This window comes from Rhinopithecus roxellana, chromosome 10 (genome assembly GCF_007565055.1).
Source record: "Rhinopithecus roxellana isolate Shanxi Qingling chromosome 10, ASM756505v1, whole genome shotgun sequence".
Taxonomy (NCBI): domain Eukaryota; kingdom Metazoa; phylum Chordata; class Mammalia; order Primates; family Cercopithecidae; genus Rhinopithecus; species Rhinopithecus roxellana.
Window position 1 is genome coordinate 123179263 of NC_044558.1, and position 121896 is coordinate 123301158.

The 121896-nt window shown below is 36.7% G+C and overlaps 4 protein-coding genes and 1 non-coding gene across 15 annotated transcripts; 2 read left to right on the forward strand and 3 right to left on the reverse strand.

Annotated features, from left to right (window-relative positions):
- The first annotated feature begins 21984 nt into the window (after positions 1 to 21984).
- On the forward strand, positions 21985 to 38461 carry KLRF1 (killer cell lectin like receptor F1). 5 transcript variants are annotated; one of them, XM_010376683.2, is made up of 6 exons: positions 21999 to 22205; positions 26886 to 26984; positions 27835 to 27984; positions 33726 to 33865; positions 34220 to 34332; positions 36302 to 36880. In XM_010376683.2, the coding sequence occupies exons 1-6, from the start codon at positions 22121 to 22123 to the stop codon at positions 36408 to 36410; spliced, it is 696 nt and encodes a 231-aa protein (XP_010374985.1). In that variant the 5' UTR covers positions 21999 to 22120; the 3' UTR covers positions 36411 to 36880. The 5 variants fall into 5 exon arrangements, 3 of the variants coding, with proteins under 3 accessions (XP_030795385.1, XP_010374986.1, XP_010374985.1); XR_004059687.1 differs by lacking the exon at positions 33726 to 33865 and having other exon boundaries at positions 21992 to 22205; positions 36302 to 38460; XM_010376684.2 differs by lacking the exon at positions 27835 to 27984 and having other exon boundaries at positions 21995 to 22205; positions 36302 to 38459.
- A 4961-nt stretch (positions 38462 to 43422) lies between these two features.
- Positions 43423 to 43526, reverse strand: LOC115900139. The gene has a single exon (XR_004059817.1). It is a non-coding gene; the product is annotated as a U6 spliceosomal RNA (small nuclear RNA).
- Positions 43527 to 52885: 9359 nt separating this feature from the next.
- On the reverse strand, positions 52886 to 72134 carry CLEC2B (C-type lectin domain family 2 member B). 2 transcript variants are annotated; one of them, XM_010376682.2, is made up of 6 exons: positions 71819 to 72134; positions 71471 to 71662; positions 62964 to 63044; positions 57552 to 57715; positions 54066 to 54169; positions 52886 to 53090 (listed from the first exon to the last, which is right to left on the reverse strand). In XM_010376682.2, exons 3-6 carry the CDS (start codon positions 63040 to 63042, stop codon positions 52982 to 52984), a joined length of 456 nt encoding a protein of 151 aa, XP_010374984.1. In that variant the 5' UTR covers positions 63043 to 63044; positions 71471 to 71662; positions 71819 to 72134; the 3' UTR covers positions 52886 to 52981. The 2 variants fall into 2 exon arrangements, with proteins under 2 accessions (XP_010374984.1, XP_030794769.1); XM_030938909.1 differs by lacking the exons at positions 71471 to 71662; positions 71819 to 72134 and adding an exon at positions 63936 to 64077.
- KLRF2 (killer cell lectin like receptor F2) lies at positions 68806 to 96646 on the forward strand. 5 transcript variants are annotated; one of them, XM_030938906.1, is made up of 6 exons: positions 68806 to 69393; positions 87073 to 87171; positions 90842 to 90889; positions 92719 to 92867; positions 93135 to 93244; positions 95865 to 96646. In XM_030938906.1, exons 1-6 carry the CDS (start codon positions 69294 to 69296, stop codon positions 96007 to 96009), a joined length of 651 nt encoding a protein of 216 aa, XP_030794766.1. In that variant the 5' UTR covers positions 68806 to 69293; the 3' UTR covers positions 96010 to 96646. The 5 variants fall into 5 exon arrangements, 4 of the variants coding, with proteins under 4 accessions (XP_030794766.1, XP_030794767.1, XP_030794768.1 ...); XM_010376681.2 differs by lacking the exon at positions 68806 to 69393 and adding an exon at positions 83129 to 83584; XR_004059575.1 differs by lacking the exon at positions 90842 to 90889.
- Positions 96647 to 97333: 687 nt separating this feature from the next.
- CLEC2A (C-type lectin domain family 2 member A) lies at positions 97334 to 121641 on the reverse strand. Of its 2 annotated transcripts, XM_010376680.2 has the most exons (5): positions 121339 to 121641; positions 115389 to 115469; positions 107393 to 107559; positions 101064 to 101167; positions 97334 to 98066 (listed from the first exon to the last, which is right to left on the reverse strand). In XM_010376680.2, exons 1-5 carry the CDS (start codon positions 121391 to 121393, stop codon positions 97952 to 97954), a joined length of 522 nt encoding a protein of 173 aa, XP_010374982.1. In that variant the 5' UTR covers positions 121394 to 121641; the 3' UTR covers positions 97334 to 97951. The 2 variants fall into 2 exon arrangements, with proteins under 2 accessions (XP_010374982.1, XP_030795552.1); XM_030939692.1 differs by lacking the exon at positions 115389 to 115469.
- Positions 121642 to 121896: the final 255 nt, after the last annotated feature.

Consider the following 121896-nt stretch of genomic DNA (forward strand, 5'->3'; position numbering starts at 1 on the left):
CCTGCAAACAAAGTGATTGTAAAATAATATGATTACACAGTAATTACACAAAGTGATAAAAGGAAAAGTTCTAATAAGGTGGCTAAGGAGCCGTATGATAAACCAATTGTAGGAAATATACTACTCAATCTTGCTTTGGATGTTGGAACGGTTTTTAAGTGTCCTGGTTTTAGGAAAACTCACCTTCTACCTTTCTTCAAAACTTCAGAATTCATTTGCAACCAAATAAGGATGTAACTGCAACGCATCTGTTTCCTATACACGTTTCTCTTCATTTCACCACAGAACTGTGTAATTTATAGGAAGTCAATTTAACTTCTTTTCTTAGAAACAAGAAGTTACAAATTTCAAGGGTATTTTTGGAGGTATTGGCGGTTTACAATTTCATTCAAGGTTATTGTCATAGTTTGTTACACTTATTAGCATAAGAAAAGCTTAATACAAAATATGTCAAACTAGCAAATAAATGAATTAATTTAAAAGAAGATAAAATGAGAACATTAATAAGAAGAATAAATATAGAACCCAATCTACCTTAAATTTCAGCGAAGCAACAAATTATTTTTCTTAAAATATCTGTGTCTATATGAGCACTAAGTGGGCTGGGATTGTAAAATCCTGTTAGTAACAGTAGAATCACCTTTGTATGATGACAACGATGAAATTACTGTCTCTTGTCACAGCTGTGTGATTTGACTAATATAATTTGGTTTATATAATTCCCCAGCAATTAAATCCACTTTTTTGATTACACTATACCTGCATCTGAATAGGTCTGTTAAGGTGGGAAAACAACAAAATCATGCTGAAATGTCTCATTTAAAAAATATATCCCACTTGAAACAGGCTTTTGTAGTTACTACTCCACCTTAAATTATTCCTGTCAAGACCACCAATGACCTTCATTTTACAAAACGAATGACTGTTTCTCTGTTTTCATCTTGATTTCCATTTCTTTCTCTTTCTCTTTCTCTCTTTCAGTTTGGCTCGCATGAAACTTCTATGTCACTAGTCATTTCTCTGAAGAATCCTTTTTCACCCCTTTGTTTTCTTCTACTTACTCTACACAAGCGTCCTAGATTATCTCATCCAGTCCACAGCATTAATGCCTTCCATATTCTTACAACCTGTTTTTCAGTTTTCACCTCCTTTTCGCACTCCATATTCGTCTGGCAACTGCTTAGTCACCCTCTCTACTTCAGTGTTAAATTGACATTTGGATTTTAAAATGTTAAAAACTCATCTTCTCATTTTGCCTTTCATACCAGCTTATTCTCCAGCTTTTCATATCTCAATGGTAGTTTTATCACATTCACACATATCAAAAACTCTTGAGTCAACTTTGTCCTCTCTCTCCCAAACACAGCATCTAACCCTCAGTGAGCAATGCACACAGAATCGTACATCCACTGCGACCACTGTATTTCACATTTTGCACTAACACTAACAATTGCCTGGTATTGTTAACAGTGTTTCAATTGTGATCTTTCTGCTTCTGTCTTGAAGTAATTGTAAACAATTCCCTGGCCCCCGTATTTATGCCTGGACCCTGCTTTGTTGCTTCCAGGCACTTTTCCATCAACCAAATTATTAGTGTAAGATTTTTCTGTTTACTGCCTCTCTCTCTTCATTTGAATGTGAGCAGCATAAGGGCATCAGTTTTGTTGTACTAATTTCTGTATCCTTAGTGCCTAGAACATTGCCAAGTGATAGCAGATGTTCAATAATTATTTGTTTAATTAATACAGACATCAGTGTGTACATATGATAGTGAGTGAGAGTGGGTAGAGCGAGGGCGGTTATATTAAAAGATGTGGTCAGAGAGGACTTCTCTGAATAATCCAGATGGCTTCTAGATTTCTCATTTGTAAGTATAGTAGTGCTCCTGAGAGAATAAGGCACTGCAGAAGTGACATGCAGATACCAAGTCCAAGAAGTAAGCAGCAGAAGCCTTCTTACCTTGGGGTACCATATATTCCCTTTAGTTTTACCCTGCTTTGAAAGGTACCATGACTCTGTACCTCTCAAAATTTCATTTCCAATGGTCCAATATATACTCAGCTTGAGCTTGCTGAAAAATCTCCAGCTCTTTTTTTTTCTGGGCAGGTAATATTGGTAGCATTCTGGCCAGGAGGTCTAGCCTGAGAAATAGAACTTTTTCAAATTATGTATTGTATTGATTCCTCTTGTTGCATCAGTTAACCACCAAACATTTATCATGATTTAAGTTTACATCCTCAACACTTTTCATATCTTTTCTATAGGAGAATGGTGGAAATCAAGGAGCAGTAGTATGTCAACCACTGGAATACTGTGAAGATGAACACATTGGCTTTTACATGGATTTTAGGAAGAACCACATGATTGACAGTGTCAGTCCACATCCCTTTTGATTATCCACAAATTAAAAATTGAGCTGAGATCTGAATGCTGATTGAATTTGTCTGGGAAGACACTACCATTGTTGTTTTAGTTGTCATTATTTAATATCTGACATTTAAAGACCCCACCATTTTCTCCTTTAGGAGGAAAAAAAAAATCTTGGCTTTTCTGCTGTAATTGTTCTTCTGGATAAGTCTTAGAATCATTTTTTTCTGATTTTGTCAAGGTATTAAATAATTACTGATATGTTGCTATATTATATATTTAATTTTCACTTTTCTTCTTACTGGGCTTCTCAGAAAAATTTGACGTAATTGATCTTTACTTTTCCTTTGTCTACTTCCTTCCTTTGGTTACTAGAGAAGTAATATCAATAATACCATTGATATCAACATCACCACCTTTACCACTTCTAATGCTTCTGCCGACTCTATCACTATCAGTCTCTTCCTGTGAATTATGCATAAGGGTTGTTCTTTGTTTCATATTAACTTTCTTAGGTGTTTTCTTTAAAGTAGTCACAATTGTAACTATAATATTTAGTCTCCTATGTAATCTGATTTGACAGTGGAGGATTTATGATGAATTATTTTCATGAGACTGCATTGAAATTTTATACTCTCTGGTTAGAGATCTTTTGTTAATTTCTTCCCATAAGTGTGTGTGTGTGTGTGTGTGTGTGTGTGTGTGTGTGTGTGTGTGTGTGAATTTCATTTTATTTTATTTTATTTATTTATTTATTTATTTTCTGAGATGGAGTCTCGCTCTGTCACCCAGGCTGGAGTGCTGTGGGCAGATCTCAGCTCACTGCAAGCTCCGCCTCCCGGGTTGACGCCCTTCTCCTGCCTCAGCCTCCCGCGTAGCTGGGACTACAGGCGCCGCCACGTCGCCCGGCTAGTTTTTTGTAGTTTTTCGTAGAGACGGGGTTTCACCGTGTTAGCCAGGATGGTCTCGATCTCCTGACCTCGTGATCCGCCCGTCTCGGCCTCCCAAAGTGCTGGGATTACAGGCTTGAGCCACCGCGCCCGGCCTCTTCTTTCTTTTACAAGTATTCCAACCACATTTTTGGGGGGAGCAGACATATTCATTTTGCCATTGAAATTATGGCAAAAACCGCAATGACTTTTGTACCAATCTAATACATGCTTTCGTTTACAATTAGGTAGCTTTCAAAAGGCAGGGGCCAGTGATCAGCATTTTATGCATCTAATCTTGGGTAACAAGGACTGGCTGTAATGAACTGTAATGATAACTCCGTTATAACTTGAGCTAAAGGATGTGTTGCATATTGTTTTCTTCGTAAATGTTAAACAGGAGGTAAGTGTCATTTAGGACAAAGATTTCTCAGAAAAAAAAATAAACATCACATTGAATGTTTACATAAATCTTAGTGGAATTTACTTTGGCACAATGCCTAACAGACCAAGTTACTGACTCTGTTTTTTATTCCTTAAAGAAACAAAGAAAAGAAATGAATTTACAGTAATGTTGGAGTTTTCAAGACTTGAAGATTTGGGATACAGTGTGCTAGAACAGATTGACACTGACAGTTTTCAAGTTCCTTTTGCAAGTTATTTTACTTTGTATTATAAAGAGGCAATATGTTTATAAAGCAATCAAATTAGCCTATTTGTGGCATATAAACTTTTTATATAATAAAGCTGAAAAAAGAAACTCTAATTTATTTACCAGCTTGAGGGAAATTGACTCTAATACAAGAGGGTTTCTAATCATTAACATATATGTTTATTTGCATTCATAAACTTGAAATGCATATTCAATTGTCTTATTTGGTATTTAATGGGGGATATCCTAAATCAAAATTACTTTAATTTATATAAATCTAATCATTTCAATGTTTTTGGAGGGGGAGATAATCCTAAAAACTAAATTTTAAAAAATGAAACTATTTATTATTCCTGCTGTATAACAGATGGTGAATGAAGGCAGATAATAATAGGTAGTGTGGCAATACTAAGCACAATGACAAGATCAGGACAGATGCTTAGAAATATTTTTTAAAAATAATTAGAGTAATTGTTTTGTGTGACTCGAGAAAAGAATCACGTTAAATAATAGAGGGCACTGGGCCAGCGAATTAAAGCACATCACTTGATTTTGTGTTTCAAATAACTGCGTAGGAGTAAATGAGCTTCTCGGGCCAATTTCTGACACAAGGCCTCCACCTCGCAGCCTTCCTGTTCTGCATTCCTGCAAGGGCTCTTGTGCGTAGACCTTCAGTTTGCTTATGAACTGTTGCTCTCTAGTGGTGGTGTGAGGCCTTAAGGAAACACCAGTAGCTTCTCCATGTACCACAGAATGCTGCAATTATGCAGCCTTGGTTTGGTAGACTTTTGAATCAAAGAGCTTTAGGCGAGAGTTGGCAGAGTGCAATATTAAAAATACAGTTAGCTAAGTCTTAGTAACTCTCCATATGTATAATATGAGTAAGTAGACAAGTGATGCTAGAAAAACCTCATATTCTTGGTGTTAAAAGAGTCATCACATTAATGGTTTTGGGAAACAATGAAGATATCATGTATATGATTTTCACTGTGCTGTATGCCACAGAATGCTATAATGTCTACATGAAAGCAGTACTACCTCAGGTTGGGTGCCATTAGTTAGGAGAGAGATCATTTTCTATATGCCAGAATGTTTTGCATTTCATTCCCTCTTACTCCACATTTTATAAATGCTTCAGTTAATACATTCAGTGTATAGATGATATACAACTTGGATATCAAATACACTGAGTAATAGAATCATAAACTCCAAACATTCTGCATTTTGGAGAAAACTCAGAGTTTAGCAAGATGAATATTTTAAGTGTATTAAAATTTAAACTGAAGAAGTTAACAGGATGGGGAGAATTGTCTTTTTTTTTTTTTTTTTTTTTTTTTTTTTTTTTTGAGACGGAGTCTTGCTCTGTCGCCCGGGCTGGAGTGCAGTGGCCGGATCTCAGCTCACTGCAAGCTCCGCCTCCCGGGTTCACGCCATTCTCCTGCCTCAGCCTCCCGCGTAGCTGGGACTACAGGCGCCAGCCACCTCTCCCGGCTAGCTTTTTGTATTTTTTAGTAGAGACGGGGTTTCACCGTGTTAGCCAGGATGGTCTCAAACTCCTGACCTCGTGATCCGCCCGTCTCGGCCTCCCAAAGTGCTGGGATTACAGGCTTGAGCCACCGCGCCCGGCCGAGAATTGTCTTTATTTGTAGATGTATAAAAGAGCACTAGAGGAAATTCGGTGACCAACAAGCTCAATATTAGACAAGATTGTGTGAAGTAATGAATCTTAGGCAAAATCAATACAAGTATATCTAAAAAGAAAGGGTGAAATTTTTTTTCCTCCATTCCTGGCCCGGTTCATTGAAGTAATCTTTATGTGATTGTTTCAAACCATCTTAACTTTCTCTTTGTTTTCCTCTGCATGCATGCACATATGTAAATGCCTATTTTTTAAGAGTCCAGAAGAGAAAAAACAGGAAGTTGAATGAGTTGAAACCGTAGTTTAAGTACTATTTCCAGGAATTAAAGCTACTTAGCCAGAATCAGGAAAAGGGCTGCTGGGAATAAGTTTGTTAACTTAAATTGTTCCAACAGCTGTCATATTAAGATGGTACACTTGGTTTACCGGCTCCAGAAGGCAGAATTGATACAAATTCTTGAAATAACCATCCATATACTACAGTTAATCTTGATTATGTCATGAGATTTTGTGTAGTATTCAAAGATAAATTGTTATTATTGTTTGAAAAAACTGGCTACTTGGATTTAAACTTAGGTTAAGAAAATTGATTTAAAAAATAAGTTCCACTTTCAAAAGTTGTTATTCTATTGATAAATCTTTTTTTTTATTTTTTTTTACTTTTAATTTTTTTTTTAATTATACTTTAAGTTCTAGGGTACATGTGCATAATGTGCAGGTTTGTTACATAGGTATACATGTGCCATGTTGGTGTGCTGCACCCATTAACTTGTCATTTACATTAGGTATATCTCCTAATGCTATCCCTACCCCTGCCCCCACCCCACAACAGGCCCTGGTGTGTGATGTTCCCCAACCTGTGTCCAAGTATTCTCATTGTTCAGTTCCCACCTGTGAGTGAGAACATGTGCTGTTTGGTTTTTTTGTCCTTGTGATAGTTTGCTGAGAATGATGGTTTCCAGCTTCATGCATGTCCCTACAAAAGATATGAACTCATCCTTTTTTATGGCTGCATAGTATTCCATGGTGTATATGTGCCACATTTTCTTAATCCAGTCTATCATAGATGGACATTTGGGTTGGTTCCAAGTCTTTGCTATTGTGAATAGTGCCACAATAAACATATGTGTACATATATATGTCTTTATAGCAGCGTGATTTATAATCCTTGGGGTATATACCCAGTAATGGGATGGTTGGATCAAATGGTATTTCTAGTTCTGGATTTTTGAGGAATCGCCACACTGTCTTCCACAATGGTTGAACTAGTTTACAATCCCACCAACAGTGTAAAAGTGTTCCTATTTCTCCACATTCTCTCCAGCACCTGTTGTTTCCTGACTTTTTAATGGTCATCATTCTAACTGGTGTGAGATGATATCTCATTGTCGTTTTGATTTGCATTTCTCTGATGCAAAAAAAAAAAAATGCTGCTTTATTTGATGTAAAAGTACTGTTTTGAAAATATTGACTGTACCTATGGATTAATGTAAGTGTCAAACAAAATTATCCCATGAATAAATCAAATATTTATTTACTTGAAGTATACAAAAGGAGAATGACATAAAGATTAATTAGCAAGGTTGATAAATCAGCAAGAAACAAGCTTCTCAGTCCTAAATTTCATCATTAAATCATTGAAACTCAGAGTTGTGAATGACAACATCTGAATAGTGAGTGTCAACATAGATTTTCTACAGGCATGAGGGTTTTTATCTAGGAACAATTCTGTTTGTAGGTCATCCTTGATATATTCAAGGGACAATTATTTATGGAATTATACAATGTGACTTGAAGTTCTCATAGTCAAATGTGAATGCATTTCTCACACTTTATCTGAATCCTTCCAAATTAACAACGTGGTCCAACTATATTCCCACAATCAGAGTTTCTGAACCTGAATGGAAGTTAAGCTCCCAGAAATCGCAGGTAGCTATGTTAATAAGTGGTTAGAATAACTAGGGCTTATCTTTTGTGTGTCCTTTGATACATTTAAACAAATTAAATTCCTCTCCAAAATAAGTCTGATTCACAAACTTAATGACTATATGCTTAAATTTTCACCTATAGTTTAATGAAATGTTTGTTTTTAAAAGATTTTTGAAGTCTAAAATAGACTCCCAAAACAGTGTCTGATATGTATTAAGTCCTCCGAAAATAATTCATAAGTGTTGAATGACTAGTAGAATATTAAAATGTGGTAATTCCTGCTGTTTACTTTTATCTGAGGGCACAAAGGTCAAGAACAATTCTATTGGTGCTAGACCTCCTAATAGGACATGCTAACAAGCTTGCAAAAGTGTTTTTTTTTTTTTAATTTTGGTCTATCAACTGCTTTCAGAGCACATTAAGAGCTTATGAGTTTTCAGAGATTAGGAAGTGAGAATTTTTTTTATGAAGTGACTTGCCAGTGAACTTCCCGTTTCCCAACATCTTTCTGTGTCAATAAGCAAAATAACTTCTCTTTTACCTTAAGCCAATTTCGGATTCTGACATACATCTGCAAGTGTCCTCTGGGAGTTGGGGGTTGCAGAGGTGAACACTTCCAGTATGTGAGGTTGTTAGAACTACACATAACCACAGAGTAAAAGTGGATGTGTAGATTAAGCCACACTTCCAGCAATGGTGAGGCTGAAGGGAGTGTTTCCTATGGGCTGAATGTGGATCTCATACAAAGCAGCCAGTTGGGAACCATCCTAAAATAAACTTCACCTAAAAGTGCTTCCTACCACAGGCAAGTCAACCTCAGTGAAAAGAAGCTGGAACAATAGAGTAGAAAGCAAAAAAGAAAAAAAAAAAGTACCTTGGGAGTTGTGTGGGGTGAGGTACAGTGATTTGTAAGCAGGATTGCCAAAGGATGCATCACACATCAGACAGCCGCAGAGTACCCCAGGAGCAGAATTTCTGAAAAACTCATAGAAGCAGTCCAAAAAAAAAAAAAAAAAAAAAAAAAAGAGAGGGAGAGAGAGAAAACATTTGGAGTGTCAGATACAGATTAATACTGTCCAGGCTGGTAACATCTTTCTTCCGTGTTTATTTCTATTTCCTTTGTTTCACCTTCACTCATTCTGGGGATCAGGGTTGGGGAATGGAAGGAGATACTAGAGAGGGAATGGGCTCATGTAGAGCCCATTGTACTCACTTGCTCCTTTAATGGTCCCAAACTAAGCATATCCCATCCAAGCTGAGAGAGAGGAAAAGTGTTAAGTTAGATAAAAGCTGGACTTAAGATATTAGGTGTAATTGGATCTTTTATAATCTTCATTATCAAAAGACCATGAGATCCACAAAGGAAGGAAAGGAGAAAACTTTATTCTCAGAGGGAAAAACAACCCTAGAATTAGGGAAATGCAGTTTTTGGGAAAAATCCAAAAGTGCACTCTCTAAAGAAGTGGGAAGAGGCTGGCATACATGTCTTATACAGTCAGTTTTACATACATACTGAGCAGGGTTGGGAAAATTCTGTGAATATTTATGAATGTTCATGAAGGAAGTCAAGCACTTGTGCATTGGGTAAACAGATGTAACGTGCACCCCATGGCCGCTTTGGGATGGTGTTTTAACATTAAATTGGGTGGAATTTGGCTCTTTACCTCAAAAGGTGAACTATAGGGCACAAAAATAGCTTGTGCATGATCTCCACCAGTTGTCTGTAACTGGCTTAAGGGCTGTGGTCATTTATCAATAAAGATTGTAAGATTGGGTCCTTTTTCCAATCTGAGTTATGGTAGGACAGTCTGACTTATGGCAGGACAGCAAGGCTGGGGAAGAAGGTTGTCCGCTGGCATCAGGCAATCTATCAAGATATTTTGGAAATTTCCCAGCTGTAGTTGTTTTGGCAATGCTTTTCCGCATTTCCTTCCTGTTTAATGATGGGAAGGAAACCTTATGGCAGTTCATAACCCTGGGATACCTGACTAGTCCTTCACCCTGCTAGCTATCAGATTCTGGTTTCTCATTTGTTTGTCTGTTTCTATTATTTTCCCCACAGGGAGTCTGTTTCATGTTCCTTGGGGGTATATTTTATCACCCGAAAAGAGAGGATAATATTTATTACCTTAGAGAGAATGGAAAATGTATGGGAATTGCCTATGATGTGGGAAGAAATCAGTCTGACTTCCTAATAAGCAGGGGCACTTTTGAGACAGAATATTGTTGCTGCTTTCTCTTTTAATGCAGTTTGAGCCTACTTGTTGAATCAATTAGTTACCTATTCATTTAATTTTGTAGTGTTGTTTAAGCATTTCAAATGCTTGTACACTTGGAGGCTATGAAAGCATTCACCATCAAGGGGTAAAACTTCCATGGGGGATGGGCTGATCAGAGCGGGTGGTCAGCCACTGGGTTGCCCACCAGGCTTGGGGGAATGTCCTTGCAGCAAAGGGCACTGTGGAAACCTGCTGCCAGTGTCATGGCATTCCCTCTTTTATGTCTTAACTGACATATAAATCTAACCAAAAATTCCTTCCTGAAAACTTTGTAGGATTTTAAAATTAATTCTTTTAGAGACAGGGACTCTCTGTAGCCAGGCTGGAGTGCAGTGGCGTGATCAGGGCTCACTGCAACTTCTTCTTTTTTTTTTTTTTTTTTTTTTTTTTTTGAGAAGGAGTCTTGCTCTGTCGCCCAGGCTGGAGTGCAGTGGCGTGATCTCGGCTCACTGCAAGCTCCGCCTCCTGGGTTCAGGCCATTCTCCTGGCTCCGCCTCTGGAGTAGCTGGGACTACAGGCGCCCGCCACCTCGCCCGGCTAATTTTTTGTATTTTTTTAGTAGAGACGGGGTTTCACCGTGTTAGCCAGGATGGTCTGGATCTCCTGACCTCGTGATCCGCCCGTCTCGGCCTCCCAAAGTGCTGGAATTACAGGCTTGAGCCACGGCGCCCAGCCAAGGGCTCACTGCAACTTCTAACTCCTGCGTGCAAGTGATCCTCCCACCTCAGCCTCCCCAGTAGCAGGGACTGCAGCAAGCGCAGGCCCCCACGCCCAGCCGGAATTTTTAAAAATAGAATAACAAATTTGCAACGTGGCAATTTCGACTCTTTTTACACATTTCGTGGTACCGAGGAAGAAAACATTTTTTCCGAGAGGGGCTCCGGGATGGCTGACTAGAGGCCCTCAGTACTTCCCGCCACAAAGAATAACCAAAACAGCCAGTAGAAAATCACATTTGGAATATAGCATCTAAAAGAACACACTCGAATTAAGCAGAGAAGTGATAGAAAAGCTCTGAGGCAGGAAAGAGACAGAAGGGAGGCAAGTAGCCCAGCTGAAATCGTCTGGGAGCCCAGAGACCTTCTATTGCAGAGAAAGTGTGTCCACATTCCCACTGCAGGCTCCTGCAGTCCTAGTCATGGGAGAGCCCTGGGGGCCCCGAGATTAGGATGGAGAGCTGCCTGGAGCCTGCACAGCAGCACTGTTCCAGGACGGAGCTCAGGCTAGGTCCCACACACCTCCCTGACCAGGCCATTTGGAGCCCAGCCCCCACAAGACTTCATCCTGCCTTGGGTCTCAACAGCTTCCGCATCTCCACATCCCTGGAACCCCGCAGACATCCTTCACTTCCCCCACAACACCCCACACACCTGGAGGGCTGTAGTGGCACAAGGCTGATTGGTGCAGGCCGTGTGACTGGGTCCCTGGCGCTCTAGCCCCTAAGGTGTTCTACACCCCGGGGAATCGGCACTGCAGTGCACTGGGGAGGCTGCCTCCAGTCAAAGGGAGCCAAAACACAAGCTCCCCAGAGCCTGACAGCCACTTGAGTGAGGTCGCTGCCACTGACAGCTACCCCGACTCCCAATAGCAAAGCCGCTGCGCACTGACAAGCTTTCTCCACCCACTGCCATCTCCACAGTCTGGGCTGCTACCACCCAAGCACGCCGCTGGGGGGGCCTGGGGATTGCCCACTCTGCCAACCACAGCCTGAGCCCTGCGCACAACATAGAGGATTGGGTTGTCTGAGGATAGGATCACACCACCAAGCGCAGCCTCTCCCAGTGCCTGAGCACACTGCCCAGGGACCCGGGGATCCATGACCCTGTCCCACCTGTAGCTCTGCGTATGCTCCTGCACCATCAGGAGGCCTAAAGACCCAGCCTGGCTGGCAGCAAGCCCCACCGAGGCCTGGGAATCGCCCTGCCTCATCTACCATAGCCTGTGTGCACCATCAGGAGGCCTGGGGTTGGACCCGCAAAGCCTGGCACCGCCCACAAGTGCCCAAGTGCATCATTCAGTGGCCTGGGGACCGCCTTTCACCACTGCTGACATCTGTACTCCTTTGGGGGCCAGAAGGCTGCCCGCCCAGCCCACCCTTTGCTGCCACCATAAAAGGTTATTCTAACAGAGGTAAAGAGTAGAATGATAGTTACTAGCAGCTGTGAAGGGTGTGTGTGTGTGTGTGTGTGTTTGTGTGTGGGGGGGAGGTATACAAACATACAGTTAGAAGGAATAAGTTCTAATGTTCAACAGGACAGTAGAGTGACTATAGTTAACAATGATGTATTTTATATTTCAAAATAGTTAGAAGATGTGAAATGTTCCCAACAGAAAGGAATAATAAATGCTTGAGGTGATGGATATCCTAAATGCCCTGACTTGATAATTACACATCCAATGCATGTATCAAAATATCCTATGTACCTTAGAGATACATGAAGATATTATGTACCAATAAGAATATAAAAAAGAAATAAAACGAAACAAGAATACTTTTCTTATAAATCATGATGATAACAAGAACTATAGAAATCGCACTTTCAAATTAACTTGACAAGGCAAACCCTACCTATATTCTAATATACTAGTTTCTAGCTTAAATGTAAAAAGCTGGTTATTTCAATGAATTCAAAATGTTTTTGTGGAAGTTACAGAAATATCTCAACATGCTATGGTTTGATTTATCATTTCTACTCTAACTTCTGAGAGAAGATTCGACAAGATGACTCTTGGATGATTCTATCTGAGCCACAGATGGACCTCCGTGATCTTTTTGTGTGGCTGAGGTCTATTTCTCTGTGAGCAGATACCACTTGAGTAGCGGGAGACAAGATATAGCTTGCTATGCACTCCATCTTCCTTTTCTTTGACTCTGTTCAGCTAATTGTACAAAGTGTTTGGCTCAATCGATGACCTAGATTATCATTATATTGGATCCAAGTTATTGGTGTGTTTACTGGGTTGGCCTAGCATTGCATTTACCAAGATAAAAAAAATTTACCAAGATGAGGATAGTGGTGCTAAAATATGCTCCTGTAAAAATCTCCTGGCTTCCAGGCATAGTCCTTACCACAGTGTATAAGAGCAACCCAATTTCTGCCTGTACAGTGGCTACTGCTCCTCCTCCCCCTCCTCCTCCTTCCCCTCCTCCTCCTCCTCCTCCTCCTCCTCCTCCTCCTCCTCCTCCTCCTCCTCCTCCTCCTCCTCCTTCTTCTTCTTCTTCTTCTTCTTCTTCTTCTTCTTCTTCTTCTTCTTCTTCCTTCCTCTTCCTCTTCCTCTTCCTCTTCTTCTTCTGAGATGGAATTTCACTCTTGTTGCCCAGGCTGCAGTGCAATGGCATGATCTCGGTTCATAGAAACCTCCACCTCCCGGTTCAAGTGATTCTCCTGCCTGAGCCTCCTGAATAGCTGGGATTACAGGCATGTGCCACCACGCCCAGCTAATTTTGTATTTTTAGTAGAGATGGGGTTTCTCCGTGTTGGTCAGGCTGGTCTCGAACTCCTGATCTCAGATGGTCTGCCCGCCTTGGCCTCCCAAAGTGCTGAGATTAAAGTGTGAGCCACCGAGCCCCGCCACAGCAATCTTCTTCTCTGCCAGCTGCTTCAATGAATGAGGAACCCAACGTGCAACAAGGAAGTCTCATCTTCCTGTTCATCAGGATAATGATCATATTCCTTATTAGAATAACCTTGCCTTAGGCATTAGAACCTCTAAACCCAGCACAAACAAGATCTTGGGGAAAGGAGACAATTTTCAAGTGAATTATTAGGTGTACTAGTACAAGGTTACTCCAAATCTGAATCCTAACTCTATGCTTTGTTTCACAAACCTGTACATTCTTGCTATGGCAGAGACAGCAACATATATTGGTAAGTCAAATACTCCCTCTTATAAAACTGAATCCCACACTTGCAAGCTGTTTTATTCCAACTGGTATCATTAGTGTGCTTTCAGGAAGTCATTTCAATACCCTGGTTAGCCAGTTACTTATGGGCAAGTAACTTCTTTTTTTGTTGTTGTTTTTTGAGATGCTGGGAAGTTAGACATCTCTACATCCCTAGGAAAGGGGCTGAATCCAAGGGGTTGAGCAGGGATTGTCTGCAGGCCCTGCTTCCATGGTGCCTCACAAGATAAGACCCACTGGCTTGGAACTCCAGCCAGCCACTGGTAGCGGGGTTATACCTCTCCTCAAATGAATCTCTCAGAAGGAGGGGCTGGACACCATTTTTGCTGTTTTGCAGCCTTAGCCATTGTTGCCAAAATCCAAGGTGACTAAGGACTGGAGAATCCCCCAAAGCACCACAGCTGCTCTGCAGAGAGGCTGCCAGACTGTTCTTTTTCACGTGGGTCTTGGATCCCATTTCTCTTCACTCAGAAGAATCTCCTGACTGAGGTCCACAACCATCTCCACAAGTGTTTTTGAGCTGGCAACAGGTCCATACCCCTCTGGGATGGAGTTTCCAGAGGTGAGGATAGGCCACCACCCTTGCTGTCTTACAGTCTTAGCCATTGTTGCCTTCAGGGAGTCTGAGGCGACTAGGGACTGGAGTGGTCCCCTGGCAGAGCACAGCAGCTCTACAGAAAAGTGGCCAGATTGCCTCTCCCAGACCCTGTTTCTCTTTACTGGTTGGAATCTCACAACTCAGATCTACAACCACCAGATGTTTTCCAGTTGCCAACGGGTCTGTACCTCCCTAGGATGGAGCTCCCAGAGGGAAAGGCAGGCTGCCATTTGTGCTGTTTCACAGCTTTCACTGTTGTCACCTTTGGGCACTGGAGAATCTGAGGTTATGAGGGGGCTGGTGGGATCCTCAACACAGCACAGCTGCTTTCCAAGAAAGTGGCCATAGTGCTTTTTTATAGCAGTCACTGATCCCGTTTCTCCTCACCGGGTATGACCACCCAACTGGGATCACCAGCCATCCTCACCAGTATGTTTGGGCCAGCAACAGGTCGGAACCTCCCTGTGATGGAGCTCCCAGAAGGAGAGGCAGGCTGCCATCTTTGCTGTTTCACAGCCTTCACTGTTGATACCTTCAGGTACTAGAAAATCCAAGGTAACTAGGGACCGGAGCAGACTTCCAGCATACTGCAACAGCCCTACAAGAATGGTGACCAGATTGTTACATGACCAGATTGTGAACTTGATCCTATATCTCCTCACTGGGCGGGTCTTCTCAGCCTGGGCCTCCGGCCACCCCCTGCTGTGGCTATCAAGTCAGTAGCGGCTCTGCAATTTCCTGGACAGAGTTCCCAGTGGGAGGGGCAGGTTGCCGTCTTTGCTGTCTTGCGTCCCTTGCTCTATTTCCAGGCTCTGGAGAGTCTGCAGGGACCAGGGGCTGATCTGTCACTCAGCACAGAGCACCCACCTCATGGATAAGTGACTGGACTGTTCTCCACACACATCCTGGACCTCACTTCTCCTCCCTGGGCACAGCCGCTGGACCTGGTACTGCAGCACAACCACCCTGTCCCCACCTTACCACTTCAATCAAAGGCAGCCCAGAATTTCTCTGAGGAGGAAATCACAGAGTCAACCCACAACCCCTCCACCACTGCAGTTGCAGTGGTGCTGCCTAACAGCCGTTAGGCTGGAAAAGAACAAAGGGCCTAGTGACCACACTGGCCCCTCCAGCACACCACAGTCACCATACAGAGAAGAGTCCAGCCCCTTTTCCCTGGGAACTTCCACTCCCCAACTCTTCACCAGGCAGGGCCCCTGGCTCATGACCATAGAATGGTTGCCCCATACATGGCTGACCATACCCACTAGTAGTGGCCCAGAGTTCCCCCGGGGAGAGGCCCCCAGAGGCATCCAACAGCTCCTCTGCCACAGGGATAGAAACAGTTCTATCCCTGCTGCCCTCAATCTGGGGAAGAACAAAGATCCTGAGGGCTACACCCAAGCTTACAGCATGCCACAGACACCATAGGGAGAGGAGACCATTCTCTCCTCCTGGTGACTCTTAATCCTCTGCTCCCCAGGAAGTGGAGTCCCAAGTTCATGCCAGCAATGCAGCCGCCCCACCCACCTGGCTGAACACTCCCAGTAATGGCAGCTCTGCGCTCCTCAGACATGAGATCTCCAGGGGAAACCAAAAGCCCATCTGCCACTGCCTCTGCAGTGGAACTACTCCTGCTATCCTCAGACTAACGAAGGAGCAAAGGCCCTAAGTACCTTATCCATACCCCTAACAAGCAACAGTCGACCCAAGGAGAGGAGCAAAGTTCATCTCCCACAGGTTCTACACACTCTGCCTACACATCACCAAGCAGGGAAACCCCCTGGCTTGGGCCCACAGCACAGATACCCCCATCCTGGGCAAACTGCACTGAGCAATTGCTGACCTACATCTCTCTGGGGTAGAGCCCCTAGGAAGTAAGTAAAAGCCCGTCAGTCACAACCACTCCTAAGGTCCCCTCTGCTGCTGCCTCCAAGTTGGAGAGGAAATGTAAACACTGAGATCACCCCAGAGCTGTGCGGGAAAGCCCAGGAATGACAAGCCATGATCTACAGCCAACACTCAAGTGGGAGAGGCGCCCAAACTTTCAGAGCATTGAGAGGCAGCATGACTGCAACTGTGAAGAAATATGGGGGAGCCACACAACTGATCAAGAACCAACCAACTCAACACTCTGCCTAAGCACAACCTACTGGATCACATCCCAAAGCTTTAATGCCAAACTACTTCACTAACATATCCCTCACTCCACCATGAGACCAAAGACAAGTCAGCTGCAAGTAAAGACCCTGTGCAAAGCCTCAACCCTGTGAATACATCCAGAAAAGAAGTCTACTGACTGTATGCAATCTACATCGTGGCTAAAGAAACACTCACATGCAGAGAAGAGAAAGAAGCAACACAAGAATTCCAGCAACTCAAATGGTCAGAGTTTCTTATGTCCTCCAAATGACTGCACTAGTTATCCAACAAGGGTTTTTAACCAGCAGAGCTGGCTGAAATGACAGAAATAGAATTCAGAATATGAATAGAAATGAAGATCATCAGGGTTCAGGAAAATGGTAAAACCCAATCCAAGAAAACTAAGAATCACACTAAAGCAATACAAAAGCTGACAGACAGAATAACCACTATAGAAAAGAACCTAACTGATCTGCTAGAGCTGGAAAACACACTACAAGAATTTCGTACTACGAATGCAAGTACTAACAGCAGAATTGACCAAGCTGAAGAAAGAACCTTGGAACTTGAAGATTAGCCCTCTAAAATAAGACAGTCAGACAAAAACAAAGATAAAAGAATGAAAAGGAACAAACAAAATCTTCAAGAAATATTAGGATTATGCAAAGCGGCCAAATCTACAAATCATTGACATCCCTGAAAGGGATGGGGAGATACAAACTGGCATAATAACCAACTAACAACACAATGATAGGATCAAATCCACACATATCAATACTAACCTTGAACGTAAACAGACTAGATGCCCCATTTAAAAGGTGCAGAGTGGCAAGCTGGATAAAAAAAGCAAAGCCCAATGGTATGCTATCTGCAGTAGAACCATCTCACACACAATGACACACAGGTTTAAAATAAAGGGATGGAGGAAAATCTACCAAGCAAATGAAAATCAGTGAAAAAACAGGGTTTGCACTCCTAATTTCAGACAAAACAGACTTTAAACAAACAAAGATGAAAAAAGACAAAGAAGGACATTACATAATAAATTCAATTCAACGAGAAGACTTAACTATCCTAAATATATATGCACTTAGTACAGGAGCACCCAAATTCGTAAAGCAAGTTCTTAGAGATCTACAAAGAGCCTTAAATGTTTACACAATAATAGTGGGAGACTTCAACACTCCAGACAGATCATTGAAGGAGCAAATTAACAAAGATATTCAGAATCTGAACTTAACATTGGACCAAATGGATTTGATAGACCTTTACAGAACTCCGAACCCAGAAAACTAGTATATACATTCTTCTCATTGCCACATGGCACATAATCTAAAATTGACCACACAATCTAACGTAAAACAATTCTCAGCAAATGCAAAAAGAAAAAAAAAAAAAAAGTGCCAAACACACTCTTGGACCACAATGCAATAAAAATAGAAATTAAGACAAAACAAATCACTCAAAACCATGCAATTACATGGGAATTAAACAACATGCTCCTGAATGACTTTGGGGGTAAATAATGAAATTAAGGCAGACGTCAAGATGTTCTTTGAAACTCATGAGAACAAAGATACGACATACCAGAATCTCTGAGACACAGCTAAGGCAGTATTAAGAGAAAAACTTATAGCACTAAACACCTACACAAAAAAGTTAGAAAGATCTCAAATTTAACAATCTAACATCACAACTAAAAGAACTGGAGAAGCAAGAGCCAACCAACCTCAAAGGTAGCAGAAGACAAAATATAACCAAAATCAGAGCTGAACGGAAAGAGATTGAGATACAAAAGAAACATCAAAAAGATCAACAAATCTAGGGGTTGGTTTTTTGGGGGAAAAAAATAGGTCTCTCGCTGGACTAATAATGAAGACAAGAGAGAAGACTCAAATAAACACAATTAGAAATGACAATGGGGATGGTACCATTGACCCCCACGAAATACAAATAACCATCAGAGATTACTACAAACACCTCTATGTACACCAAACTAGAAAACTTCGAAGACATAGATAAATTTCTGGACACATACAGCCTCTCAACACTGAACCAGGAGGAAATTGATTTCCTTAACAGACCAATAATGAGCTCTGGAATTGAATTAGTAATAAATAGCCTACCAACCAAAAAAAAGCTCAGATGGATTCACAGCCAAATTCTACCAGATGTACAGAGCTGGTACCAGTCCCACAGAAACCATTCCAAAAATCTGAGTTGAAAGGACTCCTCCCTAACTCATTCTATGAGGCCAACATCATCCTGATACCAAAACTGGCAGAAGCACAATAAAAAAAGAAAACTCGAGGCCGGCATCCTTGAAAAACATAGATGCAAAAATTCTCGACAAAATACTGACAAACTGAATTCAGCCACTCAAAGAGCTAATTCACCAGGATCAAGTGGATGTTATCTCTGGGATGCAAGGTTGGTTCAACATACACAAATCAATAAATATGACTCATTTCATAAACAGGACTAAACACAAAATCACACGATTATCTCAATAGAAACAGTAAAGGCTTTAATTAAAATCAACATCCCTTCATGTTAAAAATCACTCAGTAAACCATGTATTGCAGAAATCCCTCAAAATAATAAGAGCCAGGTATAATAAACCCACAGCCAACATTATACTGAACAGGCAAAAGCTGGAAGCATTTCTCTTGAAAAACAGCACAAGACAAGAATGCCCACTCTCAACATTTCTATTCAACATAGTATTGGAAATCCTTGCCAGAGCAATCAGGTAAGAGAAAGAAATGAAGGGTATCCAAATAGGAAGAGAGGAAGTAAAACTATTCCTGTTCTCAGACAACATGATTCTATGTCTAGAAAACCCCACACTCTTGGCCCAAAAGCTCCTTCAACTGATAAACAACATCAGTGAAGTTTTAGGATACAAAATCAACATACAAAAATCACCAGCATTCCTATACACCTATACACAACACCCAAGCTGAGAGCCAAGTCAGGAATGCAATTCCCTTTATGATAGCCACAAAAACGATAAAATACATAGGAATACAGTCAACCAGGGAGGTGAAAGATCTCTACAAAGATAATCACAAAACATTGCTTAAAGAAATCAGAGATGACACAAACAAATGAAAAACATTCCATGCTCATGGATCAGAATAATAGGTATCATCAAAATGGTCATATTGCCCAAAGAAATGTACAGATTTAATACTATTCCTATCATACTACCAATGACATTCTTCACAGAACTAGAAGAAAACTATTTTAAAATACATCTGGAACCAAAAAATTAGGCCAAATAGCCAAGGCAATCCTAAGTAAAAAGAGCAACACTGGAAGCATCATATTACCCAATTTCAAATTATACTACAGTACTTCAATATCCAAAATAACAAAGTACTGTTAAAAAAAAAAAAAAAAAGCAGACATATAGACAATTGGAACAGAATGGTCCAACGCAGACACATAGACCACTGGACAGAAAGCCCAGAAGCAGTGCTGCACAACTACACCCATCTGATCTTCAGCAAAGCTGACAAAAACAAGCCATGGGAAAAGGACTCCCTATTTAATAAATGGTGCTGAGATAACTGGCTAGCCACATGCTAAAGACTGAAAGTGGACCCCTTCCTTATACCTATATATACAAAACTCAATTCAAGATGGATAAAATACTTACATTTAAAACCCCAAAATATAAAAAACCCTGGAAGATAACCTAGGAATTACCATCCTGGACATATGAATGGGCAAATATTTCATGACAAAGATTCCAAAAGCAATTGCAAAAAAAGTAAAGCAAAACAAAACAAACAAACAAAAAAACTAATTAAACATAAGAGCTTTTGCACAGTAAGAGAAACTATCAACAGAGTAAACAGATAATCTACAGAATGGGAGAACACTTTTGCAGACCATGCATTTGACAAAGGTCTAATATCCAGCATCTATAGGAAACTTAAACCAATTAATAAGCAAAAAAAAACCCTATTAAAAAGTGGGCAATGGACATGAACAGACACTTTTCTTGTTTTATTTATCAATCTTAATTTACTCATCCATTTGGAGTGGCAAATAACGGCCAAAGAAATTGTAATTACAAATTAAAGAACACAATTTAGCAAGGAAAAGTAAATGAAAATAACACAAAAATATATTATTTTTTTACTTTTGTCATTAAGTAACAAATATATTTCTGATAATTTGTCAAATATTTTTCTCTTTGAATTTACAGTTTATCTTATTTAAAAGGGTATATTATATTTTTTAAAATTTTATTTTAAATTCAGGAGTACACGTGCAGGTTTGTTACGTAGGTAAACTTGTGTAATGTGGGTTTGCTGTAAAGATTATTTCTTCACTCAGGTATTAACCCTAGTACCCATTAGTTATTTTTCCTGATCCTTTCCCTCTTCCCACCCTCCATCCTCCGATAGGCACTAATCATTAGAGAAATGCAAATTAAAACTACAATAAGATCTCATACCAGTCAGAATGGCTATTACTAAAAAGTCAAAAAATAACAGATGCTGATGAGGTAGTGGAGAAAAGGGATCACTTATACACTGTTGATGGGAGTGTAAATTAGTTCGACCATTGTGAAAGATAGTATGGTGATACCTTAAAGACCTAAAACCGGAAATACCATTCGATCCAGCAATCCCATTACCGGGTATATGCCCCAAGGAATATAAATCTTTCTATCATGAAGACACATACATGCATCTGTTCACGGCAGCACTGTTCACAATAGCAAAGACATGGAATCAACCTAAATGTCCATCAGTGGTAGACTGGATAAAGAAAATGGGATACACAAACACCATGGAATACTGTGCAGCTATAAAAAAGAATGAGACGATGTCTATTGCAGGAACATAGATGAAGCTAGAGGCTATTATCCGTAACAAACTAATGGAGGAACAGAATACCAAATACCACATGTTCTCATTTATAATTGGGATCTAAATGACGAGAACACATGTACACATAGAGGAGAACGACAGACACTGGGGCCTACTTGAGGGTGGAGGGTGGAAGGAGGGTCAGAATCAGAAAAACGTAACTATTTAGTACCAGTCTGAATACCTGGGTGGTGAAATAATCTATACAGCAAACCTCTGTGACATGATATTACCTATATAACAAACCTGCACATGTAGCCCTGAACCTAAACATTAAAAAAAAACAAACCATATTGTTACATTATTAGTATGATTTATAAACGATGTTGTTTTAGGATAAAGAATTTAATTGTTTGGCAATTGCAAATTATTAAATTAAATATCAATATGTTAGGGAGTGTAATTCAAATAATGTAAATATTTAGGCTCTAACAAAAGGCAGCCATGTATTATTTACTTCACCTCAAAAAGGGGTATCATTTCCATTCCCTTGACTTTAAGGTAAATTAATAGAAATTTATAAAGCACTCAAAAGAATATTCAATTCAATATGTGGTGGACAGTTGAGAAATTATGTGTTATCTACGTCATGGAAAAGCAACTTTTAAAAAGAAAACATTTCCTCTGAGGTTTTCACAAATAAATGAAACTGTGAACCCTCGTATGTACTGTGAAAGGACGATTTGAGGAGCATCTCTGATTAGCAGCAGGTTTATTATTCTTTCCTCATTTCATGTTATACTTAGTAAAACAAACCATACTTGTATATACACACATTCACTCACACTGAAGATGCAAGATGAAGAAAGATACATGACATTGAATATACAGTCAAAGAAAAGGAGTTCTACCCAAACAGCTCAACTTACATTTAAAGGTACAGAACTTAATTTCGTTTTTCAATTGGTGTGAATTAACATAGTAGTTTTCCACATTCTCTTCTATTGTGTTATTGGACTGTTTCATTATTTGGGTGCTTTCCTTTCTCTGTCTCTGCATCTTTCTTCCCTTCCCTCTCTTTCAATACTAATAATGATTTAAAAATAACAACCACTCTTACCATTTAAGAAACACCAGTTGCAGGCACTATACAGAGTGTTTTACCTGTGTTCCTTCATTTAATCTTACAAATTTCCCATAAGATATTCTCTCTCTCTCTCTCTCTCTCCCATTTATCAATGTGGAGCTAACGCTTACTTGTAATATTTTGTCTGATGTAATTTCTTAAGGACATTCTCTGAGGAACTATGCACACTTAATTAAAATTAATAATTTCAAATTAGTGAATATTTGGTGCCATTCACCTCCTTATCATTCATAGAATGTGCTGTTTTAATGCTTTTTTTTATTTTTTTTGAGACGGGGTTTCACTATTGTTGCTCAGGCTGGAGTGCAATGGCATGATCTCGGCTCACTGCAGTCTCTGCCTCCCGGATTCAAGTGATTCTCCTGGCTCAGCCTTCTAAGTAGCTGAGATTACAGGTGCCCACCACCATGCCTGGCTAATTTTTTTCATTTTTAGTAGAGACAGGGTTTTACCATGTTGGCCAGGCTGGTCTTAAACTCCTGAGCTCAGATGATCCACCCGCCTTAGTCTTCCAAAGTGTTGGGATTACAGGCATGAGCCAACGCGCCCGGCCTTTAATACTAATTTTTAATTCAACTTCTCTAAAACTTTAAAATATGCTCTTCACCAGGTTGACTCAAAATAAAGTTTATGCACCAGCAATCAACAATTTAATTTACCACTTCAAGCATACCCTCCATACATAGTGCAATTCCATCATGCCACCTGAATGTGATATGGCAAAAGAGATAAGCAGAAATTAAAGACACAAATAACCACAGTTATAGAGACTGTCTGTTCTGTTCTATTGCTTTCTAAATATTTCTCTTTTAATAACTTCACCCATGAAAATGTTACTTATCTCTTGACTCCTTCTGCAAGTATCATCCATCACTGATTCATCTTAGAGTTACACACCTGCTATGTGTACAAAATTTATTGTTTCTTTCATGTCAATTTTTACAGATTCCCATATTTTCAAGTCTTTACTGCCTATGCTCAGTTTTTATTTCATTTTTGGAAACTAGAGATATTAAACCTGAAAGACTACAAAATATAGTGACTTCTCTGTAGACTTTTTTCCACACTCTGTTCATAAATGTCTTTCTGAGGCAAAAATGTGCAGATTTTCAGCTCCCAGATATTTAAGCGACACATACTAATATTTTATGTTTTGTACCTTTAGCTAATATTTATTAAAGCTTGAGGTAAGACATATCCGATGTGAATTAGATTGACAATTTGAGCCTTGGGGTTATGATGTTCATTCATATAACTTAATTTTGTGGCGTATTTGTAAATCTTTTCTCATATATTGAAAAATCTTTGTTGCCAGGGATAGTAAGAAATTACATAGCTGCTTTATCCCACTATGCATCTATAGTAGTTTCAGAATCACTATAGAAATAATATTATACTAAGATAGTTAGTTAAAACAGATTAAAATGTTTTGCAGGTTTAAAAATCCTTAAGATATATTCCACTGAGCATGCACCATTAAATGTTTTAAAATCGCTTTAAGTAATTCCTCTCTCTATAGTGAAGACACTAGCAATACCTAGTTAGATTCCTTTTCTTCATTTTTTATGGATTTTTTTCATTTTTGTTTAACTTACTTTATAGTAATGTAAAACATTTACATATTTTCAGTCAAACTTATATAATAAAGGGCCAAGTGTGGCAGCTTATGCCATTAATCCCAGCACTTTGGAAGGCCGAGGCAGGATGATCACTTGAAACCAGGAGTTCAAGACCTGCCTGGGCAATAAATGAAGACTCCCATCTCTACAAACAATAGAGATAAAAAAATTAGTCAGTCATGGTGGCACATGCCTGTAATCCTAGCTACACAGGGTGCTCAGGCGGGAGGATCTCTGAGCCCAGGAGCTCAAGGTTACAATGAGCTATAAAGGTGCCACACTGCACTCCAGCCTGAGCAACAGAGTGAGACCCTGTCTCAAATAAATAAATACAAAGTTAAAAAATTAAAAAAATTACTTTCAGAGAAATCCACCTTGAATAAATCCAGCACCCTTCATAAAATTGTACCATTTTGTATTTCTATATTTTCGGTGTTTACTTAGCTATTCTCACTCTTTTGTTCTTCCAAGTAACTTTATAAAAAATTATTCAGGCTCACTCACCACAAACAACAAAAAATAAAACAACCCGATGTAGCTTTTACATCTAAATTACTTCCTAGTTTGTCATTCAGCTTAGGGAGAATTTATATTTATGACACATAGTTTTCTTTTCCAAGAACATGATCAAATTAATATTACTCGGTTTTCAGTTAGTTTTGTTTTGTTTGTATTGGGTTGGGGCAATTTTCTGTCTAGTTTTCTTTTTGTTTGTTTGTTTTTTTGGTTAACTGTCCATGAGGAATGAATTTCTTTCATCTATGTTTTCACAGTGGTTACTGGATTATACAGGGCACTGATTTTAGAATGTTATTTTTATAAATGCAGCTACTATTTTTTGTTCCTGGAATTATGGTATTTTTTTCAATTGATTGTACTCACATTACTTTCAAATAATTTTACCTTCTTTTTCTAATATTTCTACCTGTAATTAGAATATTTTTTCTTCATTGCATTATGTATTACCTCTTCATATTAAAAAGTAGTGGAGATTTGAGATATCTTTCTTTTTCTGGACTTAAGCAGGAAAGCTTTCAGTTCTCTCAATTCAATAAGATGTTAGCTTCATTAAACATAAAACTATTACGTTGAACAAGTATCCATTAACTTCTCTTTCTTAACATAAAGGTATAAGATTTTATCAATTTCATTTTTTACATCTATTGAGATGATGATAGATTTTTCCCTAACTTTATTAATATAATATTAACACGGATTTTCTACTATTGAATAATCTTTACATTCCTAGAATAAACCAAACATGGTTATAATATATTTTGATTGCTGATAATGTATTTAACATTTTTGTATAGACATTCATAAGACTGATTTTGGTTTTTTATTTTATTATTTCTGGTTTTGAGTGGTAAAAAGGCTTGTGTTTTAACCATTATAAGTTAAATTAAACCACTTCCTTACAGGAGAAAATACAGGATAATGAAAGTGTTACTTTCTCCATTATTCAACATCTCTTAAAAATTTTTTTTACTTTTATTTTTATTTTATTACTATTATTTTTTGAGACGGAGTCTCGCTGTGTCGCCCAGGTTGGAGTGCAGTGGTGCAATCTCAGCTCACTGCAACCTGACGTGCTTGGGAGAAATAATTGAGTCTGGGTTGAATTTCAACTGCCTTCCACAACTTTTTTTTTCCTAATGTTTTCTGATAATTATTTTTTAAGTTTTAAAATAAATATATGACATTTTTAATACACTGTGCTTGATTTCTTGGAATTTATTGCTTATCAATATTAACATATCAAAAATTGAAAAACAATCTGAGAAATGTGTCGTATGCATTAAATGAATTCTGATAAAATTATTTTAGTATCTTTGACAACGTTATAATAAGAGAAAACCTGCAAACTACTTATGTAAAATATAATTCTATAAGGTTCATCATGTGCTTTTCTGACAGGGCTGGACAGCTTCAAATGTAGTTTCTCTATTTTATCCAGGTTTAAAGTGTATTTAGAATATAAATTTCAGCATTAGTAATTCGAATTATTGACGGAACAATAAGAATATTTCAGTTACAACAGAGGATTCTTATCAATTATTATGATAGATTTACATAAATTATCTTTGATAAGGACAAAGTGTTTCACAAAGTATAGATATTCACTTATTCAGTGTAACACAATTATTCATGTAATTTCGTAAGTCAGGGCCCAGAAGACCTAAATCCTCTGGATGAGACTCTCTAATGTCTGTCCAATGATAGCAGTTTCTTGAATAATAATCATTGGACAAGCACTCTTATTTTTAAACTTGACAGTGTAAATATATGAAAAATGAAACAGTTCTTAAAAGTTTACCATGTAATAAGAAGATGAAATATTATTCATGACTTACGAAGGATTTTAGGGTTTTTTTGATTAGAATAGCAGGATACCTAAAGCCATATTTAGTTCTGATTCATCCTTAGTAAATAAAAAAGGCTCAAAGGACTTGTAAATGTTATATTAATGATGAATTAGAAGGTGTTTATGTGGATATACATGTATTATCTCTAAATGCATGTGCATGTGCGTGAGTGCATGTGTCTCTGTAATGGTTGGAAAATTATTCAGTATATAGAGTAAAATTCTTTCTACAAGTTAATAATGTTAAATATTAGCAATTTCTTAGGATTTGATATGACATGTAACATAGCTTCTGACCATCCAGAGTGTTATCGTTATTAAATAAATATATATATTTTTCTATTTACTTAGTCTGCATTCCTTTGTTTGCCTAATATCCTTTGAAACCCAACCTTATATATTATACAATCCTATTATTACAATTGATATTATATTACTCCCTGTAAACATACTTTTCTAAATTAATTCATGTGATTAATGTCTCAGATTATTCAGTGGTGTTGCACTGGTATAAAATCTTACTGGGAATATCTGGAACCATTAATGGTATTCTGGCTTTGACTTTGATCTCCCTGATCCTATTGGGTAAGTTACAAGATCTTAATTAAATAAAAGTATGAAAGATGTTTACTTGTTTCTTGTAAATCTATTTATAATTATTCATTCATTCTTCACGACATTAACCAAGATTGAATTAGAAGCTACTGCATGTAAAACTCTATTAGTACACTACACGGTGCTATATTTAATATGCAATCAAATCAGGTAAGTATCTTGTCCTCAAGTGGCATACAGTCTAATACGGAGAAAGGAGTGTATGTGTAGAGTGTGTGTGTGTATGTGTGGTATTTGAAACCATTTTTCTGTGTTTCTTAGATACTGGTAATAGATACAATTTTACTGTTTTGCTTAAACATTTTAATGCGTTTTATCTAAGGTTGTATTTAGTTTGCTTTTCCTTTTGTCCAACAAATATTCACTGAACAACTACAATACTCCAAATATTACAAATTCCCCAAAACTTTTAAGAAAAGAATAGTCAGGGTGAGGAATGTTATATTCTAGTGGGAGAAGCAGGTATTAAGTAATTATGTTACAATGTGCTGAATACAGTATTGGAGGTTGCAGCAAAACATTAAGAAAGGATGAAAAGAGCCTATACACTTCCCAGAGCAGAAACTTGACTTCATTTACTATTGTATTACCAGTTCACAGGAATGCCTGGCATAGAATAAATTCTCACCAAGTATGTGTTGTATAAATGAATTGATTGTGTAAGATTTTGAATTCTTTCCATCCGTAGACATGAAAATTTTAAAAAGATCCTAGTGATCCCCTCAATTATTTCTTGTTCCAATCATCAGAATCATCCCAATGAATGTGTCTCTGAGACATTCCACAGAGAAGATATTTACCTAACCTTAAAATATTCAAGTTTCTCAGGGAGTATTGCTAAAATGCCAAAAAGGAAGTCATTCAAATACCACCGAGCATGAGGATACTGGAGACCTAAAAATGAATAACGGCACAAGAAGAAATGCAAGTAATAAGGACCTTTGTGTTTCGAGATCTGCAGACCAGACAGGTGTGCCTCAAGGCTTTGGCTTATCCTTGTTTTAATCTTTTGGACTGTCTAAATGTTGAGCATTTTTGAACAGGTATGCAATAGATTAAACTAACATATAAAGGTTTAGTATAAATCTACTTTTCATTCAAAACTTGATTTAGATTATTTTTCTTTCTTTTTTTTTTTTTTTTGAGACGGAATATCGCTCTGTCGCGCAGATATCTTTAAACTGGTTGCAGTGGGAGAAAAATTGTAAAACAACGTAAGAAATAGGCTCTTGCCTCCAGGAATTTAAAATCAAGTTGATACATACAAATACGGACAGTTAGTTGTTATTAAAAAGCAGTATGTAATTAGCCATTCTTGCTTGTCACTTATTTATTCTTCTTTTTCTGAAACACAGACTGGATAAAAGTCAATATTTTAAAAGTTATTCGTTATGATTTTAAGCTTAGACTTTTAAGCTTAGAAATTCTAGTCAGACAGAATTTTGATAACATTACCTTCTATTTTTAAATGTTTAAGTTGAACTTTTAAATACTTAACTGATAATTTTGACATTTATTTTATTGTATGAGATGATATATTATGACTTTCCAGATAAATGCATAATTATTGTAAAAGGATTTTTTCTAATCTGCTAGTTCATATCACATATTTTATGTTCTACTGATTGACACTCTCTTCATTTGGCTTATCTGTCTGTTTCACAGGTATACATCCCAAACCAATAGAGATATTGTAGCTTTGTCTCATATTTTATTGTCTCCCTTTCTCTAATGTCTGTCATTGTGTTGGGTATCATTGCAATAACACCTTAGAAAAATTAAGACGGCTTTGGTAGGTAAACATGGAATCATATACATGTCATTAAACATTAATTAAAGTAGGTATAAATACTGTATATTGAGCTATAATATATTTATTTCCTATTCCTTTTTTTAACTGCGGTACAATTCAAAAACTTCAACCTTTAAAAGTAAACAATCTCATGACGTTTAGAACCTTCAAACATTGTGCAACTACCATGTTTATCTAATTGAAAAACTTTTCCCAAAAATAAATCCCTTACATACCCAATAAGCAAATCACTCTCCATTCTCCCCCCATTTAGCCTCTGACATTTTCTGGATTTTCATGTAATAGATCACACAATATTTGGCCTTGGATTTCTTTCACTTAGCGCAATGTTTTTGAAGTTCATCCACATTTTATTCCTTTTTATGGGTGAATAATAGTCCATTGTGTGTGTATATCTGTAAATATAGAAACATACATATTTATATGTATCTCTATATCTATAAATATTGATAGTCATATGTACATCTGTAAATACAGATATGCACAATGTTTGTGTGTGCAGAGCTTAAAGGTCAGTCCGATGCGAGATCTTAGGACCTTTTCAGGTAATTTCTGAGCATGCACCCAGCCCAGGGCTTGTGCCTGGCCTTCCAGATTTTCAGGATTATGTGGGAGCTTTTCAAAGTCCTTATTCCTGGACTTATTCCTGGAAAAGCTCATCCCCCAGCTTTTCCTCTCAAGCTTTTCAGTTAGTCCTGTTGTTTGTTCCAACTATTATACGTTGCCTCATGTGACAAAAGCTAACACATTTAACTTAATTTTTACAAATATCCTTTGGTAGCCTCATGGCAGATATCTAAGTCTTCTTTACTGGCAGTGATATCTACTGCTAAAACAATTCAAGAGTCCATAGACGCTCTGGATTTCATGGAAACTCATGAAAGACAAACTCAGTTACTGTTGTCTGCTAATTCTACAAATAACACCTCACCTGACTTGAATCAAAATCACCACTGATAGCAAGGCCATCTCTTTGCTAGGCCAAACACACAACTTACAGTCAGGCCCCTGGTCCAGGGTGAGCCCTGAGAAAAAGAGAGTTTATATTGGACCCCAAAAGACAGATGGATCCCAGGTTGGATAATCTCTGGTAGAATGATGAAACAATTGCAATACTTACTAGGGTTGGATGACAACAGTGCCAGGCTTCTCCTTAGCTTCTGGAGGCAATCTTTCCTTCTGCACCTCCTTCTGTATCCATGGGTAGCAGGATCCCGCTCCCACATAGGGATATGGTGGGCATGAAAGCAGGCCTCTTCTAGCAGATATTCACTCTTTTACCAAATTAATTGAGGTTGAGTCTCCAAAAAATAAACAACTTTGACTGGCTCTGACTGACTTTTAGACATGAATGCCCCAATTCCTCTTATTCCAGGAAGCACTCATAAATTCAAGTGATTTTTCTGGGAGGTGAATAGCTTTGAGGAAGGGTAAATTAAAGAGGCAATTCCCTGCTCAAATATTAAAATTGGTCCCATTTTGCTGAAAGATGCTTTCATCCTGGTTGTCCCTCAAGACTATTCCTTTGCTCATCCTTGAAATGGACCTTCTCAGTCAGCACGTGATCTCATGGAAAGCTTTTACACTATTGGCGGGCACCACATAGTGGAAAACAGTTAATCTTCCCCACCAGTGTGAGTGGTAAATACTCCAAGACACCAAGCAAGGCAAAGCACTGCAGGATTGTGGTCTGTTATAGCTGGCTTTGTCAAAGGAATTCTATTCTTTACCATGTTGCCTTTTAACTTCCTGGTATGGCCTATGTGTAAAGCCACTACTAGAGAGTGAAGGCTAACTATAGACTACAGAGAGTTAAGAAAAATTATTCCTTTTATTAGAGCACCTTTATTGGATAATTGCTTTAATGAATGACCTTCAAAGCATAGGTAAATGGTTTGGGAACAGATTTAGCTAACATGTTCTACTTAGTAAAAATTTTTCAGGAGAATCAATCACAATTTGCCTTCACATTTACTTGGTTGCTGTGGACTGAATTGTACCCTCCCCTTAATTCATATATTGAAACTCTAACCCCCGATGTGACGGGATTTGGAGATGCAGTCTTTAGGAAGTAATTAGATTTAGATGAGGTCATGTGGATATGTCTTACTTAGTTTGGGGTGCCACAGCAAATTACCATAGGCTAGGTTGCTTATAAACAACAGATATTTATTCCTCACAGTTCTAAAGACTGGAAGTCTGAGATCACAGTGCCAGCATGGTTGGGTTCTGGTGAGGGCCCTCTTCTCTGTTGCAGACTGCCAACTTCTCACTGAAATCTCTCACGGCAGATAGCAGAATGACTCAAGTTATCTCAGGACTCTTACAAGTACTAATCCCATTCTGATCTTCATCTGTTCTTAGCTCCCAAATGCCCACCTCCTAATACCATCATATTGGGAGGTAGGATTTCAGCATATGAATTTTGGGGTATGTAAACATTCAGTTCATAAAGTTTTACCTCTGAATTCCCAAAATTCATGTCCTTCTAACATGTCAAATGGAAAAGACAACACACCAAAAGAGAAAGATGTATTTGCAAATCATGTGTCAGATAGGGGTATAATATTCAGAATATATAAAGAACACTTATAACTCAAAAACACAACCCAATTTAAAAATAAGCAAAGGACATGAATAGACATTTCTCCAAAGAACACTATACAAAAGGCCAGTAAGCACTTGCAAAGATGTTTAATATGATTATTCATTAGAGAAATGTGAAATCAAAACCAGGGTGGAAAGCCACTGCACACCCACCAGGATGGCTATAGTCACACAAAAAGAGCAAATGTGAGTGAGGATGTGGATAAATCGCTCACATATTGCTGGTAGAAATGTAAAATTTTATAGTACTGTGGAAAACAGTTTGACTGTTCCTCAAACTATCACATGACCCGACATTCAACTTTTAGGTATATATCCAATAAGATGGAAGACATATGTCCTTACAAAAATTTGTACATGAATGTTCATAGCAACAATATTCATAATAGCCGAAGAATGGAAGCGGCTCAGATATCTGTCCATCAGCTGATAAAGAGATAAACAAAATGCACTACATACATGTTGTGAAATATTCTTACAACCATAAAATAGAATGTAGTACTGATACATGCTACAACTTTTACAAGCCTTGAAAACATGGTGCTGAATGAATGAAAAAGCAGATGCAAAAGGCCACATATTGTATGATTTCATTTATATGAAGGGTCCATCATAGTCAACCGCATAGTGACATAAAGTGGGCTAGTGGTTGCCAGGGCTGTGGAAGTAGAAAATGAGTAGTGACTACTTAGTGTTTATATGTAATGCAAATGCTCTAGAATGAGATAGTAGTGACAGTGGTACAACATTGTGGGTGTATTAAAAGCCACTGCATTTGCACTTTAAGATGGCCAAAATGGTGAATTTTATGTTATGTGAAGAAAAATAGTCATGGTAAAAAATAAATAAAAAGAGAGAGATTGTAATGGGTCATAAGTTAAAATAGTTATATTGGCCTTTTTAAATATTTTTATATATATCTCACTTTTTCTCAGTACTATGCCAAAAATCTCAATATTTTCCATTTAATTTAATTTTCCTTAATATTAACTTAGGAAAATCAAAGAACTACATAATATTACAGTTATTAAGAGGTTGAAAATACAGAAGTTGAAAATAAAGTGTTATCATTCTCGGCATAATTTAATCATTTAATTATTAATTATTTAATATTAAGAGGGAGAAGGGGATACACATACACAACTACAAGGAGAGTGATTTGAAAACTTTGTGTGGTTTTTATTTGCATTTCCTCTAATGATCAGTGATGTGAACCACGATGAGGTACTAACTCACATCAGTCAGAATGGCTATTATTAGAAAGTCAAAAAATAACATGCTGGTGAGGGTGTGGAGAAAAAGGGATGCTTATACCCTGATGGTGGAAGTGTAAATTTGTTCAGCCATTATGGGAGACTGTGTGGCAATTCCTCAAAGATCTAAAGACAGAAATACCATTCAAATTCAACCCAGCAATCCCATTACTGGGTTAGGGTTAGGGTTAGGGTTAGGCCCAAAGGAATGTAAATCATTCTATTGTAATGACACATGTATGTGTATGTTCATGGCAGCACTATTCACTATAGAAAAACATGGAATCAACCTAAATGCACATCAATAGTAGACTGGATAAAGAAAATGTACATATACACCATGGAATACTATGCAGCCATAAAAAAGAATGAGATCATGTTCTTTGCAGAGACATGGATGGGGCTGGAGGCTATTATCCTTAGCAAACTAATGCAGGAACAGAAAGCCAAACATCTCATGTTCTCACTTGTAAGTGGGAGCTAAATGATGAGAACACATGGACACATGGAGGGAAAAAACATACACACTGGGGCCTACTTGAAGGTGAAGGGTGGGAGGAGGGAGAGGATCAGAACAAACAACTAATGGGTACTGGGTGCTACCCGGATGTTGAAATAATCTATACATCAAACCCCCATGACACAAATTTACCTATGTAACAAACCTGCATGTGTACCCCTGAACTTAAAAGTAAAAAAAAACCTTTGTGTGGATAAATTCTAAGTGACACAAATTATATTTTATCTAATATCTCCAATAGCTATTTTATTTTGTTCATGCTATTTTTGTCAATATAATAGATCTTGGCATCAAAATTCCCATTATGTCTAGCTTTTGCTTCATCTCATTAAATTGTCTTAATTTCCAAGGACCATCATTTGTGTTTTGGCCATCTTTTATGTCTGGACAATTTGCTGTGAGTGATTTTATTGTAACTCAACTCTTATTTACACAATATATAAGTATTGTTCTTACTGCCAATTTTCAGAGATGCGTATGTACTTTAATTTCATTTTGTTTTCTACATTTCTCTGTAGTACTATGCCAATCAGAATGGCTCAAATACCAAGGGAAGTGTTATTGGTTCTCTAATGAGATGAAAAGTTGGAATGACAGTTATGTGTATTGTTTGGAAAGAAAATCTCATCTACTAATCATACAGGATGAACTTGAAATGGTAATTGGTCTAGTATCAGGGTTATGGCATCTTTGCAGTTGAAAATGGCTTTCCTTAAATATCTTTCCATCTTTGCATTAAATCGTCATTTACTTTGATCATGAAGTTTTGGGCACTGTCTTAAATTTTGTATTCCAAGCAAGTGCCTCACTTCTCATGCTGGATCTGGCCCAAATTCATATATTCAACTTGCAATTGTGTGTGTGTGTGTAACATGTGTATAAGTAAGATATGAATTGATTATCATAAGAATCCCCATGCAGAGTGCTCTTTTGCAATAAAATTTAAAATCTTCAGTGTGTCTGAATTGCTAAAATATTTTGTTCATTTAGTCCCTCATTGTCCACATTTTAGGCTTTTATACAGAAAAACCTAAGACAATCAAACTACGTATGGATGGGGCTTAACTTTACTGCATTGAAAATGACATGGACTTGGGTGGATGGTTCTCCACTAGATCCAAAGATGTGAGTCTTTCTTAAAAGGCAATCTGATTTATTGTCTGTTGTAGAATATGTCTCCTCCAGGTTCACCAAATTCAACTCTGAAGTAGTTACTGGTACTACAGAATTCAGAAGAATGAAAATTAATTTAGTATTTACAGGAGTAATGATAGATATTTTGGCTTGATTTTTAAAGAAAAAGGATTTGAAAAAGGTAGTTTATGATTTAAAACTTCTCACACTTTATATAGAAAAGTAGCTTGCATCAGTGCAGTCTCCTGTTTTGAAAGTTCTCAATGCTTTCTTTAGCCATCTTCAGTAATAAAATAAAACCAACGTGCATTTTTTGTGTTATGTGATTATCACAATGTTAAAATATAAACAATATATACAACATAGAACAAGATTATCCAAAAGTCTCTGAACAAATGCATGGAATTATTGATTTTAAAAGTTCTGTCAATATTTTCGTGTGCATTATTTTATAATAAAATATTTAATTAAAAATATAGTTAGTAAAACAGGTAAATTCAAAATCCTATTCCTACGTTAGTAGGCATGATAATGGTTCCCAAAGATGTCCACATTCTAATCCCAAAATGCTGTGAAAATGTTATTTTATATGGCAAAAGAACCTTTGCAGGTATGATTAAATGAGGAATCTGGAGATAGGAATGTCATGCTGGATTATCTGGGTGGTCCCAATTAAATCCCTTAGAAGAGGGAGGAAGCAGAATTAGAGTCATAATGGGAGATATGAAGTGGAACACAGAGATTCACATGATGTGAAAGCACCTCTGTGAACCAAGGTACGCAAGTGGCCTCGGATTCCTCCCTAGTACATCCAGAAGGTGACTCTGCAGACATTTTGATCTTAGTCCTGTAGGGCAATCTTGGGCTTCTGATCCTCATAAGTGTAAGATAACAAATTAACCTTGTTTTAGGCCACTAAGTTTGTGGTAATTTGTCTTGGTAGTGATAGAAAAATAGTACATTATAGTAACCAACTTAATGGTGCTATTATATTCCCCTTATTTCCATTTCATCATTAAATATTAAATATTTTCTATCTGACTGCACCAAATCAATATAAAAGGTGAATAAAAACATTATTTGGATTGAAGGATAAAATTATGGATGTGTGTCATCTGAGAGTAGAGTTGTGTCACTGAACGTCATGAAGTTGCCAAACTTTGTTTTGTCCTCTTGCCACATCCATTCAACACTAGCCTTTAGGGTTGAGTTTTAACTCTAGATCATGCTTGGAGATTTTTGTCCATAATATATTCAATACAAAATTTAAATCTAAGCTTGGACAAAGTGTATTTCCTAATATGAAAATTCAGTACTTACTTGCCCTTATCAATTTGGAAGCATTGAAGATCATGTGCACCTTTTCCAAGATTCTTTCTTGAACTTTTTCCACAGGTCAAACAAATTTATCAGAATGTATCACTAACACTACATTATTTTATATATAAATTTGTTAATATTTTTAATCTGTTATATTATAAGTAAATAATGCAATAAGTATGGAATTTATTATTTAGGTCATACATAGGTCGCTTTGTGTATTGAGTTCTTTACAAACACCAATTCATATAAATGCTAAACAATATCATGAAGTATTATTACCACCCTTATACAATTAGATATAAGAAGGAAAGAGAGGTTAAGTGAGCTGTCCAAATGGAGTTAATCTTATTTTTAATGTAACTGAACTACATGGGGCAAGAGAAGGAATACTAGAATGGGAATGTGGAGGGAAATTTATTCTTATCTCTGTTAGTTGCAGACTCTCTGGCAACTCTTGACCAACCACAGCTAACAAGGCTAAGTTACAGAGTTATTGTAATCGTTAGTGAACTCAAGTATGTAAAAATGCTTTGAAATTTTGAATTACTTTTTTATTTAAAAGAGGATATTAGCAGAAGGCCCAAATGGATGTCTTCAGCAACAGTGCTTAACAAAGTATTCATTCTCTCTTCCCCAGATTCTTCATAAAGGGACCAACTAAAGAAAACAGCTGTGCTGCCATTAAGGAAAGCAAAATTTACTCTGAAACCTGCAGCAGTGTTTTCAAATGGATTTGTCAGTATTAGAGTTTGACAAAATTCACAGTGAAATAATCAGTGATCGCTATATTTGGCCTATTAGTTTCTAATATTAATCTCCAGGCGTAAGATTTTAAAGTGCAATTAAATGCCAAAATCTCTCTTCTCCCTCCATCATTGACACTGGTCTAGCCTCAGAGTAACCCGTTAACAAACTAAAATGTACCCTTCAAAATTTTTACCTGATAGTATAAACCAATGTGACTTCATGTGATCATATCCAGGATTTTTATTCATTGTTTATTTTATGCCAAATGTGATCAAATTATGCCTGCTTTTCTGTATCTTGCATTTTAAATTCTTAATAATGTCCTAAGCAAAATTTCTTATTTCTAAGGGTTGAAATATAATGTGGATTTATACATTTTTTACCCTTTTATCAAAGAGAATTAACTTTGTTTCCAGGCTTTTGATACTCTGCACTCAGCTACAATAAACATCCTGAATGTTTTCTTAAATAGTAACACCTTTATTTCTATGATACAAGCCCTAAAAGTAGAATTTCTAGGTAAAAGTGTTAAATGTGCTGTTTTATATTTTGTATAATTTTTATATTTTGCACTTTTGTTTCCAAATTTGGAAGCTTTCAGACTTATAAGAAGATATTAGGTGCAGAAAAAGAACATACTGCTTTTCTTGAACCTCTTGAGAATTACTTGCCAAATTGATGCATTTTGTTATAACATTTCATTTGTTATTAGATACTTTTCGTGTATTTCCTTCCAAAAAAGGGGCTTTCTCCTACATAACCACAATAAAATTATGAAAATCAGCAAATGTACACTGACATAGAACTATCATCTAATTCCCAAATTTCCTTCAAGGTTTGCTATTTGTCAAAATAATGTTTTTAGAGTAAAAGCATCCAGCTCAGAATCAATGTCTACATCTGGTGACTGTATCTCTTTAGCCTCCTTCAATACGGAAGAGTGCGTGAATCTTCCTTGACATTCATGACCTTGACACTTTTGAATACTACACGTTGATTATTTCGTAAAATGTCCTTCAACTGAAATATTCTGATTGTTTCTCATGGTTAGATTCCAGTTTTATCTTCTTGGCAGAAATGGCATAGAAGTGATGTAGTGAAGCTTGGTCTCTGAATCCTTTCAGGTGGTACACAGTTTTATTTGTTCCATTATTGATTATATTTATTTCATTCACATGATTGATGTAATTTCTGCTTGAATTCACTGTAAAGTTATTATTTTCTCATTGTAATTAATGCATATTTTGGGGAAGTGACTGAGATGGCCTTAATATCCCCTTCAGCTTGGGGCTAAATTCTTCTTTTTTTTAATACTTTCAGTTCTGGGGTACATGTGCAGAATGTGTAGGTTTGTTACACAGGTATACACGTGCCATGGTGGTTTGCTGCACCCATCAACCTGTCATCCACATTAGTTATTTCTCCTAATGCTATCCCTCTGGATAACAAGAACTCAGAAATAATGTACAGAGTTATGATCTAATAACAGGTGTATTCTAGCTTTTTCCCCCCAGAAACCTAACTTCTTTTCTACATTCATTATACAGAAATACCAGATTTTAAAGCCTCTTGAGGCTGGAAAGCCAAACCAAGACAAACTTTAGATTTTATCTATAGTATTAAGGTCTTTGGAACTTCTAGGAAGTAACAGTTTTTATTTACTCATTGTAAGGCTGTGAACCTTCAAAGTTAAGCATGTTATGTATATTGTTAAATATGACATTTTAGTCAAAGCCTTAGTAATGTAACCAATGTTTTTAATTGTATTCTGCTATTAAGAGAGAGCAGAATTTTATTGGACTTATGGAAATAACTTTACGTAAATAACCATATTGTCATAAGAATACTAAAAAGTACATTTGAAATTTTGAAAGAATCAAGGAGGAAAAATACCAAATGGTTTTATCTTTTTTCACAAAAGTATATTTTATCAAATTACCATAAATTATAGATCGCTCAAGAGAGAAAATGACTTTACACTTGAAAGACAAAACGTTTGAGTAAAGGACCAACAACGTTTTAAATAAACGTCACAAAAACATGATCAGTTATTTAATTTTATGTAATCAATTTTATTTCTGCTTGATCTTCATTAGTAATTTTATAAATCTACTATTTATTTTATTAGAGTTTTGAACATTTTTATTTAGTCTATTAATCTTAAATGTATCAGAAACCTGTATCTATGAGTACTTGTTGGGATCTTTTATGAATCTGATTATGAATGTTTTTAGAGAAGAATTTAAAACTGTAGAAGAAAACAATTAGAATAGTCATGGTTAAAAACCTGAGGAAAGTTTACAATTGACAAGAAAATTAAGTTCCTTGTATTATAGATGGCATTTAAAAATAACAGCCAGAATTATGACTGCTAGAGTATTAGGTATTTATGAATTTACACAATTTTTGAAAAATATTTATAACAATAACATATTTATAAATGTCACTAAAAGATGATCTAGTATTACTTATTGTCTGACAATGTTTTCTATATGATTTATCTAATAAGCATAATTATTTAACATTTCTACAAGATGAGAGTTATATCTTTTAAGGCTTTTCAGAGACCCACCTGGAGAATCCCAAACGTGATTTTAGGTGAAAAAGATTTAATTTATGATTTCATTTTGACGAAGCTTATTAAAGATGTTAAAAGGCTCAAAACACTTGATCAGAGAGTGGGGCTTCAAGATAGCTGAGTACAGGTATCTGGCACCCGCCAGCTCCACAAAGAAGCAAAATATCAAATAGATAATCACACTTTGAAGAGAGCATCTAAGAGAGAACACTGTAGTTCAATAGCAAATTGATGGGAAACACCTAAGGTAATGAAGAAGAGGCAGTCTTCCTGGCCAAGATTGGCTAGGAAACCAGAGAGACTCTCCAGTGCAGAGAAAGAGTAAGTGAGAGATCCCCAGCGATCCACATTCCCAATATTAGACTCCTGGAATCCTTGCCCTGGGAGAACCCAGTGATGGTTGCCAGCCCTGAGGCTAATATAGAGAGCTCTCTGGAGCTTCAGATATTGCTCCAGAGACAGACTCCAGTCTAGGTCCCGCGTATTAACAGAGACCTAAGCAGCTGCAGTATAGCATAATTATGAGAGCTCAACTCCACCAGACTGCATCTCACCCATGGGCCTAATAGCCCCTCAATCTCCACATCCCTGAAACCCCACTGACACTCTCTCCCTACATCCAGCTGAAGGGCTGCAGTGGCACAACACTGGGTGCCCTGCAGCACAGCAGGTCCTCAATACTCTAGCACACAGTGTCCTACACACCAAGGAATTGGTGGCACAGTGCACTGGGGTGGCTGCCCTAAGACAAAGGGAGCCAAAATACATCTCACCAGAGCCTGATTCTCTCCTGGCTAGGGTTACTGCCATAACACTCACCCTGTCCTGCTAAGCAACAGGGCTGCTTGCACATTCACATTTGCCCTGAAGACTAGATCTCCCCATTCCTGCTCTTGTTGCTTCCACTACGAAGGATCTGAAGCGTGCACTACTCAGCCTCTTGTCTCCAGCTGCTACCACTGACAGCAACCCTGAAACCCCAGCAATAGGGCTGAAATGCACTTATATGTGCCCTGAGGGCAAAGTTCCTCCTCCAACCTCTGCCACTGTTGCCATCAACCAAGTACTTAGCCAGGGACCTGGGAATAACCTTATCCCTACTAACAATAGCCTGTACCCATGCACAGCAACAGGAGGCCTGAGGAACTGGCTGCCTGGCCTGACATTGCCCTGCTCAGTGCCTGAGCATACTATTCAGGGGCCTGTGAATCATTTCAACCTGGTCATCATTCTTGGTTCCTGTACACTCCCCTGGCAGCCCGAGGATGGAACTGCCCAGCCTGCCACTACCACCATAGCTGGCACCCACTCGCATGTACTTCTTGGGGTCCTGGGGAATGGCCCACCAGCTTATTGCAGCCATTTATTTTTTTTTAATTATTATTATTTTTTTTTGAGACAGAGTTTGGCACTTGTTGCCCAGGCTGGAGTGCAATGATTTGATCTCGGGTCACTGCAACCTCTGCCTCCTGGGTTCAAGCAATTCTTCTGCCTCAGCTTCCTGAGTAGCTGGGATTACAGGCATGTGCCACCAAGCCTGGCTAATTTTGTATTTTTAGTAGAGACGGGATTTCTTCATGTTGGTCAGGCTGGTCTCAACCGCCCAATCTCAGGTGAGCTGCCTGCCTCAAACTCCCAAAGTGCGGGGATTACAGGCGTAAGCTACTGCGCCCGGCCTTTTGCAGCCATTTATAACCCAACAAAGGCCACTTGGAGGCCAGAGGATTATTCCACCACTGCTGGAATAATCTCATAATTGCCCACGCCATGCACACTGCTTAAGGATCAAAGACTTGCCCACCCACCTGGCCCACAGCTGCCACTTCAGGAATTCAACAAAACCAGCTGGAGGACCAAAAATTGGCCTAATTCACCTGGCTGACACCAGATGCTGACCTGGGACACAAAGACAGGCATGATTGGCCCACTGCTGCCACCACTGGGGTCTGAGGACTGGCCCACCTGGTATCCTTGTCCCCAAAAAACCTCACCACAGCCTCCACTAACAATCACACCCTAAGTCAATGCAGAAACCACAGACACTTTAGATGCTGCTTACAACAAAGAAATCATATGGAGACTACAGTACTGCATGCACTCAGAATCAAAGCCAAAGTGCCCTACCTAACTGACACCATAAATACACGTTCAAAAAATTCTTCACCTACAAAAGCCAGACCAAAATATTGGAAGGAGTTATTGTTACATCAGATACACAAATATTAATATAAGAGCACAAGAAACGTGAACAAACAAGGAAATGTGAAACCTCCAAAGAAACACGATAATTCTCCAGCAACAGACACAACTGAAAAAGAAATTTATGATTGCCAGAAAAAGAATTCACAATAATGATATTAAAGTAGTGCAGTTAGACACAAGATAATATAGATTTTAAAATATAAATAAATAAAAACAAATTCAGGATATAAATGAGAAATTCACCAAAGAGAATTTCATAAAAAAGAACCAAGCATAAATCCTGGAACTGAAACTCACTGAATGACATAAAAAAAAAATTCAAGAATTCAACAATAAACTAGATAAAGCAGAACAAAAAAATTTGACGACTTTAAGATAAGTCTTTTGAAATAGCCCAGTTAGGACATAGAACAAGGCAAAAAAATAAAAAACAATGAACAAAGCCTATATGACATATGGGGCACCATTAAGTGACTGAATATTTAAATTTTTGGTGTGCCAGAAGGTGAAGAGAATACCAAATGAATAGAAAAGTTATTTAACAAAATAATAACTTAAAATTTACTTAGTCTAGCAAAAGATTTAGATAGTGAGGTACAGGAACTTCATAGACACCCCCAAAGATAAAATTTGAAAATATTTTCCCCATGGCATATTATAATCAACTCTGAAAAGTCAAAGATAAAGGGAATTCTAAAAACAGCAAGAGAAAAGCAGCTAATTACTTATAAGGGAACCCCCATCAGACTACAGCAGAATTCTCAGCAGAAGCAGAAACCGTACTGATCAAGAGAGAGTGGAATGATATATTCAAAGTGCTAAGAGAAAGAAAACCACCAGTGAAGAATATTTTATTGAACAAAGTTCTTTGTAAATTAAGTAGAAATAACATTTTTTTTCCAGACAAGCAAAAATGTTGGAAAATCCTCATCACTAGACTAGCACTACAAAATATGCTTAAGGAGGCCTTACAGCAAGAAGCGAAAGGATGATAGTTACCACCAAGAAAACACACAACATTATAAAATTCTCTGGCATTGCAAAGACAATGAGAAAGAAAACCACCAATCCACAATGATAAATAAGAAGAGAGAATAAAAGAAACAAATGACATACAAAACAACCAGAAAACAATGAACAAAATGAAAGGAATAACTCCTCACGTATCAATAATAACCTTGAATGTAAACAGACAAACCTTTCCACTTAGAATATATAAACTGGCTGTATGGATTTGTAAAATGACCTAACTGTAGGCTGCTTATAAGAAATTTACCTCATTTATAAAGACACATATAGACTGACAGTAAAAGGATGGTAAAAAAGAATCTATGCAAATGAAAACCAAAAGTGAGAAGGAATTGCTTTATTTGCATCAGATGAAAACAAACTTTTAGTGAAAAAAAGTAAAAAGAGACAAAGAAGATTCCTATATAATAATAAAGGGATCAAAATAAATACTAATATAGGGCCAAGCTCAGTGGCTCACTCCTGTAATCTCAGCACTTTGGGAGGCTGAGGCAGGTGGATCACTTGAGGTTAGGAGTTCGAGACCAGCCTGGTCAACATGGTGAAACCCTGATTCTACTAAAAATACCAAAAAAAAAAAAAAAAAAAAAAAAAAAAGCCAGGATTACAGCATGCCTGTAATTCCAGTTACTTAGGAGGCTGAGGCAGGAGAATCACTTGAACCTGGGAGATGGAGGTTGCAGTGAGCTGAGATCGCGTCACTGCACACCAGCCTGGGCAACAGATGGAGACTTCATCTCAAAAAAAAAAAAAAAAAAAAAATATATATATATATATATATACATGCACCGAACATGGAGTCCTCAAATACATAAAGCAAATATTATTAGATCTAATGGGAGAGATAGATGCCAATACAAAAACAATTGGAACTTCAGTACCCTATTCTTAGCATTGGACACATTATCTAGTCAAAAAATTAGCAAAGAAACATTGGATTTAAAGAATACTTTAGACCAAATGGACCTAACAGATATTTACAGAACATTTTACTCAACAGTTGCGGAAGACATATTCTTCTCATCAGCACATAAAGCATTCTCTGGGATGGAACATATGTTAGGCTGCAAAACAAATCTCAAAAAATATTTAAAACTAAAATTTTATGAAGTATTTTCTGAGATCACATGAAATAAAACTAGAAATAATAAAAAGTAAAATAATAAAAAATTTTAAAATAATAAAAAATAATTATTTTTTAACGAAAAATGAAACACTTCACTAATTTGTAGGTCATTCTTGCTCAGGGCTCTTGCTAATCTCTGTATTATTCCAACTTTAGTATAAGTGCTGCTGAAGCAAACACAAGAAGAACTTTAAAAACCGTGCAAACAGCCCGGTGCAGTGGCTCATGCCTGTAATCCCATCACTTTGGGAGGCCGAGGCGGGCGGATCACGAGGTCAGGAGATCGAGACCATCCTGGACAAGATGGTGAAACCCCGTCTCCTGTCTCCACTAAAAATACATAAATTACCTGGGCATGGTGGCGCGCGGGTGTAGTCACAGCTACTCGGGAGGCTAAGGCAGGAGAATCGCTTGAACCTGGGAGGCGGATGTTGTTGTGAGCCGAGATCGCACCACTGCACTCCAGCCTGGCAACAGAACCAGACTGTCTTGAAAAAATCACAAACCAAAACCAAAACGTACAAACACATGCACATTGAGTAACATGCTCCTGAATGATCACTGGGTCAATGAAGAAATTTAGAAGAAAACTTTTAAAACAATTCTTGAAAATAACGAAAATGAAAACACAACATACCAGAACCTATGGGTGCAGGAAAAGCAGTAGTAAGAGGGAAGTTTATTGCAATAAGTGCCTTCATCAAAAAGTGTCTGGAGCCGTGAGGCCCGAAAATTGCCGCGGCCTCTGTTGCTTAAGTTCCGCATTGTGAAGACTAGATGGCGCACTTTCTGGTTCTTCATTCATCAACTTTACCCGCGCGCGCGAACTTTTCCCGCCCGCGCGTAGATAACCTCCCGCGCCCGGGAAAGACTAAGTCTACCAAGCATGCGCCTGGTGACGTCTCTCATTATTCTCCTCCCTGCCTGCTCTGAGCCCTTCCTCTTCCCTGCCAGCCTATATAAGGCATTGCACCGCCGCCATTAAATGAGACTTGATCAGAGCACTGTCTTGTCTCCGTTTGTTGTGTCTCTTGTCTCTCTAAATTCCCACCCCCTCCTCCAGGGTCTGCGTTAATGATCCCGCAGGACGGGACACAAAAGTAGAAAAATTTCAAACAAACAATCTAACAATGCACCTTAAGAAATTAGAAAAGTGAGAACAAACCAAACCCAAATATAGTAAAAGGAACGAGATAATAAAGATCAAAACAGAACTAAATAAAAAAGAGACTAGGAAAACAACAATACAGAGAATCAACAAAACAAAAAGTTGATTTTTGGAGAAGATAAACAAAATTGATAAACTAATTGATAAATTAGCTAGAATAACCAAGAAAAAAGAGAGAAGATCTAAATAAAAGAAAATCAGACACAAAAATAGGAAACATTACAACTTACATTACAGAAATACAAACTATCATTAGAGAGTATTATGAACAACTATATGTTAACAAACTGGAAAGCCTAGAAAAAGTGGATAAACTCCTGGACTCAAACAACCTACCAAGATGGAATCAGGAAGAACTAGAAAACCTAATTAAAGAAATAACAAGTAACAAGATCGAATCAGTAATAAAAAGTCTTCCAACAAAGAAAAACCCAGGACTGGATGGCTTCACTGCTGAATTATACCAAATATTTAAAGAAGAACTAACACTAATTCTTCTCAAAAGTATTCCAAAAAAATTGAAAGGCAAGTAATTATTTCTGACTCATTCTATGACGTATTTCTGTAACTCCAAATCCAGACAAGGCCAAAAATAAGGAAGAGAGAGAAAAGTGTAAGTTAGTATCCCTAATGAACCATAGACAAAAATATCCCCAACAAACTACTAGCCAATCAAATTCAAGAGCATATCAAAACAATAATGCAATATGATCAACTGCGATATATCCCAGGATGCAATGATGGTTTGACATACACAAATCAATAAATGTGATACTTCACTTTAACAGAATGAAGGACAAAAACCATATTATTATCTCAATAGATATACAAAAACAAAAGCATTTGATAAAATTCAACATCCCTTCGTGCTAAAAACTCTCATCAAACTAGATATAGAAAGAATATACTTCAACACAATAAAGGCCATGTATAACTAATTCACAGCTGAAATAGTAATGAATCAGGAAAAGCTGAAAGCATTTCCTCTAAGAACTAAAGCAAGACAAAGATGCTCACTTTAGCCGCTCATATTCAACATAGTGCTGGAAGTCTTAACTAGTGCATTTAAGTAAAAGACAAAAACAAAAAGGCATCCAAATTGGAAAAGAGAAAGTCAAATTGCCCCTCTTTACAGATGATACAATATTATAAAGAAAAACCTATGCAACTCAATAAAAAACCTCTTCAATCCGATAAATAAATTCAGTAAAATTCCAGAACACACAACCAACATACCAGTATCAGTAGCATTTGTATACACCAAAAATGAACTATCTGAAAAGAAATTTAAAAAGACATCCCATTTACAATAGCTGCCAAAAAAAAAAAAAAAAAAAAAAAAAAAAAAAAAAAAAAGGAATAAATCTAACCGAGGAGGTCAAGGAGTTCTACAAGCAAAGCTACAAAACAATGATGAAAGAATTTGAAGATTACCCAAACAAATGAAAATACATCTCACGCTCATAGACTGGAAGAACTAATATTGTTAAAATGACCCTACACCTGAAAGCATATCACAGATTCAATGCAATCACTATCAAAATATCAGTGTAATTTTTTCAAGAAAATAGAAAAAACAGTCCCAGAATTTGTATGGAACCAAAAAGGAGCCTGAATAGCAAAAGGAATCTTAAGCAAGAAGCACAAAGCTGGAGACACAGAACTAATGACCTTCAAAATATATTACAAGGATATAGTAACAAAAATCACACGGTATTGATATAAAAACAGACACATAGACCAAAGGAACAGCATAAAGAATCCAGAAGTAAATTCATTTTTTATACAGTCAACTGATTTTTGACAAAGATGCCAAAAACATATATTGGGGAATAAACAGATTATTCAATAAATAGTGCTGCGAAAACTAGGTATCTGCATGCAGCAAAATGAAACTACACCTGTATCTCATCATATGTGAAAAATAAGCCCCAAATAGATTAAACACTTACACGTAAGACCTACAACTTTAAAATGGCTACAAGAAAACGTTGAAGAAACACTTGAGGGCATTGGTTTAGGCAAAGATTTTATGGCTAAGACCTCAAAAGCAAAGGCAACAAAACCAAATATGTTTAAATGGAATTATATTAAACTAATTTTTTTTTTTCACAGCAAAGGAATCAATCAGTAAAGAGACAACCTGTAGAATGGGAGAAAATATTTGCAGACTATTCACCTCACAAGGGACTTACAGAATATAAAAGGAACTCAAGAAACTCAACAGCAAAAAGCATGTACTCACATTACAAAACAGCAAAGGACACGAATAGACATTTCTCAAAAGAAGACAAACAAATGGCCAACAGGTATGTAAAAAAATGCTCAACATCACTAGTCATCAGAGAAATGCAAACTAAAACCACAATGAGATATCATCTTACCCCATTTAGAAAGCTTTTCATTAAAAAGCCAAAAAATAACACCAGCTGATGAGGATGTGGAGAAAAAGGATCTCATATAAACTGTTGGTGGGAATGTAAATTATTGCAGACGTTACGGAAAACAGTATGGAGATTTTTCAAAAAATTAAAAAATAGGACTGCCATACAATCCAGCAATCCCACTATTTGGTATTTATCCAAAGGGAAGAATCAGTATAATAAAGGGATACGTGCACCTCCTTGTTCATTTTGACACTATTCGTAACAGCCAGGATAGAGGATAACCTAAGTCTCCAGCAATGAATGAATGGATAAAGCAAATGTGCTGTATATACACAACGAAGTAATATTAAGCCATGAAAAAGAATTAAATTATGTCTTTTGCAGGGACATAAACGGAACTAGAGGTCATTATGGTAAAATAAGCCAGGCACAGAAAAACAAATATTTTATGTTCTCACTCAAATGTGGAATCTCAAAAGTTGACCCAATGGAGGTGGAGAGTAGAATGATTGTTACCAGAGGCTGGGAATAATCATGTGTTGGGCATAGAGGATGAAGAGACAGCGTTTAATGAGTACAACTATATAATCGGATAGAATAAATCAGTTCTAATGTTCTATAGCAGAGTAGGTCGACTATAGTTAACAACAGTGTATTGTATATTTCAATATATCTAAAAGCGAGGACTTGACATACTCTCAACACATAGGAATAATGAACATCGAAGGGGATGGATATCCCAAATACCCTAACTTAATCATTATATGTTCTACTCATCTAACAAAATATCACATGCATCTCATAAATGTGTATAAATATTATGTATCAATTTAAAAACCACTTGATCAAAGCAGAAGCACAGGTCACTGTAAAATAATAATTTATTTAATCAGAGTGATAATCAAAAGACTTCAACAACAATATAGAAAGTTACATGGATGCAAAAGTCTTAATCATTTTAAAGCTCAATTTTTTAAGTAATTACAAACCTAATAAAGACAACACAAAATTTATTTTGATGAAACGTAACATCTTTTTATTTTAAACCAACTACCAAAAGGGTAAAGTAATATCTTTTGCAGTGTAATTTTTTCTCCTTATAGAATGTTCATTTAGATAATATGGAAGTTGAACCTGATGGAAAGGATCCTTGAATTTAATCAGACACAGGAACAATGTGTCTAACATTATAAGTGCAGCAATTAGAAATATCAAGAAAAGTAAAGAGTACAAAATCAAATTATATTGAAGGAAAACACTGCTTTTCTAGGCCTTCATGGTAAGTATTTTACTGTCAGGACATAACAGCAGAGTTAGAACCAGAGGAAAAGAGTTACTGGAGTGAACAACAAAACAAAAAGACCTTCTCAATGTTCTCGATGGTATTAAAACCCAAAGTAGTGATGTATGCCTGCAAATCACATGCAGTGAGATACAGCAAAAGTTGAACCACTGAGATATGAATCTGAGAAATTTGGAAATGAAAATTTTATTTCAAGAAGTGAAATTATCATGTAAATGAATAGGAGAGCATGTTTAGCCTGTAACTAGGGAAATTAAATAGATCTCCAGGAAAAAAATGGCTGAAACAGACACTGTGGTTTAGAATTAGGCTGTTAAAGGCACAGATTTTGTGATTATAAATCAAACCTCTTGCAATTTTATGAAGAGCATATACATGTTTTAAGAAAACCTTGTACTTTCAAATATTGAGGATCAGATTCTGGTCAAGTATCAGCGCACCCTTGATACCAATATTTACTTTTTAGAAAAACACATAAGTATATTTTTCTCAATCTCACCACATAAAACCTCTTTTATAAGACCCATCTTTTTTTTTTTTTTTTTTTTTTTTTTTTTTTTGAGACAGAGTCTTGCTCTGTCTCCCAGGCTGGTGTGCAGTGGCCTGATCTTGGCCCACTACAACCTCCGCCTCCCAGGTTCAAGTGATTCTCCTGCCTCAGCCTCCTGAGTAGCTGGGACTATGGGCGTCAGCCACCACCCCCAGCTAATTTTTGTATTTTTAGTAGAGACGGGGTTTCACCATATTGGCCAGGCTGGTCTCGAACTCCTGACCTTGTGATCCGTCCGCCTCGGCCTCCCAAAGTGCTGGGATTGAGCCACAGCGCCCGGCCAAGACCCATTTTTTATAACTCTTCTTTAACTTGCTTAGACCTTTTATAATTTTTTTAAAACCTCCGGTCTTAGTCTTGTAATTTTTGGTTTTATTTTTTCTTTTGGGAAAACCAACCATTTTATCTTAGGACAGAAAATTATTATGTAAGATTTTTTTCACACATAATTACCTTTTAAAATTTATGTTTTGATTGAAAACCTATATATTGTTAATATTTTTATAAGATTTAAGATGCTAGAAGGAACTTATTTAACAATTTGTTTTAATTTTTTAACTTGAGTATTAACCAGACATTTAATGAATACCTAATATTTAACTTAATGTAAGGTAACTTTAAGATTTTAAGTTATATGAAAACTTCATTAATAAACATTTATTTTATCAATAATTATCTAATTTATTTATTAGCAATTATATCTGGATTACTTATGAAAATTCAGATATTAGAGCTACTCATTTTAAGTTATTTTTTATTGACCAATTTGTAGCTAGTTAACATCAGATGTTAATCTAAGAAGCTTGAAGTTAAATGCATGTACATCTCATCGTTAACCCAGAAGATATATTTGTATTAAATCATAATTGACTTTTAATTAAATATATTATTAATTTAATAATTGACATCAAACCATTACTTAATAATTTAATTAAAATAATATAAATTAACAATCTGATAAATTATTAATAATTTATTGATTAAATTATTAACTTAATATAGATTTAAAAATTAATCTTATTAAAAATTATTTATCAAAATAATATATCAAATATTATTTTGTTTTAAGTTGGGTTTATAGGTTTATGACTTTAAAATATCTAGTAGGGGCAAATATAAAACTGACCAGTTAACTCAGGCAAAAATGCATGCTGGCAATTTTGAAACCATTTCTAATGCTATTTTATTAACAAATTAAAAACAATCTATTTATTTGAGATTTAAGTCAATCTCAAACTTTGAGATTAAGTTTAGGTAAACTAAAGAAAACATTTGTGTAATTAAAATACATTTTATATGAGTGCCCATTTATCTAAATAAAAATTTTAAAGAAATTTCTGTCCAGCAAAGGCATATTTTATCATTTAGACTTAATATATAATGTAACATATGTACATTTGTAGAAACACTTCTAAACGTATATATATATATATATCTAGAGACCTTATAGCTTAGATTTTCGATTTTAGTCATAAAATAGTAAAGCATATTAACTCATCAGTTGATTAAAAACAATCGTATCTGAATCTTTTTTTTTTTTTTTTTTGACAAAATGGGATAAGGCTAAACCTTAAGTTTTGTTTTCTTTTACTTTGACTTTGTCAATAAGCAATTTTACAAAGACTGTGAACTAACTTTTAGGGAAAGACGATTGAGTCAGTTACCAACATACTGAATGGGACAAGGAATAGTTAACTTTGAGAATGTGACTCAATTAAGTGAGGAGGCCCCCAGAAGATTTTAACAAGGTTCATACAGTGTTTTCTTGGTCTCAATTGCTTGTCTTTGGTCATAATAATGTTGCCATTCCTTTCAGTATAGGAAACGTGTCTTTTACATGGGAATTTCACCTTTTGCTTTTAAGAAACAGCATAAAAGTAAAAATGATTTTCTTTTATATTTTCTGACTTTCAAGTGTTTTTACTGAAATAATCAGTATGACAGAATATTTGAGGAGTTTGGAAAGAGTTTAGCTTAGAGAAAGATGAAGAGGAAGAATTATAAGAGAAGACAAAAGACCTGGAGAGGAAAGAGTCTCAGCTAGCGTTGAGAGAGTATTTTGTAGTGACGCAATCAATTGCGATATGAGGCTTATTTGGAGGGCATAATTTTATAGCCGCGGTCTTTTAGTTTAGATTTAAGAACAGAGTGTTGAATGATCTCTGTAATATTTGAACATGTTACAAGTTAGAGTCACAAAAAATACCTTGGCATGCCCTTAAACTTTGAGAATCCATTCATAACTAAATTTATCTAGGTGATTTTGTTTAATGCCAAATACACAAAAGCCAGTTAAATGCAAGCATTGATTATGAAAAGGCCAAATAAACCCAAAAGGAAGGCCAGCTGCCTTCTTCAACTGAAGGAAAAAATAAAAATGCTTTTGGCGGGGCTTCAGCCTGAAAAGAAAAATCCCATCACCCAGACTTCACAGCTGAGGTCTGCCAGGAGGAAAATAGTCCTCCCTAACAGAAGACCTTCCAACCAGAGGGAGAAAGAGGTCTCTGAAGGCCGGGCGCGGTGGCTCAAGCCTGTAATCCCAGCACTTTGGGAGGCCAAGACGGGCGGATCACGAGGTCAGGAGATCGAGACCAGCCTGGCTAACATGGTGAAACCCCGTCTCTACTAAAAATACAAAAAACTAGCCGGGCGACCTGGCGGGCGCCTGTAGTCCCAGCTACTCGGGAGGCTGAGGCAGGAGAATGGCGTGAACCCGGGAGGCAGAGCTTGCAGTGAGCTGAGATCCGGCCACTGCACTCCAGCCCGGGCTACAGAGCGAGACTCTGTCTCAAAAAAAAAAAAAAAAAAAAAAAGGTCTCTGAAACAAGAAGAGGAAAGACCTCTCCTCATCTAAAATCCAAATAAAACAGAAGCAAACTAAAATTGGGAGTTCAGGGAGGAATGAGGGAGAAATGAGGCTATCTGCAGCAACAGTGGGGTCACAGGAGTCAATAAGCCCCAGTGTGAGTACATCATGCCCTAGCCCTGTGGGCCAGTGTTTCTCCCTAAGCTGAGTCAGCTTTGGAACCCAGCTTGACACTAAGTAGGTCAAAATCAAAATAAAATATAGGGACAGATCTCTACATTTAAAATATTTTATTAGAGAGGTAAGAATTGTGATTTGGCCTAAATGCGAGGACCAGGGGTCTTTGGTTTGTCTAAAGAACAAAACGAAGGTTGGAGGTGTTATTAAAAACAAAAAAAAGTTACGTATTGGTTTGAAAGAAAGTTTATTGGCTCTAGTAAAGTTTTGAGGAGCTGGCACGTTCTGATTGGTGTGTGACAGTGGTGGGTAAAACCAGTCTTGCAGTCACAGTAGGTTGTTTTAATAGCTGTTAGATAAAATTGGTTTTAGGTTACAACAGGTAGTTTTAGCAACTAGGTTTGTAGAGAATTATATTTTTGAAGCAATGCTAGGTGCCCTGAGTGCCTTTTTCCCTTGGATTGTCTACCCTGTTTTAGTTGCATATGACAATAATGACCCCATTTGTCTGATCAACTTGTACAGATCAAAGAAAGTTTAATTTTCTTTTGGGTAAAGCCAATTAGCAAATACATACGGTGTATGATCTCCTCCTCACCTTCACTCTTAAAGCCCCCACCTGCTTTGTTTTGACAGATTTTAGTTCAGACTGAGTCCTAGTCTCTTTTCACTATTGTAATAGTCTTGAATAAAATAGCCATTATCCATGTAACATTGTTCAGTGACATTCTTGCTCTGTCAGGAGGTACTTCATCTTTCCATTTACATCTTTGTGGACTCCCAGTTTCTCATTTTGTTCAATAGGCTCTAATCTCCTATTCTGGTACTCAAATTGTTCCAAATTGGGTCATGAAAGTCCTATCTAAGTGCCATGTCTATCCTTGATCCCTACAATTGTTTTCTGGTTTACAGTTAAAAAAAAAAAAGAAAGAGAAAGAAAGAAAGAAAGAAAGAAAGAAAGAAAGAAAGAAAGAAAGAAAGAAAGAAAGAAAGAAAGAAAGAAAGAAAGAAAGAAAGAAAGAAAGAAAGAAAGAAAGAAAGAAAGAAAGAAAGAAAACTCAGCAGAATACCTGTAACAATGTTTTGCCAATCTTTGGAGTGGGCTTTTATGTGTAGCATGACGCATAAGCATGAATTAACCAGACAGGTACAAAACTTCACCTTTGTTTAATTAAAAAAATGCTTTGTTTGTTTTACACTTAATAATGTTATTTTCTGTTTTCCGCATTATCAGAGACATTAACTTAGTGTATTTTTTTCCTGCAAATCCATTTCCTTTCTGTGTAACATCTAGCTGTTGCTGCACCATCATCACTGAGGTAGGCACATCCTTCACTCCCTCTCATGCCAAACCTGCAACAAAGGGGTTAACCATTATGGAGTCATGTGATTTCTTCCTTGCCCACCAACACCTTTAAACAAAAATCCTACTTGTCTAAAGTGCTGAAAGGTGTGCTGTCACACAGTTCTCTCTTGCTAGTGTTGAAATACCTATACTAATTTGGATCAAAAGAGTTTCTTTTCCAAGAATTTGTACATGTTAAACTGGCATTAGGTTGGTTACATGTAATCAGTGGAGCTACCAGTTCACATAAACCGATGGTTTTCAATTAGGGGTGATTTTGGTTCCAAACCAAGGGACACCTGACAATATTTGGAGATGTTTTTTATTGTCACAAGCAGAGGCAGAGGGCAAGTAGGGTGGATAGTATATCCAGGGATGCTGCCAATGCCCTACAATGCACAAAGAAAAGTGCCCCTTTTCCACGACAGAGAAGTATTCAGTACAAAATATCAGTAGTGTTTCTATTGAGAAACTAACATAAACGAAGTGGCTAAGTGACTGAGAGTCACCATTTGGGATGTGTACACACATTTTCCAAATTATAATGCTAAAGATATGAAGCCCATGACAAATTGCATAATAGCGAAATTGCAAATAAAATCAGATTAAAATGAACATCAAATTGAAATTGAACTGCAAAAGACATCAGAAAATAGGCTACAAAAAGTTTAAAGAAGAGTCATATAATTGGACAAGATAGTTTATTATCAGATGAAAGTTTCAATTGGGGTGGGGGGAGTTGTGTATATGAATCTCAGGTCTTTATTTCCAAAATAACCAACTAGGAGATCTGTTCCCTTATATCTTAATTTCCAACCTTCATGGTTGCCTCCTTGAATGAATCTCAATATATATTCAATCTCCCCTCCATCTTTCTAACATGTGCAAAAATCTTGGGCTCTGGAGAATTTTAGCTAAAGCATAAGTCCTAGAGAAGGCTGCACTATCTAAATTTAAGTGATCCCGGAAAAAAATAAACTCACGATTTGGTAAATACAGCTCCATTTACCCATTGTCCTGTTCGATTTTTTGCCACCTTCAGACCAATCCAGTGATCAGAACTGCATTTGTATCGCCTAAGAAAATTCTTTAGAGACAAAGTTAATTTCAAAATCATACATGCCAATTTTTATGACGACCTACTGTGTACCTCTTATTCTGTAGGTTGTGAAGTGCAAGGCAACAATTTTTCAACTCCTGGCTTCACTAGAAAATAGCCATGGAGTTTTTAAAAAGGACTTTATTTTTCCTCTGACCTTCAGTTTTCTTTGTGAAACAAGTATGTTAGATACGTTTTCTTTAGATATGATTCCAAATTGGTAAATGTTCAATTTGAAAATCTATTCCTTCACAGTTTTCAAACTGTAAGCTCCTAGAAAGCCAAGTTTGAAATTGAGCTCTTGCACGGCCTTTCCAATTACCAGATATTTATTATACTATTTGTCCACTTCCCAGTAAATAGTAGTAGCTTCATTTTAGTGTTATGTTTTACTTCAGTTTATCTCCCCAAACTACACACGTAAATACACACACATACACATCCTCATATATCTAGTTTCTTTAGAACCTAATTATCAAATTTCATTTTTCTGCTAAACATTTAAATTTCCAAATACATAATTCGGAAATAAATACAATGCTTTTTTCCTGACATTTCTTCTGCTGATGCATTGTTTAACTTACCTCGCCCTTGCTTAACCCTCGACCTTTTTCTTTAATCATAGAGTTATATTAAAGCCCTGGAGGCTACTCTGCTACTAAACAGCTTGGAAACTATAAGCTTCACAGTGCATCACTCTATTTTTCAATTTAAGATAAATATAAAGGAGTTAGGCCAGATCACAATGCTATGGTCAAATCCTATCTACTCCAACTTTACAAAAGTTACACCTGTAACTTTTGACATTTTAATACACTATCTTCACAGCATTGTGTAAACTAATTTGAAAAAAAAAAATTAGCTGGGCTAAGTTTTGGCTTTACAAATAAACAGATTTTTTTTTTTTTTTTTTTTTTTTTTTTTTTTTTTTTTTTTTTTTTTTTTTTTTTTGAGACGGAGTCTCGCTCTATTGCCGCGGCTGGAGTGCAGTGGCCGGATCTCAGCTCACTGCAAGCTCCGCCTCCCGGGTTTACGCCATTCTCCTGCCTCAGCCTCCCGAGTAGCTGGGACTACAGGCGCCAGCCACCTCTCCCGGCTAGCTTTTTGTATTTTTTAGTAGAGACGGGGTTTCACCGTGTTAGCCAGGATGATCTCGAACTCCTGACCTCGTGATCCGCCCGTCTCGGCCTCCCAAAGTGCTGGGATTACAGGCTTGAGCCACCGCGCCCGGCCACAAATAAACAGATTAATAAAAACGCCGTCCTACATTCAAAGGCCTTCAACGCCGTCCTACATTCAAAGGCCTTCATTTACAGGAAAGTAACGTAAACATAATGTTAGAAAATATTCTACTAGATATGGAGAAGTTATGAGTGTAATAAGTACAATGTGGAATTGGAACTTACAGAAAAAAAACATACGAGTTTTTAAGGGAAACTTTGACACAGGATGTGCTCTAAGGCAAGAGTAGAATATTCCGTGTAAATGCAGATGGCCAAGGAGAAGAGGGTAATTCATAGTCTAGACTCAGGAAAGAACTTCAGGAAAGGCTTCAGGCGAGAGCTTGACTGGTCTTGGTGACAGAGAACTGGGAGATGTGTTTCCTAGCCCTGCTCTGTGAAAAATGTTAACATGATTTGCTCAATAAAAGCTTGTCCCATTTTAGCCCCTTGTTAGAAGTGCAATAATTCTAAATAGGTGGAAATAGATATAAAAATATTTTGTAAGACAAACTTTATCTCATATTATTTTGTAATTGAAGTTCACATTTAAATTAAACTATTTTAAATCATCTATTAAAATTCTTATGCAAATTTCTTCTCTACTCCACAGACAGCTTTGCTTCATTCTGTTTCTCACTTAAATTTTGCCAGTGTATGTAGTACATATGGTCATCCATGATCTTCAAAATATATCAGGATATGTTATGATCAGTGTTTTTTCTTCATCCAGACAGTACAAGCATTCTTCCTTGATAGATTTGAAGATTTCTCTTAAGTTCAAAACTAATTATTTTTATGTACTTCTGGTCTTCACATTCCATGATCCTCACTATTTATTTAGTCAATCTTTGCAGACAATATTCCTACAGTGGATATATTTATTTTAATATTGATTGTCTTTACATTTCTTCATCTTCCATTTTATTAACACTCATTATTTTTCCATCTCACTGCTAGTTTAGCTTTCTTTCCACTAGGAGGCACTGTAAGAAACAGTCAGAGTATTTCTCAATACTCTTGCAAAATTCAGCAGTGACATTATTGACTACAGAAGCTCTTCCTATGATGTTAAGCTTGCACCTTAATTCTGATTTGCGATATCTACTCCTAATTCATCTAGCTTTCAACATTTTATTACCTTTTGTTTCTTGCAAAATCGTTTTGTTTCCTTTCACTGACCTATAAATTGGCTCTGCCTGATTCACATGCATTTAAATTTGAACCAATCTTCAGGCAGATTGCATAAATAAACTTTATTCACCACAGAGGGTTCACCACAATTGTCTTTTAATAATGTCGACTGTTGTGCTATTCTGCTTTTCACTGAAACACTTCTCAACAGCAAATTATTTGCAAAAAATATTTTTAATCAAGTCATATTACCTCTTATATTTTCTTTTCATTCTTAAAGAGACCAAACAAAGGTAAGTAAACATGTATGTTTACAATATAAATGACTAGGGGAAAGAACAAATTTCACAAATGCAGAGGTGCAGTTTTTTAATCCCTTGTTAAAGTTCTTGGAGAGCCTCTTTACTCATAGAGATTTTGTCATGTAAATCAAAATTTATTCAACAAGGATCCGTTAGACTTTCCATTTGTACCTGCTTTGTGCAATAATGCTAAGGATAAAATTTCAGAGAAGACATGGTATCTGCTCACTGAAAACTTATACTCTGGTCTAGGCAGAAATTTTGATTTTCCTCTCTATTGCATTACTGGTAGAGAGTGTTCTAATGGGAGCTGCCATGGGACCTCAGAGACAGGCAGCAAAACAAAATGGAGAAGTCAGAGGAAAGTTTCTCTCAGGAGGTAGAATGGAGAATCCCCTCCTTTCTCAGACAATTCTCCTTTCTTGGGGGAGTACTGGCTCTTAAAACGTTTTCAAACATTATCAAGCTCTTCTGTGTACACTCTTTAAAATATAAAGATAGATATTAAGTCTACTACTTGATGTTAGTCTTACATTCTTCAAACAAAGCATCACTAGGTATTTCACCTTTACGTCACATGGCATATTCTGAACACCTTCAATATTCTGCATAGATAGGCATGAGTGAAAGGACTTCAAGATTATGATGGTATTTGAATATTTCTAATGTTCTGACTCAAGAAAATTCACAAAGAATGTATATTAGATTACTTACCATTTCTTCTGTGTTGTCAATTATAGTTAGGTCAGCATGTTGAGTGGAACAGTTGTATTTACTTGAATTCCAGTCTCCTTCTTCTTTAGAAAAATAATAGCATTTGTTTTGGAAACCAATCCAACCATATGGGCAAAAACTCTGAGAATCTTGAATTAGTTTAACTGGAAATGAGACAAATATATATATCTTATGGACCATATAGAATAATATGCTACTGAAAATATGTTTTGAGATCACTGTACACAGGTTTTTGATGTAAAAGATTATGGTCACTACGAAATTTGTATATCTATTATATGATAGGTTGGAAAAAAATTTATATCTTTGTCATGTTAGGTCAAATGACAGTAGTTTAAGATTTATCAGAGCATTTATATTTCTTTCAACTTCAACTTCAGTGATATACAGGTCTTCCAGGAGCCACCAGAATTATTCTACTTGTGTAACTTACCCTTACCATTTCTGGGTAAATGAAATAAAAGGAAGTCCTAGCATTAACTAAGAGTAATCCAAGTAATAATTTGTATTAGTCACCAATGAATCTAAATACATGATTTAATCTACAAAGAAGCAACAAAAATAATAAAGCAAAATACAAAATAAGTTGGACTGGTTGTTGTCAGCTAAGAATCACCATCACTGTATAGCTCTGGGTTAGCCAGTGAATGGAACTCACAGGGGGTTTGGAAGGTGAAAGTAAAGCAGAAGGTATAATTCCTGGAGACCATGAGCATAAGAACTTCACAGGTCTTTCCATGTGTTCCCCTGTTGCAGTCTTGGCAGCTAGATATCTTAGCTTCTTAGACATTCCTCCAAATGTGTTAGTGTGCTATGCCAATATTATTAGTGATCATTTCTCATCCAGCTTGTAGCACAGCCCCAGCCTTCAGCTATGCATCACTTCCAGATGTTCCCACATTCACATTATCCCTAATTTCTATATTAAAGCCTTATTCTCATAATATGTGTTTGTATTTTGGAACACACCCAGACTGAATCACTTTTTGGTACCAAACGTAATTCTAAGGAAACAGAACCTTGAGGATGAGATATGGTGTTACTTTTTAAACATAACTCACTTTAAAGGCATCGATCCAACTACCAGTTATAAATAGAATGCTGATGGCAGTGGAGCACAGTGGCAAAATAATTAAATTATCACCTATAGTCATCTGGTGCCAAGAGTCTATAGAAGATAAAATTTTATGTCCGGGCGCGGTGGCTCAAGCCTGTAATCCCAGCACTTTGGGAGGCCGAGACGGGTGGATCACGAGGTCAGGAGATCGAGACCATCCTGGTCTACACGGTGAAACCCCGTCTCTACTAAAAAATACAAAAAACTAGCCGGGTGAGATGGCGGGCGCATGTAGTCCCAGCTACTCGGGAGGCTGAGGCAGGAGAATGGCGTAAACCCGGGAAAGCGGAGCTTGCAGTGAGCGGAGATGGCGCCACTGCACTCCAGCCTGGGCGACAGAGCGAGACTCCGTCTCAAAAAAAAAAAAAGAAGATAAAATTTTATATACATACACAGTGTGTATATATATGTATATAGGTATGTACACATATAAGGGTATATATACACATATACACATATGTGTATATATACACATATACACATATGTGTATATATACACATATACACATATGTGTATATATACACATATACACATATGTGTATATATCTCATATACTAATATAAATTAGTGTTTGTGTTACTCTTAGATCATGCTATAATTTCATTATATTTCATTTACCCAGAAATGGTAGGGATGACCTTTACATGTAGAATAATTCTGGTGCCTCCAGGAAAATATATCACTGAAGTTGAAGTTGAAAGGAATATAAATGTCCTAATAAGTCCTAAACTACTGTCATTTGACCTAACATGACAAGACATAAAATTTTTTCTACCTGTTATATGTTAGATATACAAATTTTGCTGTGACCATAATCTTTTACATCAAAATCCTGTGTGTCTTCAATGTTCTCAAAACACAGTAGCATCCAAACTTCTGGGATTCAACTAAACTTGTGGGACACAGCAACTCCCTTAAAGCTTACAGGAAAATTCATTGGCTTAAGATTATGTTTTAGAAATGATGAAAGACTTTTTGAAAAGATAATTATCTTACCTTACAAAATTAATAATAGTGATAAATTAAAACCAAAGCAAAAAGACACAATTTAAAAAACAAAAAGAACAGAAATCAATTGAATAAAAAATTAATGCCAAATAGAAGAAAAGTTTAAAGTCATAAGATGACTTTTGTTAAATATTCTAAAACAAGATTGACCACTAGGAAAACTGATTTTAAAAAATGTAAAAGTGAGAGATAAAAACACAAATTGGCAACACAAAGAATGAAAAAGTAGAGAAATTTCTGGAAGAACACAATTTAACACAACTGACAAGATAAAAGCAGTATTTCTAAATAATACTATATCTAGTTAAAAATTGCATCTTTAATTTGAAAAAATTGCACCAAAAGAAATCTCCCTGTCCAGATGGCTTCAGTTAGAAATACTTCTAGTCATTTAGGAAAAGCATAACAGCAACGTTATACACACTCTTTCAGAAAATAGGATAGGAGGGAATACTTTCCAATCAAATTTTAGAAGCCATCATAATCACATCAATACCTGACAATAGAATTGAAAGAAAGAGAAATTATAGGTCGATCTCTTACGAAGACACAAGATACATGTGCATACATCTTAAACAAAATACTATTCCGTTTAATTGGAGAATGTTAAAAGGTTAATAGGTTATGATCAAGTTGAATCTATCACAGAAATTGAAGATTATCTTAATATTACAAAATCTGTGTAGCTCTACATATTAGCAGAGAAAAGGAAGTATCTCAATAGATCAAGATAAAGCATTTGACATTTTAAATTAAATTAAAGGGAAGTAAATACAACACCTTTAATCTGATTAAGAATATCTGCAAATGCTACTACTTAACTGGGAAATATTAAAAACCTCTTTATTGATTTAAGAAGGAGACAAACATGTAAGCTGTCACTACTTACACTCAACCTTGTACTTGAAGTTATAGCCAGTGAAATAAGAGAATACAATGAATAAAAAAGGCATAAGGTTTCCAACAGACTAGGTAGAACAATTATTATTTTCAGATAATGTAAATTTTTACATAGAACCCACAAAAGAAACTGAAGAAAATTTATGAAAATGAATAGTTAACTATAGCAAATTTGTTATATGAGGCTTACATAGGTATGCATTAAATATATAGCGATAATTTTTATAGGCCAGCAACAGACTAAATAGGAAAATAAGGTTAATGAAAATACTTCTATGTTACTTACAATTGCATTATAGAGCATCGAGTCTTTAAAAAATAAATTAAAAGGATGTGTGTGAAATCTATTATGAAAGCTATATAAATTGCTGGCAGAAATTATGGAACACCAAATTAATATTTTAAATGTATGGCTCAATATTAAGATAATGGCTCCATGAAAACTGACTATGGTTTAATGCAATCTCAATCAAAATTACAGATAATTTATATGGCAGCTTAAAGGATCTAAAATGCTCCAGGTAAACCTGAAGAATAAAAATAAAACTTTCAAACATTTAAACAACCAAACATCAAGACTTATTATAAACTGACAATGTTAAGATAGAATGATATAGACACAAAGATAGATAAAATAGAGTAAGTTAATGCAATAAAATTTTCGCAAAAATGACCTTCACCTACACAGTTGATTGATGACAAAGACCAACTGCAGTCAGATAGGGAAAGTATAGTCTTTTAAATAAGTTGTTTCAGGTTGAAAGTTTAACTAAATGGGAAATAATGCATCCTAATATCTATCTTCTAATATTTATAAAAATAAATTTCAAGAGGATTATGTTTTGGAAAGTGAAAGGAAAATAGAAACCCTACAAAAATATTTTTCTGTCTTTGAAATAAAGTGAATTTCATAGGATGAAAAATGTAGTGACAATAGGGAAAGACATAATTACACTACTTTAAAATTCAGAAGCTCTGTTGATTGAAAGACATGATACAGAGGGTAAACTTCAGCTTCACAGCTGAAGAAGATATTTGCAATACCTGTAAACTACAGAGTCTCATCTAGAATATTGAACAACTCTTATGAACCAAGCAGAAAAAGACAGCTAACTCACTACAATATAGGGAAAGTATTGAAACATTCCAGTCACAAAATGTTACACCTAAATAAACAGCAGTTATGAAGGTACTGAACAGTACTGATCATCAGAAACACGTCAATTAAAGCCAAAATCGAGTAACAACATGCACTCATTGGAATGGCAAAAATTGATAAAACCGACAATAAAGCATTGACATGGCATGGAGCAATTGGTAACTTCTGCTGAGATTGTCTACTATTTTTGGTAAAATACACTTAAGTTAATCTATGCATTTTCTGTGCTTAATAATTCTTCTTATAAGTATATCTCAAGTTATTTCCAGTATTCATTAAAAGACAAAAGATATAAAATTATACAGTTGTTCAAAACCACCCAGTTTGCAATAGTCAAAATGTAACACAATCCAAATGTTCATCAAAAGTGATACATAGCAGTGAATACACTACACTAAACATCTGCTAATACAGCCTGAGGCCAACTCAGCTCACCTTCTGTTTTTGTACAACCACCAGGTAAAAATATCTTTTACATTTTAAAAAGAAAGAAAGTAATCAAAATAATTAAAAAGGAACACTATTTTGTGACATATAAAATTTTATAATATTTACATTTCCATGTTCAGGTTTATTGACACACAGCCATGGTCAATATCTATGCATTTTCTATGGCTGTGTTTCTATGAAGAATTAAGTAGTTGCAGCAGAGACCGTATGGCCAAAAAAGTATAAAATATTTACTATCTGGGTCTTTTTATAAAAAAAAAAATCAACCTTTTTCTATAATAGTGAGTTAATGAATTTCTGCTACCTATTATGACATTGAAAAATCACACGAACATAATGTTGAATAAAAGGAAAAAGATACAAAGATACATAAAAATTACATGATTGTATTTATGATACATGCAAATTGCATATTTTATTTTATATGTATTTGCAATTGATTATATTTATATAAAATTTTTTAATAGGCAAAACTAACCTATAGCAATAGAAGTCAACATAGTGATTAACATAGGCAAGAAAGTGTTGAATAGAAGTGAGATTATCAGGGTGAATAATTTTACCACAATAATTTTGGTATCTCCGATGCCTTACATAGGTCATGTAATTAATAAAATTTATTCATTTGTACCAAATAAATGTTATCATGTATAATGGGAAGATAATGAGATACTGAGAAAAGATCATGACTGAGACAGAAAGGAATAGGATCACACATAGAAAGCCATGAAAAATAAAATAAAGGATGTAACTTACCTATATATATAGCAATAGTATTAGTTATTATTATTAAAGCAGCACCAACTATAAAACACTTTTTATGTTTGGTCATCATACCTGAAAAATAAAAATAAAGACCTTTAGGATACTTCTGGCTCCAAAATGATGGCATAAAAGTAAATTGGCTTTCATGTCTCCCACAGAAAACAACAACAAAACATTAGTGCTGTGATTATCACCAGCAATGCCCCAGAACTCAAATGTGAGAAGGAGACAATTCCTGCAGCCACAGAAAAGTGAAAAATCAACAAAAAACTCCATAACGATAATAAGAGAATTATACTTCCACATCCATGAGGCCTCTCCCTGCAATCTTCCTGGTACCCAAGGGCATACAAACATCATTTTTTTTCTATACTGGAAAAAGTGAGATCAAGATGGATAACCAGCTTCCCCATCAGCTTGAATTCCCTGGCAGGAAACTTGCCCCTGCCTTAACATTTGGGAAGCATCAGGGCTGCCTGAAAGACATGCAGAGACAAAGTGGGGAGGCAGGACTACCATCCCCAGTACCAGAAACTCTGCTCTGTTACTTAGCCAAAGGAGATGCCAACTTAGAGTGGCCGTCGAGCAGCATCATGCTATAGGAGATTCGTTGCATAGGTCCCTTGAGCTGGAACTCCTAGTCAGTTTTCCCACACTACTGGGATATCCCCTTTGGAAGCTCCCCCATTTGGTATGGGTGGCACTCTAATTGTTTACTAGAACCAAGGCAAACCTGGGTTAAGGCACCACGTAGTCTTAACGAGGAAGCAGAAACCTAGCCCCTCTCCAAAAAAATCAACAGGTAAATTACAAAGAATATTTAAGCAAACATACTCAATATAAACCACAACAAGCCATGTGAAATCATTCAGCACAAAGACATAGATGAATATCCATAAGAAACAACAGCAAACAGGGAACTGTAATATCCCCAAATGGACAAAGTTCGAACCAGAGACAGACCTTAATGAAATGGCAATATGAGAGCACTTGTACCAAGCATTGAAAATAGTAGTTTTTTTTGTTTTGTTTTTGTTTTTGTTTTTTTGAGACGGAGTCTCTCTTTGTCGCCCAGGCTGGAGTGCAGGGGCGCGATCTCGTCTTGGCTCACTGCAAGCTTCGCCTCCCGAGTTCACGCCATTCTCCCGCCTCAGTCTCCGAGTAGCTGGGCGCCCGCCACCACACCCGGCTAGATTTTTGTATTTTTAGTAGAGATGGGGTTTCACCATGTTAGCCAGGATGGTCTCGATCTCCTGACCTCGTGATCCACCTGCCTCGGCCTCCCAAAGTGCTGGAATTACAGGCTTGAGCCACCGCGCCCGGCGAAAATAGTAGTTTTAATAAAACTCACTGGTCTCTAAAATAACACAAAAAACAATTCAGAGATTTATCAGAGAAATTTAACAAATGGATTGAAATAATTTTTGAAGATCAAAAAGTGGTATTGGAACCGAAACATACATTTGCTGAACTGAAAATTTTACTAGAGGCTCTCAAAAGAGAATGGATCAAGAAGAAGAAATAATCAGTGAGCATGAAGATGGGCCTTCGAAAATGCAAAAGGAAAGGAGAAAAAAGAATAAAAATGAATGAAGAATGCGTACATGTTATAGAAAATTATGCAAAAGACCACATCTAAGAATTGTTGGTGTTCAAGAGAGAGTCAAGCTAGAGCAAAGGGTATAAAGCCTATTCAAAGAAATAATAACAGAAAGCATTACAAACCTTGAGAAAGAGATAAAAATTCAGGTAGATAAAGATCGGAGAACACCACACAGATTCCGACTCTAACAAGACTATCTCTAGGCATAGAATAATCAAACTCTCAAAGGTCAAGGAAAAAGAGAGGATTCTAAAATCAGCAACAGAAGACAAACAAATAACATTTAAAGGGGTTCCAATTTATCTGACAACAGACATCTCAGTGGAAACCATACAGGCCAGGAGGAACAGAGATGACATTTTTTAAGTGCTGCAAAACAAACAAACAGACAGAAAACAAAACAAAACAAAAACCTCTGCCATCTAAGAATACTGTGTCCTGCAAAGCTAACCTTCAAATATGAAGAAGAGACAGTGTTTCCCAGACAAACAAAAAACTGAGAATTTCACCACCACCAGACATGTCTATTAAGAAATGTTAAAGGGAGTTCTTCAGCCTAAAGGTAAAAAAAAAAAAAACACATGAATAGAAAACAGTTGATAAAATTAAATGTATGGACAAACCCAGAATACTCTAATACTGTAATTGTGGTACACAATCTTCTCACATCTCTAGTATGAGGTCCAGAAGACAAATCTATCAAAAACAATGATAGCTACAGAAACCAGTTGAGAGGTAGGCAAAAAAATATGTAAACTGGGACAACTAAATTAAAAATGTGTGAGGGTGGAGTAAAAGTGTTTTTGTCCTTTGTTGCTGTTCTTTTCTTTGTAATGTAAGTTGTTATCTCTCTCTTTTTTTTTTTTTTTTTTTGAGATGGAGTCTCGCTCTGGCCCAGGCTCTGAGTGCAGTGGCGCCATATCGGCTCACTGCAAGTTCCGCCTCCCAGGTTCACGCCATTCTCTGCCTCAGCCTCCCGAGTAGCTGGGACTATAGGCGCCCGCCACCACGCCTGGCTGATTTTTTGTATTTTTAGCAGAGACGGGGTTTCACTGTGTTAGCCAGGATGGTCTCGATCTCCTGACCTCGTGATCCACCCGCCTCAGCCTCCCAAAGTGCTGGGATTACAGGCGTGAGCCACCGGGTCCGGTCAAGTTGTTATCTCTTTAAAATAACTTGTTACATCTACAAGACTTTTTACAAGCCTCATAGTCATCGCAATGCAAAACCTATAATAGAGTCACTAAAAATAAAAAGCAACTAATTAATATATACTACCAGAGAAACTTACATAACCACAGAGAATGACAGTATGAAAAGAAAAAAGAGAGAAATTTAAAAACAACCATAAAACAAGCAACAAAATAGCCATAGAAAATCCTTACTTAAGAATAATAACACTGAATTTAAATGAACTCAGCTCTCCAATTAAAAGACATAAAGTGCAGGCCGGGCACGGTGGCTCATGCCTGTAATCCCAAAATTTTGGGAGGCCAAGGCAGGCGGATCACTTGATGTCAGGAGTTCAAGACTAGCCTGACCAACATAACGAAACCATGTTTCTACTAAAAATAGAAAACTTAGCTAGGTGTGGTGGTGTACGCCTGTGATCCTGGCTACTCAGGAAGCTGAGGCAGGAGAGTCACTTGAATCCAGGAGTTGGAGGCTGCAGTGATCCAAGATCATGTTACTTCACTCCAGCTTGGGCAATAAAGCAAGACTGTCTCAAAAAAAAAAAAAAAAAAGCATGAAGTTAAAGTGTCTGAATTGGTAAAGAAAAAACCCTAACTCTATGCAGCCTACAAGAAATCTGCTTCACCTATAAAGACACACAGATAATGAAAGTTGAAGTAATGAACAAAGATATTCCATGCAACTAGAAACCAAAAAAGCAGGAGCAGCTATACTTATAACAGATAAAATAGACTACAAAACAAAGACTACTTTAAGAAGAGACAAAGGTCACCATATAATGCTAAAGAGGTCAGTTCAGCAAGAGGATATGACAGTTCTAAAAATCTATGGACCCAACACCAGATCTCCCAAGTATATAAAGCAAACATTCATTGATCTAAAGGGAGAGACAGACTGCAATGCAATAGTATCAGGGTACTTTAACTCCTCACTCTGAGCAATGGACAGATCATCTAAACAGAAAATCAGCAAGGAATACTGGCGTGACACTGCACACTTGACCAAATATATCCAACTGACACGTATGGAAGCACTGCTGCAGAACACTCATTCTTTTTATCAGTACTTGGAGCATTCTCCAGAATAGACCACAATGTAAGCCAAAAAAAAAGTCTCAACAAATTCAAAAAAGTAGAAATCTAATCAAGTATCTTTTCTGATCACAATGGGATGAAACTAGAAGTCAATAACTTCAGAAACTATATGAACACATGAAAATTAAATAATGTGCTCCTTAACGACCAAAGAGTCAATGATGAAATTAAGAAGAAAATTTTAAAAATTTCTTGAAACAAATGAAAATGGAAGCACAATAAACTAAAATCTGTGGAATGCAGAAAAGCAATAAAAAGAAGGAAGTTTATAGTAATAAATGCCTTTTAAAAAAGGTAAAAAGACTTCAAATAAATAACCTAACAATGAACTTAAAGGACTTATAAGAGCAAGAATAAACCAAACTCCAAATTAGTAGAAAAAAGAAGTGTCACAAATCAGAGCAGAAATAAATAAAACTGAGACTAAAACAACAACATAGAAGATTAACAAAATAAAAACGAAAAGCCATTTTAATGAAAGACAAACGAAATCAACAAACCTTTAGCTAGACAAAGGAAAAAAAGAGAAAAATTCAAATAAATCAGAAACAAAAACAGACAAACAAAAGAAAAAAAAAAAGGAGAAGGCCGGGCGCGGTGGCTCAAGCCTGTAATACCAGCACTTTGGGAGGCCGAGACGGGAGGATCACGAGGTCAGGAGATCGAGACCATCCTGGCTAACACGGTGAAACCCCGTCTCTACTAAAAAAAATACAAAAAACTAGCCGGGCGACGTGGCGGGCGCCTGTAGTCCCAGCTACTCGGGAGGCTGAGGCAGGAGAATGGTGTAAACCCAGGAGGCGAAGCTTGCAGTGAGCTGAGATCCGGCCACTGCACTCCAGCCTGGGCGGCAGAGCAAGACTCCGTCTCAAAAAAAAAAAGGAGAAAAAACAGCTGATATTGCATAGGGCTGGGCACGGTGGCTCACGCCTGTAATCCCAGCACTTTGGGTGACTGAGGTAGGAGGATTGGTTGAGCCCAGGAGTTCAAGACTAACCTAGGCAACATAGCAATAACCTATATCTATTAAAAACAGTCCACCACCACCACCACCGACAACAACTGATACCACAGAAATACAAAGAATCATTAGAGATTATTACAAAAAACTATATGCCAAAAATTGGAAACTCTAGCAAAAACAAATTAATTGCTGTGCAAACACAATCTCCAAGATTAAAACATGAGGAAACAGAAAAGCTCAATGAACCAATAATGAGTAATGATGTTGAAGATGTAATCTCCCTATCTTTAGTATAGCAAAGATCAAGAAAGAGAAGAAACAGAATATATATATTCACAAATATGTATACATGTATATATACACACACATATATATGACTGTATAATCATGTCAGGATGACGGTCATCCTTTTTGGGATCGTACATGACTCAGTTCAGAACTTCAGTCCAAGCTCTTTCTGATGAGATTTCTTATCTTTCATATATAACCTTATTAATATCATGAATTATTTATTTTCTTTAAACCTCAGGTATCAACAAGACAGGAAGTTGTTTCTCCCTTTTCCATGCCATGAATCAAGTAAATATGTCAATATGTCATTCTGTTTTTCTCCCCACGAATTGGCATAATGTAAAAAGATAGATGTTAGAGATACCATGATTTCAAAATCTTGATCAAACCTTTGTGGCATGTAATTGTATTTTCTTACCCCCATTTGATCCTATATCTCTTCATCCATTAACTACTATCACTTCTATTTTTTTTTAATTAAAGAGCATATGTGTGTTATGTTTTTAGAAAGTATAGTTACAACAGGAAGTAAATAAAAGGTAACTTTTGCTATTTTTTTCTTGTGTTGTAGTTGTACTGTTTTTAAATATTTTAATTATTTTGTGTGTGTTAAGAGTGTCAAGTTTGTTTACATTTGCAGCGAGTAGAAGTATTTTTTGAGTCGGTTTCATATCCGTTATTTGAAGGAGGTAGTCAGACCATTTTGATAGTCTTTCTTCCAGAATGACTGTTGAAAAGAAAACCCTAAGCTGCCTAAATCAACGGCCTTTTCAATTTAAAAAAATCTAGCTTATTGAAGTAATGTTTCTGAGAAACGCGACGGGATTTAAAACAGAGGAAATAACTCCGAGCTAACAGGTAGGTAGAAGGGCAATGCACATCCTGACAATATGAGACATGACAATTTGCAGATGCAGGGGAAAATAGGAGGCCTTTCAATTGCAAAGTTGGCAAGGTATTAGAGTATAAGCACTTGGTGGTGTATACAGAGATGGTAGATCTTATGTACAGATGACCCCAGCTTCAAAAAAGACGATTGTACTTTAAATGTGGCAAAAAAAAAAACAGAGTGTGGCTTTTGTTATGAGAGCAGCACAAAATAGCAGAACTAGACCCGAAGAGATAATTTATATAGGAACGTGGTCTTCTCAGACGTAATCAGTGGCAACTGATGAATGGAGACCATTATAACACTTCGATGCCTTATAAAACCTGGGAAACTTCATATAACCTTGGAAGAAATCTCTCACTCTCAATACCACCAAACGACAGAAAGTAAGTAACCCGTCCTGTCCATTCAGTGGGATAGAGACTTGAAGTAACATTTAATTTTATTTAAATAACTAATGAATTCAACATTTATTGCACTTCTGAATATGTAGGTACAAATTTAAATCTAGTATGTGTTCATTCTCTACTTAATCCGTTTCCTGAGCCCTGAAATCTAGCTTTTTACACTCACCGTAAGTTGTTTTCACTTTTTATTTTTTATTTCCCAGAATCTTTTCATTGTTACTGAATTCTCAATACTTATTTAGGAGGCTGTAATTATTTACATGAGTTATCAAAAAAAAAAAAAGTAGCATTGGTAGAATGTGGTTAGCATAGCTGCCTTTCAAAAAATTAAAAAATTGTGATCTCCCTAGGTGAAGCTGATATTGAAACTGAATTTCAAAGTTGCTGAGCCTTCTTAACGTTTGATGAGGCTATGCATAAAAGAACACTTCCCCAGAAAGTTCGAGAACAATGGATTTAATTAACAGTGTAACTAAAATAGTTCCACATTCAAATTTATATTCTAAACAACTAAGGACTGCAATTGTTTTCCCCATAGAAAAGTTTCACTGACTCAACCATTTTGTGTTCAATTCTGCTCTCTAAGGAAAGATAAGAAAGATGCAGAGTAACCAGTGCATTTAAAATCAAACAGAATACTATTTTTCTTAGCTAATAGCTATAGAAAAAAACCACAAAATATTGATAAGTGGAGCAAATAAAATATTTGTTAAAATGTATATTAAAAACTAACTGAATTATATCACACTGCCCTAAATTACTGCTATTAAAATGATGTTCATAATTTCAGATATATATGTATAATATATACAATCTTATACTGAATATGTTATTCAGTAACTTTTAAAATATATTCATATGTAATATGATATATAATATTGTATTATGTAATGTATTTATATACAAATGTATAAATTTATACAACTGATTGAAAGTAGAAAATAACACTGGTTTTACTAGTGGCTGGAAGGGATTCTTAAAACTTTTGATTAAGATGATATTGTATGCTACCATCAAATATTGATCTCATTCCCCCCAAACCTCTTTTATCTAACTTTAGGTAGAATTATAAAACTGGTTAAAATAAGGGAGGAAGGATAAAGAATGCACTCGATTGTACCACAGCAATAATTTTTTTGATGGTAGCATGCACTGGTAGGTTGACATTTAGTTAAACGGGAAATGCTTACACCTCATCACAGTCCCTAAATCCCTAAATCATAGATTGTTGTATTGAATGCATTTAGTTTCAGCCTCTTCTCTTTCACATATTTTGACATAAATAAACCCTGTTGAAATCCCAACGATGTAGTTTGGATCTTACATATTCTGAACTTGTTATTTAATAAATCCAGTGCTATCTAGTTTTTTTTTGTATTTTTTAGTAGAGACGGGGTTTCACCGTGTTAGCCAGGATGGTCTCGATCTCCTGACCTCGTGATCCGCCCGTCTCGGCCTCCCAAAGTGCTGGGATTACAGGCTTGAGCCACCGCGCCCAGCCTGTTTCATAGTGTATTTTTTAGAACATTTTCTCTCCTTATCCTTCTTAGGGTTGGTAAAGATGTCTCCATGGATATCGGAATACTAGCAATTCCTTAGTAAGAGTAGGAAAGGGATATATTCTTTACGTTAAGTACTCCTAAAGCCCGGAGTATCTTTACACCATCCAATAAAACAATCTTTAAAAATATTAGAAATATTAGCTAAATTTTTCATATTATGTATGCATTCTGAGAACTGTATGAGTATCTGGATCATAGCTAACATCTTCTCAAGTATTTGTTTTATAAAATACTTAGTAAAAGTGAAACTAAATCTTGAACAGTTTTAAGTCATGGTTAAACCTTCTCCATTGTAATTCAAATAATGTAAAGTAAGTCTGAATTTATTAGGACAAAACAGTCACATACAAATCTCAATCTTGTTGTTACAACAAGGAATTTTCAAGCTTCACAAAAGAAACCACAAAATGTATTTCTTTTCTCAAAGGCTTTAACATTATGCATCACAGTTTCAATAAATAACAGTCAATCTAAACAAACAAAAATGTTCTTACCTTGCTTCTTTTAATCAGTTTTTTGATTTTCTGCTAGCAGCTTTGTGTCGTGTCTTCCAGAACCTCTCTTCAAAGTTATAACTTGATTTAACTTTAATATGAAAATGTTGCTCTTGTCTTTACAATACAGCTCCAAACTAGAGGTATACCACGTTTGTAGAGTAACTCAAAGTCTAAATAGCATTTTGCAAACTGGAAGTGACCAAGGGATATCTATTAGTCATACTGTTGTTTTATTACAATTTTCTTCTCGTCAAAAAAAAAAAAAAAAAAAAAAAAGCTTGCCAAGGAGGAAGTAAGTTGTGAAATAAAAATTTAAAGCTGAAGAATAAACACATATTTTCTTACGTTCTCAACGGGGATTCTCATCTGAACTACAGAACACAAAATTGCTCAAGTGGCTGATTCATCCAGGAGTGGTACAGAACTGGTATCCTTCCAGAGCTGTAGGAGAGGCTGATGCTAATTAATTAAACAGCATTCTTCAGGACATTACTGCTTTATTATCCTGTGTTAAGAAAGATCAGCTTAAAAGCGATAGAATCAAAGAAAAAGCAGTGGTTTAAACTTTGGCTACTGAAAGAAAAACAAAAACTATTATCGCTCTCTCAAAGACAACTGTGTGCACAGTCACACTTATGGGTGTGAGCACACACACACAAACACACACAGAGGGAAAAGAGAAAACGAAAGTAACAAAGGGCCCAGAATGTTATCCTCAGCATACAAGATGACGCCGTTGCCATTATGCTTTTGCTAAGTTACCAAGCCACAGTTTTATTTTCAAATCTGCTCTAATCAGTTTCCCAGTGATTTTGAATTACCCCTCAACAAATATATTAGGGTGGAAACTGAGGAGAAGAAGCCAGTGTCCCACAAGTGGCTTCGGGATTAACACTGCATTTGTTCTGAGAGAGAAACTTTAAGAGGAAAAGCAAATGAGACTAGAGAAGAAACTGTAGTACAAAGGGAAAAAAAAGAAAATATGAAGAGAATAAGAAATACAGGTTTAATCATTTCTGGGCAGAAGGAAAGGACAGATAACAAAATTGCTCCTCTCATTTTTGGAGAGAAAAAAAGACAGAAAATTCATGAGGAAATGAATATATTCCACCTTTGTTGTTAACAAAAGATTGTATCCGAAGAACTATTAGAAATGGCTAGAAAAATATAGAGATTACTCAATTATGGTTGAGTGAAATTTAGTTTTGTTCCAAAAAGGAAAACAGTAAAGATGTAACAGTTAAGACAGAAAATGTTTTCTTTTTTTTTTTTTTTTTTTTTTTTTTTTTTTTTTGAGACGGAGTCTCGCTCTGTCGCCCAGGCTGGAGTGCAGTGGCCGGATCTCAGCTCACTGCAAGCTCCGCCTCCCGGGTTTACGCCATTCTCCTGCCTCAGCCTCCCAAGTAGCTGGGACTACAGGCACCCGCCAACTCGCCCGGCTAGTTTTTTGTATTTTTTAGTAGAGACGGGGTTTCGCCGTGTTAGCCAGGATGGTCTCGATCTCCTGACCTCGCGATCCACCCGTCTCGGCCTCCCAAAGTGCTGGGATTACAGGCTTGAGCCACCGCGCCCGGCCAGAAAATGTTTTCAACACAGCAAAACGTTCCCTGCCATTGCTTTGCGGTTCATCCTCACCCCTGAAACCAGGCAGCAGCCAACTCACTATCAATAAACATGAGCTTTGCTGGTTTTAGAAATTCCTGTAAACAGAATGACACAGTTGGTAATTCTTGTAAGTCTGATGTCTTTTACTGAGCATGTCTGAGTTTTATCCATGTTGCATAGATCAGCAGTTCATTTCTTTTTATTACTGAGTAGTATTTCATTGTATCAATATAAAATATTTTTTATCCATTTTATAATAAAATGTATCCATTACTACCTTAAGCTTTTACCACTTCTTGGATATCATAAGTAAGGTCAAAATAAACATTTATGCAAAAGTTTTTCTATTGACACATGTTTTTTAATCTTTTGAAGAAATACCTGGAGGTGAAACTGCTGATTAGATAGAAAATGTATGTTTTATTTTATAAATGCATATTTCTCCAAAGTGTTGTGCCATTCCCAACATTAATATTGGATGGTTCTATTTGCTGCACATCAATAGCCACATTAGATATGCCCAATGTTTTTCAATTTAACTATTCTAGTAGGTGTGTAGTAGAATCTAGATGTGATTTTAATTTGTACGTCTCTGATGATATATTGAGCATTTATTCATGTGCGTATTGGTAACTCATACATCTTTTATCAATGACCTATTTAAATATTTTTCCCATTTTTATGGATTTATTTGTTTCCTTATGATGACTTTTAAGATATTATATATATATGTAAATATATGTGTAGAGAGAGAAACATACACATAAAAATGTGTATATAAATAAGTAAAATGGGTTTCAAAATAATATAGAAAAATCCCATTTTCTATATTATTTAAGTATTTTAAGTATTTTCTAAGTATGTTAATACTTTCATCATCTATGAAAGTATTAAAGTATTAAAAATACTTTCCATCTTTTATATAGTGATTTTTCACAATTTTTTTCTCAAAAATTTTAAAAATCTAGAAACTTCTAAATGTTGGACTCTCTAATCCTGACAAAGTTACATATTCTCCCTTGTTGAGGTCATACCTTTTTCCTTACTTAAAGAAAATATTGAGTCCTTCACACCCTCCCTACAACCCTCCCTTACTTTCTTTTCTAAGAAGTTATTGGTCATAAGGCCAATAACTAAGGTTATGTGCTAAGCTTATAAGGGAGAGAAAAGGCTACACTCAGAATGAATTTGGACTTAACCAATATATAATAACAGCAGCTTGGAGTGTACACAGTGGGATTGGATTCTGAGGGTGCTAGATCATGACAGAAACGTAAAACTGGATAAGGGAGATTTTATCAGCATTGGGGCATTCAGCTGCAATATAGAATTTAATAACTTGGAAAAATGCTGTGAACAGTGCTGACACACTGCTGAAATAACTCCCAGAAGACTGGAGAAAGCAATGGCTCATACTAAGTAGAGTAACATTCCAGAATTTCCATGGCAGGTAGCTGAAGAAAAGATAAAAATGCTTAGAGAAGTGGGCGTGCTATAGTGGGTAAACTAGAATTAAGGACAGGAAATCCACCAATTGACTATGTTCTATGGGATGGTATAATGGGCACCTTATTTCCCAAAGCAATAAGGAAAGCACTGGTGGAAGAACTTAAGTCCTACATAAACATCGCTGAGGAGCTTAGCATAGCTCTTCTCCTCATGCCAAAGATCACAGTAGGAGATGTTCCCACAGAACTGAATTCAGAGAGAGTATTGGCACAGGGTTTAAAGCAGGAAATGCCAAGTGTCAGAGCACCACTCCGAAACAAGGTGGGGCCAATTATGGTAATGAGGGTTGGATTGCAATAGCAGCCGGGATTACTGACATATACAGCTATAGCAGTGTCAGATAGAGCTCAATGTTCGCAGAAGTAATACAGAGAGCCAAAAAGGGTGCTTCCACTTCTGTGCTGTCCTTTAACAACTGGTGGAACAGAGAAAAACTCACACACAACAAGCGCTGGTTTGTAACACCAGCTGATTTCTGTGATGTAATTATTGTCACCATTGCTGATTTCAAGGTACCCAGGTGACATCACTGAACATACAGAGTTGGAAATAAATACGCAGTAATACAGCATTATGTATTATTTTCACTATATAGGTGTAACAGATGTTAATAATTTCATGCATGGATAATAGCAAAATGTTCAAAAAACCATCACTAATTGATGAGTTCTAAGTATTTATTTTATTAGATTGGCATTAAGGCCACAACTACTCCAAATGTCATGACCCGGGTTAGGTTCCAGCCCCTGCTGAGGTCTGAGGGGAGTGGGTGGATGGGCGATAGCTGAAAGAACACTTGGGGGCCCTAGGCAGGTGAGATGTAGTTTTATTTACCATCAGCGACTCTCTCACACTGTCTGCCTTTATCTCTGTGATCTGCTCTGGCTCTGTGACTCCTGCCACCGCCGCACTTGCAGCAGCACGCCCTGGCCTGCAAGGCCAGCTCTGTCAGGATCAGCAGCTTAACTCTTCCCCTCTGGGCACAAGCTCGTTCCTGGTTCCCCTCTGCCTGCCTTCAAGGCGACTGGCTCTCCCTTACAAGGGTCAGTTGTGCTACTCTCTTTCTGGGTACCAGTGTGAGCCATGCCATGCTGAGCCAAGGCAAGCCCAAGAGCACCTGTACAGCATCAGCAGGGCAGTTATACCTTTTCCAAACAATAGTGGATTTGAGCCAAGTATGATCTTATACAAATAGGTTATATAACAAGTGGAGTTATGTGCCTGCGCTGCAAATGCGCTAAGTCACTATGGCCTGAATGTCTGCCTCAGCCTACTTGACTAAAGCACATTCATGCACATTATAGTTGGTGCAAAAGTTACTTTTGCACCAACAAATACCTTTGCTTTAATATTATTTTATTAATTTAATAGTATTAATTTGAAGTTTAGATAACAATTTTTACAATTAACTATGTTTAACAATTGGTTTGAGAACCTTTGAAAATTTAACAGTCAGTTGTATACCACTGACTTTGCTGGACATGTACAATAGGAAAGAAATCAAGGGTGGATTACTAGTAGGCTAAGGGCAACCATGTACTCAAAAGGTATAAACTATTACCCCAATCTAGTTTGGCCCAAGCCAGTTTTCTGACAGAGGACCCAATAATGGGAGAACTCATCCTTAAAAGGAAGCCTTCTTCAACACCAAGACTAGAGTAAATGGTAAATATTTCTCCAGTCCATACCTAGTGCGACTTATATTAGTATTCTCAAGCTGCCATAACGAAATAACATAGACTGGGTGGCTTAAACAACAGAAATTTATTTTTCATCATTCTGGAGGCTCAAAACCTAAGATCAAGGTGCTAGCCAACTTAATGTTCAATAAGGTCTCTCTTCCTGGAGCTGGCTACTGCCTTCTCACTGTGTCCTCACATGACATTTTCTCTGTGTATGTGCAGATGGTATCTTTCCTTCTTTTTATATGTATATACCAGTCTTGTGAGATTAAGGCCTTACCCTTATGAACTTATTTAACCTTAGGTTCCTCCTAAAGACACTCTCTTAAAATATAGTCCCACTGGGGGTTAGGTCTTCAGCATATGTGTTTGGATGGGAGCACAAATCAGTTCACAACAGGATTCATGTCCATTTATTTGAATAACTGGGAAAAAATCCAGGACTTACATTTCTAGGGTTGCAGAATGCAGGTGTAAGTTGGCATTGATTCCCAGAAAAGGATCATGAGCCTCCTGTCAGAGTAGAAGCTTATGGAGTCCCAGTAATAGGGTACTTGTTTATGTCTGGTTCACAGCAGGCCCAAGGACTCACCCAGTAGACATTCTTTGGTCTTTGAACACATAATTGGACATCACATACTTAAGAATTGGTACAAAGTTCACATTGATTCCTTGGCCAGCTTGGTATGTACTGTGGTGAGAAAGACCAAGGCTCCTGAAACTGCTCACCTCCCCTCCACTAGACAAACCCAAAATAATTTTGCATTATAGAGTGAATGACAAAGGTTATTGCCACCCATAAATACCTCAAAGATGCAACGATGCTGGTATCCATTTATCTCTATTTTATTCACCAGTGCAGCTCTGACAAAAACTATATGGATTCTGGATGATGACAATTGATTATTGCAGGCTCAACCAAACAATAATTCCAAGTGTAGCTGCTGATTTAAATGTGGTATACTTGTTAAAGCAAATTACCCTACCCTCAGGTACAGAAAATATGGCCACTAATTTGGCAAAAGAATTATTTTTTATCTCTTTTAACAAATGAGTACCAAAAATGTTCGGTATTTATTTAGGGCTGACATGAGTAAACACTTACATTCTTACCCCAGGTCTGTTAACTCTCCCACTCTTTATCATAACATAGCGAAGAGACCTGGACTGCTTGGACAGCCTACAAAATTTAACTCTTGTTAACTATGCTAATGACATTGTACAAATTGAACTAGATGAGAAAGAAGGAGCAAGCACATTGGAAACTCTGGTAAGATGCATGCACTTCAGTGAGTTGTGAATACAACAAAGATTGAATGGCCACTGCATCATATCAGAGAAAAAAAAAATTGTTTTTTAAGATGGAGTCTCACTCTGTTGCCCAGGCTGAAGTGCAGTGGTGCGATCTCGTCTCACTGCAAACTCCGCCCCCCGGGTTCACGACTTGCTCCTGCCTCAGCCTCCCAAGTAGCTGGGATTACAGGCACCTGCCAAATTTTTTATATTTTTGGTAGAGACGGGGTTTCACTGTGTTAGCCAGGATGGTCTTGATCTCCTGACCTCGTGATCCGCCTGCCTCGGCCTCCCAAAGTGCATCAGTGAAATTTTTATGTTTACATGGGTTTGGTGCATGCCGGGGCATCTCTTTAAAAAAGTAGAGGACACAATGTCTGGTAGGCCTCATTGGATACTGAAGGACCAGTGTTCATACCTGAAACACTGACATATGTATTAGAGGACACAAAAGGCTGCAAGGCTCCCATAATGGCCCAGAGAGAAAACATGGACTCCTCAGCAAATCTGGCTGCGGCGGAAGCATCTCTACCACTGAAGCCATGTAATCTATGGCACACTGTAATACCAAAGGTATCAAGGGTGAGAAAAAAATTTGTGGAATTTATGGCCAAGTCCTAACAGGTGAAACACAATTTCTACTGATCCTTTGAGTCCTAGAGCAATACCAGGTCAATTATGGCTAAGCATTTACAGAGCTTTTGTGAAATAACTCCTGGAATGCTCCTGGACCTTGCAGAAATAGATTACTCGGATATGAGTCATCAGGCCTCCATATGTTCTGAACTGCCATTAATAAAATGAAACCCAGCCTGGCGTGGTGGCTCATGCCTGTAATCCCAGCACTCTGGGAGGCCAAGGCGCGTGGATCACTTGAGGTCAGGAGTTCAAGGCCAGCCTGGTTAACATGGTGAAACCCCATCTCTACTAAAAACACAAAAAATAGCCAGGCATGGTAGTGGGTACATGTAGTCCCAGCTACTCAGGAGGCTGAGGCAGAGAATCACTTGAACCTGGGAGGCAGAGGTTGCAGTGAGCCAGGATCCTGCCATGGCACTGCAGCCTGGGTGACAGAGCGAGACTCCATCTCAAGAAAAAAAAAAGAAAGAAAAGCAAAGCAAAAGAAACCTGAAAGACTCACCAAATATAAAGGGCGAGACTCCATCTCAAGAAAAATAAAGAAAAAGAAAAAGAAAAAGAAACCTGTAAGACTCACCAAATATAAGTTCAGGCACTCCCAGCAGCAATTCCTTATAAGATGAGATTGGTATATCCAGAATCAGCACAGGCAGATTCTCAGTGAAAAGGCAAGCTGAAGACTCCTATGCCAACCAGAGAGCAAAGGCAAGCTTCAGAAATGATACTGATGATACTATCCAGCTGTTTCACTGACACCTCTCCCTCAGCTCATGTCTATGGCTGTTTAAGATATTTCGTAATCTCAGCACTTTGGGAGGCCGAGACGGCCGGATCATGAGATCAGGAGATCAAGACCATCCTGGCTAACACGGTGAAATCCCGTCTCTACTAAAAATACAAAAACTAGCCGGGCGAGGTGGCGGGCGCCTGTAGTCCCAGCTGCTCGGGAGGCTGAGGCAGGAGAATGGCGTAAACCCGGGAGGCGGAGTTTGCAGTGAGCTGAGATCCGGCCACTGCACTCCAGCCCGGGTGACAGAGCGAGACTCCGCCTCAAAAAAAAAAAAAAAAGAAAAAAAGAGATTTCGTAGTACCTGCTGATAAACGAGGAATAAAGTTTAGCTGGTTCTTAGAAAGGTCTGTTTTGGATGTAGATGAAAGCTCTAATTGGACGATGGTTACACTACAGCACCACTAACTGAGCTTCATAAGACAATAAAAGTAACCTACATTTAAAACATGTACGAACTCCTGGGCAGTGGGTAACATGTGTCTCTGTCTCTGCCACTGGAATGAAAGCTCCATGAAGCCATGAACTCAGAGGTGTTTATCTGTTTTACTAGACGATGTATTCTCAGTGGTTAGAACTGTGGCCATAGCATAACATATATTCAAACAGTCTTATAGAATGAATCAATACATGAATGAACATATATGGAGGAATAGTCCTGAACAAAGGCACAAATAGTTAACCCATGACAAGGCATGTATAGTCAGTGTATCCAAAGTTGTCTAAACACAATGAAAATCCAAGAAATCTAAAGTGAAGCAATGCAACAGTCTATTAGATTAACAATGTGTCTATAATCACTTGAACTCAGGAGTTTGAGGTTACAGTGAGTTATGATCACACCTCTACATCCGGCCTGGGTAACAGAACAGACCCTGTCTCAAAAAAAAAAAAAAAAAAAAAAAAAAAACAAAAAAAAAACACACCTAAGATTAAAATGATAATCTGCTATGGATGTGGGAAATTCTAAATTTCAGAAGTGTAAAGTTATAATGTTTCTGGAGAGAATGAAGACTTCCTTTTATTAACTAATTCACACATGAGGATATGAATTTTGTAAAAGATGCACATTTTCTACGTCTATTTTGGATTTGTGGAGCATCACATTTATTGAGTATCTCAACCCTTAAAGATACTCTTTTGTTGTTCATGGGCCAAGGGGAGAGGGCAAAAGGAGACTAAATGCCATGAAGGAATAATGTCAGCCTACATGGAGGTTGAGCCAAGATGATGTCCTTTAAAATGGGAAGTAATGAATTTACTAGGGAAATATGCAGAGGGTTAAACTGACAGAACTTAATTACTAATTATATAGAAAACACTGAATAAATCTATAGTTTGGGAAAAGCATTCAGATACATATTTTATACATCTTCAAGTTTTGATACTCTAAAATATTTCAGCATTCAATCCCACCAAATCTGTTAGACCCATACTGAGAGAATTCGCCCAGATGTAGAAGGTAAAGGAAAGAGAATTTCTGAAGCTACTTGATGGCTCTTGGGTAGAACTGAGGGGTTTGGAGCCCTGGATGGGGGTGGGGGAACAGTTTTAAGGTTGCCACCTTTTATACAGTGAGGAGGCTAGGCAGTCGTTGACCACCTTCTCTCTCCTTTCTACAGCTTCCTCTAGACTTTGATTTCCTCTCTTCATGGTCAGTTTTGTGAACTGATTTTTTGGGAGGATGGGGGGATGGAGAATGCTTTTGTGAAGGAACCTGATGACAACCTGCTGTGGCAACTGTTCTCTGTTGACTACAGATGTATTGGGAGATGATACAGCGGAATCAGGCTTTCTGATATCAATGGCAATAATTTGATTCTAGAGGTCAAGGGGTTGCAGTTGCCACAATAAGCCAAAGGGAATGATTAGTAATCAGAGTTTTCATCCACAGAAATCTGTGACAACGATTAGTTGATTTTGAAGTTTTGGGAAATGAAGAAAGAAAAAAGAAAAGAAAAAAGAAAGGCTATTTCACTAAGGAGCTGCTTGATATGCTAAGGAAAATTCCATGTATGTTGGCCAGAAACTTAACCCATATTTTCAGAGAGGAGATTCATTGTGTCTCACCCAATCCCCAGACTTCAATGTAGTTAGTAGGCAAAACTCTTCCCAGACCAGGAACCACTCAAATGGGGAGGAGGTAGGCTGGGTCTCTCGGTGAAGGACATTGTAACGTGGCCACAGGTGTAATTATGATATTTATTCCCCAACACCTAAACCGGAGGAAACTTCAGCCATTTTCTTGAATGACTATATACTGGGAAAAAGCTGAGAACCTGTGATGGTTACTGGCTTGTACTTACAAACAGAAATAACAAGTATTTCTTTGCTGCCTTGCCCAGGTGTGTGTCAGCTCTCCTGATCTCTGTTATAAGATGGCCCAGAGGGAATTAAATCATCTTGATAAAGCTCCCAACATGTTATACCTCAGAACTGGTTGCACACAATAGATTCATTTACATTGACGCTATCATGCTAACTGTTCCTGGTGAAAAGTAAGCAGTAAACATACTACATATTTTTATAAGATATATGTTCACCACCATGAACTTGATCCAACTTGACCACTTTGACCCAATGGACCCTAGATTTAGAAGTGCACAGAAGCATTTTATCACAAACATAATTGTGGCATTTTGGAGGCAAGGCCTGAACAGTTCCAAAGAAGCACAGTAAACTGCATGAGCAGGTGGCTCAGACTCCAATGGCACATGTTCGCATTCCTTTGCCATCTGCACCTCAACCATACCTATGGCCCAGGTTGGGGATGGAAAAGAGGGTTCTGTACGATCTTACACTGAAGTAGTTGAAAAAAATAGGTTTATCAGCGGATATGTAAAATATGGCAGCTGGAATAGATGCCACACTACAGTCCCATTCAGGAGAAGACTGTGAAAGACAGAAATGAAGGTAAGTGTTCCCACTGAACAGAAGTTTGGATGATATGTCTGGTTGTGCACCTGACAGGAGGGATAAGCACTCAGAGAAATACATCTAAATTGTCTCATCAGAAACTAATAGGTGAGATGGCTTGTCAGAAACTCAAAAAGAACAGAATAGAAAAACTAATGAGAAGCTAAGAGGTACATATAGAAATCACGCAGAATGGACATGTGTGTAAATATGCATTCCCATGTAAGTACTCACAAGTGACGTCCAGTGTTGAGGATGAGGCTCAATAATCAGGTGAACACAACACGTGCTGTGGGAAATAGCCACTTTCCCCAGATATTCTGGTGTTTAATGAATGGATTGATATTGAGTGGCCATTTCATGCAGAAACAGAACCATTAGCGTGTGTGTGTGTGTGAGTGTATGTGTGTTAAGTAAAATATATATAAAATAAGGAATGTGATTATGGAGGCTGGTAAGTCAAAATTCTGCAAGTGGCCATGGACAGACTAGGTACCTAGGAAGGCTCAATTCAAGTGCAAAGTCCACTGTAGAATCAGAAGGAGCCAGTGTCGCCCATAAAGTCTGAAGGCCATTGCTGGAGAATTCTCTCTCACTCAGGGAAGATAAGTCTTTTTGTTCTATTCAAGGCTCCAACTGACTCAATAAGGCCCAGTCACATTACAGAGAAGGCAAATCTGTCTTACTCAAAGGTCGCTGATTTAAATATGAACCCCGTCCAAAAACACTCTTACAAAAATAAGTAGAGTGATGTTTGATCAAGTATCTGGACTCTGACTCAGCCAAGTTGACAGAAAATAAACGGCCACACCTACTGAAGGAAAATCTGTCAGGCATTTTCTGAAAAACAAACAAGCAAAAAAGTTTAAAAAGTTAAATTCTTTCCAAGGGATTCCTATTGTCATTGACTTGAGACTTGCTGATCTTTTACTTTCCTGTTTTGTCCCATCTAACCATTGTTATTTGGACCCTACTAGTCAAAAATTAGTCAGACCCTAAAGCCCACAGACTAAATGTATGGCTCTGGGCAGAAGCTTTTAGCCTTCTTAAATCTCAATACTTTGATTTATAATAAGAAAAATCTACCTAATGATGCTTTTACGTGACTGTTAAATTTAATTTACTACTTTTTAATCTATGTCCCAAATAGCAAAATGGCTATTTTAACTTTTTTAATTTGAATTTTCATTTACCTAGACATTTGTTTTGTTTGTTTAGAGATTATTGTTTTATTTTATTTTTTCTCTTACTTTATTATAAAAGACATGAAGAAAGGAAGTAGGTCTATCTTGTTCTCTATTATGTTTCTAATACACCGCACACAAGTGGCAGAAACAAAGTCCATTTGTTGAAAACAGTAGAACACATTGGATACTTTTACCTTGAAATTCACAGAATTGTAGCCAGATATTAACAAGCTTATATCCATTTTCATTTACCAACACATCCTGTGTGGTTTTAGACATCTGTGTCGGAGTAAATTTTGACTATTTTTGGCCTTCCTTTTAGTTTTCTTTTGGTACTTTGGCCTAAGAGACATATCCAAGGTTGAGATTAGTGTCCATTTTCTTTGTACTATTTTCTGGATAATAACACAGTAAACATTTGAAGAGATGGAGAATGAAGATGGGTATATGACGTTGAGTTTCAAGAATCGTAAATCGAAGCAGAAATCTAAAGGTAGGAATATTACTCCCCATCACCGCATTTAGTTTAAAATTTCATGATTCTTCTAGCAAGAGAATTGTCTTAGAATATTTTTAACATCTTAAAATTGATAATAATAAGGAATATAAAAATGGTCATAAATTGTCTGTTAGATTATTTAGATTCATGAAAGCATCAACAATAAAAAGGCTGTATTTTCAGAATCATGAGGTAAGAGAAATGCTAATATGACGATGTGTAATCCTGTGTATTGTAGCATAAGAACATAAGTTTCGAAGAAAAGGCTGAAAAGTCGTGTTTTTACAGAAATTTCCTCCTACAAAACTTAAAGTTTATGGAAACACTAATGTTGGTATGATATCTATGAAAACATGTTTCATGAAGTTGCCTATTATAGTGGGAAGGTAAGATCTAGTGGTGGTTGTGGGAGTAACAGTGGTCCTGTAGTGTTTTACAGCTTTAAAAGCATATATATATATACACACACACATATATAAGCTTATATATATATGCTTATATATGCTTATACACATATAATATTTTTAGTCTTCGTAACGTCTCTATAGGATTGGTAGAACAATCCACCAGGAATGCGAGAAGAGAGGAAAAAAACAAAAAAAGGGTAATCCTTGCTCCTTAGGGCTGCTCTGTGGTTGGCTTTATTTGTTTTTTCAGGAATTTTGAAAAGAATCTCGTCGAAATAGCCAAGACCTAAGTTAAGATGACATAGGCCAGAAATTGAGAATTACCAGTCCCAGTGGCAGTTCTGCCGTATATGTTGAACGTTCTCGTGTACTATCTCAGTTTATATCTAGCAAATGCAAACTTCCCCTGCACCCCCCAAAAATGACACTTTTCTCATTATCTGAAGACTCAGGATCCTTTTCGTGTTTCAATATCATGAAGCAAATGTTTACTTTTTCCATAGTAACTTACTTCCATGCAGCAAAAACTAGTACCCTTGGTGTTAAATTGACTGAGGCAGGCCAGGCATGATGGCTCATGCCTGTAATCCCAGAACTTTGGGAGGCAGAGGTGGGTGGGTAACCTGAGGTCAGGAATTCGAGACCCAGCCTGGCCAACACCATGAAACCCTGTCTCTACTAAAAATACAAAAAAAATTAGCTGGGTATGTCGGTGTGTGCCTGTAATCCCAACTACTTGGGAGTGCCGGCGTGTGCCTGTAATCCCAACTACTTGGGAGGCTTAGGCAGCAGAATCGCTTGAACCCCGAGGCGGAGGTTGCAGTCAGCTGAGATCAAGCCACTGTACTCCAGCCTGAGTGACGGAGCAAGACTCCACAAAAAAAAAAAAAAAAAAAAGTTAGTCAGACCCTAAAGCCCACAGACTAAATGTTGGCTCTGGGCAGAAGCTTTTAGCCTCCTTAAATCTCAATACTTTGATTTATAATAAGAAAAATCTACCTAATGATGCTTTTACGTGAATGTTAAATTAAATTTACTACTTTTTAATCTATAAACTACTTTTAAATATGCAAATGTATACAGAAACTGAAAATCTGAGTATTGATACGTAAAATATAAGATAATATCCATTTAAATTATGAAAGAAAGAAGGATAGGGCTGGGAAAATAAATTGGGCCAGAAAAATTACTGTAGGCATGTTTGTGCTTGCCATACATTTGCTTCCAAGCGTCCCTGTTATTATTGACCTAAGGGAAGTTGTTCAATTCACCTTGTGTATAAGATAAAGTTACACCTATTGCTTAAGATAGATATAAATAATCTTGGTCCTAAATCAGAAAAAGTATTTTCCTGAGTTCTCATGAAGCATATAAAATAATACAATTAGTGTTCTTGCAATAGTAGCACTAGCAGATTTTGCAGGGTAATTTCTTCATATAGCCCCATGTAAGCCAATGGCATCTAGCCAAGCATTGCTAAGATAGGTCAGCATACTGCACTTCAGGTACTCCGCTCTCTGTTCATCTGGCTTGATATAGTATGTAAATCATGGCTTACATGAAAATATTAATTTTTGATCTATTGTTAGGTTTTTTATCAATCTTATTTGGCAAGAAGTTTAAAGTCTTGCTCCCTGGGAGGGAGGGAACTTTCCATGTATGGAAAGACCACTTGTTCAGCTATAGATCCATATACCTGTGATTGGTATTTTCTCATAAAATTGCAGAAATGTATTTTGACGATTTTCAATTAAGTAGAAGTCTTTCCATGTTTGCTTGAACAGCAGAAATATCTACAGGGAAGAAAAAGAAAGAAAATTATTTTGGACTTACTCAGTAATACAAACAATTGAGTAGTAAATTTCAAAAGGTACAGTACATATAGTAAATTCTCTAAGTATATACTATAGATCTAATCAGATGCAGTAAATCCATAAAACCTATTGAAGTAAGGTACCCACATGGAAATTAGATTTGAGAAACAGCACTTTTATTATGACGTAGAAGGCAAATTATTTGTGAAATGTACAACCAAGGTGATGAAATTAAATGCTTGTTTATAGATAAAATAATAAAAACTAGGGAATAATTATCAGAGTATCTCAAATTACTTTGCTTTCTCTTTGGCCACTAGCCTGGTAAGTTGGCTAGAATGATTCTAGATTGAGATATTAATTATATGATGTCTGCATATAAAAGGAACCTGTTATAATTTTGTGAAAAAAAGTGTATAAATCCAATTTATTCAAAAGTGCTAATATGTGGAAAAAAGTAGATAAAATTGAAAGAGGATTATAATATACATGTCCCTGTTTAAACGCTCTAGAGATTATTTGTTTATTCCTCTGTAAGGAAACTGTTCTTGTCAACTCTAACATGATGAAATACTATAGCATAGTTGCCATATAAACATCATGAATCGGAGGTCTAACACTACCTAGGGTGAAACTGATTCCTGTCTGAAGAGTCAAACCCAGAAAATATAATATATTACAGGTATAAGGTGAAATAAAATGTGGATATTTCCAGTACAGTGATTGGTATATAATAGAAGTTTAATAAATATTTCTTTCCCTCTTTTATTTCTTAACGTCGACTCACTAAATTGAATAGAACACGTAATTGTGCCTGAAATAGATATATACATTTTGTATATTATTCTTTCTATATAATTTACATATATAGAAAAATATGTTTAGATTGTATATCTTTATATTTTATATAACAATATGTATAACAAATATTTATATCTTATATAATTTATATAAATAATATATGTCATGTTTATTTGTATGTATAATATGTATGGAATTTAAGACATCATTTTTAGGTCCTCAAAAACACCACCAAATAATTAACAAATCTATGTCAGTACAATCCAAAACATTTAATAATAGTAGTATCTCCTTGGTTTGGGATTATAGACTTTTTGTTTTTAAATTTTCATTTAATCATAAATTCTAATGACATATCTAAAATGAACATGAACTGTCTCTGTAATAAAAATGAAAAAAATTTATAAAGTGAATAATCACAAGAATTCTAAAATTCATGAAGTAAAATTCAACTTTTCAGATTTCTCCCTATATCCACAATATTATTGTCTTCTGCTCATATTTGGATGCATTGGGATCCTTATTTTCATTATGACAGTGATTGGCCTGAAGTTCTGGTGTGAGTAGTAAATTTTTATTTATTTGAACATTTTCGGAAGATAAATGTTGATCCTTCATTCCTCTGAATGCCAAGATAAGCTATACATTGTAGCCCAAAACTGGTATATGTCTTATTATAAAATTATGTTAAATTTAAAAAATTAAATGCTCAAATGCAAACTTGGTATTTATTCTGCATCTTTTCTTATAAAGAACCCCCAATAGAGGTTGACTTTATTATCTTATAATAAAAAAGGAATGTATTTTTACTAAAGAGTATGTGCTCATTGGTATCACTTTGCGAGATCATTATTTAAGTATATATATATATTTTTAAGACTCCTCTGAAAACCATTTTAGACCTCCAGACTTTTTTCTTCCTGAAGTGGTACTTTTATGTGTATACTGTAGCTATTCTATTTGAACCAAAGAAATTCATAGTTTCTTTGATTTTTCTGTCTTGCTTTTAAGGCTGTGAGCTAAAATGAGTAGTGTTTTACATACAACATGACAGGAAATAGATTTTGGGGGCTTCTGAGATGAGATTTCTAAAAATAGGTGAGTCCTAAAGCAACTTCTGTAGTGTAGAAGATCCTTTACTTCTTAATAAAGGATCTATTTTTGTACTGGGCAATTGGGCAATTTTGTGTTTTCCCCAATACAACAAGGGAAAATGCCAGACTTTTCTCAGACCAAATATATATTCTACGTAATGTATTTTTTCTCTAAATATCAATCATATACCTCAAATGTGTTCAGTGCTATATTGAAATCAATTACTAATCACCCGAAAAGGTCCACTTATTTAACATTCAATGTTAAACGACTATTTTTAGTTATTATGAATCTACCTAAGTAAGTATCGCTTTCTGTTAACCAGTAATTCTAAGAAGTTGAATCCACTGTAGTAATTACTACGGCTTTAAAAATGGTCCTAAAATTCAGGAGCAGATAATTCCTTGTTAGACACTGAGTATGATTTTTACAGGCCAGTCTGCTCTCTTGTAAATCAGTTTTCTCTTCAATAAAATATAAATGGTAAAATGACATAAATGATGCAATAACTATTCTTTTCAAGAAAGCCGCTATTGAGAAGAAATCAATAAAATTTGATATGTTGATGAATTACTAGTAGGAAAAATATTTTTTTCTAGCCATATTTTTATTCTAATAAATTAATAACAATTACAATATGTGTGTTTCTATAAAATTTGTCCTTGGATTTTGACCAGTTTAAAATATTCTTCATGGCTTCCAGTCAAAATGGAGTATTGACCATAAATATTTATATCTCCTCTCTTCCAAGAATCTATCCGTAGAACAAGAAAAGATAACAAAATAGAGTAAATTAATCAAAGCACATAGAATGGAAAGGGAAGAAAATTTAAAAACAAATGAAAAGTGGATAGTATAATGCTATTGGATAAATCAATGGGGAGAAACTTAGTTCAAAGAAAGCGTAAAAGACAGCTTCTGTGTAGATGAAAGCTGTTCATCGTGGCTAAGCTAACGCAGGGCTCCACTTCAGAGAGGAGAGTCAGAGGGTAAATGGAGGTCTAAAACAAGGTAATTCTTTAATACATACAATGCTTATTACCCATTAAATTTAAAAATAAAATAACTTTTGAAAGTCAAAAAAATGAAGCAAACTAATTAAGTGAAAGAATTCCTAAGCCATGCTCTTTTCGATTGGTGTCTTGTCAATCTGTCGGTCTATTTACACAGTGGGTTTTGCCCCTATAGCATGGGGAAAAAAAAAAAAAAAGAACTCTCTAAAACAGTGAGACATATAGATAGAGCTTGGTAGAGCCCCTGATTTATGGACTGGTGGTCCGTGCGATAAAGTGTATACCCCCTTGTTTTGGTTTTGGAGTGAGAGAGGGGAGTAGTGTATAGGTCTACCACATAGCTTGCCTGTTTCTTGTGACCTGTCTTCTGAAAAGTCATGATAGCTAACCAAATATCCCAGAGCATAAAGAAAAATGTCAGAAAAAAAATAATAAATAAATATAAGAGGATATCTGAGACAAAAAAAATTAAAAAAAAAAACCTGTTTATCCAGGAAGGTCAATAGCTCTTTTAACAAGCTTCCAGAAGAAGAAAATAGGTGAAAAAAAAGTACATATAAAATAATGAAGAAAGTAATATAAACCATTTTTTAAGAGTAAAAGCAAAACCAAAAACCATGAGTTTTCAGCTTGCAAGAACCCACTAAGTTCAGAACAGAATACAAAAATAGATAATACATGGAAAGAGATGATAGATTAGATAGATAGATTTAGATAGATAGATAATTTCAGAACACCATGAGTAAAAGTATAATCCTAAAGGGTTTACATAAATAGTTTTCCCCCAAAGCAAATTAGCATCAGATTTTTAAATGCACCTAAAAAGACTTTACTGGAGCAATAATGCCTTCAAAGGTATGAGCAATCTTGATTTTAACATAAATTTAAAACAAGAGTAATCAAGTAAATACTTTTTCCATTCATTCTTTTGGAATAACAACAGCAAAAAAGAGTGTGGGAGGTGGGTGGCTAACTTGAGAGAATCAAGGTAGCTCCAGAATATAATTAAAAGACTTTTCAAATGAACAAGTGTTCTGTTTTCCTAGCTAGCAATTAACTCTGTCTACATGAAAACAAACTCTAAACGATGCAACTAGGAAGCTGAAGGAACTTGATGATATGGTCAAAAGATGTCTTTTTTTTTTTTTGGTCTGCAACAAAGGGAAGTAAGATCAAGACCAGGTTGTTGGAGCTCATGTCTGTAATCCCAGCACTTTCGGAGGAGAGGCAGGCGGAGCGCTTGAGCCCCGGAGTTCCACAGACCAGTTTGGGCAACATAACAAAACCCCGTCCCTAGTAAAAAATGTACAAAAATTAGCTGGGTGTGGAGGTGGGCGCCTGTACTCTCAGCTACTTGGGAAACTGAGGCAAGAGGATGGCTTGAGCTCAGGAGCCAGATGTTGCAGTGAGCCGTGATGGCCCACTGCACTTCAACTCAGGTGACAGCCAGATTCTGTATATATATAAAATTTTAAAAAGTTAAGAAAAGTAATAAAAATAAAAAAAAGAAAAAAGAACATCAATTAAAAAGTCCAGTGAAAAAAATAAAATAATATACAAAAATGTAACATCATATATGAAGTCTAAGATTGTACATAATATTTAGAATTGTAGGCCGAACGCAGTGGCTCACACCTGTAATCCCAGCACTTTGGGAGGCCAAGGCCGGCGGATCACAAGATCAGGAGATTGAGACCATCCTGGCTAATACGGTGAAACCCTGTCTCTACTAAAAATACAAAAAATTAGCTGGACGTGGTGGTGCGTGCCTGTAGTCCCAGCTACTCAGGAGGCTGAGGCAGGAGAATGGTATGAACCTGAGAGGCAGAGCTTGCAGTGAACCGAGACTGCGTGAGGCTCCGTCTCAAAATAAATAAATAAATAATAATAAAAAATAATAAAAATAAAAAAATAGAGTTGTGATTTGCACTTAAACGAGTAAAAGCAGATATGGTGAAACGTAGTTAAATATGGGGAAGAAGAGGAGTGGATGCATAGGAGAAGAGAAACTCACAATTTTTATTAGTATGCCTTCATTTTCTGCTGGTACTTTTTCTCATGTACCTAGATTGCTATTAATTTTTAAATGTTTCTCATATCTTTTCTTTGCACTGAGTACAGATAAAAAAATGGATTTCTCCCAGAATGTAAATATCAGCAGTCTATCAGGTAACACTCTTTTTGTTTGTTGTGTGCTACTTTTAGGGGTAAATTTAGTTTTGACTTCCCTCTTCCTGCATTCACCCATGTTACACAGTAAGCCAACAGCGCTAGTGGAGAAAGGTATGAGACTGAAAAGGACATCCTCTTCCTCAGTGCCACTGCTGCATATCAAATGGTTGAAAGGAAGGACGGTTGTAGTGATTTCTAGGAGGAAAAAAATAGGGTTTTAGTGAGTCAACAACAGGATGATAGTGGATTTCCTGCCATACCTAACTTACCAAGTATTTATCGAGCATCCACTGATAGGTGTAACATGTAATGGCTGTAGGCTGTAGTGGGAAGAGTGTGCTTGGGATAGACCTGTGTTTGAATCAAGACATTTCAGCCAACTGTTCACATGAATTTAGGCAAATGAAACATAATTTTTTAAACTTTCAAATGAGGATGTTATAATAACTATATCATAGAATATTTCATGTAGATTAATCAAACAAGTCTATCCCACACTAGGATTATATTAGATAGCAAGATGACAGCATGTATTAATGAGTTAAGAATATATATGATGTTTTAGGCCGGGCGCGGTGGCTCAAGCCTGTAATCCCAGCACTTTGGGAGGCCGAGACGGGCGGATCACGAGGTCAGGAGATCGAGACCATCCTGGCTAACACGGTGAAACCCCGTCTCTACTAAAAACTACAAAAAACTAGCCGGGCGACGTGGCGGCGCCTGTAGTCCCAGCTACCCGGGAGGCTGAGACAGGAGAATGGCGTGAACCCAGGAGGCGGAGCTTGCAGTGAGCTGAGATCCGGCCACAGCACTCCAGCCTGGGTGACAGAGCGAGACTCCGTCTCAAAAAAAAAAAAAAAAGAATATATATGATGTTTCATAAATCTAAATTTAGGTCCTAATAACCTTTTTCAAGTTATACTTGCTCAGGTTACTTTTTTAATCTTAGCTGGACATATAGTTTAATTTCTAAAAATAATTTTTTAATAAAATGTTAGGGTCATAGTTGACAGACTAAAATATTAACAGTGAAAATATGACATGCTTTAACTTAGAAATATTTAATCCAACCAGCCAACATTCAACAATAAGCATTTATTACATACAAAGTACTAAATGATAAGACAGTCAAAGATGAATATGACATTCCCACCTCACAAACCTTCTAATCAGGTGGAAGATACGGAGATGTTTACAAATGACCAGGACATAAACGATTTGTCCTTTGCTTTAACAAAGGTATCAATTATGATACCTATGTGTTGAGTCTTATAGATAGCAGAAATTGACTGGTTCAAGGCTTCCTTTCTGAGGTGGACACACAATTGTACATTAAAGAAAAAGTTAGCGGGTAAAGAAGGAAGAGGAGGCTATTCAAGACTAAGGTAACAGTATGAACAAAAAGCACAGGAGAATAAGTACCCAATGCATCAGTAACAGTAAGTAATCTCACAGACATGAAGTGCAGGATGTAAAGACAGTATTGAAATGTCAAAGGAATTAGAACCAGATAGTGGAGGAAATTAAATAATAAGTTTTTACTTTTTCAGTTTATAATTAACTGTCAAAAATGTTATAATTTGCTTCCTTTGATTATGGGGATTAGAATTCACAAGCTTTGTTCTCCCCTACTCCATCATCCAAAACCCTGCCCGACTCTTGGAAATACACAGGTTAGCAAATTATTCTCATTTTATATAACTGCTTTTTAATGACAAAAAAAAGACTTGGAAAAATCTATTTTCCAAGTAGTCACATTTGATAATATTTATATCTTCCCTGTTGGCTGTAAAGTTTAATTAACTTTCCCCTATATTTTCCTTTAGGACACAATTATTTGTGCCCAAATGACTGGCTGTTGAACCAAGGGAAATGTTACTGGTTTTCAACTTCTTTTAAAACGTGGAAAGAGAGTCAACGGGATTGTACACAGCTACAGGCACATTTACTGGTGATTCAAAATGTGGATGAGCTGGTGAGAAATCAAAAACAGGATCTAACTGCACAAGGAAAAATGACTAGGTGCAAGTTCACTGCCTAAGAAGCATGGGAGATTTATTGTCCTTGCTTTTGAACATGTGTTAGCCATAATGTAGTTACTATTGTTCATGAAAAAATGCTAATGTATATGAAAACATATATTTTATTAATGCCGGCACAGAGACTCACACTATAGAAGGCATCAAAATTTGTTTAAACAAATGAATGAATAAATACACTATTTACACTATTTCCTCTGCAGGAGTTCATACAGAACAGTTTAAAACCTGGACATTTTGGTTGTATTGGACTATATGTTACATTCCGAAACCTATGGATGTGGATAGATGAACACTTTTTAGTTCCAGAATTGTGAGTAGTTATTTGTAAGGGAGGGGTGATAATGTTTATTTATAGAATTATTTTTATATTAAGCTTCCTCACTTTCTATTCTTTTTTCCTTCTTTCTCTGTTTTCCCTTATCTTTAATTTTTTTTCTCCTTTTTCCTTTCTAGCTCTCTCTTTTCTTTCTTTCCTTCCTCCCCCTCCCTTTTTTTTCTTTGCTTACTCTCTTCTTTAACATTCACTAATTTTGAAAAATGGAATGGAAAGTATTCATTTTGTCACCTGGCATTTTAATTGTCCAAAATTCATAATAATTTTAAAATTTCTAATCTGATTTAAATCTCATTTGAAAATAATTGTATGCAAATACTTTTCATGTGGTAAAAGCAAAGACAAAATTCACCTATAAATAAAAGCTGGAATATGTAGAAAGGTCTGGAGTTGAAATCAGAAAACATGATTTTAAAAATTTTGCCCTTCAGAAATTCAACTGAACTTGTTGATATGTTTCCCTCCCTCCCTCCCTCTCTTTCTCTCTCCCTTCCTTTTCTTCCTTCCTTCCCTTCCTTCCTTTCCTTCCTTCCTCCCTCCCTCCCTCCCTCCCTCCCTCCCTCCCTTCCTTCCTTCCTTCCTTCCTTCCTTCCTTCCTTCCTTCCTTCCTTCCTTCCTTCCTTCCTCTCTTTTTCCCTTTCTCCCTTTCTTTCTTTCTTTCCTTCTTTCTTTCTCTTTCTTTCTTTCTTTCTTTCTTTCTTTCTTTCTTTCTTTCTTTCTTTCTTTCCTGTTTTCTTTCTTTCTTTCCTTCCTTCCTTCCTTCCTTCCTTCCTTTCCTCCTTCCTCCTTCCTTCCTTCCTTCCTTCTTCCTTCTCTTTCTTTCTTTCTTTCTTTTCTTCTCTTTCTTTCTTTCTTTCTTCTTTCTCTTTCTTTCTTTCTTTCTTCTTTCTTTCTTTCGTTCCTTCCTTCCTTCCGTCCTCCTTCCTTCCTGTCCTTCCTTTCTTTCTTTCTCCTCTCTTTCTCCTCCGTTTCGTATTCCTTTCTTTCCTTTCTTTCTTCTTTCTTTCTTTCTTTCTTTCTTTCTTTCTTTCTTTCTTTCTTTCTTTCTTTCTTTCTTTCTTTCTTCCTTTCTTCCTTTCTTCCTTTCTTCCTTTCTTCCTTTCTTTCTTTTCTTCAGCAGAGCCTTGCTCTGTGGCTCAGGCTGGAGTGCAGTGGCATGATCATGGCTCACTGCAGATTTGACCTTCCAGGCTCAAGCAGCTCTCCCACTTCAGCCTCAGACTAGCTAGGACTACAGGTGTGATGCCATCACACCTGGCTGATTTTTTGTATGCTTTGTAGAGACAGAGTTTTGCCATGTTGCTCAGGCTTGTCTCTGACTCCTGAGTTCAAACTATCACCCACCTCAGCCTCCTAAAGTGCTGAGATTACAGGTGTGAGCCACCACTCCCAGCCTGATACCTGCTTCTTTATCTGTATAAAAAGATTCATGATACTTTCTTCACATTGTTCTTATGTGAACAACATGAGGTATTGCATGTAAGAGTGCTTTAAAATTCTGAAGTGTCACATTTAGATATCTTCTTCTGTGCTTTCAGTTACTAGTCATACTACCAAAACACTTGAGATGTGGTTAAGTTTGGAGCAAAGGCCATGGAGTGATAGTTCATTTCAGTTTAGATATTTATCTACACCTGGATACATCTATTCTACATTTATTATCATCCTTCATGAACATAAAACTAAAGGATGAAGTAGTGTCCATTTCCTGGACCTGCTTTTAATGCAATCTTTGGAAAAAAAAAGATTTCTTACTAATTTTTATTATAATTATTTTTTACTTTTTTTGGAAACCAGCATTACTATAAAGGTAAAATATCCCTTTTAAAAGCTTTTATCTTATCATTTAAGGAAAATGACAGACATGCAGGTGGTTATAACAGTGTTTAGTCTGTATTTTCTTAAATAATCATTAGTAACTAGAAAGACTAGTTTATGAAATAGCTGTCTTCAAAGGCATTCCATTTATATATCGCGCATCATCCTAACCTTATACTGTGGAAGTTATATGAGGAATTTAAGGTCATTTAATAGTTTTTACTCTGACTTAAACAAAATCCTGGGCAACTGCTTCCCAACTCACATTGTTACAGCATACCTATCACTGTGTAATTTCTATTAAAATTTTCATTTTGGCATCTACCTACCTTATAAAAAATTATTTATGCTGCTATGTGGAAAATTAATAGATGGGAAACAAAATTGAAATTATGGAGGTCAGTTTGAAGGCTATGGCTAGAGATAAGGGAGAGATAATGGTAGCTTGAGTCTAAATTGAGAAGCTGGGAGAAGTGAATGGATAGAAGAGATAATCTGGAAATAGAATACTCAGGTCTTTCAGGTATATATAATGAGAGGTTTGAGAGGTAAGGAAGAAGCTGGGATGTCTTCTGGTCTAGCTTGAGCTTGCATGGTGTTGTTACCAAGATAGGAAGGAGGAGAAGAGGCTGTATTAGCAATGAAAATTCCATTCTAGAACCACTGCAAAACTTTGGCTGCTGAAGAATTATCTATAAAATTTTAGCTGGATAAAACTTCAAGAGATACTACCATCATTTTAAGATAGATGCTCAAAAATCTGTCCTTTATCTCTTAGGTTTTCGGTGATTGGACCAACTGATGATAGGAGCTGTGCCATTATCACAGGGAAGTGGGTGTATTCTGAAGACTGTAGTTCCACATTTAAGGGAATTTGCCAGAGAGATGCGATCTTGATGCGCAATAGAACCAATGTTGTATAAATGTACAACAAAATGTAGAAATACTTTGCATGTTAAAGCACAGCCAGATTTTAAAGACTTGGGTTTTTTAGGTAAAGTTTCTAACAGAAAGTTTCTGCTAACAGACATCATCTAAATAAGAGAAAAGTATTTTATCCTAAATTGATCACAAAGACAACTTCTGAACAGAACTTTTACTCTATACTTGGATTTCTGGTTTGTCTTTTCCATGGCATTGATAATAAAAGCTAAATAAAAAGTTAGTAATTCTTTTAATAGTTATTTAATAGTTTGATATTTTTTGCAATTAAAATAGCATAGAATAAAACAACTTTAAAGGAATGTTATTTAGCTATATGTGCTATGTGGTAGATTGGAAGGAAAGAAGCAGTATATGTACAAATATAATATTTGAAGCACGGAATTCTGAATTTTTCATTTGTGTATCATAGCCTGAAGTGTTTGGCGGGGAGCGGGTAATGAGAAATTACCTAATATGTATAATGTACAATATTTAGGGGATGGATAAACTAAAAGCTCAGACTTCTCCACTCTGATTCATGTAACAAAATTATACTTGTACCGTTTAAACGTATACAAATAAAAAAAATAAAGTCATGTGGCCAAATATTCAAAACAAAAAGAATAAAAGCAAATCTGTGCATGTAAATAAAGAATTGAAAGAAATGTGTATGGATGTTAACAGTGCCTATTCTTTTTCTTTAGTGAAATACAAATTTATTTCTTTTTCTATCCAAATATAAAATTTTAATGTAATGCTTCTAAATGAAAAAACTACAATAACTTGTTTTTATTTTCAATACACGTCTTTATTCTTTAAAGCTTTATTGAGGTCAAATTGATATACAAAATATTGCACATACTTAATGTATACTTTCTGGTGAGTTTGCATATACCTGAGATGCCATTACCACAGCTAAGGTACTAAACATATCCATCACCTCCAAATATGTCCTTATGTTCTTTTCTGTCTATCTGCTTTTATTTTTATAAGAACACAACACGAGATACAGTCTCTTAATTTTTTTTTTTTCAAGATGGAGTCTCGTTCTGTTGCCCAGGCTGGAGTGCAGTGGCGCAATCTTGGCTCATTGCAACCTCCGCATCCCAGGTTTAAGTGATACTTATGCCTCAGCCTCCTGAGTAGCTGGGATTACAGGCATGCACCACCATGCCCAGCTAAATTTTGTATTTTTAGTAAAGACTATATTTCACCATGTTGGCCAGGCTGGTCTCCAACTCCTGACCTCAAGTGATCCGCCTGCCTCGGCCTCCCAAAGTGCTGGGATTACAGGCATGAGCCACCGTGTCTAGCTTCTCAATTATTTTAAAGTGCACATTACTAAATTGTTAATAGTAGGTACTACGTTGTAGAAGAAATCTCTAGAACTTATTCATCTTGCATAAATAAAACTTTCTGTGCTTCGAGCAGCAATTTCCCATTTCCCTTTCCATCTGTCCCCTGGAAACTAGCATGCCATTCTCTGTTTCTCTGGGTTTTATTTTTAACAGAAAAACACAAAGCCTTATTTTTTCAGTATATTAAAAAATTAAATTTAATCTAATTCTGCCTCTTTTTCTGTGTATGTGATGCAGGATCTTTTGCTCCTTAGCAATTCAAAATTTAATCATTCTGCAAATTTTAAGTCAAAACTCATGTGCTACTTGTACTTCTTTCCAACTAAAGTTTCTATAAGATTTCTTTGTCTTTAAAGGGTTAAAGACTTTATAGTTGTCTTTAACATTTCAAATGCCCACCACAATGAATACTATTTATTTTTATTTATTTGTTGCTTATTTTATTTATTTTTATTTCTGTTAGCATTTCCTGGGTGGGTTAGAATTGTTAAAAGTATTTCTTGGATTAAAATGGTTGAGGATTGCGTAGTTAGTTCTTCTTTCAATCTTGAAGTGTGATAGTCATTTTCAAGTTTTTTCTGCTCTATAAAGGATATTGAGGTTTGCTGCAAATCCACTTGATATCAATAAATCCTCTGGAACTATGGACTCCATCAGCACTCAAGAAAGCAAAGGATCCGTTCCCTATAATTTCAAACCTGAAAAAGAACACTCTAAATCAGTCTGGGAACCACTTACAGTTGTAATCAAAAAGACAATTAAGAATAGAGTGATTTTAAATATATTATACCAAATACTGAGCTCCCAGAAAATATACCCACCCATCACCATATGCTACATTAAAATATCTGGCATATTAAGGGAAATAAGACTGGACATAAGTGTTTGTTGGAGTTAAAATCTGTAACCCTACTTAGAACAACTTGTAGATAGGCAGATAGACACATATAGATACACAAAGACAGAGGTAAGACCCTTCTTTCCTTCTATTCTTCCTTCCTTGCTTGCTTCTGTTCTTCCTTCATTTCTTCCTTTCTTCTTTCTATCTATATGCAAAGAAAGAGAGCGTTTGCCAAATTCAAAGATTCCTGAATTTTAAGATATCAGTTTTCTGGCATAATTTTAGTAAATGTACTTTTTCAAAGAGTAAAAATAAGATTCATATTTGCTTGGTACTTTTGAAACACACTGCAATAGAAACCTAAGAGACTGCTGACAATATTGTTTTTTACATTTTGTCCTCATGGATAGAAAGAATCAATATTGTGAAAATGGCCATACTGCCCAAAGTAATTTATAGATTCAATGCAATTCCCATCAAACTACCTTTGACATTCTCCACAGAATTAGAAAAAAACTACTTTAAATTTCATATGAAACCAAAAAAGAGCCTATATAGCCAAGACAATCCTCAACAAAAAGAACAAAGCTGGAGGCATCATGCTACCTGACTTCAAACCATGCTACAAGGCTACAGTAACCAAAACAACACGGTACTGGTGCCAAAACAGACATATAGACCAATGGAACAGAACAGAGACCTCAGAAATAATGCCACACATCTACAACCATCTGTACTTTGACAAACCTGACAAAAACAAGCAATGGGGAAAGGATTCCCTACTTAATAAAGGGTGCTGGGAAAACTGGCTATCCATACACAGAAAACTAAAACTGGACCCCTTCCTTACACCTTATACAAAAAATAACTCAAGATGGATTAAAGACTTAAATGTAAAACCCAAAACCATAAAACCCCTAGAAAAAAACCTAGGCAATATCATTCAGGACATATGCATGGGCAAAGACTTCATGATGAAAATGTCAAAAGCAACAAAAGCCAAAATTGACAAATGGGATCTAATTAAACTAAAGAACTTCTGCACAGCAAAAGAAACTATCATCAGAGTAAATAAGCAACTAACAGGATGGGATAAAATCTTTGCAATCTACCCATCTGACAAAAGTCTAATATCCAGAATCTACATGGAACTTAAATAAATTTATAAGAAAAAATAAACATCAAAAAGTAGGCAAAGGATATGAACAGACAGTTCCCAAAATAAGACATTTATGCAGCCAACAAACATATGAAATAAAAAGCTCAACATCACTGACCATTAGAGAAATGTAAATCAAAACCACAATGAGATACCATCTCATGCCAGTCAGAATGGCAATTATTACAAACTCAAAAAACTATAGATGCTGGTGAGGCTGTGGAGAGATAAGAATGCTTACACACTGCTGGTGGGAATGTAAATTAGTTGAACCATTGTAGAACACAGTATGGTGATTTCTCAAGGATCTAGAACCAGAAATACCATTTAACCCAGCAATCCCATTACTGGATATATACCCAAAGGAATATAAATCATTCTATTATAAACACATATGCACACATATGTTTATTGCAGCACTATTTACAATAGCAAAAACATGGAATCAACCCAAATGGAAATCAAAGATATACTGGTTTAAAAAAATGTGGTACATATACACCATGGAATACTATTCAGCCATAAAAAAAGAATGAGTTCATGTCCTTTGCAGGGACATGGATGAATCTGGAAACCATCATCCTCAGCAAACTAACACAGGAACAGGAAACCAAACACTGAATATTTTCACTCATAAGTGGGAGCTGAACAGTGAGAACACATGGACACAGAAAGGAGAACAATACACACTGGGGGCAGAAGGGGGTGGGGGAAAGGGGAGGAAGAGCATTAGGACAAATAGCTAATGCATGTGGAGCTTCAAACCTAGGTGATGGATTGATAGGTGCAACAATCCACCATGGCACACACATACCTATGTAACAAACCTACACATTCTGCACTTGTATTCCGAACTTACAGTAAAATAAAAAATATACGTATTTTTTATTAATTTTCCTTGTTGATAACCAAATCTTTCCTTATTTATAAGTATAATTTGTCCTGTCTTGCATATTTCAATATTTGTTTTATTGGTTTTTTTTTAATCTAGCACTTTACTAAAATAATAAGGCAGAGATACATATGTATCCAAGAAACAATTATATAAATAAAAATTTAAACTAAAAAAACACAAAAATTTAAAAAATAAATATAATATTTCTTATGATGAACATTTGGAAAGCTAAAGACAACTACACAATCCTCAACCATTTTAACCCAAGAAATACTTTTAACAATTCTAACCCACCCAGGAAATGCTAACAGAAATAAAAATAAATAAAATAAGCAACAAATAAACAAAAATAAATAGTATTCATTGTGGTGGGCATTTGAAATGTTAAAGACAACTATAAAGTCTTTAACCCTTTAAAGACAAAGAAATCTTATAGAAACTTTAGTTGGAAAGAAGTACAAGTAGCACATGAGTTTTGACTTAAAATTTGCAGAATGATTAAATTTGAATTAGCAAAAGAGCACTAATTATCAAGCAAGAGCTTGACAATAAAGATAAAATAACAAATAAAAATAAAAATGGAAAATTTCACTGTGTGCTATTTAATAAGGTGAGAAGAAAATGGGTTGCTCCAGGATGTGCTTCAAAGTGAACGGGCATACATCATAGATTGGAGACTGAAAAGTTAATTACACATAGAAAATAGAAAGATTTGTTTGTAATAATACAACTCAAAATGCTTTAAAAGTTTTCATAAGAGACACCAGAATAAGAACATTCCTAATACATTGGAAACTCACCAATGATTGAATGTGGTGCCATTTGTCCATTTCCAAGAATCTCCTTGTTTCCTTCTTAGTCCAATCCAGTGCATATCAGTTCCTGCATACCTCTTCAAAAATTCCTTTCACAAAGCAAAGGGAATCAGCGATTACTTAATATGTTACAGCACATTGCTGAACATGCTTCCCACCCCAATTATTCTATCTTTTAGGATTCACATTCTAATTTGTCTTCCCTGATGCTTGTATAACAACAAACGGCACACACAGATGTTGATATTTGGGTTAGTTTTATCAGAATGATTTTCATTTTGCTTTTTTGCATCTTAAGTATCTCCAAATAGTTGGGCTACAATCAAGTCATTGATACTCTGAGCTACACTCTGATTATCTTTGAAGGTAACTTCCATGTCTCAAGAGAGAAATTAATGAAAAAATCATATTTAACTTTATTTCCTTCAAGTTCAAATTCCTAAACCATTCATATGTTCTAGTCACAGAGTGAATGACATAGGCTATAAATTAATTTGATGTTAAATTTGCCTATATGACAATATAGGACCTAAGCAGGTTCTATGAGATGTGATACAGCATCATCTTCAAGGATGACAGAGAACTAATGCTCATATATATTTTTTGTGCGCAGTCACCTTTCCTAAAATCATAAAAAAGGGATGCAGGGGGAGTAGTTTAATGGAAAGTATAAGTACTATGACAATAGGAAAATCTGGTGATAAAATACTTTGATTAGATACTACAGTATGAATGCCACTGATACTGTATGTTTTTCTATATAATCAGAGATAACACTAACTTCTATATGAATATAATTTACTGCAATGAAATCTATTAAATGATGGGTTTGGTCACTCCTCTATTGGATTTTTGCTATTAAGTGACAAACCTTTTCATTAGCTTTTTGTTCTTTTAACTTTTATTTTAGGTTCTGGGGTAAATGTGAAGGTTTGTTACACAGGTAGACTTGTGTCATTAAGGTTTGTTTTACAGATTATTTCATCACTCAAGTATTAAGCCCATTAACCAATAGTTATATCTGTCATATTTGCCATCATATGGTTCTGGGTTATTTATGGCAGTGTGCTAATTGAGATCAATAGGAGAGAACTGGAAAGTTTTTTATGTACATCATTTACATAGGCACTGAGCAAACTTCTGTCTTAAATGAACAATTTACTAATTAAAAGCGAGTCTTACCCAATCCAAATAGAAACTGTCAGTACTAACTTTAGATCAAATATAAAAGTAGACAGACTGATTAGTTTAGAAAAGACATTTAAAAATTAACTCATCCATAACAAAAGAATCATAAATCAATCATGTAAACACCACTGCAACCACTGTAGTTCTGCTTTTAGCTCTTTGAGGAATTGCCACACTGCTTTCCACAATGGCAGAACTTATTTTCACTCACACCAGCAGTGTATAAGTGTTCTCTTTTCTCTGTAACCTTGCTAGCATCTATAGTTTGAGACTTTGTAATAATATCCATTCTGACTGGTGTGAGATGATATCTCGTTGTGGTTTTGATTTGCATTTCTCTAACGATCAGTGATGTTGAGCTTTTTTTCATATGTTTGTTGGTGGCATGTATGTCTTCTTTTAAAAAGTGTCTGTTTATGTCCTTTGACCAATTCTAATAGGGTTGTTTTTCTCTTGTAAATTTGTGTAAGTTCCTTATAGATGTCGATATTAGACTTTCAGCAGATGCCGAGCTTGCACATTCTGTAGTTTGCCTGTTTACTGTGTTAATAGTTTCTTTTGCTGTGCAGAAACTCTTAAGTTTAATTAGATACCATTTGTCAATTTTTGCATTTTTTTTTTACCATTGCTTTTGTTGTCTTTGTCATGAAATTTTCCTGGTTCAATGTCCAGGATGGTATGGCCTAGGTTTTCTTCTAAACTTTTCATAGTTTGGGGTTTACATTTAGGTCTTTAATCCATCCTGAGTTGACTTTTGTATATGATATAAGGAAGGAGTCTTGCTTCAATCTTTTGCATATAGCTAGCCAATTATTCCAGCACAATTGATTAAATATGGAGTTCTTTTCCTATTGCTTCTTTTTGTCAGCTTTGTCAAAGATCAGATGGTCATAGGTGTGTGGCCTTATTTCTGGGCTCTCTATTCTGTTCCATTGGTCTATATGTACCACTACCTGTTTTTGTAACCAGTACAATGCTGTTTTGGTTACTGTAGCCCTGCAGTATAGTTTGCAGTCAGGTAACATGATGCTTCTAGCTTTGTTCTTTTTGCTTAGCCTTGGCTATTTGGGCTCTTTAATGATTCCATATGAATTTTAAAATAGTTTTTTCTTTCTAGTTATGTGAGGAATGTCATTGGTAGTTTGATAGGAATAGCATTGGATTTCTGTCATTCCAGCCAGTTCAGCCTGGTTAAGAACTCTTGTTGGAGAACTGGTGCAGTTGTTTGGAGAACATAGGACACTTTGGCTATTTCAGTTACTAGTGTTCTTGCATTAATTCTCTCTCATCACTGCATGTGGGTGTTACTTTACCTGCAGTCTATATTTAGTACATACACTAATATTTAGTTAGAATAATAATTAGTTAGAATATATTTAGTTCATAGGGCTGAAACTTTGGGCAGGGTCTTTATTTGAAGGTGACTTCTTGTCTTTGGTTTTAGAGGGGGTTATGTTACTGAGACATTTTTGGTGTTGAAGCTTTGAGGTGTAATCCAGTAGGTGGCGCTTGAACATATTTGTCAGTTGGGAGACTTTTTGGATTGTGTGGCTCCCTTATGTTTCCTCATAGTTGCAGCTCTGTTCTCTCTCAATGTTCTGAAAATGTAGGTTTCTCTCTCTCTTGAGTGCTGGCTGTAGATTGCGGCTTGGCACTCTTAGGCTGCCCACTGCAGCTCTTGGGTTATCAAAGTGTTTGTTTCTTCCCCAACTTGGAGGCAGCAATGGAAGAGACCTTAGTAGTGGTTAAGGCCGATGGTCTTTTGCTTTTCTCCTGGGAGCTTCACTCCAGAGAGATGCAACTAAGCAATCATTCAGTGCAAACAGCCCAGGATGGAGGGTCTGTGCTGTGGGCCCAAGCTGGGGGTTCCATGTCTGGTGATGAGCAAAGTGGGCCGGCAGAGCCTGTGGAGATGGACTGGCCTCCTCTCCTGCAACTTGTTGGAGATGTGGATGAGAGACTTAGGGTCTTGGCTCCTTCATTAGTCTGAGGGCAGCAAGGGCAGTTCCAGTGCAGAGGCAGTGGCAGAGAGGTTTTCAGTTGCCTCTGGAGGCTCTGTCTAGGACATTCCAGAGCTGCTACTGGCTCAGTAGCTCTTGCGAGGGGGGGCGGGAGGCCCAGGCCTGGAGGACCCTCCTGGTGAGGAGACAAGGAGATGGGCACCCATGTAACGGTCTGGCCACTTTATCACAGGCCTGCCATGGTATGCTGGTGGCCATCTACAGTCCCTATTCACCTCAGATTTTCTGATCCCTGTAGGTACCAACAGTGAAGCCGGCAAAACAGCAAAGAGGGTGGCCTGCCCCTCCCTCTGTGAGCTCTGTGTCAGGGAGGTACACACCTATTACTGGCCCAAACACACCTGTAGGAGGCAGCTAAAGACTCTGGTTGGAGATCCTGCAAAGTGAGGAGGAATGGGATTGGGTACCCACTTACAAGAGCAGTCTGGCCACTTTTTTGTAGAGCAGCTGTGCTATGCCGGGGTGCCACTTCCGCCCCGGTCAACTTGGACTCTCCAAACCCTGAAGGCTGGATGGCTAAGTCACCTAAACAGCAAAGATAGTGGCCTGCATCTCCCTCTAGGAGCTGTTTCGGGGAGGTGCAATGCTGTTATGATGGCTGGCTAGAACTCCAAGCCAGCGGGTCCTATCCTGTAAGTTGCCATGGAAGAGGGTCCTACAGAATGTCACTGCTGAGCCCCCTGGATTCAGCCCCTTTGCTAGGGACGTGTATGGGGGTCTGACCTCCCTCTTTGCTGGAGTTGCAACTACTTTTGCTGGGAAGCCTGGAAAGCCTGGCTATCTAAGGCTCCCTGGTCTCTGCATGTGCCTGAGCAGTTGCTCTCCTGAGGCTCCGCTTAGCTCTGTGTGTCAGACTGAAGGCCCTGGTGGAGTTGGTTCACCAGGGGATCTCCCAACCTGAGGGTTGCAAAGATCCATGGGAGCAGCATGGGTTTCAGGGGTTGCACATTCACTCACAACTTCCCTGGGCAAGGGAAGGTTCCCCTGGCTCCATGTCACTCCCAGGTTGGCCATCAACCTGCCTTGCTTTTCTCCATTGTCCATGGATTAAGTTGTTTCCTTGATTAGTTCCACTGCGTGTACCCTGGATGTTTCAGTTCCAAGTGCTGTATTTACTCACACCTTCAGTTCCTCTCTGCAAGAGCCTTGCACACCAGCTACTTCTTCTTTTTTGTTTATTTATTTATTTATTTTTTTACTATACTTTAAGTTTTAGGGTACACGTGCATAACGTGCAGGTTTGTTACATATGTATACTTGTGCCATGTTGGTGTGCTGCACCCATCAACTTGTCAGCACCCATCAATTCATCATTTATATCAGGTATAACTCCCAATGCAATCCCTCCCCCCTCCCCCCTCCCCATGATAGGCCCCGATGTGACACACCAGCTACTTCTAGTCGGCCATCTTGGCCAGTCCCCAACCCCCAGCTTTTCTTTAAAAACTAATATATTTTCTTACTCTGTGTCCCAAGAGTCTACATGTCTCCCTCTTTGCCCTCTTTACTTCCATTAATTCACTTGCTTCTTCAAAGGGCACATATTTTCTTCATATCTTTGTCTCTAAATTCCAAGAGCTGTATTTTTTTATTTTAATTTTTTCTGTCTATGCTTGGTAGAATGCAAATTGAAAAGGGTTAAAAAATAATCGACTCAATAATCTAAGAACATTTAATGAAGACATTTAGATACATAAACAGTATGCATTGTGGTAAAGGACATGGCATTACTAGTCATCTTACCTGGGTTCAAATCCCAGTTCAAAAACTTATGGCTGTATCGTTGACTGGGTTATATAACATTTCTGTGACTGACTTTCCTTATCTTTAAAGCAGGAAGAGTTATATAACTCCTTCATGGGTGTTAGTAGATTACATGAGTTTTTATAGTTTCAGTGCTTAGAACACTGTTTAGCACATATTGTCATATACAGTTGATTCAATGTGGCAGTTGGGGCACTGACTACCTGTACCGTCAAAAGACTGTATATAACTTTGGACTCCTCAGAAAGTTACCCATGCTGGGCAACAGTAGCCCATGCTAATTCCAGCACTTTGGGAAGCTGAGGCAGTAGGACTGCTTGATCCCAGTTTGAGACCAGCCTGGACAACATAGTGAGACCTCATCTCTACAAAAAATAAACAAAATTAGCCAGGCAAGGTGGTGTGCACCTGTAGTCCTAGCTACTCAGGAGGTTGAGGTGGGAGGATTGCTTGAGCCGAGGAGTTCAAGACTGCAGTGAGCTGAGATTGCACCACCACTCCAGCCTAGACGACAGAATGAGAACCCTGTCTTAAAAACAAACAAGCAAAAAACAAAAACAGAAAACTTAGCCACTAGTGGCCTACTGTTGACTGGAAGTCTTACTGATAACATAGAAGTAAATTAACACATATTTTTATGTTATTTGAATTATATGCTGTATTCTTACCATAAAGGTATCTAGAGAAAAGAAGATGTTATTAAGAAAATTGGGCCGGGCGCGGTGGCTCACGCCTGTAATCCCAGCACTTTGGGAGGCCAAGGCGGGCGGATCACAAGGTCAGGAGATCCAGACCATCCTGGCTAACCTGGTGAAACCCCGTCTCTACTAAAAATACAAAAAACTAGCCGGGCGACGTGGCGGGCGCCTGTAGTCCCAGCTACTTGCGAGGCTGAGGCAGGAGAATGGCGTGAACCCGGGAGGCGGAGCTTGCAGTGAGCCGAGATCGCACCACTGTACTCCAGCCTTGGGGGGCATAGCGAGACCCCATCTCAAAAAAAAAAAAAAAAAAAAAAAAAAAAGAAAGAAAGAAAGAAAAAAAGAAAATCGTAAGAAAGAGAAAATATATTTACTATTCGTTAAGTGGAGGTGAGGCATCACAAACATCTTCATCCTCGCTTTCATATTGAGTAGGCTGAGGAGGGGGAAGAAGAGGAGTGATTGCTCTTGCTGTCCTCTCAAGGGTGGGAGAGGGAAGAAAATCCATGCATAAGTGAACCCACACCATTCAAATCTATGTTGTTCAAGGATAAATTGTATTATAGTATTAGCTATTATTGTTTTTATTTTGTTTTTATACAAACAATCTCTGAAATTACTGAAGACGTTTCTATTTTCTTACCATATCTTTTTGTGTATCAATCTGAGCAAGTTCTGATTTCTGCAAACTGCAAAATATTTTACTGGCTGTCCAATTTCTGGTATCATCAGAAAAATAGAAACACTTCTCTCTCACTGCAAGCCAGTCCCCTGAACATGCCACACGTTTATCACATTTTGGCCATTTGACTGAAAAAAAGAAAGAAATGATCAGATAAAGCACAAGTTAAAAAGTGTTTCTACTCATTCTGTGTATTAATTTTACTTTTTGCTCCCGTGGTTTGAGGCCTGTAAGTTAGCTTCACCCCTAGAATGAGGATGAATTAATTTACCCCGTCTGTAAGCAAGATCATTTAGTGATCAAACAATACATATTTTATCTATTTTCCTGACTTCTATTTTGAGAAATGGAGCCACTAGCTTCTCATAATCTATACTGACATTCTGGCAAAAACAATGCACACAATTTAGCTATAAGTTATGCAACAAGGTAGATTGCTGAAGATCTGCATCAAATTTATGCTTCAAAGGTTAGGGTAAGAAATGGAGGCTTTCCTTTACCTATGAAAACACCCAAGCTAGGAAAGTGAAATTTGCCACAAAGGACAACACATAAGTGAAACATAAGAATTAGTGAAACATTTGTTTCATTTCATTAACATCCAGTGCTGAAGAATATGGAATAATAATGAAAAGCACATTGGTTGGAGATTTACTGTCTCATGGTTTTATTTAGGTGCTAAGTATTTAGAATAAGACAAGTCCATGCATTCCACATGTTTGAATAAATTAATGTAAGTAGTAAAGAGTCAAGTAAATGCTCAAATGTAGGGCAGATTCCAAAGGCTGCACTCCCTACTTCATCATGAGTTATTATTATTGTTTATTGTAGTGCTCAGAAGTGGATACATGCTATTACACAGCATATACAATATAATGTGTTTCAACTCCCTCTACCTCTCTCTACTCTTTTTTTTTAATTTAAACTTTAAGTTCTGGGATAAATATGAATAATGTGCAGGTTTGTTACATAGGTGTATATATGCCATGGTGGTTTGCTGCACCTATCAACCCGTCATCTAGGTTTTAAGCCCCATATGCATTAGATATTTGTCCTAATGATCTAGCTCCCCTTGCCCCTACCCCCTGACAGGCCCTGGTGTGTGATGCTCCCCTCCCTGTGTCCATGAATTCTCATTGTTCAACTCCCACTTATGAGTGAGAACATGCGGTGTTTGGTTTTCTGTTCCTGTGTTAGTTTGCTGAAGATGATGGCTTCCAGCTTCATCCATGTCCCTGCAAAGGACATGAACTCATTCTCTTTTATGGCTGCATAGTGTTCTACGGTGTATATATGCCACATTTTCTTTATCCAGTCTATCATTGATGCGCATTTGACTTGGTTCCATGTCTTTGCTATTGTAAATACTGCTGCAGTAAACATATGTGTGTGTGTGTCTTTGTAGCAGAATGATTTATAATCCTTTGGATATATACCCAGTAATGGGATTGCTGGGTCAAATGGTATTTCTGGTTCTATAACCTTGAGGAATCACCACACTGTCTTCCATGATGGTTGAACTAATTTACAGTCCCACCAACAGTGTAAAGGTGTTCTTATTTCTCCACTGTCTTGCCAGCATCTGTTGTTTCCTGACTTGTTAATAATCACCATTCTGACTGGTCTGAGATGGTATCTCATGTGGTTTTGATTTGCACTTCTCTACTGACCAGTGATGATGAGCTTTTTTTCATATGTTTACTGGACACATAAATGTCTTCTTTTGTCTTTCTGCTCTTTTTAACCAGTGAATAAATGATATAAAAACTTCTTGTAGAAACTCTTGTTTATATTTAATTTCCACATGTTTAGACAGCAATAACATTAACCTTTAAGAATACACTGACAGAAAAAACTATAAACAAGAGCACTGTAAGTATTCTTGAGAATGACCGAAACCAGACCCATCCACATCAAACAAAACCAACCACACCAAACCAAACCAAAACAAAACAAACAGTGCTACCTAGCCAAATTTAAGTGCTAAATTAAGCATAGCATGCACATGGAAAATTAAGTGCTGGAGACTATTTGGCCATGGCTCAGGAATTAAATTCTACCTTTGGATCCTTTTTACAAAATAAATCCATAGTAGCTAGAGGAATTGTAACAACTTCATGTTTACACATATTGCAACTTTAATGAGACAGTCTGGCAACAGGTCACATATGACATTATTTCATTGTTTTTCATGAAACAATATGACAGTAAAGGATTTCAGAACTGAAATATGTCACTCTGGCATATAAACTCTTTGGAGTTAAAGGCACTTTTAAAACAGCAGATGCAAGACAAAACACTCTGAGCTTCCTTCTTTTTCTTATAAGCAGGAGATAAAATAACTACGTGGAAGATGTCCTCTCTATACCAGAAGGAAAGTAACATTCTTATAATCAAGGATAGGTAACTGAGGTCAAAGGAAATGTGTACAGATAACATTTGTTAGTTTAGCATTTATCTTTCTGGTCACTTTTCCACCCAATTATTTACCCTAGTTCAAGTCCCTTTACCTTGCCACATTTTCATAATTTATTACCCTGTGTTCAATTCAGTATATAAGTGTTCAACTCTAACTGCATCTTTAGGCTTTTATAAGGAATATATACATGTCTCATCAAACTTATATTTAGTAAACACATGTGCTTTGCTCTAGTTGATGTGTCTTGTGCCAATTTCATTCTCAGGCCCAGTAGAAAAACCCTTAGAGGGTAGAGGTAAAATTCTGCCTCCCAAGTAATAGAAATAAATAAATGTTTCATAGAATAACTCTAAGTGACATAACTTACTCTTGATTAAAAAGAAATTAAAGGAATGCTACAATTATAGAGGTAGAGCTGCATGGTTTTTTATATTTTTCAGGCATTAAAGTTACACAGACAAGCTTTTCTATCCTAGGTCTGGAATGAATTGTCTGTGAGAGGCAACTTAATCATTCTGTCAGGCTCTGAAAAGCCCTGGTGTGGATGTTCCCCTCCCTATGTCCATGTATTCTCACTGCTCAATTCCAATTTATGAGTGAGAACATGTGGTGTTTGGTTTTCTGTTCCTGTGTTAGTTTGCTGAAGATGATGGCTTCCAGCTTCATCCATGTCCCTACAAAGGACATGAACTCATTCTCTTTTATGGCTGCATAGTGTTCCATGTTGTGTATGTGCCACATTTTCTTTATCCAGACTATCATTGATGTGCATTTGACTTGGTTCCAAGACTTTGCTATTGTAAATACGGCTGCAGTAAACATATGTGTGTGTGTGTCTATATAGTAGAATGATTTATAAACCTTTGGGTATACACCTAGTAATAGGATTGCTGGGTCAAATGGTGTTTCCGGTCCTCGATCCTTTAGGAATCGCCACACTGTCTTCCATGATGGTTGAACTAATTTACAGCAGTGTAAAAGTGTTCCTGTTTCTCCACTGCCTTGCCAGCATCTGTTGTTTCCTGACTTATAAATAATCACCATTCTGACTGGCCTGAGATGGTATCTATGTGGTTTTGAATTGCTCTTTTCTACTGATCAGTGATGATGAGCTTTTTTCATGTTTACTGGGCACATAAATACCTTCTTTTGTCTGTTTGCTCTTTTTAATCAATGAATAAATGAATATAAAAACGTCTTGTAGATACTCTTGCCTGTATTTAACTTCCAGATGTTTAGACAGCAATAACATTAAGCTCTAAGACTACTGACAGAAGAGACCGTAAACAAGAAGACAATCAGTATTGTTAAGAATGACCGAAACCAAACCCATCCACATCAAACCAAACCAAACCAAATCAAACCAAACGAAAACAAAACAAACAGCAGTGCTACTTAGCCAAATGTAAGTGCTAAATTAAGTATAGCATGCATATGGAAAATCAAGTGCTGGGGACTATTTGGACATGGCTCAGGAATTAAATTCTACCTTTGGATGCTTTTCACAAAATGAACCCATCGTAGCCAGAGGAAATGTAACAACTTCATTTTTACACATATTGCAACTTTCATGAGACAGTCTTGCAACAGGTCACATTGCCATTATTTCATTGTTTTCTTCACAAAACTTAATATGATAGTAAAGGATTTCAGAACTGAAATATGTCACTCTGGTATACAGACTCTTTGGAGTTAAAGGCACTTTTAAAACAACAGATGCAAAACAAAACACTCTAGACTTCCTTCTCTTTCTTATAAGCAGGACATAAAATACGACCTACATGAAAATATCCTCTTTATACCAGAAGGAAAGTAACATTCTTATAATGAAGGATTGGTAGTTGAGGCCAAAGAAAATGTGTACAAACAGCATTTGTTAATTTAACATTTATCCTTCTGGTCATTTTTCCACCTAATTAACTACCCTAGATCTAGCCCCTTTGACGTGCCACGTTTTCACAATTCATTACCCTTTGTTGAAATCAGTATATAAGTGTTCAACTCTTACTGCATCTTTTGGCTTTCATAAGGAAGACATACATGTCACGTCAAACTTATACTAAATAAATGCATGCGCTTTGCTCAAGTTGATGTGTCTTGTGCCAGTTTCATTCTCAGGCCCAGCAAAAACAAAAAGAAAAAAAAAAAAAAAAAACCCTGAGAGGGTACAGGTAAAATTTTGCCTCCTGATGCTAATAAATAAATAAATGTTATAGAACAACTATTAGTGACATAACTTTACTCTTGATTAAAAAGAAATTAAAGGAATGCTACAATTATAGACGTCGAGCTGCATGGTTTTTAAAATTTATCAAGCATTAGAGTTATACAGACCAGTTTTTTGATCCTAGGTCTGGAATGCAGCATTTGTCAGAGACAACTTACTCATTCTGTCAGGCCCTGACAGGTCCCAGTGTGTGATGCTCCCATCCCTGCGGCTATGGGTTCTTACTATTCAACTCCCACTTATGAGTGAGAACATGCAGTTTTTGGTTTTCTGTTCCTGCATTAGTTTGCTGAAGATGATGGCTTCTGGTTTCATCCATGTCCCTGCATAGGACATGAACTCATTCCTTTTAATGGCTGCAAAGTGTTCCATGGTGTTTATTTGCCACATTTTCTTTATTCAGTCTATCATTGATGCGCATTTGACTTGGTTCCAGGTCTTTGCCGTTGTAAATTGTGCTGCAGTAGACATATGTGTGCGTGTGTCTTTGTAGTAGAATGATTTATAAACCTTTGGGTATATACCCAGTAATGGGATTGGTGGATCAATTGTGTTTCTGGTTCTAGATCCTTGAGGAATTGCCACACAGTCTTCCACGATGGTTGAACTAATTTACAGTCCCACTAACAGTGTAAACGTGTTCCTATTTCTCCACAGCCTTGCCAGCATCTATTGTTTCCTGACTTTTTAATGATCGCCATTCTAACTGGCCTGAGATGGTATCTCATGTGGTTTTGATTTGCACTTCTCTACTGACCAGTGATGATGAGCTTTTTTTCATATGTTTACTGGCCACATAAATGTCTTCTTTTGTCTTTCTGCTCTTTTTAATCAATGAATAAATGAATATAAAAACTCCTTGTAGAAATTTTTGTCTACATTTAACTTCCATGTTTAAACAGCAATAACATTAAGCTCTAAGACTACACTGACAGAAGAGACTATAAACAAGAAGACAATCAGCATTTTTGAGAATTACCAAAACCAAACCCATCCACATCAAACCAAACCAAAGGAAAACAAAACAAAACAAACAAAGCAAAACAAATCGCAGTGCTCCTTAGCAAAATGTAAGTGCTAAATTAAGCAAACGACGCATATGAAAAATCAAGTGCTGGGGACTATTTGGCCATGGCTCGGGACTTAAATTCTACCTTTGGATCTTTTTCACCAAATAAACCCATAGAACCGAGGAAATTTAACTTCATTTTTACAAATATTGCAACTCCAATGAGACAGTCTTGCCAACAGGTCACATATGCCATTATTTCTTTATTTTTTTTTCATTTAACTTAATATGATAGTGAAGGAGTTCAGAACATGATGCCCCGAAAGATGTCAGTCTGGCTTATAGACTCTTTTGAGTTAAAGGCACCTTTAAAACAGCAGATGCAAGACAAAACACTCTGAGCTTCCTTCTTTTTCTTATAAGCAGGAGATAAAATACTTACGTGAAGGCCGGGCGCGGTGGCTCAAGCCTGTAATCCCAGCACTTTGGGAGGCCGAGACGGGCGGATCACAAGGTCAGGAGATCGAGACCATCCTGGCTAACACGGTGAAACCCCGTCTCTACTAAAAGATACAAAAAACTAGCCGGGCGAGGTGGCGGGCGCCTGTAGTCCTAGCTACTCTGGAGGCTGAGGCAGGAGAATGGCGTAAACCCAGGAGGCGGAACTTGCAGTGAGCTGAGATCCGGCCACTGCACTCCAGCCTGGGCGACAGAGCCAGACTCCGTCTCAAAAAAAAAAAAAAAAAAAAAAAAAAAAAAATACTTACGTGGAAGATGTCCTCTCTATACCAGAAGGAAAGTAACATTCTTATAATCAAGGATAGGTAGTTGAGGCCAAAGGAAATATGTACAAACATCATTTGTTAATTTAACATTTGTCTTTCTGGTCACTTTTCCACCCAAGTAATTACCCTAGACCAAGCCCCTGTGTTGCCACATTTTAATAATTTATTACCATTTGTTGAATTCAATATATAAGTGTTCAACTCTACCTGCATCTTAGGCTTTCATAAGGAAGACATGCATGTTACGTCAAACTTGTATTAACTAAACACATGTGCTTTGCTCAAGTTGATGTGTCCTGTGCCAATTTCATTCTCAGGCCCAGCAGAAAAACCCTGAGAGGGTAGAGGTAAAATTTTGCCTCCCAGCTAACAGAAATAAATAAATGTTTTATAGAACAAACAATTAGTGACATAACTTACTCTTGATTAAAAAGAAATTAAAGGAATGCTACAATTATGAAGGTCGAGCTGCATGATTTTTAAAATTTATCAAGCATTAGAGTTATACAGCCAAGGTTTTCGATCCTAGGTCTGGAATGTAATTTGTGAGAAGCAACTTACTTATTGTATCCTGTATATTTTTTGTCTGTAAATGGATTTTCCTGTACCTGTATCCTAGCCTAATGAGGATTAAATACAAAAAACAGAGTATAGTATATTTAACATTAGCTCACTAATTCACAAACTCTTAAAAAGAAAATTATCTGTAACAAGCCCATAGAACTGATGTTTATGTGGGTTTTTTTAAAATATAAGTATAGACATTGATCCTCCTAGTTTTAAAACTTGAAACTTAAATTTGTCTTATTTGAGTTCCTTCTTTAGGCATCTGACCTTTAGGCCTCCCAGATAGTAACAGGAAACTGAAAGTCACCAGATCACCACTTCCAGACCACGGACTCCACCATCGTGATTGCCTCACCGACCACCTGTTCCCTGTTGACCGACCCTTCTTCCCTATCCCTCCCTAATTCCTGTTGACCAGGCCTAACATCCTCGTTATCTTTCCCTAATTCTTGTTTTCTCACAAATAGTTACCTTTCTTTCCTGCTATATGAACCCCTAATTTTAGTCAGTTGAGTAGGCGAATTTGAGACTGATCTCCCATTCTCCCTGTTGACACCACTCAAATAAAAATCCTATTTCCCTGGCAATAGTCATTGTCTCCGGGATTGGCTTTCTGTGCCGTGAGCAATGGGACCTAGACTGAACCCCTGGCATTTCAGTAACATAGCTATTGCTGTTGCCATCTGGTGGTCATCTAAGATTTTAAGATTAGTTTTCTTAAGCATCAAGGACTATAAAGTCAAGAACATAATTCTGTTATAAAACTGAGAGTGTTTTGGGGAGAGGCAAGGATTATGGTAAAAACTGTTGAACTGGTAAAAACTTGAGGACAGGTGTCTACAAAACCCTTTAATCACTCTAGATCTGGGAGATTTGGAGTTAAACTTGAGATATACATGGACCTGTCAGGTGTGAAAAACCATAGAAAGTGTATGAATTAAACCACTCACCTATCATAATAATGCAAGCTGCAGAAATAATCACGAAGCACACGCAAAAGCAAATCTTCCAGTTTGGTTTAAAGTTGCAAACTGCAAATTAAATCAACATATATTATAAAATTTCTGAATAAGCACTGGATATTATTACTGGTGTATTCCTCTCCTATAATTGTTAATCAGGAAACCCTCAATCAAGTATATACATCTCAAAACGACAAAGGATAGCAAACCATCACAAAGTACAAGGAAGATAAGTACCAAAAAATGATTGCTATAGCTGTTCAGCTGGAGAGAGTGGTGAGTGGAGAAATCACTTAGTCTTGCGGGAATGAGGAAGGAAAGGAAAGGTTACTCAAAAGGTAGAAATAGTTTGAATGGGGGATTGTAAGGAAAAAAGCAGAAAGATCATCAAAAGGTCCATGATTAGAACAAATGTTTATAACAGATATATAAGGCAGTAGAATTGAAGACAGGAAAGAAAGGAGTCATAAGGTCATGGCAGAAGACCTTAAATGAGAGACATATTTTTTCTTTATTCTTTAAGCCATGGAGGAAAGAAACAATGTGTTTCAGCAAGAGAATATTCAAGATAAAAGCAGTAATTTATTTATTTGTGGTAAGCAAAAAAAATTAGAGAGGACTCAGGATTTGACACTCATGGAAATGTTGTGAAGTTAAGAACAAATAATAATTCTATTAATGATAAAGTAATTGTAGCTGATATATCATTAGTAGATGTAGAAACAATCTACGAAGAATGTGTGTGTGTGTGTGTGTGTGTGTGTGTACAGTCATGCATAACTTAACAATGGAGAGATATTTTGAGAAATGTGCCTGTAGGTGATTGTGTCATTGTGGGAACATCATAGAATGTACTTACACAAACTTAGACAGTATAGCCTACTAACACCTAGGCTATATATTACAGACTGTTGCTCCTAGACTACAAACCTGGATAGCATGTTACTGTACTAATTACGGCAGACAATCATAACACAATGCTAAATACTTGCATCTGAACATAGAAAAGGTACAGTGAAAATACCATATAAAAGATCAAAAATAGTACATCTTTACAGGGCAGCTTCACTGTAATCTCATGGGGCGATTGTCATTATGCAATCTGTCATTGACCAAAACATTGTTCTGCGGTGCATGACTATATGTGCATATAGTACATATGTGCATAAACATAGATTATATATACATATATGTATACATGCCTATGTGCATATATATGCTTTATATGTATGTATATATACATGTACATACAAACCTATGTTTAAGTATTAGAAAACAGGACTCGAAGAAAGAAAAATTTAAAAAGAAGTCATAAGCTTTCTCTCTTTCTTCAGAGCTTAAAGCAGCCTTAGTGAATGAAACCAAAAGTTATTAGTTTTCATGATCACCAGACTACAGATAATGTGCAACAAAGTAATTTCAAGAAGAGATTGAGAGAAGCCAGATTCTAAGATGTTTACAAAGAGAATGTTTGATAATAAGAAGAGTTTGGTAATTTATCTTACATCAAGAGAAACAATAGCTAAAGATAGAAAATACAAAATGTGGGGTTTTTTTTTTTTTCAAGATTAGGAAGAAATGAAGAATAAGGAAGAGGAAAAGGCAAAAACCACTGCACAAATTTCAGACACTCGAAAGAGTAATTTATGGGCAAAGCCACGTCTTACACAAATGGTGTTGAAACAACTGAGAGAAAAAGACTTCACTGTACTACAACATCATTTTACAAAATGTATTTAGACATATCATTGACCTGAACACAAAACTTGAAACCATAACATTTCTAAAACACATAAAATAAATTGTTTGTGACCATGAGAATTAGTAAAGATGTCTTAGAGAGAGAAGAGAAAGTACAGTGTAAGATTAAAAGAAAATAATAAATTGAATTTAATTGAAATTTAAGTGCAGGGCATGGTGGCTCATGCCTGTAATCCCAGCACTTTGGGAGGCCAAGGTGGGTGGATCACCTGAGGTCAAGAATTTGAGACCAGCCTGGCCAACATGGTGAGACCCCTTCTCTACTAAAAATACAAAAAATTAGCCAGGCAAGGAGGCAGGCACCTGTAATCCCAGCTACTTGGGAGGTTGAGGCAAGAGAATACTTGAACCCAGGAGGTGGAGGCTGCAGTGATCAGAATTGTGCTACTGCACTCCAGCCTGGGTGACAGAGTGAGGCTGTGTCTTAAAAAAAAAAAAGAAAGAAAGAAAGAAAGAAATTTAAAACTGCCTATTTTAAAGTACAAGACACTGTTGTGAATATAAATATGCAAGTTACAGACTGGGAGAAAATAGCTGCAATACATGTATGCAACTAGAAAGACTAGTATCGACAATATTAAAAGGTCTGTAATTTAGAGATATAGTACAAACAACTTGATTAAAAAAAGAACCAAAGTATTGAACAAATACTTACAAAACAATACACGCAAGTGATCAATAAAGACATAAAAGATGTTCCATATTATTAGTCACAAGCAAAATGCAAAATAAAACCACAGTGGAATATGACTACTTGTCACTTGTACTGTTAAAATGAAAAAGACTGACCGTATCAAGTGTTAGCAGGATATAGCCCACCCAAAACACATACACCACTGGTTGAAGTACAAAAATGTAGAAGTGTTTTGGAAAACTCTTTAGCAGTTTTTATTTTTAATTAAAATACATGTCCTTCATTCCTGCTCTGGCATGTGATATTTGCAATAGATTGGAAGTCATCCTTACCGTTCTCACGGTGACAACAAAAAAAGCTGAAAAAAACTAAATAAAAACAACACTTCTAGTATACCGAAATAGTATTGATTTGTTAAATGTGCACTTTTAAGTAACCTTGTTGAACTCTGGTATTATTTCTAATAGTTTTCTAGTTGATTCTGTTGGTATTTATTTTTATATAATCAAATTATCTGAAAATATTGCAGATACAACTCTTCCATTGCAATCCTTTTCCTTTATAATTCCCTTTGTTTTCTTATATCACTGGCTACCTTTAGCATTATACTACACTATTGCTAAACAGTAGTAGTTACAGTGAACATTTTTTCTTGTTTTTAATCTTAAAAAGAATGTTTACATTTTCATTATTAAGCACTGTAAAAATGCGGTATAAATTTAACGTACAACATTAGCAATGTAAAAAAGAATTTTTCTATTCCTAGTTTCTTAAGAGGAACTTATCTCAGACATTGAATGTTGTCAAATGTTTTCTTGTTATTATCAAATACACTTATTGAATAATCGTGTGGACTTTCAAAAATTTTTAATGGGGTAGCTTGCACTGCTGTTCTGATATCAAAGCACTCCTAGGATAAAGCCACTTAAATATGAATTTTTAACTGCTTTGTTGTATATAGTAAATAAATATTTTCTTGGGATTTCTATTTCTAATTTCATAAGAAGATGAGTCTGTTTCTTATTGTCTTGTTCTGACCTTGTTTGGAAATCAAAAAGTCTATTAAATTGGGATAAATTTCTCATTTTGCTATTTTTTGAAGCAAGATGTCCAATACAAAAATTAGCTATTTCTTGAAAGATCAGTAGATCACTCGATTTTAGTTGCCTTTTCAATTTATTTATTTTTAATTTCCATAGTTCTACAATTATTTATTTATTCTCATTGCATTTTGGTATTTTATATTTTTTAGACCTCCCTGTTCTTTTTCTTATATTTATAAATGTATTAATGTTTTAGTTTGCTAGGTCTGCCCTAATACGTTGTCACAAACTGGGCGGCTAAAATTAACAGGAATGCATTGTCATACAGTTCTGGAGACAAGAAGTCTGAAATTAAGACGCTGGTAGGATGGGTTCCTTATGAGTCCTGTAAGGAAAGAATCTGTTCCAGGCTGTTCTCCTTGGCTTGAAGATGGCATTCTCCTTGTAAATGGGTCTGTCTCTAAATTTTCCTTTTTTATGAGAACACCAGTAATATTAAATTAGGGCCCACCCTATGGACCTAATTTTAACGTGGTAAAGACACTATCACCAAACCAGGTCACATTCTGAGGTAGAGGAGGTTAAAGCTTCAATATATAAATTTTTAAGAGAACGGAGTTTGCCCCATAATAATTGATGAATTATTTCCATAATGTTTTATTAAGTTTCAGTATTTGTTTAATGTATCTTCTTCTGCAAACTTTTAGACATCTTGTTCTTTAGTCTGTTCTAATAGCCACCATTTGATTTGTTATCCTTCTCATTTCTTCTCTTTTTCATTAACATCTCCTGTTACCTCTATGTTTTATTTTGTATATTTTTATTTCACTCCATTGTACCAAGATACATGTTTTTTCTTACCTATTTTGTTTGCACACTTTTGAAGTTTCCGTCTGAGGTGTTAGGCTTTTATTAATTTTAGAAGTTGGAATATTATTTCTTCAAATATTTCCTACCCACTATTCTTTTTCTCTCTCTCTCCGTTTCAGATTCTTGTTATCTAGAAGGTAGCATTTCTACTTCTATTTTTCATATCTCTCAGCTTTTATTTTATATTTTCTAACTGTTTTCTTTTCTGTCATGTTTATAATAGCATCTCCTAGGTCTTATTCATTCTTAATCAGCATCCATTCTACTAATTAACTCCTCAAAATGTTCCTTATTTCAAAGATTATATTTCTGTAACTATTATTTTCATTTGGTTTTTATTGCGTTCTTGGCTCTTCTTCATTTTATTTCTTTTCTTTTGGAACATTTTTATTATGCTTTAATTAAATTCTCAGAATAGATGTTCTAATGATTCCTGCAGCCCAGTTTTCTCATAATCTTTCAGTAAATCCTTCACAGTACTTCATATTTTGCCTCTTTTCATTATGCAATGAGACAAATTTTCTTCCACTTTATACTCTCTAAACTCTTAAATCTGTTACCCAGACAAGCCTGACTAATTTATTTGGATAAAGGAATGGAATCTTATTTCTTTTTGTAATACTAATGTCCAGTTGTGTAAAATTTAGAATAATTTAAAAAATTTTTTCTCATAAAGTTTTCATAGATCAAGAGTTCATAACTATGACCGATAGTTAGAATATACAAGGAGGTAAATTTAACCTTACCCTAAAGAAACTTCTAATTAGAACGTCCCTAAATTAAAATGGAAAGTCTTCTAAGACTGAGAGATGTTATCACCGAGAACATTCTAGTATAGGCTGCTGGAAGTGCTATAGCTAGAAATGGCACGGTAAATGAAAAATTTTATTAGGTAGCTACTGAGATCTCTTCAAACTTTAAGAGTATCAGGCTTATTTATTATTAAGAGAATTATCCCAGTTGTCCTGGGAATTCATACTAGTAAACTTTAACAGAGGTTTCAGCTGGAGTCCGTAACCGATTTCAAGATTTTACTTTTTATCTCTTCACCGTCTTTATCTTAAAGTTTTGGCAGGCTTCCTATTCCAGTCATTTGGCATACAATTCATTTGTTTTCTTTAACATAAACCCTCTGAACTATTGTGAATGGAGGGTGTTTGTATGTGTACCTTGTTTTTATTTATTGGTTTATGTTTCAATCCACTGAAAACCAACTCCATTGTTAGCCTTAGCTGAATCTTACACTTTTTGAAAAGTTCTTTTCAGTCTCATTAAGTCACAATCGTCAAGCCTCCTTCCAGAGTGAAGCATTTGCTTTTTATTCTGTATAAAAGTGTTAAGCAATTTTTTTCCTGTGAAAGTACATTTTAAAAACATCCTTATTGAGATATAATACACGTACCATACAATTCTCCCCCAAAACCTTCCTACACACAAGCTTATACCCTCTCTTGCAGACATAAAACTCTACATGCTCTAGGAGGCTTCCACAATCCTCCAGAAGTGCTTCCCCATGCCTCACTTACTTTAGTAGACTTTCACCATAAGTAAAGAGTCCACATTTTTAAGCTGTCCTGTATTTTGTTTTATCTTTCCTTTACTTCCTTCTCATTCACTCTGTAAAACTTACTTGTCCGACGTATGAAGCCATCAGGTCTGCCATCCCGCAGCTCTGGATTAATCATTGCGAGGTGCTAACTGATGGAAATCAGCAGGAGAGGACTAGAGGTCTTTTATGTACATCACTTACTTAGGTGCTGAGCAAGCTTCAGTCAAAAGAGGCTCTTACCCAATCCAAATGGAAAAAATTAGTACTAATTCTAGATCAAAGATGAAAGTAGGCAGACTTGGCCGGGCGCGGTGGCTCAAGCCTGTAATCCCAGCACTTTGGGAGGCCGAGACGGGCGGATCACGAGGTCAGGAGATCGAGACCATCCTGGCTAACACGGTGAAACCCCGTCTCTACTAAAAAATACAAAAAACTAGCCGGGCGAGGTGGCGGGCGCCTGTAGTCCCAGCTACTCGGAGGCTGAGGCAGGAGAATGGCGGTAAACCCGGGAGACGGAGCTTGCAGTGAGCTGAGATCCTGCCACTGCACTCCAGCCCGGGCGACAGAGCGAGACTCCGCCTCAAAAAAAAAAAAAAAAAAAAAAAAAAAAAAAAAAAAAAGTAGGCAGACTTGTTAGTT

Bases quoted from the DNA above. Each gene is read 5' to 3' on its own strand.
- KLRF2 (XM_030938906.1), top strand. From the start codon at position 69,294: ATGGAGACCATTATAACACTTCGATGCCTTATAAAACCTGGGAAACTT. The intron at 87,172-90,841 runs GTGAGTAGTAAA...CACTGAGTACAG, and splicing joins GATTGGCCTGAAGTTCTGGT to ATAAAAAAATGGATTTCTCC. The intron at 90,890-92,718 runs GTAACACTCTTT...ATTTTCCTTTAG, and splicing joins AAATATCAGCAGTCTATCAG to GACACAATTATTTGTGCCCA.
- CLEC2A (XM_010376680.2), bottom strand. From the start codon at position 121,393: ATGATTAATCCAGAGCTGCGGGATGGCAGACCTGATGGCTTCATACGT. The intron at 107,560-115,388 runs GTGAGTGGTTTA...TCTTTTTTTCAG, and splicing joins AGCTTGCATTATTATGATAG to TCAAATGGCCAAAATGTGAT. The intron at 98,067-101,063 runs GTGAGTTTCCAA...GTTCTTTTTCAG, and splicing joins GGCACCACATTCAATCATTG to GTTTGAAATTATAGGGAACG.
- CLEC2B (XM_010376682.2), bottom strand. From the start codon at position 63,042: ATGATGACCAAACATAAAAAGTGTTTTATAGTTGGTGCTGCTTTAATA. The intron at 54,170-57,551 runs GTAAGTAATCTA...TTGTCTCTAAAG, and splicing joins TTGACAACACAGAAGAAATG to AATTTTCTTAGGCGATACAA. The intron at 53,091-54,065 runs GTGAGTTTATTT...CCTTTGTTGCAG, and splicing joins GGAGCTGTATTTACCAAATC to GTTTGGCATGAGAGGGAGTG.
- KLRF1 (XM_010376683.2), top strand. From the start codon at position 22,121: ATGCAAGATGAAGAAAGATACATGACATTGAATATACAGTCAAAGAAA. The intron at 22,206-26,885 runs GTACAGAACTTA...TTAATGTCTCAG, and splicing joins AGCTCAACTTACATTTAAAG to ATTATTCAGTGGTGTTGCAC. The intron at 33,866-34,219 runs GTAATTGGTCTA...TCCACATTTTAG, and splicing joins TACAGGATGAACTTGAAATG to GCTTTTATACAGAAAAACCT.